The sequence below is a fragment of the Canis lupus genome, chromosome 4 (assembly GCF_011100685.1).
Source record: "Canis lupus familiaris isolate Mischka breed German Shepherd chromosome 4, alternate assembly UU_Cfam_GSD_1.0, whole genome shotgun sequence".
Lineage (NCBI taxonomy): Eukaryota > Metazoa > Chordata > Mammalia > Carnivora > Canidae > Canis > Canis lupus.
In genome coordinates this window covers 48440821-48565455 of record NC_049225.1, presented here as the reverse complement: position 1 = coordinate 48565455, position 124635 = coordinate 48440821, and the positions used below count along the sequence as shown (strand labels likewise).

General features: G+C 38.5%; 1 long non-coding RNA gene across 2 annotated transcripts; it reads left to right on the top strand.

The window, feature by feature from the left end:
* Positions 1 to 5868: 5868 nt before the first annotated feature.
* LOC111095565 lies at positions 5869 to 91934 on the top strand. 2 transcript variants are annotated; one of them, XR_005358294.1, is made up of 5 exons: positions 5869 to 5980; positions 39372 to 39487; positions 42247 to 42281; positions 67275 to 67398; positions 91694 to 91934. It is a non-coding gene; the product is annotated as an uncharacterized LOC111095565 (long non-coding RNA). The 2 variants fall into 2 exon arrangements; XR_005358293.1 differs by lacking the exon at positions 5869 to 5980 and adding an exon at positions 27068 to 27165.
* The last annotated feature ends 32701 nt before the right edge of the window (positions 91935 to 124635 follow it).

Genomic DNA, 124635 nt, shown 5'->3' with positions numbered 1-124635 from the left:
GGGCCTCTGGGCTTCTCCCAGTTGTAAATGAAATGTAGGATTGATATCTTGCCCTTGAGTAAAATGTATACTAAGAAAAATGACCTTGTTAGGATGTCTAAGAAAATACCTATTGGTGACCCAGTGGGAGTCTATGTAAGTTCCAGTAGTGTCAAAGTTGGGTTTGGTTCAGATAATTTTCTGAAAACCAGTATAATATCAAGTGTAATTATATTATTATTTATTTTCCAGCTTGTTAAATCTTCTATCTCCTTAGAACTGCCACCATTTTGTCTGGAGAATAACTAATTCAGGTACACTCTCAGAATTTCTTCCTATCTCAAAACCTTGCAAGCTATGAACAGACTCCCTCTTTTTTTGAGACAGATAAACATGAGGATAAGTTGCATAGTAGCAAATGAATGGAGATTTGTGTTGGTTTTTTGAAAATAAAAATTTGGGTTTGAGAATTAATGTATTTGAGGGAAAAACACAGATAAATTGAATTAGAGATGTCCTGAAAGATTCAATTTTATTGTTAGCTATAGTTCACATCTCCCTACAAAATTCAAGCTCCTTCAGTGTGAGACCATGTCTAACTTATCAGTATATCTTCAAACACTAAGTAGAAAGATTTCACAGAGGAGGTGCTTCATAAGGTAAACGAATATAATTAGAATTCAGTGCAATTAAAAAAGAAGAATTCAGTGCAATTAAAGTTCTTTAAAAGATAAATATACATTAGACAAATTTAGGGCAATGAACATCATGTGAGAAGATGGATTGGATCCAATTACCATAAAAATGTTATATTAACTGTATACAAAGTGATGTGGAGGTACACTGATAAAGATGCACACAGTATAGAACAGGTATGGTATAGCATACTATATTCTTACATAGAGGAAAATGAGACGTAATATTTCCATATGAATTAGAAGGAACTTAGAGGAATAGATATATCTGTAATGGGCTTTGTCAGTCAGGATGCAGTTAAGCAAGAAGAAAGTACCCAAGATACTTCAACATAAGAGATTTTGTGTAGAGACATAGAAGCTTGGAAGTGCTCTAAGAGCAGGAGGGGATATTGAGGCATCACTGAGATGGTCCTGTGGGAAGTGGCGACTGCCTCTAGGAGCAAGAAGCAAAGGGTGAGGTTGTGTGTTATTGGACCCTCAGAGGAGGGCTCTGAACCCTGGGAAGGTGTTGGGGTGTTGTGACAGAGCTGCCAGGAGCGCTGGCAGGAGCTGGAGCAGGGGGCTAGAGGCAGCAAGCAAATGGGAAGTGGGACTCTTCTCTCTCATCCTGCTTCCAAATCTCCCTCCTATGAAAAATGCAAGGTGCAGAGTCCCAAGCAAAGCATCACAAAGCAGATCCACAAAGATGTGGAGCCCAGAGACAATAACTTAGTAAGTCAGGTCGGGGAATGGGAATGCAGGCACATTTACTGTCTGCATTGGGTTAGAGTGGGCAAGCTTTTTTTTTTTTTTAAAGTTTGTTATTTATTGATTTATTTTTAATCTCTACACCCAGCATGGGGCTTGAAATCACAACCGTGAGATCAAGAGTCACATGTGGTTTTGGCTGAGCCAGACAGGCGGCCCCAAGCCTTATTTTTTATTGAGATACATTTCTCATACTCTTTTTAGTATACAATTAGAGTATACAATTCAGTACTTTTTAGTATATTTACAAAGTTGTGCAGTTAAGACCACTAAATCCGCAATATTTTCATCAGCCCAAGAGGAAACCTTGTGCCCTTTAGGCTGTCACCTCCTATCCCACTACATCCCCCCACTCTGGTTAGGGGAGATGGTTGCTAAGGCAACCATAACACTGCTTTTCATCACTATGGAATTGCCTATTCTGGACATTTCATATAAATGGAATAATATATGATAGGACCTTTTTCTGTTTGGCTTCTTTTCTTGGCAAAATGTTTTCAAGATTTATCCATGTTGTAACAACATATATGGGTGCTTCATTACTTCTTATAGATGAATAATATTCCATTACATGGGTATACAACATTTTGTTTACCCATCCCTCAGTTGATATATATTTGGGTTGTTGCTACTTTTTGGCTATTATGAATACTGCTATTATGAACATTTGGGTATAAGTTTTGTGTGGCTATATGTTTTCAATTCTATTAGGTAGAGTGGAAGTGCTGGGTCCTATGGAAACTCTATGTTTAACATTTTGAGGAAGGATTTAATTGTTTTCCATGGCAGCTGTACCATTTTATATTCCTACCAGCAATGTATGAAGGTTCCAAGTCTGTACATCCTCACTAAGATGTGTTACTGCCTTTTTTTTTTTTATCATAGCTATCTTAATGGGTATGAAGTGATATCTCACAGTGACTTTTTTCTATAAAATGAAATTATACTTTATTAATAATCCTAGCATCTTTTCATGTGCTTATTGAAAATTTTGTGTATATTCTTTGGAGAAATGTCCGTTCAAGTCCTTTACCCATTTATGATCGGATCGTTTGTTTTTTCTTGTTTAGTCATAAGTGTTCTTTGTATATTCTGGACATTAGATGCTTATAGACATATGATTTGCAAATACTTTCTCCCTTCTGTAGGCTACCTTTTTACTTTCTCGAAAATATCCTTTGATGCAGAAAAGTTTGCAATTCTGATGAAGCCTAATTTATTTCTTTTTACTCATATTTTTGGTGTCATATCTCAGAACCCATTGCCTAATCCAAGGTCACAAAGACTTACATATGTTTTCCTGTAAGACTTCCATGCTTTTTATTCTTACATTTAGGTTTTTGATCTATTTTGAGTTAATTTTTGCATGTAGATATCCAGTTGTTCCAGCATCATTTGTTGAAAAGATTTCTTTCCCCCAATGCATTCATTATCTTAGTACTCATGCTGAAAATCAACCATAACTGTATGTGCTTTTTTCCCTAGACTCTCAATTCTTTTTTTTTATTTTAAAGATTTTATTCATTTATTTGAGAGAGATAGAGAGAGCATGCACATGACAAGTTGGGGGAGGAGCCGATAGGAGGGAGAAGGCATCTGAACCTGACTCTGTGGGGCTATGTGGGGCTCAGCTGGGTGCTTGACTCAGGGCTTAGATGGTGGCTCTGGGGGCTCAAGCTCAAGACCCTGAGGTCATGACCTGTGCCAAAACCAAGAGTTTTGGACTGTATATGCCTGTATATGATGATGGATATGTCTATTCTTATGCTAGTACCACACAGTCTTGATTACTGTAGCTTTGTAGTAAGTTTTGAAATTGATACCAACATTGGTCTTTTTTTTTTTTTTTTCCAAGATTGTTGGCTATTTGAGGTACTTTGCATCTCCATATGGATTCTAGGATCGGCTTGTCAATTCATGCAAAAAAAGCAGCTGGGATTTTGATAGGGATTGCATTGAGTACCATGCTTACTTTTAGCAAAAACATTTCCACTTTGACCAGAAAGTCTGTTTTTCAAGATGCTAGCTCTCTTGGTAATAGGCAGTCAGTGTAAACTGCATTAAGTTAGCCAGATTAAAATCAAGTTTTGTCTCTCTTTTGTAGAACAAATCACACTGACAACTTTAAATTTATTTGGGTGAAATAAATATTTGTGTGGTTCGCTGAGGGCTATAACTAGTTTTCCTGACCACTGTATCACCAGGCTAAGCCCAGAGCCTTGAAGCACCCAGAAGGTGCTCAGAGTTTTTAAGAAATGCAAGCATCTTCTCTAATAGGTGAGGGAACAAAAGCAGAACGGTATATGGATTTAGGACTGGGATATGTAAAAAAAAACAAACAAAAACAAAAAACCCCAGCTTAACCAGACACAAAAGCGCAGACATTGTATATTTTATATGAAATGTTCAGAAGTCTGGAGGTAGGAATATGAACTGTCTGTAAAACTGGCATGAGGATTCTTTTTAGGTAATGAGAATATTCTAAAATTAATTTATGGTGATGATTGTCCTGCTCTGTAACTTCACTATAATTCATTCAATTGTACACTTAAAGGTGGTAAATTTCATGGTATGTAAATATCACAATACAACTAAAAAAGAAAAAAAAAATCCTAACAAATAACTCCAGCTTGAGACTGAGGCTTCCTTCAGTCTATTTCAATTTTTATTGGAGTGATATAGACGAAGTAGGTCAAACGGTGCTATATTTCCACTGGCAAAGAAGAAAAAAAAGGAAAAGGAAAGAAAAAGTGGAGGTGGAGTGATTGAAAGGAAAAGTGGACCACCCAGAGCAGTTGGGATTGAAGCTCACGGAAAAGGTAATGAGGGCTCAAGGGCCACGGTTCCTGTGGGGAATTGGTCCATAAAAGGGCCTAGAATACAAAGGAGAGAATGGACATTAGGAACCCATCTGCCCAGTTTTTGACAGCGAAGAACCTAAGAAGGTCATGGGCTTGCCTTTCAGCGGCACTGGGGAGGCCACATTTGAAACACCCCGGGGCAGGGCTGGTCACCCCGGTGTGAAAAGACTGTCGTGGCAGCCAGAGAAACGTGGTGGTGGGAAAACCTCTAGTTAGGAGCCATCACTTCACCATTCACCCTTGTCAGCCCAGCTGCTGGGACGGCTCAGCAGGGAAGGGAAGTGATCGATGGTGGCCCCTGACAGGTTACCAGGGAAGAAGTAAGTGGTCGACAAACGAACGACAAACAGCTGCGGGTCATGTTGGCCAGGCTGTGTGACTCCTAATCCTGCCCTTGATCTCGATGCTGGAGCATCTGCGTCCCTCACAGTCACTAAGTCTAAATCACATCCGGAGGCTTTCTGGCTTCGATACTTTTGCTCACCCCAAGCTAAAATTCACCTGGCCTGCAAAGCCTGCTTCATTTATTTACGGTGCCAGCTTTCTTATCATTCTCTAACATGTGTGATGTGCCAGGGACTATGCTAAGACCTTTCCAGGCATGCATGCATTCTCACACAAACCCAAGAATTAGAAGCCGTTATCCTCATTTTTTTAGATTAGGATATACAGTCAAAGACATGGATTAATTTGCTGAGATCACAGGGCTAGTAAGTAGCAGAGGTGGGCCTTGAACTTGGGTGTGTCTGATGCCAAAGCCCATTTTCTCAGACAGTGCTATCATGTCTTTTCAAAGAGAATCTTCAATGGGCCATTCTAGTTGCAGGTCTGATTAAAGATTAATTTCTTTTTTTATTTTTTAAAAGATTTTATTTATTTATTCATGAGAGGCACACAGAGAGAGAGAGAGAGGCAGAGACACAAGCAGAGGTAGAAGCAGGCTCCATGCAGGGAGCCCGACGTAGGACTTGATCCCTGGACTCCAGGATAACGCCCGAGCTGAAGGCAGGCGCCCAACCCCTGAGCCACCCAGGTGTCCCTAAAGATTATTTTCTTACTTCTAAAGATGGAATAAATAAACAAGTAATTCTTTCCCTCTAATTGACTGGAGTGCTCAGAGCAGCAGACATGCCTGATATAAATAAAGCAGACACTGGCTCTCTTGCCCCCTGGTCCCTAGTTGGAGGTCCCACTCAGTCTTTGTGGCATGGTCTGGGGCTGCGGTGGGAGTTGGGATGGGGCACTGGCCACAGCAGCCTGCAGCCCTCAGAAGTGCTCTCATTTTAGTTGCTAGGGGCTGGCCATAGCCGGATGGGCATGACCAGCCCCTCAGCCACCAACTCCCAACCCTGACTGCAGCAGCACAGACCTGGCGGCTGTGTTGGGCTCCTGTGGGGAGGGGCGTGAGGGCCCTTCCCTTTTGCAGCCAGTAGGCCTGATTTCAACCCTTACTGGAAGCAGTCAAGCATGCATGTGCTAGGTCACAAAGTTCAAATAACTAACTCAGCTTTCAGATTATTACCTAAACAATTACATTCATGAGATTTAAATCTAACACACCCAAATTTAAACTAGAGTATTATGATAAAAGTCTATAGCCTTTGATCAGTCTTGAGGAAGAAAGTCTTATTGTATCTTATTCCTCCACAGAGTAATGATAAGAATTAAATAGAAAGCATTATCCCCATTTTACAGGTAAGAAGGCTGGCTCAGGGGAGTTTCTATCCTGAGTGTGCCTGACACCTTGTTTTATGTCTGTAGATACTCCATTTTAAATACTTGTTCATTGACTGACCCAGTCTCCCTGTAATCAGTGGAGGATAGAAGAAAATACAGGTGTTATTTACTTAATTGTAGGTATAATGTTGTCTCCATTCTTTTTTTTTTTTTTTTAATTTATTATTTATGATAGTAACAGAGGGAGAGAGAGAGAGGCAGAGACACAGGCAGAGGGAGAAGCAGGCTCCATGCACCGGGAGCCCGACGTAGGATTCGATCCGGGGTCTCCAGGATCGCGCCCTGGGCAAAAGGCAGGCGCCAAACCGCGGCGCCACCCAGGGATCCCTGTTGTCTCCATTCTGTCTAGTTCAGCATATTGGAGAGTTTTCCTTTCTCTTTGTCCGGGCACCGAATTCCTGCCATCCCCTTGGATGAAGCCTCCCTGGGAACAGCCTCTGGGATTATCTTGCCACCAGGGATTTGAACAGTGCAGCCAGAGCATGGTGGTGCAAACTAATGGTGTGAAGCCAATAAGCGAGTGGGAAGTAAAAGGTCTTTTTTTCCTCCTTTGCAGGAACTATGCAGGAAGGCAGTGAGGTGGGAAGCCAGGTGTGGACATGGGAGCAAGGGAATCACCAGTGTCATTAGGTCTGACAGTTGTGTGTCCTTGCTACGCAGCTGCTTTCTAAGGACATTTTAACCCCCTCTTGATTTCTTTCTCCCTTTTGTAAGAAAGCTCAGTGCAGAATAAAACGGTCTGATTTGAATAGACGTTTTAATATAAGTCATATTTGTGTTCCTTAAGTGAAAGGTTTTTTTCCCTCACATATTGTCCCCTGGTATAAATGATTTATATTTATGAGAAGTACAATTTTTAGTCCTAACCATTCAAACCTCCTTGGCAAACAGCTGCATTATGCTGTTAAACCACACGAGGGCAGTGGTGTCACATGTAAGAGATGCCTGCCTCCTGCTTTCTGAACAGATGGCACATTTGTTAGACTTCATTGGATGTATTTTTCCTTTATTGAAGCACAGGGGAATTTCACATTTGCAGGTAGAATGGGGGGAAGATAGTTAAAATTTTATACCGTATTTTTATCTCTTTGTTTATGCTGATAAAGGTAGCAAAGGCAGTTGATTTATCCTCCTTTTTGCTGTTTTGAGAGATGGTTGCGCTAACAAGCTGGGGTGGGTGTTCATTACCACCGTGACCCTGCCAGAAGATGTTCTGTTGATTTTGCATTTAATTGGAAATGTCACAAAGATAATACGTAAGCCCATCCTTCTTTCAAACCCTCAACACCCTTAGATATGACAAATCCTGCTGTTGCTTTCAGGAAATTCCTGCGTTTAGTCTTTCTCCACACCTATTAAGTGGGGAGAATCTAGCCAGCTCTCTCTGAAGATGGAACTGTGTGACCTTCCTTAACCCCATGATCATAGGAACTCTGAAGTGTCTCTTTCACAGATAGGTCTAGTGCTGCTGGGTTCCGAACGTCCCCTGGCCCTTACGGATGCAGGAGGTCTTAAGTCAGAGCTAATCCGTTGACTCTTCCTAGGGTGGGATAATGCAGAGGTTGCTGCAGAACCACGGACAGTGCTAGCATCTGTCCTATGGGCATATTTGGTCTGTCATGCCGTATTGGCTCAGACAGTGTTGAGTTTCTAAAAATTGCTAAACTTAAATACAAGGAGTCCCATTAAAGATCCAGGATTCTCGCTTTTCTTAAAACATTGGACAATTGGTAGGACTCGCTTGCACAGTCTCTGGGTGGCCACAACCTTCTTTGTGGCTATATGTAGTCATTACATACCCAGGTCTCCCCTTTGGCTTTCCTGACACTAGCTGATTATAACCATGTTTGCACTGTTTTTGTTACAATAAAAAGGAAAATGAGAATTTAATACCCATGTCAGTCTCAGAATAGCAAAATGAAAGATATAGTGAAGGAGCCACATGTCTCAAGGTAAATGAGCCTGAATGCAGTCTTCTCTGCTGCAGCATTTAGGGAAACTACCTGTTCTGCTAGCACCTTGCATTTTGCACCTGGAAGAGCTGTGTCTTTGAAGGTGGGCAGGCCTGGGGCTGACCTGGGGTAAAGTACCAGAACTTTGTCCATCTTTTTATCCTCATGGTTAAATGGAGACAATCTCAATTAACTCTCACAGCTGCCCTGAAAGGTAATCCCGACCTTATCTGGGTATCTGGCTTAGCACGGTGTGGTTGGCCACCTCCTGGCTTTGTCTTACCTTCCTCTTGGGGGCGGTAAGTTGCAGATTCACTACCTGACCTGGCTGGGGGGAGAAAGGGTAAAGGGAGAAGATGAGCAGGAGAGGAAAGCCCTCTGGATGGGGGATCAGACCCGGATATGGCTGGATGCCCATTCTGGAGCCTCGAGATGGCAGTTGAGCTCCGCGGGGCTCCAGGAGGATTGGAGGAACAGACAGGAAATCCATTCTTGCTCGGCAGATACATCGGCAAAACGCCCAAAGCAAACAGCAGAGGAAGTTTGCTTTAGTGGAGACAAACTCACAACTTTGCTCTTTCAAAGCCTCTGTTTACAAGTCAAAGCCGAGGCTCAGGCGGGCTTTCTATGCACACGCACCTGCGGAGGTCCTGCCTGCGGGCTTATGGTTACCAGAGCAGGGCTGCTGGATGGAGATCTGCTCTCTACCCCTTGGGGAGCCAGGACTGCTCACCCCAAGCCTCCTAGGGTCAAATTTGGAAAGGAGGAGATGAGAGGGGAAAAAAAAGCCCTTAGCACTGATGAATTTTCGAGTGGAGCAAGCATCACTTGTAGGTTACAGAGTGAGGCGAGTGGCAAGAAATTGACAGACGCTGGCCCTAGGTCATTGCAGCCTGAACAAAGGTGCTAAATAAAGCGTGTTGCTGGGAGAATAGAAGCCACAGAAGATAGCTCTAAGGGGGAGGGTTGGTTCTGTTACCTGAATGGTGTCTAATGTTGTAAGTGGATTGGGTGTGCCCCTGAAATAAAATAACCTGTAATAGTGTCTGGAATAAACACGTGTTGGCTAAAGGTGGAGTTGGGTGAATTTAGAAAAACAATATCACAGACCTTCTGTAGCTTTATATTTCAATGAAAAATTTCCGGTGAGAAGGGAAAGCAAAGGTGCTGCTCTCCGCCGATGGAGGCTCTAAGGAGCCAGGGCAACCGTGGAGATTGGGTGAGCCACTGCCTTTCTCGCCCTTGAGGGATGCTGATGAAGATAATCTCAGAGATGATCTGATACCATGATCAAGCCCAAAGGTTCCGGAGGCAGCTATCTCTGGTTTTGAATCTTGGCTGTGATGCCTTTTAGCTGCGCAATGTTGGGCGAATCACATTCCATCTTTAAGCCTTGGTGTCCCGCGCCTAGAGAGGGGTGGAGAGAGATTGAACACCTGGATGCAGGTGGCCTAGGCCTGAAGGGCGGTGCTGACACGCACACGGAAGTGTGTCTTCAGAGCCCTGGCTCTGCCGTAGACACTGACAAGGAGCTAGAAACACAGCCCATCTCCCCACCCGCCTCTGTCCCCCCCAGCATTTCCTCCCAGTTCAGATTTTGAGCTCTTAGACCCACCGCACTCCGTCTTTGCTGCTTATGTTGGGATTCCTCTGAGCAGGAACCTCCCACTTTATGGCCCTTCAGGCTTCTTAGCTCCTTTGTAATCTGGTCCTAATGTCTCAAAGCGAATCTTTGACTCTTCCCAGCTATAATTTCTGGTTAATCTTTGCTCCTCTGCATGCCTTTTTTTTCTCAGGCCATCCCCATTCTGTGTAATAGTCTTCCTCCTCCTGAGAAGGCTCGTTTGGGTGTGGTTCTCTGCCCCAGCATTTCTCTAAACTACTCATTCCTGGAGTGTGCCCTCAGAGGGTCGGTGGCCAAATAAGTTAGGAAGATGGTTGCTTGTTTAAATGGAGTTTGGTGCTAGTGTGCATTATAAATCTCTCAAAAGATGCTCCTGCATGTAGGGTTTCTCAAACTGTTTGCACCTACAGACTTAAAACCTTCTCTCCCTCCTTTCTCTTCTCTTCTTCATGGGACCAGAATGTCATGGTACGTGCTCTGGAGGCTGCATTATGGTTGAGGTTATAGAATTTCTAATGGGGAGGGGGTGGGGAGGACCCTAAGGCCAGACTCTGGGACAAACTATATTCCTAGATGTGGAATAACAAGAGCATCAATCAGCCCTGCTCTTGTTCTGCCGGAACCCACATTTTGCATCTAGAACCGTGCTCTTACCATCTTACCTGGTGACCAAGTTTCCGTATTATAAGACATTCTAGTAAATGCATCCCTGCTTATGGTCTCCTGTCTGTTATCCCAATTCCTGTGGCCTTATTTATTTATTTTTGAGAGAGAGAGAGAGAGAGAGAGAGAGAAAAATATACACAAGGGCAAGGGTGTGGCAGGGTGGGGTAGGGGGCAGATGGAGAGGAAGAGAGAGAGAATCTTAAGCCTCAATGAGGGGCTCTTTCTCACGCCCCTGAGATCATGACCTGAGCCAAAATCAAGTCAAATGCTTAACCAACCCACTAAGCCACTCATGTACTGATTCTCTGTCCCCATCCTATTCTGTCCCCAGACTTGATTCTGTATCACTTGTCCTCCTACACAACGCCCACCCATATCTCTACTTGTTTTCTTTCAATTGGTCTTTCCCTCTGCAACGGTTAGGATACCTTGGTCTTCATTCTAGGTCCTGATCGTGTTCCTTCTCCAATCTTCCTTACTCTTTGTCAAGTTTGATATGATTTAGGTGTTGATGAGTTCAGGCTGTAGGGTCTGATGAACTGACTTCTAATAACTGTAAACTCTTGGGGGAGTATTTAACTTTGGGGCACAGCAAAACCAGCGTAACCCCCTTATTCCATCCTGTTGAGGATTAGATGAGATAGCCCATGTGAAATGCTTCTCATACCACCTGGTGTATAGTAAGAGATCAATAATTATCAGCTATTATATTATCTAAGTCCCAGAGCTTCTTTGATCAATTTAGCCCATGCTGAGCTCTCTCATCTCTTAATACTTTATAATTAGTGTCACAGATGTAGCACTCAGTTTTGTTTGTGACTTATTTATAGCTCCCCACATTAGATTTGGACTTAATTTTTTTAAATGGATAATTTCAAACATACTGTAAGTAGAATAATAGCATCTTTTATAGGATCCTTTTGTACTTGTCACTGGATTGGGTCTTTCGTGATAGTTCTTTTCATTCTGTTCCGATATCTAACATTGCTCCATACACAGGAGATGTTGCCATGGGCTGTGACTGAGAATAAGCCACCCCTGTGTATAAGGCTGTGCTTGAGGATGTCTCTCTAAGGTCTTTCTTGGAGGATGGGACCAGCAAAAAGACCATCTTTTCCTACTTTTTCTAAGGGATGGGGAGATGGAAAATAGCAAGTGATTTCTTAGAGACTATACTTCATTCTCCAAAGGAAAATTATCCCACCTCCCCTTGTCAGTTCTTCAACAGAGCCTGGTGCAAAATAATTTTTGAATTGGCAACTTGCCATTTTTTTCCTAAGTTTTGTCAGAACTGTTTTCTAGTATCAGGTTTGAATCTCAGTTCTCGACCTTTGTGGCTTAAAGCAGTAGACTTGAGAAGACAGATCTCAGAACTAAATCTCCAAAGCTTCCCCCCCCTTCTTTTTTTTTGCACTGGGTGATTGACATCTGGGGACACAGCTTTGTGACTTCTCTCAAGATGTTGAACAAAATAAAGACTATGTGCAGGAGGAAACATGATCCTACATTTATTAATGTGGCGTCAGACAATGTCTCTGGAAACATGTTTTATGCCACATTTCCTCTTGATGGCACTGGAGCCTTAAATATCGGAACAAGTCTGGTCTTTCTCATTCTAAATCCTATTATCTAGGTTAGCTCATCTGTATTCAAAAGATCAATGTTGCATTATTACAAAGATCCTTTCAAGTGTAAAAAGGATGGCACTTCATTACAGAAAGTAAAAGAAACTAATCAAACTTTCTTGGTGAAATCATTGACTTTTTTAAGTAAAGGGCAAATTTAAGAATTTGAAAGTCCGAGATGCGAGAGAACTCTGTGGTTTGGGCTCACTCCGGCATGCATGCATCTGGTTGTAGTGTGTGAGTCTTGGATAATCTAAAGAAGAAAGAAGCTTTCTTAAAAGAGTCTCAGTGCTTGCAGCTATGCTCAGTTCTTCTGAAACTGCGTGGTTGTGTGTCTTGGAAAAAATGAGCTGCTGGTGGGAAGACTCAAAGTCCGTGGTGATCCATGTACAGGCAACACTATATTGACCTGGTTGATAGAAATTGTTAGGAAAACACTGGTAAATATTATATACTCATTGTCTTAACTCTTCTTTTAACAGACAGTTCTTGTTTCTTATTATCACCAGTTGGGTTCTGTGGGTTGTGTATTAGCATGTAGGATGTTTATTAGGGAGTGTTTTTGGGGTCAACACCTTCACCTTCAGGGGAAGGAAGTAAGAGGGGTAGTGGGGGGGATCCACAGTGCATGCCCAAGGATACAGACATAAGGAAGAGGGTCTCTGGAGCAAGAGTGGCCTTTTGGTGCTGTCATTCCTGAGGAGGAGGGAGCCTGCCTTGTAATGTAAACAAACCTTGGACAGGTGCTTGATTTTAGCAAGCCTTTGGTCTTTAGTTGGGGCAATTCCCCAAAGGGAGGTGATAGTTGAGGACTGTTTGCTGGCAGCACTCCCAGCAGCCTGAGTAAAATTCCTTTTATTTCTGAGAGTTGGATTTGGGCAGCACATCACGGTGTCCACCACCCTTAATGAAGGAACGTGTTCATTGACCCTCTTCAATATATCAGAGCTGTGCTAGGTCCTGGGACTTACAGTGATGAATAAAGAACAACCCTCGCGCTAAGGTGTTTCTGACCAGCCTCTTCTGACTTGTTGGTTAGTATGACAGGGCAGATGCATTTCCAAGCACTTTATTTGTATTCACTAATTTCACTTACTAAACCATATGAGACAGCTAGATTTTACAGATGGGGAAACCGAGGCATGTGGTGGTGAAGCTTGGGCAGGCTTTCCCCAGAGATCTGATAGCCTGCTGCTCTACTACTTCCCAAATGTTGCCATTTCTGTGAGATCAAAGCCAGTCTTCATCTTTTTTGAGCTTGTGTCAGAACTAGCTATAACATTTGCTTACTGAAGGATGTTTAGTGTGGCTCTTACCTGATAGCTGCACTGTCCAGTTTTGGTAGCCAGTGGTCACATAAGCCGATTGAGCACTTGAAATGTGGAAAGTCGAAACTGAGATGTTAAGTGTAAAATACACATCAGAATTCAAAGACTTAGATGGAAAAAAGATGTAAAAAATATCATCTGTCCTTTTATACTGATTGCACGTTGAAATGATAGTATTTTTGATATGCCATGTTAAATTAAAAAAAATTGAAAAATTAATTTTGCCTGTTCTCATGTTTTAATGTGGCTACTGTAAAATTTAAAAATTACTTAGTGGCTTGAATTTGTGGCTTGCATTTTGTTTTTACTGAACAGAGTTGTCTTAGAATATCTGAGGTTCTTCCTATGGAGACATTTTTTGCTCTTAAATTTAGAGAAAATCTTATTTGGTCTGGTATTGGGAGCAGGTTCTTTTGATATGCTTCATTTAATTTGTATTTATTAATAGGGATTCTATCCACCAAACAACCACTACTTGCTGGTTGTTTCGTGATTGTTGAAAACTAGTTAGAGGCAGCCTGAGTGAGATGAATTAAAGTTCTATTGTTGTAGGGGAACAAGGTCATCAACTTGAAATTAATCAACGGATTTCAAATCACCAGGAAGGGATATTTTACCCACAGCTTTACAGTTTCAGCATGTAAATTGCTGTTTAGAGGAGAGTCTGTAAAATCAATCCAGCCTTTCTCCCTTCAGAAATTAAAAGCAATTTATTTTTATTTTTGGCAAATCCTGGGAAACACTTGTACGTCCAACTCCTTCACCCTGACACCACCTGTGTTGCATGTTGTTTTGGACTTTTGAGTAGAGAGGTGGGAAATTTAGTTGTCTTGGTGTCCCACGGGATTTGGAGGAGACCCTTCTGATCCCTGTTGGGGAGCCCATCTGTCTCCACCTGATACATTTTACTTCAATGAGTCAGAAACCCCAAAGCTAAATTTGGCCAAAGTAGCACATATCATGTGGACTTCAACCAAAGCCATATAAATCATCCCCAGATCATACCAAACTTGGCCCCTAAACTGGGCACAGATTTTCCAATCTGGTCCTGGAGTTTGCCAGAAGGCAGGAGGACCATAGGGATATGTGGGTTGCAACTGGCTTTTGTCCCAAACTTCTGTGGTTAGTGAAGCTTGTCTTATCTGGGATTGGATATAAACACAGCTCATGGACTCAAAAGATACCAAACTGCCTTGAAGGGTCAAATAGCTGTGTATCCAACCAACAACCTTCTCCCTACCCACTGTGGCCCCGGAAATCAAGAAAGATCCAGAGATGATTTATAAAGAATATATTAAGCATTCCAATTTATTGCTCTCTAGTACTTAATATCAGTATGCTGATGATAACACTAAATGGGGACCCCAAGTGAGTGAACTTTTATGTCTTTCTGAATGGAATTGCAGAGGCTGCCTTATTTGGTAGACTGACTCTTGAAAATAGCAGGTGTATTTTGTTTATCTGATTTCTAGGGAAGTTTTTTTTTTTTTTTTTTAATGGTGAGGAACAATAATGATTAACTCTAATCATTCTTTATTCTTCTTGGTCAACAATTTATTTTCTAGTTTTCATTGACGTGGCACTGTGCTATATAGTATTTGTCTGATTTGGGAAGTAACCTATACTTTGGGGAAGAAGACCTGGGAAAGCAGTAAGCATTTTTGTCTTAGACTCTACTCAGGAGCCCCCAAATAACTGCATTTCTGCATAAAGAGAGGTACTTATCCTCAATTTGTTTTCTGGTTTCTCTAACACAACAAATAGTCATCCCATTTGATAATCAAGTAAGGGCATTCCCGGAAACAAGTGTAGCTGGAGCTTCCAATGAAGCGCCTGTTAAAACAAAGTCACTGGTTTCTTTATGAAGGAGTCTTCAATCTACCCAGGCAATCGGCCAGCTGGGAAAGAGTTTAGGATTTATTGGGTGCATATTTGGGCAATTTACTTAACCTCTCTGTGTCTCACTTTCTTCATTTGTGAAACAATGATAAGACCTTGTCTTATAGAGTGGCATAAAAAATGCTGTAAAATGACTGGCACAGTTTCTGGATTATCAAATGTAGGGAAGAAATGATCAAATGTAGGAGGCAGCAGTGGTAGTGGGGGATTATCTCTTCTAGTCTTAAAGCATTTCCACAAAGTTGTTTTTTTAAATACTGGAAGAGATTTCTAGTAGCATTTGTGCAGTGAACCTCTTACAAATAGAATACATGTATAATTCCTGAGAAACTAGTTTTGTTTAAGCATAGGGTAAATTGGGGTCAAGGCCATGAATTTGATTGCCTCCTGAGTCAGTATTTTCAGAGTTGAAATTGAAAATAGCTAGGCTACTTTTAGTTCAGACTCATACCTGCAAGTCAGTTGTTATATTTCTGAAACACATAGTAGGATCACAGCAACCTGGTCATGCTTCTAGTCTTACATCTTATTTTATGCTCATTTTTAACATACAGCCTAACCAGACATCCCATGTAACCATTTGAACCTGTCCTGAGAAATTGTTTCTGACATTGCAATGATTCTGTTTTTATTCTTGTACCAGACTGATTATTGGGACAGTCTTCTTTCTAGGAACTTTGATGTTTGCCATTTCCCTGTAACATCTGGTCTTGGTCTTAGATCTGTCCTTTGCAGAATAAGGCTGTTCTCTAGCTCACATGCCAAAGTTTCAAATATTTGTGGATAGTTATTATACTTTCTGAAGTAAACCCTTCTCTGGGCCAAATATATATTTTTCCTTTAATCATTCCTCCTGTGGCAGGGCATGGCTGGTGTGAGAGGAACCTCATGTTCTCTACTGTGTAACAAACTTAATGAGTGAATCCCACTTTTTTTATGTTAATACTTGTATATGCTATAGTAATATATAAAACGATTATTATATCTCAATCAGCTGGTTCTTACTTAAATCTCTCAAGTGGTTGCAATCAAATTGTGAGTGGTTCTGGCTTGACTCGGGCTGACCATTGTGGATTCATCACTCACACCACTGGCTCTGATTTGGGAGGATTTGAATGGTTGGGGCCTGGAATAGCTTGAGATTCACTGGGCTTCTGTATCTCCACAAGGCCATTCCCTTAGGCTAGCTTGGGCTTCCTCACAGTATGGTAGCCACAGGGCAAGATGGACACTTGGTAGCTTAGTGCACCAAGATGGAAGCCACAGGGCAGGATGGACACCTGGTAGCTTAGTGCACCAAGTTGGAAGAAGAAGTAGAGACTGCTAGGTGCCTTAAAGTCTGGATCTAAAAACTGCCAGAGAGTCAGCTATGTTCTATTGATCAAAGAAGTCTCAGGGCCTGCTCAGATGAAAGGAGAAGGGACATAGATTTTGCCTCTTATTGGGAGGAGAATCACAAAATTTATGGCCATCTGCCCCTCCACTCTCAGCTCTCCTGGTGCTAATGTCAAATGTCACCTCTTAAAACAGCTACAGTCTTCAAAACAAAACAAAATAATCTAGCATGCAATCAGGTCACAAGATTTTCTTTTTCTTCTTTTGTCTTTTTTTTTTTTTAATTTAAAATTTCCTAATAGCTTTTCCAATAGCTATCAAATGCTATGGGCTTCTAATAAATTCAGCATTCACTAGATTCTTCGAATCTTTATTTCACAAACTATTATCAGGTTTTATATTTGTATAAATTCCTTTTCTCATCAGAAGGTAGAATTTTATTTTTGTTCACGGAAATTTCATCCATTAAATTTGTTGTTTTGAACTGGTTATTGTTCTGGAGGTAGCTACCTTTAAGATGTTTGAAGGGTGTATTCACACTTCAGATGGAGTTTGTGGCCTTTATACATCTTCTTTAAGAAGTGTTTGTTTAAAGGCTTGGCCTATTTAGAAATTGGTTGTTTTCCTATAATTGAGTTGTGTTTCTTATGTATATTCTGACTACCAAGTTCTGTATCTGATACATGTTTTTTGAATATTCTCTCCTAGTATATGTCTTACTCTTTCATTTTTAAAAATATCTTTGAAGGCAAAATTGTCTAATTCTGAAGTCCAATTTATCATTTTTTGTCCTTTTATGACTGGTGTCTTAATATATTCTATCTATCTAAACACTTCTGTCCATGTTGCAGTTGTAGAGATTTTTTCTTATTTTCTTCTAGAAGCTTTATAATTTTAGGTTTTATATATAGGTCTGTGATCTATTTTAAATTGCTATTTTTGCATGATGTGAAGTAGGGAACTGATGTTACTGGATTTAGTTTGCGAACTCTTTAAAAAATTATTTTTACAACTAAGCTCAGGTGAGTTGGCAGTATTTTTTTTTTTCTTCACACACATTCTTTATCTGTCTTTGCGATATGGTTGTTCTAGGCTCACAAATGAATTGGAGAGCTTCCTGCCTTTCTCTATTCTCTGTAATAGTTTGTATGAGATTAGGCTTTGTTCCTTAAAGTTTGGGAGAATTTACCTTTTAAACAGTCTTGGCTTGCTGTTTTTATGTATGTATGTGTATATAGTGATTTAATTTTTAAAATTCTATTATTCTGTTTATATTTTCCATGTCTTCTTTAGTCATATTTAAGATATATTTTCAAAGGGAAATAATTTTATGTTTTAAAAATTATTAACATAAAGGCTTTTTCTTTTTACTGTCTTATTGCTATCAATTGAGAGCTATGACCAAATAACATAAGTTGTCTTCCCGCTTATAAGATATATTGAATGAATAGCATTCTCCGCTGGTGGCATTCCTTGATGACAGCAACTCAAATAATTTCATAAGTAATCCAGGCAAATGCTGCTCTCTTATGGTCCAGCTTAATGGACCATATATGGACCATTATCTTATGGTCCAGGATATAATGCAGAACATGTAGGCTAAACATTGGTTCTCAGAAGAATTACTAGGTTCTTTGCCAAAAAGTGTGAACTCCTAAACTCTGTCACACATCTGCTACCTCTGAATCTCTAAGGATGGGACCCAGGAACTGAGCTTTAATTTTTTTTTTCACTTTTCAAAAAATATTTTGTTTATTTATTTGAGAGAGAGAGTACACAGAGGGAGAGGGAGAAGCTGACATCCCACTGAGCAGAGAGCCTGATGCAGGGCTCCATCACATGGCCCCAAGATCATGACCTGAGCTAAAGGCAGGTGCTTAACTGAGCCACCCAGTGCCTCTTTTTTTTTTTTTTTTTTAACAGAGGGAAGAGAGGGTAGAGGAGGTACAGAGGGGGAGGGAGAGGGAATCCCCAAGCAGACTCTGTGCTGAACTGGGAGCCTGACTTGGGTTAAATCCCACAACCCTGAGATCACCACCAGAGCCTAAACCAAGATTGAATGCTCAACTGACTGAGCCACCCAGGCACCTCTTTTTTTTTTTTTTTTTCACTTTTAACCTATTCATTGAAGTATAATTTACATACCATTCAGTTAATCCAGCAAAAGTGTACATTCCAATGATTTTTTTAGTCTTTTTGTGGTTGCCTTTTATCACCATAATCTAAAGGAAACTGCATTTTTAACAAGGGACTTCCCATGAACTAGTCAGGGCTCTCAAGTTGAGAAACCCTGTTTGACAGGATCAGATGAATTGCAGGTGCTTCACCCAATTTGCTTTGAGCTTTAGTGTTGTTAGATAGGTCTTTGGGCAGGAGGGAGTTCACCGTTGTTCTGTAGATCCCTGGCAATGATAGATTTAACAGTTTTGCTTCCAGTATCCTCAGGTGATCATATGAGCCCATAATGCACTCCAGTTTACTTTGCTGAAGTACAGATTTGAATGCTGATCACTGGGTCACTGGCTGTAAGACTGAGCTCCTCAGCTAATGTGTGATTCTAGTCAAGTCAACTCTCCAGCATCCATATCTTAAAACAGCTTTTATGTGTTTTTACTTGTAAGCACAATGGCTAGTTGTCTCCAGAACTTGTAAAGTATGCTCCAAACAAAGCTCTGAAGGTCAGTACTGGAAAGGGAAGGCCTTAGATGTCTTTCATTCCTAGGCATAAAATAAAAATTTTGGATGCATTTAAAAAGTGTGCATGTTGTGGAGGGATGGGTTGGATAATGACATGTTAAGGCATTTGAACTAACAATATAGGGATTCAGGAAGTCTGAGACATTAGAAATGACAAGGTACTTTACAGAGGATCTTCTCCAGCATTTTTCAAAATATGTAAATCAGCATGTTCCTTGATGTAACATAAAGAATGGGATTTGTGGTTTAAATAACTCACAGCCCCCTTAAAGGTTAATCCAACTTATTTCTGCAAGATGTTTCAGGTCCATTGTATATTGTGAATCTCTACTGGGGTCATGTGTTTTATAGTGGAATTTAAATTTTTCCGAAGAGCATCTCTGCAGGAGTGTTGGCTAGTGTTATTTTTTCAGTTTCAGTATCCAATTTATCTTATTTTGATTGCACAATATTGAGAAAATTATAATTCACAAAGATAAGTAGTTGCAAACGGTGGCAGTTTTTTGAAACAGATTGCTTTGCTGTGTCAAGATACTTGTCAATTAAACTGAGCAAAAAGTGTAAAAGAGGAGCAATAGGACATTTTTGCTTCAATTGTCTATGTTTTATTGTCTGCGCTTAAATTGTGTATGTCTTTTGTTTAAATATGTCTCTTTTTTGATCAGTGCCTGATTTAAAGATATTTTGTACTATGGACTGAGATAGGATCTAAAAGTTATTTTTTTTTTAAATTTTTTACCAATGCTACTTAAATTATATGTAGCCCAGCACTGATTGTTACTGGTCTAGGTCAAGAAAAGAATAGAAATTGGGAATTAGTATTTAGAAATTTGTATAGCAATTTGTCACTGCTATGACATCCAATCAAATGATTAGTGGGTTCCTTTTGTTAATCAGGGTCTGGTCCAGTTGGGTGACATCACACCCATGTGATGAATCACATATAATTCTAGCTACCTATCGTCATCAATCTCCAATGAAATGGATGTTAATAAACAAAGAAACAAACCCAGACTTATCCTTTACCACGGATAGGTTGAGATGTACTGCAGTAGGGGTTAATTAAGCTGTTGGTTGTGTGTAATTAGATATGACATAATATATACATATATATATATATACTTTTAAAAGAAAGCAATCAAGTTCTTGCTATACCCAAAGACATTAATACCATTACACCACTGAAAATGTTTCCAAGCATTTTTATAGGAGAGCTGTGGAATTGTCTCTTTATCTGCTAATTTTAGAGGACAATCACAAAGATAATCACTTAGGAAGTATTTGGTGGCTTAGATATAATTGATAAAAATAGTATGCCAGAGTTGTGAGATTGAGCCCTATGTAAGACTCTGCATTTTGTGAGGAGTCTGCTTGAGATTCTCTTTCTCTCCCACTGTCCCCTCCCCCTTTGTAGACACTCATTCTCTATCAAATAAAAACACATACATAAATAAATGAAAATACTATGCCTGAATGCTTGATTTTCCTTTTCCTTTCTCAAAATTAACTTCTAAGCAAATGCTTAGTAATGGGATCCCATATGAATGGCATTAAAATTTATGGCTTATTTTCTAATTTAACTTTTTTTCATTTAGTGATATAATGAACCTTCCATTTGGTATAATCAACATAAGTTCACCTCATTTTTTTAGCTGGTAGTTGAGTTTTCTGTAGCATAGATATACAGTTGTGGGTTCTCCTACCCTCTCACTGATAGATAGTTAGGCTTACTGGCCAACCCCATTGCCTTTCTAACTACACAGACTAGTCATGTTCTAGAATACTAATGCAGATAAAATGTTTTCACATGCATGCAAATTACCATGTGCTGAAGGGACTAAAGAAAACCAGCTTGGCCCTAAAGGGAAAAAGGCAGCAATTTCAAAGACATTTGAACAACAACTCTAAAATAAAATTAATTAACTTCCCTTTAAACAAACTCTTTTAAGTTTTCATGGCAATTTGTGCTTGTGAAAAACTCTTGGCATGTCTTCTATAGGGAAGATACTTATTCTCTGTAAACCCTAAAGATAGGAGGAAAGAGGGATAACTCCACACAGAAAGGGGAGACTCTGTTAACATTGGACAGAGCCAAAAAATATTTTTGTTGTATGAAATTGTTTGTTAAAAGGCCCTTCAAAGCACTCTGGAATAGCAGCGTTAATTCCATAGTAAAATTTTCCCACAGAATATTACAAAATGAGCTAGCATGAGACAGTCTCTAGTTTATTTTTAGGCACATTGTAATACTCAGTTGTTTGTGGAATGAATGTGGAATGACCAAATGCAGACCCAGAAGCAATGATGTGACTGAGGTCTCGTGGTGGTCCCACCACTGCATGGACCATGAGCCCTGAAGAATGGTTGGCAGCCCACTGCTTCTCTCTGAAGGTCATACAATGAATGCTAAAATTCAGCTAATCCCCACATCTGGAGTGTGGGGAATAGGAAAAGTATTTCAATCAGCCACTTCAACCCCACAGGAGCCAGCAGAAGTTAGGAGAAGCTCCCACTGCAGATGAGACCTTCTAGGGACCATATCTTGGCACAACAATATGAGTTTCTTACAAAATTAAAGGATGAGTGTTAAAAATAATGGATGCTCTTATAAATGATGTCAATTTACAATAGAGATCATTTAAAAAGTAATTACCATACATTTTATTTTTGTTTTAAATTATTTTTAAAATTTATTATTGGAGTATAATTGACATACAATGTTATATTAGTTTCAGGTGCCATGTTTTTAATTGGAGAAATTGCTCTTAAAGAAGTCTGTTGCCACAGAGTAGAGCTTCAGGGTTTGACATACACAGAAAAGGAAAACATAGACCCAGAGACTCCAAAGAATATTTGATTCTACCTCCTTCAAATTGGTTTGGAAAGATGTGGTTTGTGTCATATGATAGATAATGATCTCTTTAAATTATCACCTTGGGGACAATGTAGTATGATATAATAGATCAACTAGAATATCTAGGATCTAGTCCTCATTTTTGCTCTTTAGCTACTGTTATGTTTTTGGGCAAGAAACTTAGGCTGATTAGGCTTCATCATCAGGAAGTTGAGAATAAAAATACCAGTCCTGCTTATTTTGCAAGGCTGTTGCAAGGATGAAATGAAATAAATAAATATGAAGACATTTTATAAACTACTGTTATACAACTATAAAGTCTCATTACTTGCAGAGATTACAATATCCTCAAATTTTAGTGTGTAGATAAGAGTCATTTGCAGTGCTTGCTAAGAATGCAGTTTCGAGAACTTCTATTTCCAGCAATACATAAGGCAACAGAGCCCAAAAAACCCTCCCACTACACAACTCCTAGAAGTGTTGGATAAAGTATATCCAACATCATTATAAATGCATAACTGAGCTTGTGATCAAGAACAGAAAATTTTTAGGGCCAGAAACTGGAAGGAGGAGAAGTGACTCAGAGAGTAATTGGGTGCTAAAGGCACAACAGTCTTGAGGGACAATAAACTATAGTAGTATATTTTAGGCTAGAGGAGGACAGAAGACTAGGTCTGAGGCTCACCCAAGGTGTGGAGTGAGAATTGGGACCTCCTGTCTCTCCATCTCTCCTAAAGAGTATTTTTCCTCATTAAAAAAGCAGACTAAAAAAACAATCTACCATTGACAAAGGAAAGGGACAACGAGTCTAACTCTCCTACTGGTTTACAAAGACCCCAGTCCTGAAACTAACTCTAAGCTCCTGGGTTGGTAGAACCAATGCACAGAGGGCAGAAGCCAAAGTATTTTTCCTTGCAGGTATGTCCCCTCTGCCCAAGGGTCTATGGATTCTAGGAATAAAACCCACTCTAACATCAGCTCCATTTCCCAAATCCCTGTGTAATTAAGACCTAGCAGATGTATCTTGCAAGAAGTTGCTGTGGCCAAGTTCAAAAAGGGTGTTGCCTGTGTTCTCCTCTAGGATTTTGATGGATTCTTGTCTCACATTTAGATCTTTCATCCATTTTGAGTTTATCTTTGTGTATGGTGTAAGAGAGTGGTCTAGTTTCACTCTTCTGCACGTGGCTGTCCAATTTTCCCAGCACCATTTATTGAAGAGACTGTCCTTTTTCCAGTGGATAGTCTTTCCTGCTTTGTCGAATATTAGTTGCCAATAGAGTTGAGGGGCCATTTCTGGATTCTCTATTCTGTTCCATTGATCTATGTGTCTGTTTCTGTGTCAGTGCCATACTGTCTTGATAATCACAGCTTTGTAATACAGCTTGAAATCTGGCATTGTGATGTCCCTGGCTCTGGTTTTCTTTTTAAATATTCCCCTGGCTATTTGGGACCTTTTCTGATTCCACACAAATTTTAAGATTATTTGTTCCAACTCTGTGAAGAAAGTCCATGGTATGTTGATAGGGATTGTATTGAATGTGTAAATTGCCCTGGGTAGCATTGACATTTTCACAATATTTATTCTCCCAATCCATGAGCACAGAACGTTTTTCCATCTCTTTGTGTCTTCCTCAATTTCTTTCAGAAGTGTTCTGTGGTTCGTAGGGTTTAGATCCTTTACCTCTTTGGTCAGCTTTGTTTATTCCTAGGTATCTTATGCTTTTTGGGTCAATCCCATTTACAGTTGCACCCCAATTTGGTGCAATTAATTTATCTTTCTTCAGTCTCATTGTTAGTGCATAGAAATGCCACTGATTTCTAGGCATTGATTTTTGTATCCTGCTATATGCGGAATTGCTGTATGAGTTCTAGCAATCTTGGGGTGGAGTTTTTTGGGTTTTCTATGTATTGTATCATGTGATCTGCAAAGAGGGAGAGTTTGACTTCTGCAAAAATGAACTATTGGGACTTAATCAAGTTAAAAAGCTTCTGCACAGCAAAAGAAACAGTCAACAAAAGTAAAGACAACCTACAGAATGGGAGAAGATATTTGCAAATGACCTATCAGATAAAGGGCTAGTATCCAAGATCTATAAAGAACTTATTAAACTCAACAACAAGGAAACAAACAACCCAATCATGAAATGGGCAAAAGACATGAACAGAAATTTCACAGAGGAAGACATAGACATGGCCAACAAGCACATGAGAAAATGCTCCGCATCCCTTGCCATCAGGGAAATACAAATCAAAACCACAATGAGATCCCACCTCACACCAGTGAGAATAGGGAAAATTAACAAGGCAGGGAACAACAAATGTTGGAGAGGATGCGGAGAAAAGGGAACCCTCTTGCCCTGTTGGTGGGAATGTGAACAGGTGCAGCCACTCTGGAAAACTGTGGAGGTTCCTCAAAGAGTGAAAAATAGATCTGCCCTACAAGCCAGCAATTGCACTGCTGGCGATTTACCCCAGAGAAACAGATGCAGTGAAACACTGGGACACCTGCACCCCAATGTTTATAGCAGCAATGTCCACAATAGCCCAACTGTGGGAGGAGCCTCGTTGTCCATCGAAAGATGAATGGATAAAGAAGATGTGGTCTCTATATACAATGGAATATTACTCATCCATCAGAAACGACGAATACCCACCATTTGCCTTGACATGGCTGGAACTGGAAGGTATTATGCTGAGTGAAGGAAGTCAATCGGAGAAGGACAAACATATGGTCTCACTCATACAGAGAATATAAAAAATAATGAAAGGAATAAAGGGGAAAGAAGAGAAAGTGAGTGGGAAATATCAGAGAGGGTGACAGAACATGAGAGACACCTAACTCTGGGAAACAAACAAGAGTAGTGGAAGGGGAGGTGAGTGGGGGGATGGGGTGACTGGGTGATGGACACTGAGGGGGGCACATGACGGGATGAGCACTGGGTGTAATACTATATGTTGGCAAATCGAACTCCAATAAAAAAAAAAAATAAAAAAACAAAGACCTAGCAGAAATACAGACTCCCAAGGACTTCAGACATTGGATATAAGATACAGAATGTAAGTATCTAAAATGTTTGAAAAGTACAGATTCCTGGATCCCATTGAATCAATAGCTGGGGTGGGCCCAAGAATCTGCACTTTAAGAAAGCATCCTAAAAGTGTAGGATGTAAGATACTCGCTGGGAAATGTAGCTATGCCAGTTTCCCAAAATTTATTCCACTGACCACTTTACTAAAGGTATTCACACTTGGCTCCACCTCCACGTTAGTGGTTTAAAAGAATAAGATTTTTTTTTTAAAAAAGATTTTATTTATTTATATGACAGAGAGAAAAAGAGCTCAAGCAGGGGGAGTGGCAGGCAGAGGGAGAGGGAGAAGCAGGTTCCTCATCAAGTAGGTAGCCTGATGCAGGGTTCTATCCCAGGGTCCCTGGGATCATGAGCGGAGCCCAAGGCAGATGCTTAACTGACTGAGTCACCCAGGTGCCCCAAAGGAATACTTTTTGATGACAAATTTATTTCCTTTTCTCCTCTGTGGCTAATTAGGCTTTATCAGCTTTTGGACTAAAATGGATAATTAGGTAGCCGGAATATTTCTCCTCTGGCCTGAGAGACAAGCAAACAACATCAAATAATGATACTGAACTGACATGGAGAGTAAATGGAAGTGACATTCTTTTCCCCTTTTTTGCCATCTGCTTCCCTAAGTGGCCTTCCCTAAGTGCACTACTTAGTAGTAGTGCATTGCTGCTGAGTCTGCCCAGGCTGGAAATGCCCCTCATATTTACAGAGGTTAAAATGGTGCATCATGGACCACTGAGGCAGATGGTGATTTTCTTTACTGTTTGTGTTCCTCCCATACTAAAAAGTTGTAGCTGCTCCAGATGCTTTTTGCCCCTCAGTGAAGGGTTGAAGTAGGAATTGAGGAAGGGTTTTGGGGAAGGTCTCAAGAGAATAGCCACCCGAAAAATTTTAGTCCTGGCCTTCCATCTTCTTATTCTCCATCACCTTTTTTATCTATTGAACTCAACATGAGAGGGGTTTGCTTTTGAAAGCCCTATTCAGGGATGAGTTGTTTTTCCTATCTTTGAGCTGTTCAGCCATCTGTCCCAATTTCTTCCTGGTTTCCTGTTATTTTCATTCTGCCTTTATAAAGATTAACATGCGGCGCAACCACATATTCTATTAAGCTTGTCTCCTCACTACTTTATCTCATTAACTGCTTGATCACTATGAATAAAAATAATCTTCCATTAAGTCACAACTTCAAACGTCTCTGAGACTTTAGATCAAGCAAACCTTCAACAGCTTAAAAAAATCTCTTTAAATCCAAGAGGTTCACTTCAAAGGAAAACCTATGGGTGTTCTCAACCCAACTGACAGGTAAATAGTCATTTGTAACTAAAGATATGCAAGTGAGAAAACGCGACTTACTCTGGAGTTTATAGCTTCTCTTAACTTTTACTCTGGTTAAAAGGGTGACTTAGAGCTGGCAGTGAGATGGGATTGGCTTGGATAACACAACATTGTACACATGGAAAGGAAGTAGGATCAGTAAGCAACCATATAGCTAGCTCTCTGTCCTGTCTCATGCTTTATATTTCTATTTGCAAAATTAACACAAAAAGAAATAAAAAACAGGAAAACAAGGAGTTGGGGTTAGTAGAGACAAATATCACCCAACCAGAGATAACCACTATTAATAATTTGATAGTTCTTATAGTTTGTGTATGTGTGTGTGTGTGTGTGTGTGTACAGAGAAGTACATAATGCATATGCTTTTGTAGACATTTTTTTTTTCCATGTCCATATACTTTTCTCCTGTGAAGGAGAACTTTGTGTGTGCTGTTTCCTTTGCCTGGCCTGGCCTTCTTTTATCCAAAGAACTCTTCCTCTTCCTTCAGACCTCCACCTTGAATCACCTTGCCCCTGGGAACCAGTTCTGATCTCCCTGACCTGTCTATTCCCCAGTGGATGTTCTCTTTGCTTAGTGGTCTTCCTGTGGGTACTGAATACAGTTATAATTGTTTATTTCTGGTGATTTTTGATTGTTTCTCTCTTCCACTAGACTTTAAGCCTCATGAGGCTGAAAGGGTTATGTATTCTCAAGGCCCAGCACAGTGCCTGACACACAGCAGGTGCTTCAAAAACTTTGGTTTGGATGGTAAGTTTTCAGATACTCCATGCTTCTCCAGCTATCACTTAACTTTGAGGTTGTTTCTCAGCTATTATAAATGGGAAAATGGGCATCACTGTATGAAAAAGCCTTGCCCATATTCTTAGTTACTTCTTTTTTTGAAAAAAGAATTTATTTATTTGAGAGTTAGAGTGTGTGCAAGTGGTGGAGGGGCAGAAGGAGAGGGAGAGGAAGAAGGAGGGAGAATCTCAAGTGGACTCTGTGCTGAGCACAGAGCCTGACAAGAGACTCTATCCCACAACCCTGGGCCGAAACCAAGACTTGGGTGCTTAACCAACTGAGCCACCCAGGAGCCCCTATCCTTATTTATTTCTTTAGAAAGATTCCTAGGAGTAGAATTATGAAACTAGAGAATATGGGACACTTAAGTGCCTTAGATACATCCTTTCAGAAACATGTCAATTATTATCTAGTCTCTAGTAGCAGAAAAGAATGCCTATTTCCCCAAATTATCACACTTTAGTTTTTTCTTTTAAAAATTTTTTGTTTATTTATTTGAGAGAGAACATGTGAGAGAGAGCACAAGCAGTGGGTAGGGGGGTGAGGGGAGGTCAGAGGGAGAAGGAGAAGCAGACTCCCCACTAAGCAGGGAGCCTGATGTGGGGTTGGATCCCAGGACCCTGAGATCGTGACCTGAGCTGAAGGCAGACACTTGACTGAGCCACCCAGGCACCTCTTTATTATCTTTTTTTCTAATTTGTAATTTTTTTCTTGAAAATTGACCATTCCTAATCTGTTTTTCTACCTGGATATCTATCTTTCTGTATTTATAACAATCCTGTGAATTAAGTAAGATTCTTGGCCATGCATCACATAGTCTGTCTGTTGACTTAAATCTTTTTTTTTAATCTATCAATTGATGTTTATTTGCACAGATGCAAAACTCTCCATCTTTTTCCTTTGTTGTTTTTGTTTTTATCCTTATAAAGCTTTCCCACACTAAGATTATAGAAATAATAGCTGTGAAAAAACAAGCTAAGGGTGTATATATGAGTATATAGAGGGAGAGGACTGGATTAATCTATAAGTGAAGCTGGTGAATTGATCAATTACATGGAAGGGAAAAAATTAGTCTCATCTAACATCTTACATGAAAGTATTCTCCAGATGGATTCAAATCAAAATTTTTAAAAGTAGAAAAGAATTGGAAGAGTATATCAGTGAGTACCACTTATCTGTCTTATTTGAGTACTCAAATTTGTCAGAGTGTAAGAATTACTTTGGATGAAAAAAAATTTCTCGTTAAAAGTTTTGGTTAGAGGGATCCCTGGGTGGCGCAGCAGTTTGGCGCCTGCCTTTGGCCCAGGGCGCGATCCTGGAGACCCAGGATCGAATCCCACATCGGGCTCCCGGTGCATGGAGCCTGCTTCTCCCTCTCCCTGTGTCTCTGCGCCCCCCCCCCTCTCTGTGTGTGACTATCATGAATAAATAAATTTAAAAAGAAAAAAAAAAGTTTTGGTTAGAAATTTTGATCAGAGATCTCCCAAGTAGTTAAGTGTTGAGAGAGAGATTCTAACCTTGGTCTCTAAATACCAAGTATTTTTTGAGCTCCACAACAACATTCTGGTTAAGTGAAGCCAGAGCAAGTAAATAGTGTGGTGGAGTTAGAAGGCAGAGTATCTAGTCCTGGCTATATCTCATTACTCATCACAGAGTTAGGTCATCTGGGGAGAACATTTTCTTAGACATTCTCTTTATCTGTAAAAAGAGTAACAAAAATCTCTGTTCTGTCCACTTCACAGAGTTGTTGGGAGGTTCAGATCAGGTACTGTAGATGGGCAGTGTTATTATCGAAGAGTGCTGTATATAGTAAGAGCACAGGTGTTTTATATTGTGTTCTTTATGCTCCCATCTATCTCTCCTGCAAAACTATTTCTTTAAGAGCAAGTTTCCTCCTCCTCATACTCTGAAAATGCCTGGCACAATGGCTCTCCTAAAAGATCATACTCTGCAATGATGAAGAGCTCTGACTAGAGTCCTACTGAGCTTGGTTTGAATCCAGGTCCTGTGATTTGTATAGGTGTGACCTTGGACAAGTTATGCAATCTCTTTATGTTTCAGTTTACCCATCTTTGAAAAGAGGATAAAAATAGCACCTGTCCTGATAAATCAAGGCTCTGGTAATGTCACTAATTCAAACTATGGTGGTTGAAGCAATAAAGGGAATGTAGTAGCTAATTTATATCTGTATGTGTATGTGTGTCTGTGTCTCTGTATTTATCTAGCCATACTCTCCAAGAGTGGTTAGTTAAGGTATGATCTTGTCACCTTCTTTTGCTTTGCTTTTTCTTTTAGCCTCAACTTTTTTTTTTCCAAATAGGATTTGTCTACACAGCAAAGAAGGTGTTATAGCCCCTAGTTAACATCAGGTAAATGTATCAAGTTCTCCAACTTGAAATTTAAACAATTCACAGATTTTAAAAAATTGTAATCAAATAGTCTTTTTTTTTTTTAAGAGAGAGAGAGAGAGAGAAAAAGCATGCATGCAAGCGGTGGGGGGGGGAAGGGGGAAGAGATGGGGAGAGAGAGAGAGAGAATCTTAAGCAGGCTCCTTACCCAGCACAGAGCCCAACATAAGCCTCAATCTCATGACCTTAAGATCATGACCTAAGCTGAAATCAAGAGTTGAACACTGACTGAGCCACCCAGGTGCCCCATAAGATAGTCTTAATTAATTCTACTTTGGTTACGTTGTTTTCATCCTGAACTAACCATGTGATCAGGTGAAGGGTTGTTTTGATTGTTCAGACTTGTTTTCCTCGCCCTATTATGGCTGTGGTCATATAGGGTCTAGGACTATCAGCCTCGTCACCACATATGATTGGAGAATGGGAGAAGCAATCCCCAGAGGAAAGTGTATAAGGTGTGGTAAAACATGAAAATGACTAATGTCTACTAGTTTTCTTGTAGGACAGTTGTAAGAATTCAATGATAGAAATTTTTGTACATTGGTGTATACCAAGTGCTCAAAAAAAAAAAAAAAAAAGAAAATGAAAAGTTAGCTTTTACTAGTATTATTATTTACTGGAAGGATATTTGCTTCTAGATATTTTGCAGATATCAGCCACCTTCTGAACTGTTGCAGTTAAACTGCCTTTGACTGGGTTTAGTGCGAACATTTGGGCAAGAGTTATAGGAGGTCATGTGATAAGAGGGAAAAGAAAGGCAGCCATCATATGACTCTTCACAGAAACGAGCCCAGGGCAGGACACTGGGGCTTCGTACAGGGGAGAAGAAGCCTGTCTCTTCTGGAGGGCGGTTCCTCATAATAAATGCTCATTTTCAGTGGCACCTATAGGCAGATACTAACTAGCCTTGAGTCTCTACTGCCATTCCCAACCTCTCTTCTGAGTCAATCAGGCTTAAATATGATGAAAGTGGCCTAAGACTCTGGCTCCTCTGGTTTGTTTGTTTGTTTTTCCTTTTTATGATTAGACTGTTACCCCTACACTTTTGCCCTTTTGTTTCCTCAGACTTTTGATTTATCTTAGTTCGGACTTTTTCCTTTAGTCTAATTCTAGGTGTGTACCAATCAAGCTCAATATTAATACATAATGAGAAAAATGGAATTTAGTTTAGCTTCCTTGTATGTGTTGCATTGTTGAGACTTAAAAAAAAAAAAGGTTGAACTTCTTGACTTAGAGCCATGGAAACACTCTTATTTAAGCACCATCAACTTAGAGTTGAGGCTTCCAACTGGCATAGATCATCACAGCAAGCAGGCAAATCTTTTGAAATAAACCCAATTTTTTCTTAAAGACAGACATCAGGAGCACATAAAAAAATCATGCACACCACGATGTATTTCGGGGGTAATTTTCCTTGATTATAAACAACAATTTTGATGTACTTGTCTCTATAACATCGATGAGAAAGAGTTCAAGTGAATAAATAGTTCCTGCATTTCATGATGTGATTTTAATTCCTCCACCCTGGCTGCTTAGGGATAACAGCTTAATCTGATATCACTGAAAATAAGAAATATCTATATTTTCATGATCACTGGAAGTTCAAATTGGATTGTAAACTCAGATAGAACTGACCTGAGGCTTATCAGAGCTGAAGCAATGGAACTGCATGAGAACAGAGCAGATTTAATCAGAAAGGAAATTCTGCTTCAGAAACAGTCTTTGCTCAACCAAAAGACACTTGAGTTTAGGAGGAAGGAGGACAGGAGATGAGAAACAGAAAAGGGAACATTTTAAAAAACTTTAAAAACATAGCACTTTTTCCCCCCACTGGTAAATTCTCCACTCAGCTAGGTTTAATATAAAGTATTCCTGCATGTTCCTCAGGAAATCTGGTTATTCTTGAAGCCAGTGAATAATGGAGATACCTGCCACACTGGAAAATAGTGCTGATCAATAATATTGTATGGTTTTTGTTTTTGTTTTTGCAACTGATTTGCCTTCCCTTCTCTCTGGAGATTGGCTGCTTTATTTGTAGATGTGATTTTTGTCTTCTCTTTTTCTAATGGTGATATTTGGAGGACCAAGGGAACAGTTATGAAAGCAACTCTAGGGAAAGTAAACAAGCTGGTAGTACTGCAGTGTGATTTCCTGAACTCACAACCCATTGGGGGGCTCACTGTTACTGAGGCTGATGTACATGTACTTCATCCCGTTCTGATACTATTCGGGGCCAACAGATGTGGGCATCAAAGCTATTTTTATTGGAAGATGTTTCTGTTCCTGCGGAATGATGTACTGTAGCCAAAACTTTAATTTTAACAAGTAGGATAATTGTTACCTCCCTAATGCCTATGATTAAGGTCAGCAGCAGACATTCCTTGGGAACTAAGATTGCTTTTGTGGGCAAACGACACTACACAGGGAAAGACATAAAAAAAGTTGTTTCTGAGGATCCCTAGGTGGCGCAGCGGTTTGGCGCCTGCCTTTGGCCCAGGGCGTGATCCTGGAGACCCGGGATCGAGTCCCACGTCTGGCTCCTTATGCATGGAGCCTGCTTCTCCCTCTGCCTAGGTCTCTGCCTCTCTCTCTCTCTCTCTCTCTCTCTGTGACTATCATAAAATTAAAAAAAAAAGTTGTTTCTGTTTTGGAAATGGAGAGTACCAGAAGGAAATATGTTCCAACAACACAGGTTGAATCAGCTATCTGATACTATGTAACATAATGGTTTCCACAAGACCCATTTATCTACTACTACTTTTGCCATTTGGGAGGGCTCAGCGAGGCTGGCTCATTTTTGCCTCATGTGGTGTTGACTGGACTCACTTTGTGTTTGTGGTCATCTGGATGATTCCCACCACCTCCTTGACATGCCTAGCAATTGGCTGGGGGCTTGGTTCTTTTTTGTGTGGCTCCTTAGCAAGATAGCCTGGACTTCTTCATTGCAGTAACATCTTCCCAACTAGATAGCATAAAACTCAACCCTTTTGTGTAATACTTTACCCCCATCCCTGGACCATTTCCTGTATCTCCTGGGGATGTGTCACAAATATTCTCAGAAAAGACCCTTCTACCAAAACTGTCCTGCTCTGCCAGCTGCTTCAGTTTTTGCCTGTCCCTCCTTGGGTGTATTCTAGCATGGCACAGTTGCCATGGCAGGCATCTCTTCATCCATGTGCCCTGGTGTCTCCAAAACAGTGTGGCTCTCTGGGGCAAGATGGGAAATGCTCCTTTCCCCTTTGGGTTACTGTCTTAGAGGAACCCCAAGCAAGACTGTTGCGGCCACCATTCTCAATCTTCGGTTGTCCTTCCTCTATTTCGGACATGAATCTAGCGTGGGCTTGGCTGGGAGTGAATGGATTTGACAGGGGCACAATACTGAATTAATCTAAGGGCATTTTACTTGATTAAGCCTATCGTGCCACATTCCTCCTTTTTTTAGAGTGAATCCTCCCAAAGTCCTGATTTTCTAGCTAGCCATCTTACTGGCCAGCTAGGGAATCCACCCCCCGTCCCACCACCACCTCGTTTCATTCATCATCCCTCTCTTGAACTCGCACCATTATCAAATGAAGTTTGTCCCATTTTAGAGGTGAAGAAACTAAGTAAAGGAAGTGGGAGATTCAGCTCCCTTGACTTAGGCAGCCACTGTAGGTTAGGGAAAAAAAAAAAAAAAAAAAAAAGCGAGATTCCAAGGCTCTATTTAGTCCATTCCTCAGTTGGCAAATTCTCCTTCTCCTAAGAAATCAAAGATATCCTGTGGGGGTAGCAACGAGATACTCCATATGGTGTTCTGCTCTTTCTCACCCTTTTAATTTGGCTCATTGTTCAATCTTAATTTGCAATTGTCACAGCTGCGATTGCATTCCCGATGTTCCACCAACTCCAAAAACTCTTGAATTTGAACCCTCGGTGGTTTTAATTTTATTTTTGTTGAGAAAGGTTATGTTGTCACAATGGGTAAAGCTAGCTCTTCAGTGAGGGAAAACATTTTTTTTTTTTGGGAAAAAGATACTTCTAATTTTGTATTAAGCCTCAGAATGGGCTGCAACCACGGAACCTCAAGTGCAGGGGAGTTGACAACTCAGCCATAATCAAGCTAACTGAATTGGACAGAGCAATGTGAGACATAATTAGCAATTCCGTTCAGCGAGCTGTCTCCTGAAAAACTTAAAATACCTTCCCTGCCTCATGCATATTCAGTGCCTCATTTGCTATTGTTTTTATCCAACAGGTTGAAATTCAAAAGGAAAAAATTCTGAGTTGTCTGTCTCATTTTCATCCGCCACATTCTCCTCTCTTTTCAGCAGCTCCCCGCACCCCCCAGCCAGTTCCATTTCAATATAGCAGGTCACCCCGGTGCCAACTGCACAGTGACAAATACAAAGTACTCTGAGCACATTTTTTTCCCTCTTGCTAGTACCTTTGTCAACCTTTCCTCTCAATTAGATAAACGGAGGAGGTACGTTTGCCCTGGGGAATTATGACCATTTGGCTGTTGTAGTCAGGCTTCTGTTGGGAATTCTGACTGTCACATGGTTACCGGGTCATGATAGGTTTGTGCTGAATCAGAGATTGATTGATGATCCCATGCTTTTCCTCTTGATCTCTATCCACCTTGATGGGTTAGGCTTTCACTTTCCTTGATGTTCCAGGTGGTTAGGCTTTTGCCTGTGGAGGTGCAGCGAGATCTCAGCAGTGATGAGAAGGGAGGGGGAAAAAGTCAAATACATTTCCCTCTGTTCATTGCATCCCTGGTTAGCTGAGCCTACAAGTTCCCCCTTCGAAGACTGTCTATAAAATGTGCTGGGTGAGACTACTCTGGAAAGACCCTCTAAAGGATGACTGGTTGTCTGCAGAGGTAGTACCGTGTAGGGCAAGCAAGAGTCTGCGTTAGATCTAGAGTGACATCCTTGCTCTGTGCTGTTAGCTGTGTCGTCTTGACCGAGTTACTTAACCTCCCTAATCCCCAAGTGCTTCGTCTGTACGACAAAGATCATAACAACCCTGGGTGTGAGTATTGTTATGAGGATTACAGAAGATCCGGTATAGGGAAGACCTCAACGTGTCTGGCACGTTGTTGGTGCTCAGTAATCCTTCCTGTCCTTAAAGTTGCACCTCCTCCTCATCTTAGTCTTCCTTTTCCTTTTCTTTCTGTTTTATTGTATTTTGCAGTTGAATGCCAGGAAATGTGAAATATTTTAAAATTTCAGGGAAATTATTCAGTACTTTCAATCTCTTTCCCCCCCAAATTTCTTTTTAAAGAGACACATTCTAGCAATTAGTAAATGCCAATTTAAGTTTCATCTTATTTTCCCTACCCTATTATCATCTGGTAAAGGTGACTGGCCAAAGGCATAAATTGAGTTAAATGAGGAGTTAAGTATTGTTCTAATCCTAAATTCCTGGAAGCATCACTGTATTTCATTGCTTCAGAAATATCTTCTTGCAGGTTTAGCTTTTCCATTTGGGGAGCATTAAAATAAGAAAAGTATATCGATAAAATTTCATGTTAAATCTTTTAATTTGCCGACCTAACTTGGAAGGTTTAATTTTTCACATCTTTTTTTTTTCTAAGTGAAAAGTAGGAAGTTAAGGCATATTTGGGCTTATAAATATTTTAGGGGAAGCTGAGATATACTTTAAATGTATTCTGTATGAAATACAACAGTAATACTCAAAAGAGAGTTTTAAGGGGAAATAAAAGGAAAAAGGTCGCCAGTGTTGTAAATCAGAGAAGGAGAGTTGGGAAGTTATTCCTTTTCAAAGTTAAATTTGTCATAGCAGGTTGACGTCTGAATAAGTTCATAGGGATGAGAAATGAATGCAAGGACTAGATCAAGTAGAGACACTTCTTTCCCTCCTCTCCTTCCTGAAAGCCTGTAGGTCTTACTCTATGTATCATATGTCTGGCAGGTGATTTAGCCTCCATTGATTACCATCACAAACTATCCTCTAAATGTTTTCCAAGTAAAAGTTTTGTTCTTTTTTTTTTTTTTCCAAAATATTGCAGAAAGCTTCAGGGGATGGATCACCTTACATACTTGATGTGGCTTCCCACAGCTTCTAGCCCCATCCTGTGTGTGTCTGTGTGTGTGTGTGTGTGTGTGTGTTAAGCCAGAAAGGAATCCTTCCAAACTGGAGGCAGAACGAAAGAAAACCAAGCTAAGAACCTATCTTCCATCTGTACTACTCTTCACTTTATGAATGTGTGAAGGCCACAGCCATGAGCCACCATGCTCACCAATAAAAATCATTGTACAGGAGAGATGAAGAGATGAAGTCCAGAAAAGAAGACTTTGAAAGGAATATATTGAACTTCAACAATGGAAAGAGATGAAGAATGAACTGAAGATGGAAGGAATGTAAAAGATGGGAGAAAATTGCTGATTGCTCAGCTTCCATGAGCAGAATTTGGTTTCCATGTCATAAAGGTGGAGAAGAGGGTAGAGGATATACTAGAAATCATGACCCCCTTTGGCTGAATAGCTTTGGTTAGGTCTTCAACATAACCTCTGTGTCTCTCAAGCAGGAATTTGATAAGCAATACTTAATGGAGAATTGAGGGAGCCCATATCCCGAAGAAAGGGGACATAATAGGAGAGGACATTTGAAGCCTACGGAGAGATTTGCACACCATTAGCAGTGGAAAATACTATCCATTGCCTCCTTGAGCAAACGTTCCCAGAGTTTTGAAAGCAATTAATCTGATGTTTCCACTTTAACCCCAATAGAAGCCTAAATCCTGAAAAGTCTCTGTAATAAGTATATTTTGTTGACAGGTTATTGTATAGGGTATAACCTCCCACAAAAATCTTGTCTAAATCCACCAAAATGGTGAAAATGAATGATACTGCATCAAAGTCATGGCTGTATTTGTTATATAGCCTTCGATTTTTTGCTTCTTTCTCCCTTATACTTTTTTTTTTGAAAAGCAGGGAGTCTATTGAGAAATCTTATTAAAAATCACAAACTGAACAGCAGACTCCTTTTTTTGAGAACCAGAAACAAATTTTAAATGACAAAAAAACCCTCCTTTAATCTTTTTGTAACATCTTGACAGTTGTGCCAGAAGATGTCTGCTTCTGCCTTCAAAATATAATTGCTTTTGGTCTGAAATAATTCATTTCCCACTCCTTTTCCTTTACTAGAAATCTTTGCCCTTTAAGCTGGATATTTTCCCTTAATTTTGTGGCTACTTTTTTGGAAGGTTATAGGAAGAGGTAGGGAGTCAGGAGACAAAGGAGACCAAAGTGAATGTTATAACCCAATACGTTGTGTGGGATAAAGAGAACATCTGTGAACCATGGGGAAAAAAGACCAACAAATTTTGTCATAAGAATGAGGTGAACTGTCACACTGTTGAATATATCTAGTGTCATCAAAGGCATTTGACCTTTTTAAATCAATCAGAGCATGTTTCTATTTGTTTTGTTTTCAGTAACTCAAGTGAAGTCATACCATAGTTGAATACCTTTTTAGCAGTTTAGTGTCTTAAAGATCCCAGATCTGTTTTCTCCAAAGAATCGCTTATAAACATTGGAGTAAGAGTGTCTTCAGATTTTTGTAAAATCTGCATCTATGGAACTCTTTATCAAGGAACATTTCTAATTTATGAAATAAGTCTAACAGGAAGTAGAAATGGGTGATTTCAGCAAGAGATCTTCAATGGTGGGATAGGGAATGTAGGCATCAGTGAGAATCCATAACTTCAAAGTGGCAGGGTATGTCCTTCTAAAACCTAAATTTAAGTCCTGAATCACAAACTACAGAAAAGGGAGGATAATAAAGGGAAAAAGAGGATGTGAAAGAGAATCAGAGGTGCTGGCCATTACAGTAAACCTAGTAGTTTTGGGCTCCTTCCATTATATAGTGTGTGCTTTTTCACAGATATACCTGTCATTTCCCCCCTGACCAGTTCTATGAAGGTTAAGTATAGTCCATCAGCTCTTTTATGACTCAGTTGCACAGATGTTTTTGGCTTCTTTGCACCCATTTTCTCCATATTCACAAAAGCCCAGAAGAGGACTATGCCAGACACTTTGTGGAGTTTATGGGCTTGAGCGACTCTGAGCTGCCATTTTCTTCTGTCCAGGTTTGATCTGCTGGATGAATGACGATTTGCCCAATAGAGCATCTTCTCTGCTTTTCTAATTGCTTGAGAAAATAAGAAATACATGAGTGAAGGGGGATGGGTTGCAGAGGGAACACCCAGCCTCTGCTGCAGTACTAGGTGCTCCTTGGAAACTATCGGGGGCACTGTTGCTTCCACCGGCCTTGAGGCTACTTGGCCATTGAGGGCCAGAGTGGAAGCAGTGCATTTCTATGTAGGCAGGAACCTAAAGTACATTTGGAGAAGCAAATCTAAGCCCAAGTTTTCTTCTTTCTCAGTGAAAATAAGGATGAGATTTAATATGCGTTGAGCACTTACTATGAGTCAAGTGTTGTGCTTGATGCTCCTTATACTATGTGGTTGGGCCTGTATCCCATCTCCCAGTAAGACACAGTCACGAATATTCTGAGGAGGATCAGTTATCATTAAGCCACAGTTTATACTATATTCATTATTATTTATGTTATATATTATTACGGTTCCTTAGGAGTTTCCCAATGGATGAGAACAGAGATTCAGTTTTGCTAGCTGAGCCCAAGACATAGAAGTAAGAAACCGATTATTTTCCTTAGGTTTTCTTCCCTTGGGTCACTTGACCTGTTAAAATGTAGGTATTCCAGTCCATCACCCATTCCCCAGGGGTGGTCTTTTTGCTTCTCTATATCAATTCAGGACCTCATGTGTCTTTTTTACTTCTCTTAATTTGTTACTTAATGTTATCTGTCCTTCCTGGGATATAGGGTGTGTTTTATCCAGAGTCCCATTTGCTGATTCCCACTATACTCTGTTACTTGTAATTTCACTTTTCCTTCCTTATTTTACTATGAGGAAGGTAAGATTGCTTAAATCTCTTATATCATGTAATTAGTAAATGGTGAAGTTGCTTAAATCATGTAATTAGTAAATGGCGAAGCCCGAAGTTAAATACTGGTCTGTTTAGGGCTAAAGGAAGTGTCTATGTTCCTTTCACGCAATGATTTCTTAAAGTCTAACCTTTATTGAATGCCTACCAATGGTTCAAGCACTGTGCCAAGGCTGCTATGCTGAGGAATTCTGAAACCGAGTTGGCATCAAACTGAAGTGGCTTTCTGAAATACTGTGATGAGAGAGATTCTGTGGTCTTGTCTACACTCAGTGGGAAAGGATATTGGGATTCATTGTTAATGTCTATCTTGGGAGCATAATAGGGGCTTTGCCAATTATTTACCTTCTCTCCCAGAGTCACCCAATATCAGGTGAGGATGATAGGATATTTCAAAGCTAGGTTTGAAGTGCTATAGACCAGATTCAAGTCCTGAATCCACATTGTGCTTAACTAGGATGTCTTGAGGAAATTACTCAAACGGAGTCTCCATTGTCTAATTCTTTAAGTGAGGTTGATCGTAGGATTCATCTTGGGTTGCTATGAGGCTTAAATGTGACAATGCACTTACAGTGCATGATACAATACTTGGCACATTAGGTTTTTGGTGAATGTCACCTGTTAGAAATAAATGTAATGAGACTGGAAGGTTAACTTGATAGACCACTTACTATCTTTTTATTTTTCTTCCTCTAATCTTACAGAGGTTACTTCTCTAAGGATACCCAGTTGATGTATTTTTCACAGTGAAATAAAAGAGTAATTATTTTCCCATTTATTTCCCTGACAGGTTCCTCTTCACTTCTTGAAGATGGGAAGTCCTAATCTGGCTAACTGATCTAGTCGATAATGAGCACCCAATGCTGAATAGGGGACTCAGGTGGGAAGTCATCTACAAAACCACAGGTGAAGGCATGATACATTTTGAAAAATCAGGATGAGTATAATAAATTTAAGAAGTTTCTAGGGGATGCAGGGCCGAGAAAACCCTGATGTCTGTGTTTTGGGTATAGATGATATTACTTTTAGAGACCACAGTTTCTCCATCTCTGCTGCCGTGTTGTGAGACAAGAGATGTATGAAAGGGTTTGGCACAGGGCTGAAGCTGAGAAATGTGGCCACAAACCACTGTTTCTTGTCCCAGTTCCATTAGCACGGTACAGTCAAGTGCTCCAGTATTGTGAGTGTACTTTGGTAGCTTGTAATTGCCCTGTGCTTCAGTCAAGAGATGGGTAATTGCTCCTATGGGCCATGGATTTCCTGCTAGCAGCAGCTGATTGAAACCAGCCATTTATTGTGGTTAAAAACCCCAGACTCACTGCAGTGTTTACAGATAAACCTTCTGTGCGACAGTCATTTACTCTACCCAGCCATCCATATATTAAAGATATTACACGCTACCCCCTCCTTTTCTCTTGAAGACAGATCAACTGTTCTTTTCAGTTTGATTAAATTTCAGTATGTAGTGTTGACATGCCAACTCTTTTTTTTGTGGCTTATGCTTTAAATAAATTTGCATTTCTTTGGACCTACGTTCTATTTTGGGGGCGTTTGTTAATAGCCATGCTACTGTAGTTTTAGATACTTTTGCAAAGTTGCTTTTCCTCTTTTTTGTTCTTCCCATGAGACAAAACACAGATCTTAGCCTGTGTGTCTCTTGGTTTTCTCAGGAGTTGGAATGTAGTAAAGGTCAGCCATTCACTCAGGAATCATGAATTTTTAAGTTTGGGGAAAGCTGACAGAGGAGTGTGTGTTTTCTAATTTTAATGACACCTGCATCTGTGATGGACACAATGGATGCTGCTACGTGATATCACAAGGTAGAGGGCACTCTGTGTCCATTCTCAACTTATCTGTTTCCCAGTCCGCTACCCCCACAGTTCTATTCAAATTTGGTTTTAGGGGTTAAAAGAGCAGATTGATATCTACATGTAATTCAAGTCTGTCTAGTAGATCTCAAGATTTGGGGTGGTTTTAATTCAATTCCTCTGTTTATGAATAGTTACATTGATATCATCTTCTACTTGCTTCCTTTGTTCTTGAGTCAAGAATGAAAGGTAAGAATACTTAGGGATCAACCAGGGAATGCTGCTCTGGACTTGTGAAATCAGAAACTGTTATTCTGTACTCCTCCTCCTACTTCTCCTCCTTCTTTTTCTTTAAACTTTCTCACCAAACCTGTGTACTTGGTTGGAATTCATGAGTAATTTATGCTCTTTCTATAGGAACAAATAGGACTATCTGGTAATCTTGACATTTATATGTAAATTCTCTAGGTTGATTGGTAGGAAAAATAGTCAATCTATTTTTTCTTTTTAACTGAGTGACTGTGAAAGGTTTATATCATCAAGGTTAGACCTAGTCAAATTAGCGAAAGAGTCAAGATTTGTCTTGTGCATCCTTTAGCTCTGTCTTCTCTTTTTGCAGTTCTATCTCTCCTAGAATGTATGAGCTGATGAATTTATTTGTAATGTATTATTAAATAATATATTGTGATTCCCAGGTCTGTGTCTAACTAAGCCTCTGTTTCTGGAACCTCAGATAATGACTACTAATTTACCTCCTGAATTTTGAGGTTCAAATTAATGGTTTGAGCAGAAGCCAAAAACAGCAATTAACATAAAGCAAAAAACGCTTGCCCATAGTACACAAATACATAAATTTGGTCCCCTGGTAGACAGCAGATGAGGTATGTATGTCCAGATGTTTAAGAATGTGATACAGGACAAGGAAACAAAGATTTGACTCTTATGATGGTATAGATGTGTGATGCTTTTTAGCAGATTCACACTTTACACAAAGATTAATGGGGTAACAATTATATTTACAAAAACAGTTCTTCATAAAAGACCAAGGGAAATAATAAGTTAATGAATGCTTGCTGATAGGCCCTCCTACTTTGCTTAATTTCTTCTTCTTTTTGTTTACCTAATGAGGTAGATGTTATTTTCTTTTTCTTAAGTTTATTTATTTATTCTAGCAATTGCTTCACCCAACATAGGGCTTGAACTCACACCCCCAAAATCAAGAGTCTCACACACAGCCAAACACAGATCCTGATGAAGCCAGGTGTCCGTACATGTTATTTTCTAAGCAGAGGCTCCTAGAGGTTAAATAACTTGGTCTGTGTCATAAAGCTTGTAGGAAGAGGAGTTGGGATTCCAGTTCTGATAGGCCTGGCTCCTAAATCCATGTGCTTTCCATTATTTTACCTGGTCCTTGAAGTTTTCCTATTTTTCTGAATACCAAATTTCCTTAGTGCAATTAAACATGATTTGATTGATCAGTATTTGGTTTTCACTTGTTTTTTTAGGAACTCATTCAATTATTGATTCATTCAGCTAATATTTATTTCTGTATCTCCCGTGTGTCAAACACTGCTAGGCACTGAGAATACAAGATTAATGAGATGTGGTTCCTGTTCTTGAGAAGCTTTCAGGGAGGGAAGAGATATGTAAAAAAACCAACATACTTTTGATCCAATATGAGAGCCACATTAGAGGTATAGTAGTGCCCCTCTCACCCCCATCCATGGTTTTGCTCACAGGGTTTCAGTTCCCTGTGGCCAGACATGGTCTGGAAGCAGATGATTCTCCTGACATATTATAGACTAACACTACATCAGGATGTCACTGTCATTCACTGGACTTTATCTCATCACACAGGCATTCCATCATCTCACATCATCACAAGAAGATGGGTGAGTACAGTACACTGAAGTACTTTGAGAGATACACCATATTCATATAACTTTCATTACAGTAATATTGTTACAATTGTTCTATTTTATTGTTAGTTATTGTTGCTAATCTCTTACTGTGTGTAATTTATAAATTGAACTTTATCATAGTTACGTATGTATTGGAAAAAAATAGTATATATAAGGTTTGGTGCTATCTGTGGCTTCAGGTATCTGCAGGAGGTCTTGGAATGTAGTCCCTGCAGAGAAGGACATGGATTACTGCATTTTCAAGTTTCATGGGTGAAACAAAAAAAATAAAGTGATTGATATGTTTGTAAGAAGAGTTTGTGTTTGGCAAAGGGTTTTTACAAAAAAAAAAGAGCTTTAACTAGAGTCTTAAAGGATAGTGATGATGATAGCAGTGATAATAGCTAATAGTTGTAAACACTTAGTATGTTCTCAAAAGCTACCTGATTGAAATCTTACTTCGTTTAAGCCTCTCAAAATCTCTAGGTATTCTTCCTTTTCACATTTTGGTGATGAAGAAACAAAGGCACAGAGAGTTAAGTAACTACTGGGTAGTAGAAGCAGAATGCAAATCCAAGTTGGCTAAGCTCCAAAGCCAGCCCCATTTTGTGGTTCTGTTTTACTGAAGCAATGCAGAATAACGGTTTGCCTAGAAGATGGTCAGGTTGGGGTAAAGGGAAAGTTGGGGACTTTGGAAGGTTTTACCTGGCCAAGTGAGCAGCATGTGCAAAGAGACAAGAAACGAATGTGGCATATTGGGGATTTGTAAGTAGCAGCCTATGGCTGAATGTGCCTTCCATATTGAGGTTTGTTAGGGAGGGTCACCCAAATCAGGAAGGACATATTTGGACAAGATAACACCTGGTGTCATTGAAGGACTTTGAATAGGGGAAGAAGATGATCCCATCAGTTTTCATCACTAAGATATACATAGGCATTTAGGAAAAAGTCTAGGTTTTAGGGATATGAGTGAAAGCCCTCAAAATATGTTAGTAGCAGCAGTTTGACAACCTCAACTTAAAAACATTTTAATAGCATACATTATTTATCTCAATATTTAAAGATGTGATAACTTCAACTTTTAAAGCCTTGCCTTCTTTCTAGTCAAAGCTCTTCTAACGAAGAGTTTAGACCGATCCCTGGAACTGAAATCTGCGAATGCCTTGATCATTAACCTGGGTTTCAGATAGGGCCATGTCACCTGAGAGAGACTCATTCTGGATCTGAGCTTGAGATCAAATTGCTTTTTACTAAAAGAAGGCCTCACAGAGAATTTGTAAATCACAGATTTAGCTTTTGTGTGATTTTTAGGAGCCGATTCTAATATTTCAGACCATAACACAAACTCCAGGCTCCCGAGCCCACATATAGGAGTTGACAGTCCATTTTGGGGAGGGAGAGCCATGGTTGAAAGGACTACTGGGTTACTGCTTTTGATTACTGTCTTTCTGGGCACTGTACCCGTCACCACCTGAAGATTTAAAGCCAGTAGCAGTCTTCGCCTCTCTTGATATTTTCTGCCTTAGATTGGATCAAGCATTGGCTGACACTAGTGGTTGTTTTTCCTGACTTGCTTTGCTGTTATATGATGACCTTTTCTTTGTTTATTGTTTTATTTGAACTTGCTGGGAGTTTATATAATTGATGGGCTTGTATGCCGTAGTATGTCTGGGAATCTGCTGGTGATATACTACAATGTCTGAATGTGTAGTGTGTTCTTTCATTCCTCCCCCCTTTCTTACCCCTGATGTCAGATAGTCAACATACCAACTGGTTGAGCTGATATAGTAATAGAAGTTCTTCCTTATCTTGTAAGCGAAAGGTTTGGGTTAATCAGAGTCACCCAGGGTCAGCCTATATTAGAAATTTCAACATTTTGTTGACAATCTCTTGAGCTCTGGTTTAATACCTGACTTTTAGGTTTTGATATATTTTTGAACAGAGATTGCTCTCTACTTGCATTGCCTCAGCTTGACTGGGGTATTGAAATGTGCAAATCATGGGATTGTTCCTTACTTTGAAAAATATGTAGTGTGTGGTTGTCAGCATATGTTTGCTAGCTAATCACTTAACATTTTAATTTGCTTTTAAGAACTACAGGCATTAGAGAAAGGCAAAGAAAGGGGAAAAATTACAGTATAAAGGGGAAAAAGCAGTATATGGATTCCCATTTTTGAGCCAGAGTGTATATGATCTTGAATGAAAAAGATATGGAAGAAAAAGTATCAGAGAGCAGTGGAGATAATCTGGATCACAAGGACTTACCATGTCATTCCTCCCTGTACTAGTACACGTGTAATTTTTTCATATTTGGAGAAGTTTTAAAGCACAGGCATTATTCATGTTGCTGGCATAACTCAGAAGCTTCTAACATGCAAGAGAATTGAGTGATTATCAAATAATTCAAATATGATGTGTGTTTCAAATAAAGAAGTTAATTGTTCAGTTGACATGGTTAAGGTTTCAGTTTCTTAGTTGTTGGTTTAAATTAAACTGTGCTGGGGTTTTGCAGCAATGATTGAGGTGCCTACATCTTGGCGGGAAGGGATTGGGCTTGGTAAATCACTTCTTTCATAATCTTAGAGCCTTACTATTCAAGGCGAGCCTTAAAAACACTTCCACTAGTTTTGCAAATTGATATGCAGACAGACATACTTGTGATGACTTTTGCTCACCTGGGATGTTAGCCTTCGTCTTATCTCAGCACCTTCTCTGTTAGTCAGTCTTGCCCAACATCTGTTGAAAGCCTATAGTGTGCCAAACCTTGTGACGGGTATTTAGGATAAAAAAAAATACATGATTCCTCAAGAAGCTCACAGTTGCTTTCAAAAAGAATCCAGCGTAAATATTGAATTTCATTGCTTACATGTGTTTTCCCATAGAGAAGGAGATAGTTTCTAAAATTGGTTATGCTTTACTATCCCTTCCAAGAGGTGTTGTAAAACAAGGCATAACTGCCAGGTGATGCCGTGATTAGTTTATCAAGGGCATGTAGTTAATCATGGATCATCTAGTTTGGTGCTAATTTAGCAACAATTCTCCATGAGTGTTCAGAGTTGAGATTTTCTTTGAGTTCCTTGAGAAGGGATTTGGAAATCTGCAGGCAAGAGCTAAACTGTTTGATTTGGTTCAAGGGCCTGATATGGAGGGACTTTTTAATGCTTCTGTGGGATCCTGTTAAGTTGGTTCTTTGTCCCTCTTCATGGAATAATACCTTAAAAGATATATCTTGGACAGGATGAAAACCAACTAATAGGCGGGAAATGGGCAAAACAAATGTCAAACTCAGAGGGCATTTGTCAAGGCTTGTCAGTGTTTTAGTTCATTTGGGCTGCTATAACAAAGGAACACAGACTGGGTAGCTTATAAACAACAGAAATTTATTTTCCTGAGTTCTGGAAGCTGGGAAGTTCAAGATCAAAGCACCAGCATGGCCATATTCTGGTGAGAGTCCTTTTCCTGGTTCATAGCCAGTGCCTTCTTGCTGTGCTCTCAGATGAAGTCAGGGATCTCTCTGGAGCCTATTTTGTAAGGCATTAATCCTCTCCATGGGTTCTCTATCTTCATGGTTTAAGCACCTCCAAAAGCCCCACCTTCAAATACCATCTTTGGGGGTTAAGACTTCAACATATGAATTCTGGGGGACACAAGCATTTATACCATAGCTATCACTTGGGTCCAGATTGGTCCCAAGTTATCAGAAGGGGTTGGATCTTTGTGATCAGAAAAAGTGCTAGGGGGTGGGGATGCATATAGTCGTGATACTCAGGGTTGCTCCTTATTTTTTACAGCAATTATGTTTGTTGTGCTTTGATATGCAAGGTATCACAACACCAAACTTAAAAAAAAAAATGAAAGAAATCTGTGCCAGAAACCTTTCAAAGGTAGAGAAAAATGCTTTCCCTTAATGCCACTGCTTTGAGAGAAAGTATTCAAATTTTTGAAGGGACTTAATATTTTCCCATAATATCTGCATTCATATATAGATTTGATCTTTCTATCATCTATCTATCTGTCTGGATTTCATTTACATATATATCTGCATTTGATCCAGCTGTTTGGTTTTAGCATTGTTATCTGCTATACTCTCATATATTGAAGAGTAAAAGGTAGGGCATGATTTTAACTTAGCATTTTAGTTCACAGGATACAATTAATAAGTGTTAAATAATTTAGAAGGGGGTTGAGTCTTTCTAGGTCAGACTTTTCTTCTAAGAAATAACTATATTCCAGATTTTACTCACTTTTGCTCAAGGTCAGAACCATGTCAGCACTGTGGATTATTTACAATGTATGGCTTATTTATGGGAATTTATTGGGGAGATGACAGCAATAAATTTATTGGGGAGATGACATTTTCACCCCCCTCCCCCATCATTCTTTCTTGCCTTATCTGAGTCCAGGCTCCAAGAGAGCATGTACATTGGATTCATATTTTGGATTTTTTGGAATCATGTTACAAAATACAATAAAAAAGAAAAAAAAGGTTTTGCCATTTTCATCTTAATTTTCTTTTCTATTTTTTTTTTAATGCCACATGGCCAGCAGTAGCTGTATAGAAATCTGAAGGAACTGAATTCTTTTTTTTTTTTAATTATTTATTTATTTATGATAGTCACACAGAGAGAGAGAGTGAGAGAAGCAGAGATACAGGCAGAGGGAGAAGCAGGCTCCATGCACCGGGAGCCCGACGTGGGATTCGATCCTGGGCCTCCAGGATCGTGCCCTGGGCCAAAGGCGGGCGCCAAACCACTGCACCACCCAGGGATCCCTCTTTTCTATTTTTTAATCTTAATTTTCTTTCTTTTAAAAAAAGATTTGTTTATTTTAGACCGAGAGTGCACAGGGGTGGGAGGAACACAGGGAGGGGAGAGAGATACTTTAGTGGATTCTGTGCATAGCATGGAGCCTAACACAGGGCTTGACCTCACCACCCTGAGATTGCAACCTGACCTGAAACCAAGAGTTGGAGGCTTAATTGACTGTGCTACCCAGGTGCCCCAATCTTAATTTTCTGAACCGAATTTCTTCTTTTATAAGATGGGGACATTGATGCCTTTCTCTCTTAGTTTGAGGAAGTGGTCTGGCACATGGCAGGCACTCAGGCCAGTTTGTGGAACTAGGTTTTAAGTGCTAAACAAAAAGTAGGGTGTTCAATGAATGTTATGCCTCTCCCACATTTTTATGCTGGAGACATGAAGGTGAATGAGACAGTTTCTGCTTTCAAGGAGCTTGACATCTTGGGGAAAGAAAAACAGGTAAACAGAGCCAATGAAACCTTTTATTCAAAGTGCTTTAGGACTAAGGAGGCAATGTACTAAGGACTCTGTGTTCTTAGCCAGCCAGAATGTCCAAGTCAGCCATGTTATTTACACAGTATACAATTAAATGTTCACCCAAAAGACCTAAAGTCATTGACAACCTATAAAAAAATGTTGTGGTGGTGAAAGCTATTAATGTGTACACTGAGCAGAAAATAACTTTAGCAGTGGGTCTGTATTAGTTTACTAGGGCTGTTGTAACAAAGTACCACCAACCGGGCAGCATAAATGACAGAAACTCATTATCTCACAGTTCTGGAGGTTAGAAATCTGAGATCAAAGTGTTAGCAGGGTTGATTCCTTCTGAGGGCTATGAGGAAAGATCTGTTTCATGCCTTTCAACTAGCTTCTGATGGTTTACTGGCAATCTTTGGAATTCCTTGGCTTTGCTTCATCACTGAGATCTCTGCCTATATCATCACCTGACGCTCTCCTGGGAGGCCTGTCTCTTCACATGGTATTCTCTTTTAAGGATACCAGATGGGGGTGCCATCTTGATTTCAGTTCAGGTCAGAATCTCAGGAGAACCGAATGGGGCTCCATGCTCAGCAGGGAGTCTTCTTTCAGGATTCTCATTCTTTCCCTCTGCCCTGCCGCACTAAATCAATCAATCAATCAATCAATCAATCAATCAATCTTAAAGAAAAAAAAGGATACCAGGTGTATTGATCAGGGCCCTATCCTACTCTAGCGTGACCTTGTATTGAATAATTACATTATCAACGATTCTACTTCCAAATAAGGTCACATCATGAGGTATACTGGGGTGGAGATTTTAATATACATATTTTGTGGGGAACACAATTCAACACATTACAAAAAAAGTGTTTCTTTGTTATATTTTTCAAGGAACAGTCAGGAGCAACTGATTAGCATTTCTCCCAAACACTACAGACTCTGGAAAGGTATACATATTATCCTGATGAGAAAAATGGAAGAGCAGGTATTGGGAGAGAAGGGATGAAACCAGGCTTCATTGGGATGCTTTCCATATCCTAGGCACTATTAGGTTCTTTGTCCAAGTTATTTCACTTAACATAATTTAATTCTGATTAAAGCATGTTTATAAGATCACATGTTGCAGATGCAGAAACTGAGGCTCAGAAACTCTGAATAACCAGCCAGAGTTGGGAACCACAAATGGGGTAGAGCTGGGATTTAAAAGCTACTATGCTGAGTGCCAGAAAACATGTTCTTTCCCTTGTGGTCTGATGTCCTCCCAAGAAAAGCTGTAATGATAAATGTAAGATGGAATGTAATGTGGAACTCAAAGATCCTAGAACACCTTTCATATAAAAAAGTGTTTATCCCCAGGTGAAGTCACTTTACCAGTTATGTTCTTGATCATATTTTAAAACTTTATAATGGAAGCAGATGTTTGAGTGTTCTCTAATTCTTGCAAAGATTTTTCGATAGGGCTGATATTAGTAGCTCTTCGATCTAAACTTCAACTAAAAAAAATTACCATTGTTTACATTTTCTTATCCCACTCATCAGCTTGTTGACCCCTGAGGGAAAGTGCTGAATTCACAATGGAATCATAAGAAGAGACTCTTGGGGGTAGTTCACATATTAACTTTAGGCACTTAAAATTTGACTTTCTTCTGTTCGGCATTGAACATGTTCGATTTCTCCCCCATTCCCCTTTCTTCTCTATTCTTGTCCTACCACATCGGTGTCATGAAAATGGCTACTGAAATAAATTAGTTTAATTTGTGAAATTACATTATGGTTCTCTCTGCTCATGCCAGTTTACCCAGATTAGCCCAGGCAGATGGTTGTGGAGTTTCATTGCTGGTGAGAAAAGGGGTCCTTTCCAGAGATGAAGCACAAATGTGGGAGAAATGTTGTAGATGCCAAAAAGCTGTGTGCTTGAGTTTTTGGGCGAGCAAAAGCAGTGCTGTGCATCAGGGCGACTCTGCCTTCTGAACAGAGGGCTTTCTGAGAGCTAGAAGCAGCTGGTTCTGGAGAAAAGATGGCTTGAAAAGAATCAGAGGCATTATGAGTCTTAAATTATTTAAGTTCCTCCTGTGGCAGCGAACTGTAATTGCTTCCTATTTCTGTAAATATTAGCAGCTGTGAGCCTTTCAAGTTAGGAGCTAAAACAGCGCTCAGTGTATCATACTTAAACTCTGGAATATTGTTAAATATCTGACCTTGGGCTGTCAAAGCACACTCATTACCCGCACTAGTCCTTCTGCTCGGGAGCTGTTGACACTCTGAACTGGTCCATTATTTTCAGCCCAGTCTGTAATAGCCTCAGTAGATGGAGAATCAGCAGTGGGAATTGCAAGTCACCAAGTGGCAATGTCGTGATCCATTTCCCCGGGGGAGGTCGCCTCTGTGCTTGCTGCCTTTTACTTGTTTTTACACCTGTGACTCCACCTACGGCTGTCATGGCGAATCCTTTATCAAACTGGCAACAACTTGAAATAAGCTAATTCGAATACCCGCTCTTACCTTTTTAGTCTCAGTTGATCTCTCTGCCTTATGTTCAGTGGTTTAGTCACGCTGAATTTTTTTTTTCCAGCTTTCAGATTCATCATATTCACACTTGTCTCTTGCACTTGGCTTATGCTGAAACTTCTATCTGGAACACACTCTGCTTGTCCCATAACATCTCCATGCTAGCTTCTACTTATTCTGTTGATGACACCTGCTCTTGGAAGCCTTCCCTGACCATCCGTATGTGGGCTAGTTATGTCTTCTTTATTATCCCATATGTGTGGGTGCTTCCCCATAAGGATACACATCACATTGGATTGTAACAACTATTTACTGGTCTTCATCTGCCATTGTACAGTGGGCTCCCTGAGGGTAAGAAGAGCATCAGTTCTGTTTGTTGTTTTGGTCGCAGGGTCTGTGTGAAGACTGGTAAATAGAAAGTGATTGACAAATGTTTGTTGAGTCGAATTCATACTCCTCTATCTAACGTTGTGGGATATAAGACCTTCAGGCTTAGTCTTGAGTAGACCTGCCAAGGCAATCTGGATATGTGGCAGCAGCTCATAAATGTCTTCAGATAGCCACTTAACTCTTTTTCCTTGTGAATTCATTTGTTTGGGATAGAATATGCCCAGCTCCCATAGGTAAATCATGATTGGCCTCAGCCAGCTATCTCTATCTCACTTCTTTATGTCAGTGATTGGTGATCATGTGACCCATTTCTGGTAGTGAGACATAAAGGTAAGTATGTTGAAGGTTTTGAGAGTAGTTTTTCCTTTTATTAATAGGATAAAGTGAAAAGGAAGCCATTTTTACCCTTGTCCCTTGTTTTTTACCTAATGCTTTCATAGAAGATAAAAAGAAATGCTACAACTATTGAGCATTGAGAAATGAGAAATTTTCTCACAACCGTGAGAAAATAGGTTCCCAGAAGAAAGCAACACATGAGCATGGGAAAGTAGGAAAGATGGAAAATTCTTAGGTCCTTGATGATGTTGAGCCATCCAAACCAACCCTGGGATGACTCACCTCTGGGTTTCTGGAAAGTAAAATACTTTTCCAACTTAAGCTACCTTTGCTAAGTTTTCTGTTGCTTACAGCTTAAATTGTCCTAACTGATAAAGTCACCAGGGGAAGGAAAGTGTGTGCATGGAAATCAGGGCTCACTTCAAAAATGAAAGGGATTATGCTACATAATGAGAGAAAGCAGCATAGAGAATGTGTTGAGCTTGAGCTTGAGACATCTTAGTTTACCTGAGTATTTCTTGTGTAATCTTGGATGAGTCACTCTTCTCTCTTATTTTCTAGTCAGGGAATCATTTACTCAACAACTACAAAAAGTATGTTTGATTGTGTGTTATATACTATATTAAGTGTTTATTTAGGAAAACGGAGTTGAACTAGGTGATCTCTAAGGTCCTTTATTTGTAAAACTCTCATTTGCCTTTTATTTTTGTGTCTTTGAACATAGTTTTAGGAACTGTGATTCTATAAAAATTTTGTGTATCTTATCACCCAAGTCTGCCTTGATTCAAATCATGTTTATCATTGGCCTTTCTCCTCATCCAAATTTCTTGCAGATCGCTGTCTGATAGAATTTTAAAAAACAAAAAACAAAAAACAACAAAACCCACAAGCATCTGTCTCTGGCAAGCATGCTTATGAGTCACATCTCCTCCTCTGCAAAGCAAAGTCTCATGAAATCAGCTGATTAAAAGGAGCACTTGAAGAGGAGGCAATCTGTTAAATTTATTTTAGGTCTAGCCCCCTAATTTCCATTCCACACGTACTCATTTATTCCATCACCCAGTCTTGGCAGGTGCAATCTATTTAGGTGACCCTGTTCAGGCTCACTCCTCAAATTTCCTGGCTGGAGAAAAAAGGCGACTGAGCTGTCATCAGAGGTATTACAGCCACTGCTGACCAGGTTCTGTGGGTGATTTGAAACTGGTTCATCATGGCCCCACTTTGATTAGGACAGGGATCTTGCTTCAAACTACCATGACCTTGCAAGTTGTTCCATATGTGGTAATTCCACATTCATGGTAGTGATGGTGGGGTGAGGTTACCATTGTGCCAGGTTGTTAAGTGGGGAACATCCATGCTTAATGGAGGTGCTGTGCAACTTCTGGAGCAGAAATAATCATCACTCCAGTGGGACAGAGGATGGTAAAGAACTGAGCAACAGCCATTGGTGGTTGTGAATTTTAGAATATTGGTTTGGTTGCTGAGTGAGCCTAAGCCATCTAGGACTTATATAGTGGATCCATGGCATGGGGACCCAGCAGCTTCCGTAGCTCTTCCATTCTTAGCATGTGGCTTCACTGTCCAATTTCCAGCAAGTGGGAAGAAAAAAAGAATAATAGAATTTCATGTGTCTTATTTTTTAAGGATGTGACCAGAAAGTTGCGCAAGTAACTTCTTCTTCTTCTTCTTCTTATTTATTTATTTTTTTTTGCACAAGTAATTTCTATTCATATTTCCCATTGGCTAGTACCTGGTCACATGCCACATCTAACTTTAAGGAAAGCAGAGAATTGTAGTCTTTACCTGGCAGCCATACATGCAGAAAAGACTTGTATTAATATAGAAAAATAGATGTGGGGTGGGAGACTAGAAATCTTAGGCATAGAAGTCCATAAGGGATGGCTCAGGAGTAGCATCTTGGTGAGCCTCAGCATCTATGCAGCTCCGAATTCTTCATGGAATGACTCTGGCTGCAATAACAGCTAGTTCCACTTATACTTGTTTTTTTTTTTTTTTTTTTTTTTTTTGTCTCTTCTCCCAACTTGCTCCTACCCTCCCTGTAAGGGTGGAAAAGCCCGTTTTACTACAGGATCTTTCTATACTGGGCTTAGATTGGTGGTGTTTTTTATGGGTTAAGTAGCAGTTGAACAATAGCTTATGTTCTTACAGTTTGGAGAAGCAGATTGACACCTAAACCAATGCCTTCAAAATGTAATTCTGCCCTATTTCCTTTCCCCAGATGTGTAGCAGAGCCCTTGGCCTTTAAAAGAGAGAGCAAAACCCCGGTCCCAGCTGGGAAGGCATAAAAAGGCATTTAGATTCAGGGTTTTTTTTTTTTTTTTTTTTTTGCCTGGTGTGGATGTGTTCTCTGGAGATGCATGTGCCTTATTAAGAAAAACCAACCAAACTGCTTTTGGTCTCTGTTTAAGATTTGTAAAAGACAGCAGCAGGTAACTTGCTCATTGCATATTCTCTAGACACTTCTCCTCTCCCTGAGAGCTAAGGAGAGATGACATATTATCTGTTTACTGACAACATGATCTAGGAATATTCCTCCAAGAACAATTCTTGATTTGTACTTTATTTTGTCCTTTTAAGAGATACACTACTAGGGAATTTAAAAGTTGTGATATTTCATACATGAGGGATTTAGGTTTTTTCTGCCCATTATTTTGGTTGTGAATTGGTGACATTTGCTCATTCCCCAGTGGATCTCCAATATTTTCTTACAGAGCTCCACAAGCAGAGAGACTTATGCCCTGGTTTCTATAGTGAGTGAAGAGCAGTTTTGGGCAGCCCTCCTATAGTATCCTATATATAACAGTTTAAAAAGTAAACAGTTTATTTGGTTCAGTTATGGTTCTTTAGGGAAAGGAGGCCATTGGTCAAATTTTATTCTCTTATTGTGTGGTGAAATTCCTAAGGACTTTTTTGGTGGAAGTATGAGGAGAATCAGGAATAAGTTGGGGTTAGTTGGGGAATGAGCAGTGGGAGAATACCTGGGTCCCATTCCCTTATGAGTTCTCTTGAGTTTTGGTTCTCATCTGGTTAGGAAGTACCATCTTGGTACCAAATGTCAGCAGCCTCTTTTCTAGAGATGCACTAGGCTTTTGATCTCTACCATTCTTTTCCATGTTCACAAAGCTTGTGTCCTATGTCTCATGTCTTCAGAGGCCCGTTCTCTGTGAGGTAAAGGACTGATCAATCCAAGAAGATCCTCTAATCATGGGAACTTAGATAGTTAGTACTTAGATAGTTGTGCTGAGGACATATTTTAGGGCAGATCTTTTTTTTTTTTTTTTTTTACATTCTTATGAAGTACATTTCTGTCTGATTCCAGAACCATGGACTCTCCTGGGATAAAATAACTCAAAGTTAAATATTTCTATGTGAATGAGGTATGGAAAGACACTTGAGGGGCAGGTTTTTGAGAGTAAGACAGTTCCCCATCCGTCCTTTTTGTCTGGATTTATTTTATTTAAAAAAATTCTATTATTTATCTATCTATCTATCTATCTATCTATCTATCTATCTATCTATCTATTTACCTATCTATCATCTATCTATCTTATATACCTATCTCTCTACCTATCTAGAGAGAGGATTCTCTGGGTATACACACTATGAAAAACTTGTTTATAGCTATTTAAGTAAAGACTGAAGAACTGGGTAAGGGGGTAGAGGGATATATTTGAAAGCCAAAATGAGGTTGATATCAGTATAGATATATTGATCTAGTTTGTCCTTGTGAGACAAGTGATATTTTTGTAGAATCAAAGCATTTTTGCAATCTGAAAAAATCTAAAGAAATCTGAAGACTATCTTGTCTGACTGTTTATTTTACACATGATGGAAACTTGGAGGTTCAGAGATAAGTGACTTGCCTAAGGACATACAAATAAATTGCTTTGTTGCTTTACTTTTTGAAAGTAAACTTTTTATTGAAGAATAGCATACATTAAGAAAAGTGCAAAACTTTTTCCAAAGGGACTAGAGTTCTGTAACTGGCTTGTAGATCGAGTATAAAAAGCACTCCAAAATTCTTCCCAATCACTACCCTTTTCTCTATACCAAAAGGTAACTATTCTATTATTCTACTTAAAACAAAGCATAATGTTGCCTGTTTTTGAATTTTATGTAAATTTAATCATACAGGATCTGTTTTTTTTTGGGGGGGTCTGGCTCTTTCATTCAACATGATGTGTACAAAATTAATCCATTTTCTATGTTGCTGTAGTCTGTCCATTTGCATTGCAATAATTTAAACCAGTGTGTGAATATAACACAATTTATTTTTTCCCCTGTTGCTTTGTTTTTAATGACTAGAGATTCCCAGTGCTGATGTTCATGTCTGTCTTAATCATTTTGCTTCCGGACAGTAGTATTTTCTCAAAATCAACATATAAGGCAGTCGTCTGAAGTCGAATCCTTAATTACAGCAACCAGGAAGCAAAAATATATACCACTTGATTATTTACTACAGCAATTCCTGTTTTTCTTTGGCCTTTCTCTGACTATTGAGAAGTTAGTTGAGCAAGAGTCAGATGACATTCCTCTCCTTTTTTATTCTCTATGATGGCCTTTTGCTATTAAGAATTGATTTACAATTTGGGTTTTGAACAATTCATGTTTAAGTGGTTTGTTTAGAAGAGTGACTTTCCTTGTTCATTTTCTCCAGATCCTCTGGGAGAATCCAGATGGTTCTTGCATTTTTAGTGAATGAACACTTGCCATCTTGCATAATCTAATTGTCTAAAACTGCCCACATGCTTACCATCTGAAGGAGTACTGTCTGCCAAAGGTGTCAGGTTATCTTTCATATGGCTTTAAGAAAGAAGACATTTTAGCCTGAAAGCATGGCATCAAAAAGCATCTCTCTTGGGTGGCTAAAATTGACAGTTCTTCAACTCCTTTATTAAAAATACAATTCACCAGTCTGAAAAAGAAAATCTAATTATTTAACTGCTAGCAGTTTTCCCCATGGTAAAATAGACTTTAAGTGTCTACAATCAAGTTAGCTAGATTTTAACCAATTTACTTACTTAACCAAGTATTAAAAAAATCCATAGCATACCTTGTAAGTTCTTCTAAATTTTTTTTTTCCCATTGATTTTGATTAAATAGGTAATTGGCAGTTGATCAATAGGCATGATTCCAATGAGCTGGTTTGGCTGAGCCTTCTGTTTGACAAAGCCCTGGGAAGAGAGAACCCAGAGGTTTGCTGACACTCCAATCTATCTTCAATGAATGCAAGCTGGCTAATAAATATTTAATGGGCAGTTGTTTGCAGTTTAATAGAATTAGATAATTCTATTAGAATCCTGTTTGGAGACCTACAGGTATCATATATCACAGTTGAAGACATGGTTAATAATTTAAGCTAAGTGACTAGTAATTAGACAGTCAGATTAAGCAAGAACTTTTGGTTTTAAGCCATTTGGGAATGTGTGTGTGTGTGTGTGTGTGTGTGTGTGTGTGTGTGTAAGGGTGGGGAGAGAGAGAGAGAGAGAGAGAGAGAGAGAGAGAGAGAGAGAGAAATTGTGTAGGATTTTAGATTGTAAACCATTACAAGGATTAGCAAATGCAGCAAGTCTGGGCCAAGGCTTAAACGTGATAACAAAGCATGAGGCCCCTGGGGTTTATTTAATATCTCATCCTCTTAGTTAATGAGATGGAAAATAGTTCACTGTTTATCTACAGTAGATTGAGCAGATGTTGCCAATTCTGTTTTATGGAATGTAATCTTGGTGAGATTGTCTTCTGCCCATTACCTTTTCATGGCCCCGATCTCTCCTGTACTCTTCTTTTTTGGGGGGGTGCAGATAACCTCCTGGCCATGGACTATATGAAAAAATCCCCAAGTTAGGAATTAGTGGCCTTTTCATGTTCCAAACACTCAGTAACCTCTATTATGGAAAAGCTGGTTGGTTGGCACAGGTTTGTTAACAACATAGGACTTATAAAATGTGAAGACTGTTGACTCTCCCCCTAATTACTGTTTATGAAATTCCTCAGGTTTGTGTCTTTATTTCATTTGCCTCTTTTACATTTCCCTATTCTATAGATGCATAATATATTAATTGGAACATTGGGTCTAAAAAGCCTAGTATGATACTTTTTTCCCGGTAAGTAATTTTAATTTTCCAGAACCATGAGGGTAATTAGTATTTTCCTAAATTGTGATATCAGGAGAAAGTGGCTAATATAGGAACATAAGGTAGTAGAGATTTAGCTAAAGGCATTAAGTTGTTTTAGGAAGTAGCCTACAGGCCCATTAGGACTTGCCTTTTTAGCAGAAAGCTGGACTTATAATAGGCATAAATATATAAAGGCTTCTTTTTTCTGGAGGTATATGATGTTTGGTATTAGATCAGTGGTACGAAGATATAAAATCCAAAGGCTCTGTGATCCTCTTACTTTTTTCTCTTAGGTCCCAAGATGGCTGCTGCCACTTTAACCATTGTTTACATTCTAGACAGGAACTAGCAGGGGTAGTGTCTGCGAGAAATTCCCAAGAGTCATTCACTTATATCTCATTGGTCATGAATGTGTCACTTAGGTACTCTTCATTGCAGGGGCCTTGGAAAGGTGGGTTTGTTTCTCTCTAGTCTCTATAGGAGCCGGAGCTAGAAGAAAGGGAATGTGAATAAGTACTGCATAAACCACCTGCAATACCAGCCATATTCTTTAAGGAAATTTCCTTATTTTGTAGCAAATACTGACATAAATTTTTCCTACCAGATTAAAAGCCCTTCAAAATTTCTGTAGGCCCAGTGTTCTACATGCTATTTACAGAAACTTGCATATGGCATATTGCAAATTCTTGATAAATTATGCTGTATTCTTGGGGGAAAGAAGTAGAAAATGGAAGAATTAGAAAGATAGGTGGAAGGCAGGGACCAAAGGTAATGTTCATTTATATGTAACTGAAAAAAATATTATACTACACCATCAAAATATTCTAACCCTTAATTATCCCAATTATTCTGATTAGAGTTTTAGGTTCAACTTTATTCATATTTACTGCGAGGCTGTTATTATTGAGATGTTATCAAGTAATATTTTCACATGAGTTTTTCTTAACCTTTTTTTCTTAATGTTTTAAAAATATTTACTTTCTTCTTACCTCAAATTAATGTACTGCCATTGCAAAAATTTTACAAAATACATATAAAAAAGAGGAAATATCCCAAACTTTTCAAACTGAAAATATTTTATTGTATAATAAGACTGTATGCTGTGCAGATTTAAGCAAATGGTGAAATGATATAGTGCAAATATTAGTATCTATCTATCTATTTACTTATTTATTATTTTAGAGGGAGCAAGGGGGTAGGGGCAGAGGGAGAGGGAGAGAGAGAAACTTAAATAGGCTTCATGCCCAGTGCACAGCCTGATTTGGGACTCAGTGTGGGGCTTGATCTCACAACCTGGAGATCATGACCTGAGCTGAGATCAAGAGTCAGATGCTTCACTGCTTGAGCTCCAAGGTGCTACTATTTTTTTTTATTTTTGTTTGTAGCCATACCACCCTGAACACGCCCAATCTCGTCTGATCTCAGAAGCTATTTTTTTTTATTTTTAAAGATTATTCATTTATTTCCGAGAAAGAGAGAGAGAAAGAGAGAGAGAGAGAGAGAGAGAGAGAACAGGAGCAGGGGTGAGTAGCAGAGGGAGAGGGAAAAGCAGACTCCCTGCTGAGTAGAGATCCAGACCCAGGACTTGATCCCATTACTCTGAGATCATGACTTGAGTTGAAGGCAGATACCTAATCTACTGTGCCACCCAGGTGCCCTATTAATGCTTCATTTAATGTATGGATGGATTTGAAATAAGAATTTCTCATTAGGGGCTCCTGACTGGCTCAGTCAGTAGAGCATGCAACTCTTAATCTCAGGGTTGTGAGTTCAAATCCCATATTGGGCATGAAGCCTACTTAAAAAATGATAATAATAAAAATAGGATAAAAAATGAAAAATTATAGCCTATAAAGGTATAATTTCAAAGCTGGATAGCCAATAGGAATTACAAAAGGAGTTTAGGGCTAAGGGTTGAGGTCACTATGGCTGGTAATCCAAAATCTCTAGTGTGTTTTGTCAGAATTAGACTTTGGTAGCTCCTCATTTGCATTAAAGTGAACACTCTAGATATCTTCTTTTGTGTGAGTTGTGTTTACCTAGGTAAATATAGGATTGTGCTCTATGTGCTTTTTTGGGCAATATTTTATTTTAAATATTTGCCTGGGTTGTTATCCTATCTTGTCTTCAGCAAATTTGCAGGGGCCAGTGAGAGGAATTTTTGGAAGTGCTTATTGCCATCATTAATAGTCAAGTTAGTAATGATATAGGGCCTACCATACTATTTATTCTGCTCAGGTTTGTTTTTTTTTAAGTAATATAAACAAGGTTAAATTTAATGTTTATTGAGTTCCAGTTATGTTCCATGCATTATGCTAGGCATGATTGCAAGCATTCATTCAGCTAGTGCTCAGAATAATCCTGTGTGGAAGTGGTCATATTATTTACTTGGCATTATTCTCAACTTCATTTTCCTTTCTTTCTTTTATCTCTCTCTCTTTTTAAAAGATTTCATTCATTTATTATTTGACAGAGAGAGCGAGACAGAGCACGTGAGCAGGAAAAGTGGCAAAGGGAGAGAGAGAATCCTAAGCAGATTGCACTGATCATAGAGCCCGCCAGTGGGCTCCATCCCAAGACCCCGAGCTAATGACCTGAGCCGAAACCAAGAATTGGGTGCTCAACAGACTGAGCTACCCAGGCGCCCCTTTGAAGATTTTATTTTTAAATGATCTCTCCACCCAAGGTGGGTCTGAGACTCACAACCCTGAGATCGAGAGTCACATGCTCTACTGACTGAGCCTGCCAGATTCCCCTCACGTCATTTCCTTGTCTCCCATATTAAAATGGCAAATCATACTGGCTCTGCTGTCAAAACAAGTGAGTCTGGTCACTTAGTATCTCTACCACTACTGCCTTAGTCTAAATCACATCATTGACTGGATAGATGGTTTCAAGAGCCTCCACACCACTCTCTCTGCTTCCACTCTGCACTTCTCCTCCCCTCCCCTCAATCTGTGATCATTTTCCTGCAGGGAACACCCAGTGGGAAAGTGTGATCTGGTTATTACAGAAACATACTGGTTAGCTCCTAGCATCCAATATATGTGGGGAGTGGAGGAGAAGGAAGATTTAAAGAATTTTGCACATTTAGATAATCAGAAATATAAAATTATAAGAGGAGGATTCAGTTCTTATTGATGTTTAATCAAAATGGAAGTGTGGAGGAATATGTTTGATTATGTAATTTAGACTATTTAAATGCACCATATATTTTCTCCTTTTTGAATCATGCAAACTATAATTTGTCAGTTTTTGTCTTAGGTATCAGGACAGACATCAGTACTACAAACAGTACACCTGTGTGTGACGTTGCATGTTTTCTGCATCCCAACTTCGGTAATGAATTTTGATCATTATCCTGGAAGAAAGCCTTGAACTACCTTTTTATTCCCTTGAAAATGATAGTAAAAAATTATTGTCATATGGAGAGGTGATCAAAGAGCAAGGAGATAAAAGGAGTAGGACAAAGTTATTACAGAAGTGTTATCAGCCAGTTAATTAACAAAAAACATTAGGATATTTCTCTGGGTTTTGTGGTATTTGTGACATTTGCCAACACTTAAAAATTGCAGTTTGTTATGATTTCTCTTTTTGAAACTCACTTTCATACATAATTTTGCATTTGACATTAAAGAGACATCCTTTTTCTATTAGTTAGGCTTTGGGCCCTAGAAAACCTGGATCTTGCTTCATTTTTGTGAGCTAACTTAGTTACATGATGTCCAGAAGTTCCTTCTCAATAGTTTGAAGTGAATTTGTTTTTCACAACCCAGAGACCTTTGGTTAACATAAGTATCTTTAGAGAATTAGTGGCAGAGTGAAATCCAGAGGAAAGAAGAAGACGTGTGTGGCAGGTGGGCAAAGAAAGGTCCCAATTACATACAGGACAGTTCTCGGGGAGAGCATGGCCATATGGGGATGGGTCATGGTGGTGATAGGGTTTATGCTATTCCTGAATATCTCAAAGGAACCTGCTAGTCACAGGACAAAGAAAACTCCCCAGCTCCCAGTTTTTTTTTTTTTCCTCTGGGAAAAAAAAGGCTTGGAGGGAGATTGAAACAGACTGGAGAATTTAGCCAGCAGCCAGGCTGCTCCTTTGCAAGTTGTACACACTCCTCAATACAGTGTGTTGACTTTGTACGAGGAGGCTGAGGTGATGCTATCCATTCAGACGATGCTGGTACGTAATGAAAGCAGAACAGCAGGAGCTGTACATTGGAGAGGGCGCTTTTGATTTGTAGCTCCTTTTGTTGCTTTCCTTTTGAGTTTCCTTGGTTCTGTGGTTTGGACCTCCACAGACCTAGAAGAGTTCAGAAACTTGAAAGGGAAAAAGCCCTTCCTCCCCAGGGCCGGCTCCTTCACTTTCATCCTGTGTCAGGTGTTCACGCCTCACAAAGATGGTGCTAAATGGAACTCTCTGCAACCTCTGGGTAGCTGGGAGTCCTTTTGAGATGTTATGTTCTGGCAATAATGGAGTCTTGTTACTACAGGCTGTTAACATACACCCTTCCATTGTTGAAGAAAGACATCCAGGCGGCCACAAAGCATCTGGCTTCCAGTAGAATCTCAGGCTCGAGGATCTCTCAGAGAGTTTGGTTCTTGAAAGGAACGTAAAAATCTCAGGCCCTTACTTCTTAGAGCTCTTTTTCCCTTTTTCCCTGAGTAAGTTGTTTAATTGTGTCCTTATGTCTTGCAACACAAAGAGTGTAAAGGAGATTGTTGTAGGACACAGCCAACAGGTATAAGCAGTTTCAGGGAATGTGCTTTGAAATGTGGTTGTGTTATCTTCCTCAAAGGAATCGGATTCTAAATATCTATATATCTATTCCTGTATATCTGTTACCCATAGCTATCTCTATATCTACACAATAGGCTAGATACCTTGCTTTCTTGGAATTTCCTATGTATTATTCTACTTTAACTCTTAGGGAGGATAAACACATAGAATATATTGTAACTTGCTGCTGTACTCTGTCTGTGTAGGCATTGTGCTCGATCATGGCATTCTTTCCTACTAATCTCTGATGCGGTTTCCTAACCCTTTTCAAAAAGGATTCTAGACAGTCAGCTTCAATCAACCAAAATTTGTGCCTGATGAAAAAGATTGTCAAGAGGATGCAGTCCTTTTTATACAATTCTAAGATCCTTTTACCAAAGACCTTCTTAAAGGGCAGACACTTATTTGCTTACTTCTAAGATATAAGAGGAGAATGTGAAGTCTCGTAGAAAGTTTAAAATAAACATGGGATAGTAGGACTGGTGAAATGTGTGTGAGAGAGAAGCAGAGAGGGAGAGAAAGGGGAGAGAGAGAGAGAGAGGGAAGTGTTTAATTTATATTAGGTATTTTTGTCTGCTAGGCTGATTATAAAAAGAGCTACCTTAGCAAATCAATTATAGTTAGAATGACAGGGTACAATAGTAATAGTTGAGACAAGCTTCATTAGGCATTTGTGAGTGTGGCTTTTTTTCTTCTCAAAGGTCTGCCTGGGTCACTGGAATAACTGTGAATTTGGGTCAAGGACCCGAGTAAGCAGGGGAAGGCTCATTTATCATCAAAGAAGGGTGAGACAACTGTCATCACTCCATTTGACTCCAGCTGTGAAATGAACAGCTTATTTTTGTTTTAGTGATGATTTGAGAGACCCATCAATAAAATCACCAATACTCTTTGCAGTGCAGCAATCTATCTGTGTGTCAGTGTGTGTGTGTGTGTGTGTGTGCTTGTGTATGCACACATGTGCTCACTGCAAGCAGAAACGGAAAAAGCAGGAAAAGACTTTGCATTTGCACACATATTTACATATGAGTCCTTTCTTTCTGGTCACTCATGTTAGGGACTCATCTCAGAGTCTCCAGCTGGTTCATCATTGTCCCTGATGGTTAGCATATTGAGCTTGTTTCACAGCTTTATTGCTCAAATGTGCTTTGGTTGCCTACTGCGCTACTCATATAACCAAGCCCAGAGGATTCTTTGGAGGAAGGAGTGATTAACTGGAAGAAATGGACTGAGTAGACTGTCATCAATCACTTTCCTTTATTTTCAAGAGCTCATCTCCTGAAACTTAATCATTTTGAAGACTCTAAAGTCCTTGTCATAATTTCCGGGGTACTTACTAAGCTAATGCCCACACAGCACTTACAATGGGTGAGGCACTGTGCTAAGTTTCTTTTTTTCATGATTTCATTTAAGCTCTACAACCATACTTGTGGGGTAGGTACTATTTTGTTCCCTACATTAATCAGTGTAGTCTAACTATTCTAACAAATAGACCCAAAAATGAATGATGGCTCAGATACTACAGAAGTTTTTCTTTGTTCACATAAGAGTACTATGTACGTGAAAAGTTTAGAGGGGGTCACCTCCATCCATACAGTTATTCAGGGACATGGCCTGATGGGAGTTTTGCTCTCTTTCTAAGGTCACCTTGGGGATCACTTCCATTCTTAACCAGCTGAAAAGTGAAAGGAATATGGGTAGAGTACTGTGTGGGGGTTGTGGGGGTCTTTATGTGTCAGGTCTGCATGTTGTGGTCATCAATTCTGTGCACATTTAATTGACTTGAGCTTAGTCACGTGACTACCACTAAGGGTAAGAGGAACTGGGAAATGTAGTCCCTGGCAGACCAGCTACTTCTCTTTGGAGACAGCTCCACACTATGGGGGGCAGTATAACACAGAGTTTTGGTGATCCTGTAGGACATCTTTGCCCTACTTCATTCCTCTGGCTACCAAATATTTCAGAGCACTTTCTTCTCATATTATTCCCTAAGAAAGATAATCCAGAGTCCCATTCACTTACTATACCACAGTTAAAGTCCAGGCTTTCAGGGTAATGTACTGTCCTATGTCAAGTGTGGATGGATGTGATTCCTTGTGCCCGGTAACATATGAACCAAAAGCTGAGTTGTCTGCCCAGCCCCTACCATATACCCAATAAATAATCACGGTATAACGACACACACATGAAATTCATCTTGGAAACTGAAAGCATGGGAAACTCACAGCCACCACTAATCTGCAGCAAAGATGAAATCATCCCTGGTCAAGTATATGATAGACTTTTGAAAACAGGTTTTATAGGCATTTGACTGTAAAGTATCTTCTCTGTTTGGTACCTACATACATACCTATACATACATGTATATAAAATGTATATTATATAATTCATATGTATTTATATCCTTAATATTGTCCATGAATATATATTCATACTTATATCTGAAGAAAGAATATATGTGTAATAGCGAATGAACCTTTTTGTTGTTCAAATCCTTTGTATCTTTACTTCATTTTAAACCTTTTGGTTATGTGAAATAAAGCATATATTGCTTTTCTTTAAGAGAATGACTTACAATTGCATATATCACTTTAATCCACATCTTACTGGTTAGAATTTTGTCACATGATCACTTTGCAAGAGAGGATGAGAAATTATTTTGCCTGGTCCTTGATGATCAGCTAAAATTCTCAGGGGTTCTATTAAAAGAAGACAGGGAGAATGAGTATTTGTGGACATCTAGCTCTTTTCCACAGCAGGCCATGTCCTATGGAAAATTTCCTTAAGTCAAGGAAAATTGATTTTTATTTCTTTCATTGTATTCCTTATGTTTGTCATTCTTCTAGAATTTATGGTAGACAAATATTGGCTTTCTAAGGTCTATCTTGAAAGATCTAAGTTCTATCATGACTCTTGTCATTTGTCTCATGATTTCTATCTGTGTTTGACAGATTTTAAGTTTTTTTTTTTAAGATTTTATTTATTTATTCATGAGAGACACAGAGAGAGTCAGAGATACAGGCAGAGGGAGAAGCAAGCTCCATGCAGGGAGCCTGATGTGGGACTTGATCCTGGGACTCCAGGATAAAACCTTGGGCCGAAGGCAGATGCTCAACCACTGAGCCACCCAGGCATCCCAGATTTTCAGTTGTTAATTCAGTTTTAGCTGATCTCCATTTTGGTATTTGGCTGATTTATTTAGTTTAAGAAAATCTTTGCAATCATATTTTTAATTTGCAGACTGATGATTGCTTTTCACAGAGCTCTTTTGTAGATATAAATCCTGTCGAATCTGTTGAGGATAATTATTACATATTTAAATTTCTATTCAATATTGTTCATAAGCTCTGTTTATAAGAATTGGTTATTTTGCCTTTCAGCCTAGTGTCTCTTTCATTTGTTAGTTTTCCTCTTAAGTTTTGTTATTTTGGTGTTCTTGCTTACATTTTTAATTTGGAGTTTACTTTTAAAAATTATTTATTTATTTGAGGGAGGGAGGGAGGGAGGGGGAGAGAGAGAGAGAGAGAGAGAGAGAGAGAGAGAGAGAAAGTACATGAGCAAGGTTAGGGGCAGAGGGAGAGGGAGAGAAACAGACTCCTGCTGAGCAGGGAGTCCAATGAGAGGCTTGATCCCATGAACCTAAGATCATGACCTGAGCCAAAACCAAGAGTCCGATGCCCAATCGACTGAGCCACCCAGGGGCCCCTAATTTGGAGTTCAGACTGAGAAGTACTAGTGGTTGGGATGAATTTCTTCAAAACAAGTGAAAATAGTAATTCTGGTAGATAATAGAGTTATGGTTATGGAATGAGGGGCTCTACAGCTATGTAGGGCAGAAGGACAGAGCAACATTTCGTTGGCTTGCCTTTTCTTTAGTTGCATGAGTAGTAGTTTCATGCAACACCACCATTGTTCCAATGCTCACTTGGGTTGTCTTTGGGGGCATATCCTTCACTTTATTTAGAGTGATACATTTGAGGCTTGTTGTTCAAAATATATTGAAATCACCTTGAAAGCAGGGATCAATGCAGTTTTTTTTCTGGCACTCTAATTAATTTTATGAACAATCACAAGATATGTTGTTGCTTCCAGGGCTTTCCCACTTCCCTGATTCTCTTATTTGGGAATTCTGTAATTCTGTTGGTCTCTTCTTTGTAAATGGGATTGTAGTTTCTCAGGTTCGTTGGGAGTTCACTGTTGATCTTATGAAGGATGTTTTTTCCTTGATGAAATTCCTCGGTGATCAGGTTGGCTGATGCACCCTCTTGTCCTCCATCAGCCATCGTGAAGTAAGACTGCTACTATCAGTTGGATTTTGTGTCAGAGCTATGGGAGAATGAGCCAAGAATCTCAACAGGGTTCTTGGAACAGGCTAAAACTTTGAAAGCAATGTCCTTTCTGTGTTTTGATAACTTGCTTAAAAACATTCCAAAAGAATGTTTCATTTTCCTGGAATCTTTTGGAAGGACACTTTTGTGATAAGCCCGGGAGGTATATATCTGGAAAACAGTAAAGAATCTGTTGCATGAGACATCATGGGATTGTCAAGGGAGCCAGTTACCATGCCAGCTAAGGCCTGCAGGAATGGAATCAATTGACCAAATGGGAGATGGGGGAGGTCTTGTATTTTAACTAATTATATAGATGCTGTGGTTTTGTTTGCCTTTATTTAAAATAAAGCTCATTAACTGATTTTCGAATCCACTTTTGGCATTTTTTATAACAGAGGAACAAAGTTGGAAACTGACTATTGTTTGGATTCATCAAGAATTATTCTATTAAAACTATTACTCCACTTAAGTTCTAATTTCTTAGTTAACTTTATTATTTTTATATAACATGTTTGCTTTTCTTATTATAAAATAATATATGCTCAATTATAAACATTTTTAGAAAATACAGATAAATAAAACTAATGCTTAATCTCTTTATCCAGATACAACTACTGTTAACTTTAAAAATATATATCTTTAGCTCTTTTTCTCTCATGTGTAAATTAGGCCTAATAGAAATTCATTACTTACTGACAATCATACAGTAAGTAGTGAAGCCATGGTATGGAACAAGGCAAACTTATTCCAAAGCTTTTGCTCTTAAACATTACAATTTATACTTTGCCTTCTGGGTCAAATTCTGGCTTTAGGAAGTCTTGGAAGATGTAGGATTATTGCAGTTTGGAGCCAGCAGCCAGGGGCTGAATATAGAAGGTTAATGACTGTGAAACGTTCTGTTGGGCCCCAAAGAGAGTGTTCTTTAGGGAGTCTGCTTCTCTTAGTTTTCCAAAGGTCCTACTCTTGTTGATGACTCATACCTTGTTGGTTCTGACATTCTATTCTCTTCCCAGTGTCCTACAGAGTGAATTTATTATGTTTATTTATTTATTTTTGATAAAAACTATGCACTGTTGAACTCTATAGAAAAACAAAACTGGATATTAATCTTATAATGATCAACTTGGGTGCAGTTTTCTCCATGAGGTTGAGCAAAGATAGAGGAGGTGCTATGCATGCCACAGTCTTCTTCATCATCTTCGATTTGCTCATCTTCTTGGCAGGCTCATAGAAATTTGCGAGGACTCGGAGAACTGGATTGCTATAACATCTTTCTAAGATCTGCTTCAGGCAATGCATTTCAGCAAAGAACAAGCCATGGAAGATCGCAGGTATCTGAAATCACAGGTGATGGTCCAAATTTTTGGCTCCAACTATAAAATACTGATTTCCCCAACTCCTATTCTCTGGGCTTTCTTGCTCTGAGGCCAGACTGGCACTGTTTGCATAAAGTGCTGCTCCATTTGGAAACAGCTGTGCCTAGAAGCAGATGAGAGTCGGCAAAGTAGGGATCATAAGTCAGCAGAACTGTGCTACAGAGGCATTTTCTGTTGCTGCTTTTGGTGGATGCTGACTAGAAAATCAGATTCTCTATAATCAACAGAACTTTACATCATGCATTTTAGAAGTTAAAAATCTAAGCTCAGAGATCCTTAATGATTTACTACCCTGGACAAAAGCTGCAGTTCAGAGTCTGTCCTTTATGGCACAAATATGATGTCATCAAAACAAACGTTATCAGAATACTCCTTTTAAATAGATTTTCTAGGGCAGCCCAGGTGGCTCAGCAGTTTAGTGCCGCCTTCAGCCCAGGGCATGATCCTGGAAACCTGGGATCGAGTACCATGTCGGGCTCCCTGCATGGAGCCTGCTTCTCCCTCTGCCTGTGTCACTGCCTCTCTCTGTGTCTCTCATGACTAAATAAATAAAATCTTAAAAAAAATAGATTTTCTAAAGTTTACTAAGATCACAGGATCTGCCTTTTCCTCCTGTGCTGAATGTCACATGGTCTCATCTTTCCTACATGAGTGACATAAGCGACTTTAGCCTGTCATCCACAAGACATATGTTGGTAGTAATCTTAGCTATACTCAAGGACAAAAGAGACACTGCCATTACAGTGTGTTAATAAACTGGGGAGTGGTGGTTCTGATCACCTGGTCTCTTGCTTTCTTCAATGCAGTGAAGGAAACCCCTTTTGGGGTTTGTTTTTACATTATCAGTGTGTGGTCTTTTTCCCACAAAGTCCAGCCTTCATGGATGCTGTATCACTCATAAAGGTGACACAAAAGATAGAATTCAAATAAGAAATGTAAGCCAAGCAGGAGTTTGAGGTTTTTTTTTCCCAAAGATGTTATCTATCTATCATCTATCTATCTATCTATCTATCTATCTATCTATCTATCTATCTATCTATCATCTATCAATCTATCTATCATCTATCAATCTATCTATCATCTATCTATCAGAGAGAGAGAGAGAGAGAACATGAGTGAGGGGGTGAGGAGTAGAGGGAGAGGGACAAGCAATTCCATGCTGAGTGTGCAGAGCTTGACTGTGCATTTAGTCTCATGACTCTGAGATCATGACCTGAGCTAAAATCGAGTCAGACACTTAATCGACTGAGCCACCCAAGTACCCCAAGAGTTTGAGATTTTAACTGATTTTGGCATGAGTGTGAACCACCTTTTGATGTTGATAGCAGAGTTGGAGTCAGGTGATGATCCAGGTTCCTGAGGCAAAGTTAGACACTAACCAGTCTGTCACCATACTGAATATGAAGCCTGAGTAACCAAAAAAGTGAAGACAAATCAGTAGTTTTTCTTTCCTCAAGAGAAAGGCAACCGGTACTGTATTCCTGCTCCTAATAGTACTCCTAGACCTAGTAGTATACCTGTGAGGTATCTTTATTGTCTGACTGGATAAACTCCAATATCTTGAAAAAACAAATTCAGCATGATACTGCATAAAATTACTGATGATGAGGAAGTACAATGTAACACTACTAATCAATGATAAGTGTAAGTTGAGGTTCCACCTAGGAGCTGTTTTTAGATCCCAATTACCTCAACATCGGGTTCCCTATAGGGAGCCTGCTTCTCTCTCTGCCTATGTCTCTGCCTCTCTCATGAATAAATGCATAAAATCTTAAAAAAAAGAGCCAGTGGCATTGCCCTAACTAATTCAGTTGGGAAGGCAAGTTGGGACAATTTATCAGTCATGGTAATGACCTTGCCCATATTTGTGTTTTGCCTTTCAGTAGTCCAGGTGATGTATCCAGATGCTAATGTCCAGATGACCTGTCAATTGATGTATTTATATAAATTAAGCTTCATGATCCTATTCCTGTTCAGTAGCAAGGGTTTAAAATGGAATGTTCTCTTGTCTGAACATGTGCCATCAAAGTTCTTCATCCAATAGCAATAGAAAACATAACTAACAAGTCTGATTTCTTGTAGATCTATTTCGGTAGTTCACATATTCTCAATATCATCAGTACTACCCTTCTCACATCTAAGTGATCATCTGACTTTCCCTAACACAGTTCTTTGATTTCACTGAGAACAGCCCTTTGTCAGATTTAGGCGGCATATGTGCTAATCATAGTTTAATTGGTCTCTCCTGGTCTGTAGTGGCACAGGTGCGATGCAAATAAAACATATATGTGCAATGGAGGTGATTGGAATTATGGTCAACTGACAGGAGGCATCAACCTTTCAGTGCTTGAATAGCTGGTTTATTGGATAAGACAGGACAATTACCACAACTGGCCTGTCAGGATGGTTAGAGCTCCCTATAGGCTTTGAGGCAGGTGTTTGTGCCTTCAGTTTAATCTCTTCCTTTCTAGTTCCAGGCTGCATGCGGCCCTTGGCACCAGCAGAAGCATTTATACAGAAATGTGGGTCACCTGGATGCCCAGCCCAATGGCTCTGGATGCTCATTACCAAACAAGGCATGAGTTCCCAGTAATGCCAGCTCGATTTCTCTGGGGGAAAGATAACCTGACTTGCAATCCTTTTTGGATCATCTGTGTGTTTGATTTAGTAGAATTGTGGAAATTGAGAATGTTTTTCATAAGCTTTGATGAACCTTCTAGAACCTATGCTGTCTAATCTCTGATTTTACGATTGAGGATTCAGGGGCTCAGAGACGTTAAGTGGGTGCCCCAGGCACAGCCAGTCAGCAGGAGTCGGGCAAGATTTTGGGGCTTCTCAGATGGTGCTGATTACATGACCCACAGCTACTGTTTTGAGCCCATTTTCATCACCTGCCAGCTCCTGTTTGTAGGATTTGAAGCTTCAACAGCTTCTAGAGATTGGAGAAGTAAAACAGATCCAGAAGGAGAAGTTGCAAATCATTGTTTTCTTCTTTAACGCCTCTTTTTTTCTTCTGGAAGGATTTTTCTATCTCATCACAAAGCAGCTGTTGTTATTCCATGGTGGTGCTCTTCTTTCTGCTGGTGTTAATCTCTTTGAGACCTGTGACAATTCTGCTATATAGCTGTGTTCTAGTTCCTACATTATGGTTGATCATCCCACTTTTATTTCATGGAGGACATGTTTGGTAACATCATTATTCACATTTTTAGAGATAATGAAACTAGGCTTAAGCACTATCTTGTAACTCCTTAAGGTCACTTGGACAGCCACGACAGAGCTGGGATTTGAGCCTGAGATTGGCCTCCACTAAACCTGTGCTGTGGACCTCTTGATATATAACCCTGCAGAGTACTCAGCATTTCTAGTAGTTTAACTTAACTCCCAGGAAGAAGATTCAGCCTTGGGAAAATCTGTTTTATAAGGATGAGAGATTTCCTCAGAACTCCTCTTTCAGGATCAAGATTCAGATGGAAATTTTCTTATTCTTAGAGCTTCTCAAAGCATGAACATTGTTTCAGTGATTAATCTAGGCTCCAACTAGGAGTTATGGAAATGGGCCAGGGTAGGATAAGATCCAGAAGTCTGAGTGATGGTACTGCCTTCCTGAGAAATCTCTGTCAAGGAAATCACTGTTAAGTTGTGTTAGATGTCAGTTCATTCTTCTCTGGAGGTAACTTAGTTCCTTTGAGTTTTTGGTAAAAATTGGTCCTGGCTGCATTTTCCGTATTTATCACTTTCCTTATAGAAATATAGTCCTTGCTACTTGGGTCATTTCTGTCAAAACTAAACACTTTCTAGGCTAGTAAAAAAAAATTGAGCATTACTGTTTTATGGACCAATTTATAAAACTGTCAGCTTTCTAGATGGTGTTTTTTTATTTGTGGATTTTTCTCAGAAAGCTCCATGACTTGAACAGTATTTTTATTATATTTTACTTTTTTTTTTCAGTTCATTGCACACCTTTTACCCCCATGATATCCTGGTGATTGTGTACAATTCATCCAATTCCTCTTATTCTCATTGCAAAAAAACAAAAGGGACAGAAGTGGTAGAATAGCTTGTTAAGAAAAGCCAAGTTCTGGGAGAAATTGGCAGGCACCACTCAATTATTGGTTTAGGAAAAGTGCTTCTAAATCCTTGTTTGGATGGCAGGACTGAATGTGAAATTTGGGAGGCATCCTGATCCAGATGGTTATTTCCTTGAAAGTCTACATTTTCTTCTTTTCCTAAGGATGAAGACAGAAAATGAGAGCTAACAAAAATCAGTTTTGGATTAGCTTCATATTGAGCAATTTCTCTTTTCCACCTATGCTTCACATGTACTGCGTTTCATAATCACTGGTTAGCATATATGAATATACAAATGAGCATCACTACCTAGATAAAAGCATGATCGGTTTCAATGCTTGGGGTACATGTGCCAAAAACTATTGCCCTAGATAGAGGAGCTCAAGGCTGAAGATGACCTTGACAATGTTGTCCTTTCTGGCAGAAACTTGTTCAATGCCTAGGTGCATTCTTTCCATGTATCTGTGACATCTGGACCATTTCTTTTTGTCTTTTTTTCCCCCTGCTTTCTTTTAAAATATTATACAACTTGTGTTACATTTTCTTTTTCTTTTCTTTTCTTTTTTTTAAGTAGGCTCCATATCCAACATGGGGCTTGAACTCAGGACCCTGAGATCAAGAGTCACAAGCTCTACTGACTGAGCCAGCCAGGTGCTCTCATTTTCTCTGGTATAATTCTCTGCTCGTTGGTTGGCAGATATGTTTATAAACTGAAAGGGTTTGTAATAGGACTATTAATGGAATGAATGGAGGGTTTAGATACTTGCCCAGAATCTGTCTTTACCTTTTGATATAAGAGCACTGGATTGTTTGTTGATTGAAAGGAGGAGTTTGGTGATAATAAAGGTTACACAGAAGAGGAGAGGCAAAATAATGAGGGTGTTGTTTTGTCTTTCTGCTCTATACAATGGAATGGGTTTGAGTTCACAGGCTAATGGGCCAGTGGTCAGAAGTTGCTGTAATTTTTTTTCCTTATGAGACAGTTCAGGGATTCTATGCCCAAGCAGTGGTATTTCAGGCCTACATCTCAGTGTATGGCACAGAATAGAAGAGAGGGAAGTCTCTGAGCACTGGCACCTTTGGAATTGGCATCTTGGAAAATTCTCTGGAGATTGCACTCTTACATGGACACTGCCACTCAGGATGGATATGGTCAGAAGCTGCTGAAGGGAAGCCCAAAACACCTATGGAGGCAGTTGGCATAGAGAGGGACAACATGGCAATTTTGTGTAAGCACTGCAGTTGGCATATTTGTTCATGGGAATGCATGAGGCATTCGCCCGGCAGTGACAGAGGCTGGGGAATATTTTAAGCACCCTGTATAACCGTTAAAATTTAGGAGTCAAGCATTTTGTTATTCTTGTGAGGGTAGAGTTGGTTATACTCAAGTTACATGTTAATTCACAAAGTCTGGTTAATGTCCAGAACTGTGATGGTCTGAAATTTTACCCTACTTGCAAACTAACAAATCAGCGCATCACAGTTTCATAGATGTTGGCCAGAGACAAGAGTTTTCTGGGTGGAGACAAAAGACTTTATTATTTACAGCTCAGCAGGCAGAGCATCAGCATCTCATTGGTTCCTCTGGACCCCATGTCCAATAGGATGATGCAGAGCAGGTCTTTAGGGGAATGTTATCCATACAGTGGGCTTGTGTCACAGGTGAGGAATGCCAAGCTTAGGAAACCCTAATTTTTAAAAAGTTCTGTTGGGAAGAGTGACTCACCTTTGCTTTGGAGGGAGATGTTATCTTTCTTAAGGTGGTCAGGAAGCAAATCTGTCCTCTGCCCCAGAGGAAAACTGATTCTATCTTCTAAGGCTCTCTGCTATTCAAACATCCATGACAAGATAGTCTAGGGAAAAACTGTCAGTGCCTTTGCTCAGAAAACCTGCAGGAATATGAGGGACTCATGAAGAGTTCTCCCCAAATAATATGTTCCAAAGACTCACATTTTTAAAAATTTCAGGGGTAGATAATGCCTGAAGTCAAAGGAATAAAGCCAATTATGGTAAAGCAAGAGGAGTGTTTCAGGGCCATGCTATTTTTTTGTATCCTTTTTTAAAAAAATATTTTATTGATTTGTTTGACAGAGAGAGAGAGAGAGAGAGAGCACAAGTAGGGGGAGCAGCAGAGGGAGAGGGAGAGGCCGGCTCCCTGCTGAGCAGGAAGCCTGATGTGGGGCTCCATCCCAGGACCCTGGGATCATGACCTGAGCCAAAGGCAGACCCTTAATCAACTGAGCCATTAAGGTGTCCCTTTTTGTTTCCTAAGCTATATCCACTGAGACTTTTCCTCCTGTGACCTGTAACTTGGATACATTTTCCACGGAGACATCTTTTTTCTTGTTACCCAAACTCATCTGGCACAGGTGCTTAGGATCTGTCCACAGTGCTAATAGGTTTCAGCATTGGGATGCAAAGGAAAGACTTCAGATTAAATGTTCCAGTGTCCATTAAAGAGTAGTGACAGGGACCAGAAGATATCTTACCATATCCTGTCACAGTATAATATGCTAGATCGCTTCAGCTGATTAACTAAGGAATAATGAATAGGAATAATGAAAAGTCTGTGTGTGAGTGAGTGACTGTGTATGTGAGGAGAAGGAAGAAGGAAGGGGAGAGAGGGGGAAGAGAAGGAGAGGGAGAGGGGTACCGATTGCAGCCTGTATTCAGAAAAAGCATGTACACTTGTATGTTTTGACACCATTGGGCTAGTGCAGTTCACATGAAAGGTGTCATAAAGCTCCTCAACTTATTCTTTCATACTTTCAAGGCCTGCAAATGCTAGCCCATGCATTTTGTATGGTGATTTTCTTTGGTAAACATGAAATTAGCCTTAGAAACACCTCCTCTTAATTCAGATATTGTTTAAGTCAAGGGGTTAGTATTACAAAGTCTGAAAGATTTTGTAGGTAGGAGAGGGGAAGAAGTCAGTATTTTAATTAAGTATTTGAAAACAAAGTGAAAAAGGGAAAATGATATATAGGTTATAGGAAAAGCCTTTTTAGAAAGCTTTTTCATAGCTAATTTGTTAGGGAATTCTTTGGCTAAGGTGGAATAAATGTATTCTAAGAGAAGCTCTATTGAGCCCAGTGTGATGGTAGCTTAATCTGACTGTGGCCGTGTCTCACAGATCACTGTACCTAGTCAATACTCTATTATTGCAAGTTAAGTGGTTTGCTACAGTATTCCACGCTCAGGGTATTAGAAGCTCTGTTCCCTAATTTCCGAAGCAATAATGGCATAAGCAGTATGCATTTTTTATTATAAAAACTAACAATTGCCTCCACAGAATTAATGGTTTTTTATATACCATTGGTACCCAGGAGATTCAGTTGTAAATCAGAGTAAAATTAAATGTAAAATGTACGAAATTTTGGCAGAATTAGATTTTCTTTGCAGAGGCTGAAGTCTTCAGTTTTGTTTGGAATCAAACTTTGGTTTTCTTCCTGGTGCTTTTATTTTCATTTTATTTAAATGGGTGTGTTGTTTCCTGATTAAAATTGATTCTGAATAATTATAACAACAGTTATTCACAGCAGGAGCCTGGGCAGCGTTCTTTATAGCTCCTGGAGGCTGTCTTCATCCAGCCTTTCCGTGCTTGCCAGTTTTTCAGTGTTAACTATACTCACTGCGCCACGGGGTTATGAACCGCACAACAAAGACTGCAGAGTGGAGGTTCATTCTTCCTTCTGAATGGCTGCTGTTTTTACAGGTTGGAGACTCTGTGCAGGTCAGAATTTACTTGGTGAATTGGTTATTTACTCATTTCACGGTAAATAGTAGGTTAGAAAGGACAAGGATTTCTCTTCCTTAGGGGACTTGGTTAGGACGATTAGCTTCCATGGATCAGGAGCCATCATGCAGGAAGGAGGCAAGGGGGTGGGAAACTGAGAAGGGACTTGGGTGCCTGGTTCACACTCAAGGTAGAATTCAAGCTGCCTTCCTGTGAAGTTCAAAGTCAGCACAGTCATCTCTTAGAGATTAGATTCACTCCTCTCTGCATATCCACTTTGTTTTTCTTTCTACAGTTGGGCTTTTTCTGCCTCTTTCCACTTGTGCAAAATATGGTGGTGTCAGCAGGTTCCAGACTGCACATTCTCCATCCCAGTGACCATTCCCATTCACTAGCCAGAGTCAGGCCCGAAGGCCTTCAGGAGCTGGGCCACATTTTGATTAAAAGTGAGTGATGGGGCAGTGGAAATACACAGAATGCTTAATAGCATTTAAATTAAATAATATTAATGGCAAAACTAAATATAGCCATAGTTATCAGGCCAAATATAGTGTTGAGGTTACCATTTTAAGATCCCTTGACCAATCTTTCTTAGACCATTTCCAGAATTCGGGGGACATCTAGCTTTGTCAGCAGGGATAAGACTAGGTGAGGTGATAAAGCCTCAGGTGCATAATTTAAGATGATGCCTAAAAAGATCAATAATCAGATAAATGCTATTTCAAAGCAATGTTTTTTTTTTTTTTAAGATTTTATTTATTTGAGATAAAGAGAGTGTGAGAGAGAGAAAGCATGAACGGGGGTGTAGGGGAGGTGTAGAGAGAGAAGCAGATTCCCTGCTGAGCAGGGAGCCCAATGTGGGACTTGATCCCAGAACTCTGGGATCATAGCCTGAGATGAAGGCAGATGCTTAACCTATTGAACCACCCAGGCACCCCTCAAGTCAATGTTTTAAAAAAATAAAAATTAATGCAAAAAATTACATGATGAACAAAATGCAAAGTTGCAAGTATAGACAGGATCACTATTATTGATTTTTCCTTTGGCCTCAAGCTCCAGTATGGCTTAGAGCAGCATGATTCATTAGGTGTCTATCTGTAGGCCAGTCAGTTATGGACAGGGGAGTGCATCCCATCAATACCCTGTGGGTAGAGGAGTCACTTTTCAGCAGTAAGGATGTGGGTTAGGCAGGCATATTCCAAAAGGTATCTCAAAGGATGTTAGAGTATGATACTTTCTGCTGAAATACAGAACTCTGTATTAAGAGTTTACCATAACAAAGTACAATTGGCTAGGTAGAAGTCTGACATCAAGGTGCCAGCATGGTCAGATTCTGGTAGAGACTCTCTTCCTAACTTACAGATGACTGTCTTGTCATTGGGTCCTCACATGGTCTTTCTTCTATATAAGAATGTAGGGGGAGAGATAGGGAAGGTTAGCTTTCTGGTGTCCCCTCCTTAAAATCCTGTCGTGAGGAACCCCCCTCCATGACCTCATCCAACCCTGATTACCTCCCCATCTTCGAATACCATTACATTGGGGTTAGGGCTTCAACATGTGAATTTTGAGGGGACACAAATGTTCAGTCGATGTGCTCCAAACATTCTTAATTCCTCTTAGTAGTCTTAGATTTCTCATGTGTAAATTAATCTTCACTTAAAATCTAGTTATTTTTTGACAGTTGTGCCAAAATATAAACCCAATAAAGTTAAGATTTTGTCATTGACTTCTTATTCCAAGCTAGTTGCCACAGGAGTATCATTTTACAAAACTGAATTAATAATCAGATGAATAACTCAAAGATTTAACTAGAAAATGAAGCTTGGGTGCTTAACCATTTCTTAGACTCCTAGGAACTGACCAATAATTACTCTTCCCATCCATAAGAAGACAGAAACATTTAACATATGGTTTTCCTTTTCCATATAAAATCAATGAGAATATGTCACTTTGTTGCTAACTGTAGTCAATCAAAATGTTGTGCTTAGTTCTTCTAAATGTAAATCTCCTAAAGACATTTTTTCAGAAAGTTCTGTCAAATTATTAAGTGATAGGAATGTTGGTAGAGAAAATAAATTCCTTTAGACATCTTATAGGAACCAAAGAATTAAGGAATGCTTTTCTCCCCCTCCCCCTCCATCTCCTTAAGGGCTGTTTTGGTTTTGATGTTCAAACACCATATTGGAAAACATTTAATCTGTGAATATAATTCTGAAAACACTTTGAGCCATGACAATATCTGTCCTGGGCAGCCTCGTATCAAGCTGGCAAAACAGATCTTGGAAAAATAGGGAAGTATTTTTGTTTTCAGATGCTTTATATGCAATTCCCCAGAAACAGCTCAAAAAGATAGATACTCTTTTCTAAAAGGTTGCTGTTTTAGCACTTCCCAACTTATAAAGGTTGGAATTTCCCACTGGCTCAGCGGAGAGATTTGTATCAGTTATTTTAGATTCATGTAATAGCGCATTTGTGTTTGAGATGAACTGTGAGTCCCATCAGACAAGTAAGATTGTTCTTAAAAATTGGCCTCCTTCTCCCTCCTCCCATGTATACTCAGATCTAAAGTAGAATTTTCTAAATGTTATTCCACAGCTAGGTATGACATCCTATCTTAAAACAGCAGCTATTGCTGCTGTTTCTTTTTGTAGAGAACATGGTTGGATGTATAGCGAGTGAGTCTGTGAAGACAGATGATTTTTCAGTCTTTAAGTGAAGCCTTGACTTTATCCCTTCCCTCCTCTGCACTGTACTGGTATAGAGGGAACTGAGAGTGAGGAAGGTGGTAACACATGGGAAGGTACCACAAGGTTTGTACAAAATACAGTAACACTTGCCTAATCACAGGTGACCTCAGTATAGCCATTGCATTTTGTTTTTACTTCTGCATTCATCATATTCTATTCTTTTCTTTTCCCTCCTGCTTGTTATCTTTATAGTGATTTTTAATTGACTTTTTATAGAGCAGTTTAAGGTTCACTGCAAAATAGAGGGGAAAATGCAGAGTTTTCTCATATACCCCTTGCCCCAAACCTGCATAGCCTTCTCATTATCAGCATCTCCCATGAGAGTTATAATTGATAAACCTACATTGATACATCGTAGCCATCCAAAGCTCATAGTTTACCTTAGGGTTCATTCTTGATGTTGTATCATTCAATGGGTTTGGACAAATGTATAGTGACATGTTCATTATGGTATCATACAGGGTATTTTCAGTGCCCTAAAAATCTGTGCTCTATTTATCTCTCCCTGCCCACCTTAAGCCTGACAACTGCTGAACTTTTTACTGTTTATGTAGTTTTGCCTTTTCCAGAATGTCATATAGTTAGAATCACAGAGTACGTAGCATTTTCAGATTGGTTTCTTTCACTTAGTAATACGTATTATGTATTTAAGTTTCCTCCATGTTTTTTCACAGCTTGATAGCTCATTTCTTTTTGCCACTGCATAATATTCCATTGTCTCAGTATACCACAGTCTATCCTTTTACCCACTGAGGGACATCTTGGTTGCTTGCAAGTTTTGGCAAATATGAATAGAGCTTCTATAAATATTCATGTGCAGGTGTTTGTGTGGACATAAATTTCAACTCTGTTGGTTAAGTACCAAGGAGAGCAATTGCTCAATGGTGTGGTAAGAGTAGGTTTAGTTTTATAAGAAACCACTGAACTATCTTCCAAAGTGGCTGTACCATTCTACATTTCCACCAGCAATGAGTTAAGTTTTCCTGTTAGCATGTGGTATTGTCAGTGTTCTGAATTTTGATCATATTAAATAGGTGTGGGATGGTATCATGTCCTACCTTGTTTTGCTGCTAGGTTTTACTTTGTCTACTAGCTTACATGCTTCTTGAAGCCAAGGGTTATGCACATCTTTTTATCCTCAACCACTTGTTGTGTAATCACTTGCATGTAAAGTTTGCTCAGAAGTGTGCCAAAAGATTGAAGATGCTGGATGTGTTTGAATTGGCTAAGAGTTCACTTAGAAGAAGGTAAGAAACATCATTTATTGAATAAATATGTCAAATATTTGAAATACTTACACTTTTCTTGTTTATCCTCATAATAGTCCTATAAGAAAAACAAAATTATCCCCATTTTGCCAAAAATGGAGAAACTGAGGCTTAAAATAGTAAATTAGCCACCATCAATAGAGTCACCTAGACCTGAGGCTCACCTAGACTTCTAAACCAGGTCCATCTGGCCTAAAGCTGATTTCATGAAGATGGGCTATACCTGCAGTTAGAGCCAAGATCCCAGTCTTAGATGCCCATGGGCCAGGTTGAGATAGGAGGATGCTGAGCGTGGGAAGGGGTTGGGGTAAAAGAAGTGGGCAGCCTCTACTTACCTCTAGCCACTATTAAACATTTTCAGAAACAGAGAATCCATAAATCTGGATCTGGGGAGAGGCTGTTTCAAAATCTTCCAAGTTTTATATTTTGGCACTAAATTTAACAATATACTCGTAAAAGTTAATATAGGTCTGTGGGCCAGATTTAGGCCACAAAAGAAAGTTTCTAGCTGTTGTATTAAAGAATAGTTTTAAAGAATCACAGCTCTTTTTCCCCAAATATGTAATCTCAGTAGTTTACTCTTTTGTTGGCCTGTAGAATGTTTACGGATAATACCTGTTAAGAAGTACTTACCTATCTGCTATTCAGTGTGAAGCCCAGAAAGTGAATGAAGATGGTTACTGTTTTATCCCATTTCATATGAAGGCCTGATCTAGAACTCCATGAAAATAGTAAAAGCATTTATTGAGCTGTGAACTGATGCTGCATAGTGAACTATACACAATATTTTAAGTATTTTATGCAAATATATGCACTCTCCCACAAGAAATTACAAATGACATGCATATGTAACCACATATAGCTTTAGTGTTAATTATCATTAACCTTATGAGTATGTAGATGATGCCCTCTGTCAGAAGCAGCTAGAGTAGTCTCTTGTTCTTCCTCTTGACCTTTTCTATCTATTGTTATCCTGATCTAGGTCAGAAGCCTGTGTTGTCTTTGTGTCACTGGCCCAGGGTAGTCTAGTCTCTCTTTTGATGTAAGTGTTGTTATGATAATCACAGAAAACTCTTTTTGCTGCATCTCTTGAAGTTTGCATCTGCAGCGAGTTTAGTTGAATTTTTATTGCTTTAACAAATTTTGTTCCTAGCAGCTCTTTCAGGACATGTAGGAAGGTGAAGCCCCCTTACTGTCAAAGTTTAAATTCCTTTAAATGTCCCCATTTGGCACTACTTTGGAAATATAGATTTGATGAACCTCCATGATTTCTATGTGGAAAAAAGAATGTCTTCTAGGATGTTGCAAAGGCTCAAATGTCTGTTCTCCAACGATCATGCCCCACCTTTCATTATAAATATGTCTACTTTCTTACTGCGAAGATATTTCTTGTCCCTGGATTTTTCAGTTTCCTGCCCCTTTAAAGTGGTGCCATGTTCTTTTACTTTTTTTTTTTTTTCTAAAGATTTTATTTATTTATTTGACAGAGAGAGAGAGAGAGAGAGAGAAAGAGAGAGCACAAGCAGGGAGAGCAGCAGAGGGAGAGAGAGAAGCAGGCCATCCGCTGAGCAGGGAGCCTCATGTGGGGCTATATCCCAGGAGTCTGGAATTATGACCTGAGACAAAGGCAGCTGCTTAGCCAACTGAGCCAGGCAGGTGTCCCATGTTTGTCCTGCTTCCCTCTCTTCCTTCTTTCATTTTGCTCTTCCAGAGAAACCACTTTGCTTATTTTATCTTATTCTGGAAGTTAATATCACGCCTCTACATAACATACTTCTATTGCTATTTATTGATTTAAAAATTTTAAGTATTATCTATGCAGTTTCAAATAAGAAAGGATTTAGGTCTATTTCATGCTTGATCCCTACCACAAAACAAAATCTTCCCATTTGCCCTTTTTTTTCCAGTAGAATCAGTTGAAATTTGTCAGATTGATACTCCTACATTCAATGTCTATATTATTATGGCTTTATAAGTATAAATACTATTCACAATCAAGTCATGAAGCATGCTATGATGTATTTTTTCTAATGTTCTGAAATTTCACATCAATGTGTTTTGTGTATTTATTTTCATCCATTTTGCTGGTAACAATGTGCCTTTTAAATTTGGAAGCTTATTATTCTTCCATTGTGGGAACTTTCTTTAATAATAATAATAAATGTTTTTGTTTGGATGGTTCATTTGTGTCTGTTGCCTTCATTCTCTAATTCATCTTATGATATTGGGTCTCCTGGTCTATACCTCTAATGTTATTATCTTTTCTTTCATATTTTCCTGTTTTTAATTTTAATTTTTCTGCATCTTTGTTTTCTGATTTTCTGGGAGGTCTCTTCTCTTCCCTTCCTTTCTCTCCTCTTATGCTCACTTTGAGTTTAGTTTGCTGTTTTATTTTCTAGTTTCTTAAAGTGGAAAGTTAGGTTACTGGCTTAAGATCTTTCTTCTGTTTTAATATAGGTTTTTACAGTTATAAGTTTTCTTCCTAGGAATACTTTAGTATCATCACATAAATTTTGGTATGTTGCATTTTTGTTTTCATTCATTTTAACATATTTTCTATTTTTTTTGTGCTTTCTTTTGACCCATTGGTTATTTAGGATTTTATTGTGTGATTTCCACCTGTTTGTGAATTTCCCTGTTTCCCTGTTTTTGTTACTGATTTCTAATTACATTTCAATGTAGCTGGAGAACACATTTTGTACAATATATATCCTTTTACATATATTGAAACTTGTTTTATGGCCTAACACATGGTATATCCTGGAGAATGTTCCATGTGCCCTTAATAATTATATTTTTCTCTTGTTGGGTGGAGAGTTCTATAGATCTCAGCGAGATCTAGCTGAGTTATAGTGTTGTTCACTTCTTCTGTTTTCTTGCTGATATTTTGTCTATTCTATTACCGAAGGTGAGGTTTTAAAGTCTCTAAGTATTTTTGTTGAATTATGTATTTCTTCCTTGAATTATGTCAGTTTTGATTACATTTATTTTGGGGTTTTGTTAGTTGAATATATTTATAATCATGCCTTCTTGATAGATTGACCTTTTTATCATAATAAACTTTGTATTTAGTACCAATTTTGTCTTAAGGTTTATTTTGCTTGACATGAGTATCACTCTAACTGGTTACCATTTGCATAGTGTATCTTTTACTTTTCACATATTTATGTCTTTGACTCTAAAATGTCTCTCTTGTATCTCTTCATCTGTCCATTTCTGCCTTTTGATTGGAGTGTTTAATCCATTTACATTTAATGCAGTCACTGCTAAGGTAGGATTTATAAGTCTGTAAGTTTGCTATTTATAACTCTATGTCTTTTGTCTTTTTGTTTTTCTCTTTCTTCATTGCTATTTTGCTTTGTGTTAACTAGGTATTTCCTAGTATACCATTTGTACTCCCTAAGGCTGCTGGTTTCCATAGATGCTGTGTTTGTTAGGCTTTGGTTTTCAAAGCTATTGCAGAATTAGGTGGAGAGTGATGGGAATAGGCTATAAGTTAGAATACCACAAAGACCTCATTGTGCTATGAGACTCAGATGTTTTCCCTGAATAAACATTCCTTGAATTGTTTTATGTCATTGGTTAGTTTCCAAAGTTCAGAATAAGCTTATTTTGACAATTTTTGTGAGTGTTCCATTGTTTTTTGGGGGAAGTGGATTTTCAGATATCCTTTCCCACAATTACAGAAGTGCTTTCAGAGATTTCTTGAAGTCAATTTTCCATTCTTTCTTTGGCCATATTTATTCTCTATTATGTTTTTTGACAGTAAATGTCTGTTCTTGTTTCTTGGACACAATAGCCAGAATTTTTTTTTATCTTTCTGAGGATATTAAAAGTTAAATTGTTTTTGCCCTACATTATCTCCATGTTTCCCAATTTACTTTAACATCTTCATTTTGTTCTCTTTTCTATGTTAGAACTCTCTTCAAGCAACAATGGCAACTGTAGTAGCAAACATTTATTAAACACCTACTATGTGGTCATCACTCTTGTAGTGGGTTATGCATATTAACTTATTTAATATATGTTAACTTATTTCATTCTTCTCACATTAAATATCATAGATGAATATTATCTTTTCCTCAATTTTACAGAAGAGAAAGCTGAGCTATAAAGAAGGTAAATAACTTGCCTAAAGTTACATAGTATAAAATTGCAGAGTTAGAATTCAGGTCTAGTCTGACTTCTACATCCTCTTTTTCAAATAGCTCATCCTTGTGTTCTCTGCTTATATGCACTAGTGGGGTTATAAATATTCTGATTATATGGGTGGGCCTTATTGACTGTATGACTATCATCTGTGGGGTAAATTGGGTGCTTCTTGGCTTTTTTCATTGCTATTTTCTATTGCTAGGTTTTTTTGTCTGCTAGTCAGTTATCACTAGTCCATTAGCTTTTTATTTGTCAACTTTTTTTCTGTTTTTGTTCTTATTTTTTTTCTTTTTGCATTTGTGAATTTATGCCTTAGGGTGGTAAAAGGTTTACTATCTTCTTAGTAGGGCTTTGGGAAGAACCAGAACTAAATGCATGCTTTCCATATACTGCTTTTTTAATCACTTTAAGCTTTCCTTTTTTCTTTTTTTTTTTAATCTGTTATGTGAAGTTCTTGGAGGTCTAGTCCTTCTGTTTATCTGCTGATTTAATATGAATACTAGATATTCCTCTTCAGTTCTATAATTTTGTTTTGCATGCACATCCTCAGTGGGAGCTTTATCTATGGGATTTCTGTGTGATTTGGGCTGAGTTTTTCTCCATCTAGATAAGTTTCTCATTTTCTCCTGCCAAGCACTCCAGGATGTCTTTTTATGTTAATTTCGTGCCTTAGGAATACAGGTCTCTGCAAGGAGAGTGTAAAATAAAATTCAAACTCATGGGAAGATGGGCTTCTGGTTAAGAATTTTTAGGGAATATTTTCCTCCACTCCTCATGCCTGAAATGTAGAACTACACAAGCCTCCTTGGTACTTTTCTGTAACAGTGAGCATATAGAGCACCATTTCACTGAAAATACAATTCTCCAAAGGTCCTGGATTAAGGATGAGGGCCTCATTTTCAACTCTCTGCTTCTCATAGGTTCCGGGTCTTGTGTACTCTGTGTGGAGCTATTAAAGTCAAAGCCCCTAGGCTAACTGAGACCACCAATCCCTTCCCCAGGACAACATGATAATATCTCTCTGAGTTTCCTTTCATCTTCATTTTTGACCCCTGGGGATGTCTCTTACTTTTATTCGAGTTCAGAGACGTATTTGAAAGGTTACTTGTGATATTTTAACCAGAATATCTATATGTTTTATAATAGAAGATTTCATGTTAACTGATCTGATATTGTTGCCTGAAGTCCTAAAATTAACTTTTCTTGTTGAATTATTTCATGTATACTCCATGAATGTTATCTTCACTTTGAAACTATGTACAGTTTTTTCCATGACATCACTGCTAAGTCAAAGAATGTATTTTTCCCCAGCTCTACTAGGATATAGTTAACATATAACATTGTGTAAATTTAAGGTATAAAATGTGTCAACTAAATACATTTGTAATTTGCAAAATGATCACCAACCTCCAGAGTGTTAGGTAACACACCCATTACATAATATAATTACCATGTCTTTTTGTAGTGAGAACATTTAAGCTCTACTCTCTTGTTGGCAACTTTCAAGTATATAATGAAGTATTATTAATTATAATCACATGCTGGACATTATACCCCCAAAACTTATTCTTCTTATAATTTTTTATCAACATCTCCCTATTGCCTACTACCCAGCCTCTGGTAACCACCATTTAGTCTCTATTTCTATGAGTTTGTCTTTTTTAGACTCCACATATAAGTGATATATAATATTTATCCTTTTCTGTGTGATTTATTACATTTAGCATAATAAGGTCCATCCATGTTGTTGCAAAAGGCAAGATTTCTTTCTCGTGCATGAATAATACTCCAATGTATATATACCACACCTTTTTATATCCATTCATCCATTGATAGATATTTAGGTTGTTTCCATATCTTGCCTATTGTGAATAATGCTTCATTGATCATGGGAAGGCAGATATTGCTTCAATTCTTTTGGATAAATACTCAGAAGTGAGATCATGTGGTAGTTACATTTTCAGTTTTTTTGGGGGTGGGTGGGTGGGTGGGAATCTTCATTCTGTTTTCTGTAGTGGCTACATCAATTTACATTCCACCAGCAGTGTTCAGAGGATTCCCTTTTATCAACATTCTTGCTAACACTTGTTCTATCTTGTTTTGAGGATAGCCATTCTCACAGGTGTGAGATGATATTTCACTGTGGTTTTGATTTGCATTTCTGTGATGATTTGTGATATTGAGCACCTTTTCATGTTAAAGAATGTATTTTTAAAGTGGCTTAATCAAATTTGTAGCCGGACCAGTAGAGGTAATAGTTTCTTTGTATTTTATGAGGATAAGACCTGACTAGAGTATGGCATTGTGTTCTGGATACAGCACTTTCCAGAATATTAATAGACTTGTGGTGTGTCATGATAGGGACAGTTAGCATGGCAAAACATTGGGATACTATGTTGTTTGAGGACCAGTTTAAAACATAAGGAGATTTAGCTTGGAGAAGAGAAAATTATAATAGTTAATATCTCAGATGCTGCAGTCAGATTACTTGATTTCAAATCCTGGCTTTACCACTTACTAGCTCTGTTATCATGACAAGTTATTTAACTTCCACAAGCCCTGAAGAAATGTTTACTAATATCATTATCATCTGTCAAGGATATAAAAGGATGTCTAGAATAAAAAGAACTCCTAGAACCCTGGAGTTGTGAATGCCTGTATTAGTTTCCTATGGCTGCTGTAACTAATTACCACAAACTTGATAGTTGAAAACAATAGAAATTTATTATATCATACTTCTGGAAACTAGAAGTCTGAATCAGTTTTAGTGGGCCAAAATCAAGCTATCTGCAGGGATGTACTCTCTTTAGAGGCTCTAGGAGAGAATCCATTCCTTTCCTCTCCCAGGTTTTGGTGGCTGCTAGCGTTCACTGGCTTGAGGCTGCATCACTCTTCTCTCTGCTCTCATCATGACATTGCCTTCTCTTCTTCTGCATGTAGTCAAATCCCCCTCTGTCTCTCTTTTATAAGGATACTTGGGATTGGGGATCCCTGGGTGGCTCGGCGGTTTAGTGCCTGCCTTCAGCCCAGGGCATGATCCTGGAGTCCCGGGATCAAGTCCCACATCAGGCTCCTTGCATGGACCCTGCTTCTCCCTCTGCCTGTGTCTCTGCCTCTCTCTCTCTCTGTGCGTCTGTCATGAATAAATAAATAAAATCTTAAAAAAAAAAAAAGGATGCTTGTTATTGCATTTAGGACCCCCCTGGATAATCTGGGACAATCTTATAATCTCAAGATCCTTAACAATATCATATCTGCCAAGTTCTTTTTTTTGCCATATAAGGTAATATTCACAGATTCCAGGGATTAGAGCATGGTTATCTTTAGGAGCTGTTATTCAGCCTACCATAGCAATCTTTGTGGACATCAAACTATCTTCTTTGCTCTAAGAACACTTTCTACAACATCTTGAGCAAGTGTCCTCCAGCCTCCCATTGAGTAATGTTAGTGTTAGGGAATTAAAGTCACTGGCCATCAGATTGTACTATAATAACTTTTAACCCTTTCCTATTCTCAGTTATTGATGGTTTTAGGGTTTTTAAGTTCTTTTGCAATCTCATTTATGTTTGCTTACATTCCATTTGTGCAATCTATAAAAAAAAAAAGAATGTGCTAAGTTCAGGTGAATTTACCTAATCCACGTCTGAACAGTTATTGAGGTTTCATAGTGAAAATCTATTAATCAAAATTTTATGTTTGCAAGTGTTAAAAAATAATTGAGTGGCTAAAGCAGTGACGGGAACTAATTGGCTTATATACCAGAGAAATTCTGGAATAAGTGTAGCTTTAGCTGGATCCAGGTATTCAAATGGTGACTTGGTTGCTCAGAAGTTGGTCTCTCCATCTCTTGGTTTTGGTTTTTCTGAATTGATTTTATTTAGCAAGCTAGTGCTAGGATGACAAGATGATCACCAGCGACCCAGGCAACCATGATATCTTCTTAGACATCAATGGAAAAAACTCCATTAAAAAAAGTATGTCTAGAATTTGCATTCATTGGGCTGGCCCAACCTTGAATCGAGCCAGCCCCCATGAATGCAAACTGCAAGGACATAGATTAAGAAGTCTCCCATGAAATATTAAAAAAGCCGGGGATCCCTGGGTGGCGCAGCGGTTTGGCGCCTGCCTTTGGCCCAGGGCGAGATCCTGGAGACCCGGGATCGAATCCCACATCGGGCTCCCGGTGCATGGAGCCTGCTTCTCCCTCTGCCTGTGTCTCTGCCTCTCTCTCTCTCTCTATGACTATCATAAATAAATAAAAAAAATAAAAATAAAAAAATAAAAAAGCCACTATCAGCAAAAAGGAAATATTTGTTGATCAGGCTATAAAAACAGATGTACTATGTAAAATCTCACATGTAATATACAAAACATTACATATGGTATATGTAATCATAGTCTCAGCTCTATGTTTTGCTCGAGGCTTATGGAATCAATCCCAGTGCTCTATAGCTGTGTGTCAGGCTCTGCGTACATTTGTGTTTGTTTATATTTTAGATAAAATTTACCAGATGGGAGAAGTCCATTGGTGTTGCCTAGCTGGCCTGGTGGAAGTGATCAGAGGATGTGGGTAAATTCATCTTTGAACAAATGAATTAAATATGCACAGTAAATTGTTTAATGCACAGCAGGAAAGTGGTGCCTAAGCGTTGGGGAAGAAAGCAGAGCCAGCAGAGCAGCAAGCCTCATGCAGTCCCTCCCACGGTCAGGTTTGAGAGGTGGTGATAGCCAGGAGGCTAGCAGAGTGCTTTGTAGCACAGAGCTTGTCTGAATGTGCAATATGTTACCTACAGCTGGGTCTGGCATAATCATCCCTGACTAATGGGAGGTGAGAGGAGGGGGTTCAAGTGCTGAATAAATAAATTACTTAATTACATATTATCAGAGAGAAGAACAGATGGTCAGCTTAGCCCATCTCCTGATGCCTTTGGCTTCAGAATGGAGAGTAGATCTCACGAGACTGGAGTAGGTTAGACTCTTGATTCTGTTTATCTGCTGGTCCTACCAGAGGTTCATGGTGTTCAGAAATAAATAGGCCCCATCTTCCTAAGGCTGAAGGGCACTGGAGCACCCAGTGCCCACTCTAAACTAAAGTTGGGCAGGCCTAAACTAGTCAGTATTTTCCACTTGGTTAATTTTGGCACCAGATGGAGGTGTGAATGCGTTTCATTTCCTGTAAAGTGGTTGAAAAGTGATTTTCAATTGAGGATCTAATAAAATGCAAAGAGGGTAGTTGAGCATTTACTGAATGTGCTCAGAAGTATCTCCTATCACTTCAGACCGGATGCTTGTTTTCCTTGGCTTTTGATGTCCCCACAGAAAATCCACTTTTTCTATGTATTGATTGCTCTGGTGTCAGAGAGAAGGGTAGCTGAGGTTGTATTCTGGAAACATCATGTTTGTTTTCAGATGCTTCAGTTTGGCATGGAAGGGTCTTCAGAGCAGGGGTTCCTAAATGCTGGTCTGGGGATGGTTGCCAGGTTGGCTGGTCAAAACCACCTAAGTTGTTTATTAAAGCTATTTGTTCTTTAGCTCCAAGCATAGAAATTCTGATTCATTAGTCTTGGATAGGCTTTGGGAATCTGTGTTTCTAACAAGATCTGCAAATGATTATGAATTAAGTTTGGAGATCACAGTGTCAGTTGGGTAGCAGGAAACTGTAAACTCAAGGGGGTAATTAAAGAAATTTTAATAATGGCTTATTGACAAATGCGATGGCAAGTTTAAGAGGAACTTTTAAGGGATGGTGAGGAATACACAGCCAGTAGTAGTGGGAAGTAGCTGTTAGGGGAGGAAGTCGTTATCAGAATCGGATGAGACTTGTAGTTGTAAGAGAGGACCTCTGGGCAGGAATTGTGGACAGTCATTGTCAGTCCATGGTCCAGCAAGGAGAAAAATCTCTCTCTCCTTTTACCTCTTGATTTCTTCCTAGTGCTCTTCATCAGCCAAATCCAAAGGATCCAAAGGGAGTCCAAGCAATGCAATCTATAAAAGTCAGACTCCTGAGATACCAAACAAGATGGAGAAGGCTGGAGAATGAAGACTATCTAGCACACGTTGGTATAGATGACATTTTCTAGTGACACATTTGTGTCTGATATGATTTGTTTTACAGACCTGCTTTTTTTTTTCTTGGTATGTAATTGCCTCCTCCACAATTTCATCATAGAGACTAGATACTTTGAAAAAACAGAGATGATATCTTTAGAATTATTTTCCTGTACCTTGTCCACGGTTTAGCTGGTTCATTTTCCTTCTCTGGAAAAGGCTGCAAGGAGAATCTTTTGGAAGATCATAACTGACTACCTGGTTGTCAACATTACATTTAGTAATATATTTTTAGGATGTTGTGTTCTCTCTTATTGAGTAATTATGGATCTATCATTCTATATTCTTTTTTCTAAAGATTTTATTTATTTATTCATGAGAGAGAGAGAGAAAGAGAGAGAGGCAGAGGGAGAAGCAGGCTCCATGCAGGGAGCCTGATGTGGGACTTGATCCCAGGACTCCAGGATCACGCCCTGAGCCGAAGGCAGGCACTAAACCTCTGAGCCACCTGGGAATCCCCCTCATTCTATATTCTTGAAGTAACTTATACATTATAGGACATTGTATTTGTAACCAATATGATCTTCATGCTGAATATCTCTCTTTAAAGAAACCACATTGGTATACTTCCTAAAAGACTGAGTTCAGTTGTATTGCTTTATTTTGGTTTTGTTAGACATTAATTTCACTGTATTTGAAGCATATATTTAGTGCTCATTTGTAAGTATAACTCCACATCAGAAGGATTGGATTAATTTTGATTTTAGTATGTTGCCTATGAAAATTTGAGCACATTTTAAAATATAGCAGTAAAAGAAACTATAGAAACTGTTCATGGATTCTTCCTGGAGATTTTTTCTGTAGCTTCTGTTTTAAGACTCCAGCCCCTTTCTCCAGTGAAGAAGTTTTTGGCATTTAAAGCCTTCATTCATGATAGGAACTAAGAGCTCAAATACAAAGACTTCCATTACAGTGATTCATTAGGCCACCTGGGCATGATAAAGAGGACAGTCATGGTTTCCCAGCAAGGGTATAATATGTATACCAATTGCCAGCATCTTTTAGGCACTTTGCATGCAGTTTGGTCCTTCCAGTCATGCAGGCAGAAAGTTTGGAGTAAACTTTGAGTTCCTTTTTCCCACATAGCTACATAAATCTATCAACAATTCCAGAAGTCTCTACTTGCAAAATATATCCAGAATCTGGTCACTTCTCACCACCTGCAGTGCAGGGCATTGGTTCAAGTCACCATCATTTCTCCCCTGGATTAATGTAGTCACCTCCCTTCTCCCTTCCATCTTTTTACTATAGGGCAAGCAGAGAAAGCCCTGTAAATGATCAGCTCATGTAGCTCCTCTATTTATAACCCTCTAGTGGTTCCCATCTCACTTAGAGGAAAAGCCAAAGCTTACACTAAAGCTTATAAGGCTGAACCTTCTCTTTCCCTCAGCTCTCTCTTGCCTCATCTTTCGCTCTCCCCTTCTCATATTCCAGCGACAGCATGCTCCTGCTTCCCAACCTTTAGGTATGCCATTCCTTCTACCTAGAATATTCTTCCTCTAGTTTTTTGCCTGGCTTACTCTCTCATTTCATTTACGTCTCTTAAAATATGACCCTCTAAGAGAAGCCTTCACCAAACACCGTATATATAGTGCCCATCATCACTCTTTTTTCACTGCGTGTTATTTTTCCTCATAGCACATATCACCATCTGACATATTTACCTGTTTGTTTCATCCCCATGAGAACAAAAGCTTCTTAAAGGCAGAGATCATGGAGTTCTCTGCTGTATCTCTGGCATCTCTTTTAGTACAAGGCATATAGATAGTACTCATCAAATATTGATTAAATAAATGAGTGGATTTATGAGTAAATTAGTTATTCTTAAGAAGTATATTATCTAGCATTTAACAAAATTAACTCAGAAAATTTTCATTTTAAGTAATATTGTATTGAGTACTTATCTGATTAAGATTTTATCAGTCTCTTTGCCAACGAGGGATGTTTTGGTTTACTGTTAAGGAAGGAGATATGCATATCACACACACATATATACACACATACATATATGTTGTATATAAATGTGTATGTTTGCATATGTATGAATGTATGTGAGTGTGTGGAAGAATGTGTGTGTATGCCTGTATGAGCATGAGTGTGTTTGTATATAAAACTTTTTTGGCCCTGAAAGGACATGGCTTCCTACTCAATATCTCACTGGAAAGTCACCATCTTCTGCCCTAGGAGACAGTGCCAGAGGTGGACATGGAAAAAGGAGACAGTGGGCACCTGCACGTGAATGAAGAGACCTGACTGTGGAATGTTCAAGAAGTTTATTAAAGAATTGGACAGTATTCCTCATGGTCTTTGTGAAGCCTTCGACTTACTAACTGCCAGTGCAATGTGGTATTACAAAGATAATAGCCTTTATCAGAAGTTCAGCTTTCTATTCCTACCTTAAAAAGCAGTAGCTTAATAAACTTGAGTGGTCAACACTTGTGGTACTCCTCTATCTCTTCCAGGACCCTTTGAAATATATATGTTTTTTGAATTTAGTTTTGCCAGAAAAATCTGCATCCAATTTGAATGAAATTGAATATGTTTCAGGGCTCAAGCAGCATGTCTTCCATCTGAAGCAAAATGGAGATGAATTTCAATTAGATGTTCCCATTATAATCTGTCTCCACCTGTAGTTTTCATCAAAAATTGCTAGGAAGTGTGGTATAATGTATGATCAGGATTTGCCCACTGGCAGCAGGGTCCCATTATCTTAGTAAAAAAGCACAAAATAATTAGTCTGATGCATATAGATAGCAGCTTCTTACAGTGAGCGACTTTAATTGTGGTGAGTAATATATATGGAGTTTGAAGTATTATATATTTCCCTCCCAAGAGGACACCAATTACTAATTCAGTTGACAAAGTAACAATGTTTCAGAAGATTTAATGCAAACTGAACATCGTAGTCAATAGCCACTGTAAAATGTCCATTTCACGGCCTTATTTTTGCTTGAACTTAATTTATGGTAATTTGGTAGTTGCATATAGCCTGGAAGTATGCTGTTGGCTTGAGTTAGTACTTGGGTATTGCATAAATCATAGCTGAATGTGTTGGCTTCATCTAATGCTCTTCTTTCTCCTACAATTGGAATCCTTATCTTGTCATTTCTCTCTCCTCATTCCTACCTGCAAATTCATGGGGCTCTGAGAGCTCAGTATTTAGGAGATCAGTTCTTCATAGAGTGGCATCTTCCAAATGCCAGATAGATTGCTTCTCAGCTTCACAGGGAGAGAATTTAGCAAATCTCTTTAGTGAGATAGAGTATTTGTACCACCTCATTGAAAGTGCTTTAAAGCACTCTCCCTTCCCTCCTATTTGCCTCTAAACTTTATGCAAATATAAAAGGTGAGGTTTAAAAGTATTATTTGAACTAGTTTTTTTTCAGAGTAGGTTTGTATTTTTTATTTCATTTTATTTTTAAATCTGAAATATAGGATGAATAAGCCTGCATGTTTTAGGCACACAGGTGATCCACCTGGGGACCTAAGTAATATGAATCATCTAACTATATGGTAGGATTTAGTTTAGGTGACTGGCCTTCAAAGAAATACTTTGGATGTTTCAGAATTAATGAGACTGTTCTTTTATACTTGTTTACAAAGATTTTGAATTTTTAGTTGTTTTATAACTTTTAGTCATTTTCAATAGTTACTAAAAATTTTAAGTAAATAGGGGATCCTTGGGTGGCTCAGCAGTTTGACACCTGCCTTTGGCCTGGGGTGCGATTCTGGGGTCCTAGAATCGAGTCCCGCATCGGGCTCCTGGCATGGAACCTGCTTCTCCCTCTGCCTGTGTCTCTGCCTCTCTCTCTCTCTCTCTCTCTCTCTCTGTGTCTATCATGAATAAATAAATAAATAAATAGATATTAAAAAAATTTTTTTTAAGTAAATGTCACACATATACGTGTGAACAATCTTAGTCTAAATGTTGTGGGAAACAATGTTTGAAAATGTTGGTTCTTCTCTTGAACCCATAAAATCATAATACAAATATTACCATCTATTCCTAAGTTGGATAGCAATATTCTTCTAATTTAGTTACATAGCTCTCTTCCTTTCCTTATCTTATAATCATAATAGTTAGCATCTGCCTATAAATTATATGGAACTTTTATATGCAGTACCATTTTTAACCCACATATAACTCCATGTTGTAAATAAACATTATTATCCACAATTTAAATGAAGAAACAAGCAAATTTAAAAGGTATATTTTCTAATTGTAAAATGACAAATGTTTATTGTAGGAAATCTTTGAAGTGTTGGAACTATACAGATATCTTTACTAAGACTGACCAAACATAAATACAGAAAAGATACCAATTGCCAATATCAGGAATAAAATCAATGGGTATCACAGATGAACATAGGGGAAGGGAAGGAAAAGTAAAATATGAAAACAGAGAGGGAGACAAATTATAAGAGACTCTTTTTTTTTTTAAGATTTTGTTTATGTATTCATGAGAGACACAGAGAGAGGCAGAGACACAGGCAGAAGGAGAAGCAGGCTTCCCGCAAAGAGCCCGATATGGGACTTGATCCCAGATCCCAGGATCACTCTCTGAGCCAAAGGCAGATGCTCAGCTGCTGAGCCACCCAGGTGTCCCAAGGACTCTTTACTGTAGGAAACAAACTGCAGGTTGCTGGAGGGAAGGTGGGTGGCGGGAAGGGGTAATTGGGTGATGGACATTAAGGAGAGTACTTTTAGTAATGAGCTAATGAGCACTGGGTGTTGTAGGCAACCAACGAATCACTAAATTCTACTTCTAAAACTAAAAAAAAAAAAAAAAAAAAAAAAAAAAGTGGGTATCACTACAGACCCCACAGACATTAAAAGGATGTTAAAGAAATCCTACACACAACTCTGTGTGCATGATTCAATAGTCAAAATTGGTAAAACATACTAATTCCTTAAAAAATACAAATTGCCAAACTAATTGAAAGTGAGTTAGGTAACTTGAATAGTCCTATCACTATTAGAAAGCTGAATATGTAGTTAAAAATCTGTAAAAGAAATCTGTGGCCCAAGGGCACCTGGGTGGCTCAGTTGGTTAAGGATCTGCCTTTGGTTCAGGTCATGATCTCAGGGTCCTGGGATTGTGATTGAGTCCTCCATCATGCTCCATGCTTAGCGAGGATCCTGCTTCTCCCCCTCTGACTCTCCATGCTTGTGCTCTCTCTCACTATCAAATAAATAAAATCTAAAAAAAAAAAAAACCCAAAAAACTATGGCCCAGGTGCTTTCACCGGTGAATTCTAGCAAACATGTAAAGAAAAACTAACATATATTTTATACAGTTTCTTTATCCTTTGCCAAAAGTATAAATACATAGATCAATGGACTGAAAGTCCAAAAATAGATCAATGTAAATATGACCATTTGATTTTATTTGCACTTGAGCATCGTATTTTAATGATAAATTTTTTGAACAATTTTAGATTTACAGAAAAACTGAGAAGATAATAGAGTTCCCACATACCCCATACCCACAGTTTCTCCTATTAGTAACATTTCACATTAAAATGGTACATTTGTTACAATTAATGAACTAATACTTATACATTATTATTAACTAAAGTTCATGCTTTTTTAGAAAAAGATTTCTTTAGATTTTAGTTAAAGTTCTTTTTTTTTCTGTTCCAAGGTTCCATGTAGGGTACACATTACATTTAGTTGTCATGTATATTTAGGCTTCTCTTGTCTTTGGCAGTTTCTCAGACCCACCTTGTTTTTGTTGACCCCGACAGTCTTGAAGAGTACTGCTGGGTCTTTTGTAGATTGCCCCTCAGTTAGGATTTTCCCTATGTTTCTATCATAGAAGGGAGTTAATTTTTTTTTTTGGAAGACCATAGAGATAAAGTGCCTTTTTCATCATGTTATATCAAGGGGACATACCACCAACATGACTTATCACTGTTAATGTTGACATTGGTCATCTGACTAAAATAGTGTTTGTCATTTCTCAACTGAAAAGTGGTTCATTTGTCCTCTTTTCCATACTTTACTATTTGTAGCCAAGTCACTACGCCCATCCTACACGTAAAGAGTGGAGTGTTATGTTCCACCTTTCTCTTTGATGCAAAAGGTTGCAATTAAGTTATTTGAAATTCTTCCATGAGAAAGACTTAGCTCTTCTCCTTATTTATTTATCTCAATCATATGGGCGCATAGATTTTTTTTATGGGTTATAATCCAATGCTACTTTATTTTGTAGCTCAAATTCTTCCGAGTTGGAACATTGGGAACTCTTTCAATTGGCTCTTGTTTCACTTTCATGTGCCCTGATGGTATTTTTCTGTGTATTTTTTGTTTTTGTTTTTGAAAGCATTTCCTTAATTCCTGGCAATAAAAGATACTTCTGGCATATCTTGTGTATTTCCTGCTAGGGACTTCTGTATTTTCTGTTCCAGTCCTAGAATCTCCCATTATCCAAGAAGACCTGGTTCTTTTTCTTGGATAATAGTATTAGAAACCAAGATCTGGGCATTCAGTTTGTTCACTGCTACTGAGATGTCATTGACTCTAGGCCCTCTCAGTTGATGGATCAAGGAAATATACATGTGTATACTGTGTCTATACATGTGTCCATAAATATTTCAGCATTTAATTATTTTAACTGATATTAAGCCAAACATGAGTTAATAATGAAGTCTCCAACTCTAATTCCATTACCATATGTATATTCTACCTCCTTCTCTTGCTTATCTGTAAACTCCCACTCCAACAATGAGAACTCTGGCTCCCATCATTCACCATTTATATACTTAATTGTTTAATTCTAGTATGCATGTATAGTTGAGTTAGGTTTGTTAATCTTTTCTTGAATGAGAAAAAGTTTATCGACTAGAGCGTAGTGTTTACACTTGATCTTAGCCAAAATGATGAGAAGTGAGTGAGCATAACATTTCAGTAGTTTCTTTTATATTTAATTTTATAAACTCCACTAATTTCCAAAGTTACTTAGGTCAGCATCACCCCTTACAGTGAGGTTGTTTTATACATTTATATGTAATACAGTTAGATTGCTTTGTCACATTCTATGTTCCATGCTGGGATCCCATGTCATCCTAAGTAATTCTTAAAATTTTGCATACATTAAGGTCCATCGTAAAATTTTATAAGTTGAATGACTTTGACAGATGCATAGTTATACCCCTCTAAAAACCTGCCATGGTTCAACTCTCCCTTATGAACCCCCTAGCAATCCCTGATCTTTTTACTATGTCGATAGCTTTGCCTTTTCCAAATGTCATATAATTGTAATCAGGTAGTATGTAGCCTTTTCAGATTGGCTTCTTTCACTTAAAGATATGCATTTATGATTCATCCATGTCTTTTCATAACTTGATAGCTCATTTCTTTTTGCTCCTAAATAATATTCCATTGTATAATAGCCATTTGATTTTTACAAAGGTGCCAGAATGATTCAATGGAAAAAATATAGTCATTTTTATAACGTTGGAACTATTTGAGCCCATTTACAAAACGTGACACTCAATCTTATCCTTTTACCTTATATAAAAATCAACCCAAACTGAATTGCAAATCTAATTTTAAAATTATGAAACTTTTAGAAGAAAATATTCATGACCTGGGGTTAAGCAAAGTATTCTTAGATGGAACTCAAAAAGCAAGTTCCATAAAGGAAGTTGATAAATTGGAATTCATCAAAGTTGAATACATTTACCCTGCAACAGAGTATTTAGAGAATAAAAAAAAGAAACTACAAACTGGAAGAAAATATTTGCAAACCACATGTCCAGCAAAGGACAACTATAAAAAAATATAAAAGCTCTCAAACCCCATAGTGAAGAAACAAGCAAACTAATTTTAAAATTGGGAAATAGGTATTTCACAAAGAATATATACACATGGCACATGAAAAGATGTTCAATGCCATTGCCAGCAGGGAAATAAGATATGTGGCCTGGCCCCTAAATACTTCTCTGAGTTCCTCTCCCATGTTTTCCTGCCTCACTTGCTGCACATCAGCCACACACATATCTTTGCTTTTTCTAGAATGTCTCAGATATAGTACTGACCTCTACCTGAAATGCACTTCCCCCAAATACTCATAAAGCTAGCTCTCTCAACTTTTTCAAACTTTGCTAAATGTCACCACCCTAATGAGGCTTACTATCTCCATTTTGTTTGAATTGCAATCGTCTGTCCCATACTCTCAACTCCTTTCTGTTTTACTTTTTTATAGCATTGGTCATCTTCCAACAGATTATATAATATACCAATTATATTTATTTATTGATTACTTTTACTAGTATCTAAATTTTATGGAGACATAAAATCTCGGTTTTATTTACTGAGGGATTCCAGTGGCTTGCATATAGTAGATTAACAATAAATATGTATTGGTAATATTAAAGACATAAAGTTGTTGCTTACCATTTAATAGAATTTTGGTGTTATGATCTGAGTATCAAATATCATTTTTATGTGGTTTAAATCCTTATTAATTTAGAGGTTAGTTGTAGGGGATCATGGTGTGTTATACTATTATGTTTCCTTGTATTTGCAATTAGAATGATGTGGTGATTTCACATAGAATCCCCAGTTCTAAGACTTAAGACTTATGAGTACTCTGCTTTCTCAATGTTGCTTTGTCTTTCTATATCTTCCTTCCTTCCTTCCTTCCTTCCTTCCTTCCTTCCTTCCTTCCTTCCTTCCTTCCTTCCTTCCTTCCTTCTTACCTTTTATGCTTTCTATATCTTTCTATATTTCCTTCATGCTATTTGTCATGGGAACTTATAATTTGGGTAGATCAGTGATACTCTTACTCTTTTTCCTTAAGTAGGAATAATGTTTTTTAAAAAATTCATGAGTTTATGATAGTATTATTAAATATATTTATGAAAATAGTTTATTTTTCGCAGGAGGGATGATGTTGCAACAGAGCAAGGCTTTGTCTTTTTATTCACTTAAAATCTGGAATTGTTACTGAGACAATTAGAACCTATCAGAAGTAAACAAGTAGATATTCATTTCTGGTGAACCAATTAGGGAAGCTCATGGAAGTAGTAGATTGACTCGTTCCATTTTTACCTTGTTGTTTATGTTCACAGTCAAGCTTTTTGGATTTATCTTCAATGAGAAAAAAAGATCAAAGTTTTTGGTTTTGCAAAGTGTTATTCAAAATACATATTATGGGTGTCTCAGCTCTTAGTTCAGTTCTTAGCTCAAACTCATGCTTGAAAGAATCGATGTTATTATTTCTCCTGTATAAAATGAAGCAAATGGCATAGGTTTAGAAAACCTATACAGGCAGTCTTTATATTAAGAGCTGTAAAAAAAAAAAAAAAAAAAAAAAAAAAAAGAGCTGTATAGGTTTTAATGGCTATTTATTCTTTGACAAATCTATCCAGAAAGTAGTAGAATGAGCCCTAGCTTTGGAACCAGAAAGTGCTGGGATTCAAGAGGTGAGAAAAGCAAATTCCCTGACTTTCTGGTGAGCCTAGTAGAGGGAGATGGGTATTTAATAAAATAATCAATCTCAGTGACATGTAACTATAAACTAGAAGAGCTTCAAAAGTCGAGTAAAAGGAGCTATAGAGAGGATTAGAGAGTGATGGGCCTATCTGAGACATGCAAGGCATGTATCCTTGAGTGTTTGAGTTGTATATGAAATCTGAAAGTTTAGTAGGTAAAGTGAGATGAGGTTGGGAAGAATTTCCACTCTGAGGCAACGGTATCAAAAAATCCCCAAAGCAGAAAGGGCCATGGCATGTTGGCAGAACAGAATAAAGGCCAATAGAACTAAAGTATGGAGAACTGGGCAGGGCATGGTGGGGGTGAGTGTTCCTTGATAAGAGCTATGCAAAGGTTAGACCAGGCATGACCTTAAGGGTGCCAATAGCAATCTTGATCTATATTAAATAGTTTCTAATGTCTTTGGGGAATCATAGAAAGGTTTATACAAAACTTAGATGTTTAGAATTTAGTTTCAAAATGTCACTTCACATGCCCAAATGTGGAAAATCAACTGGGGTATAAAGGGAGCTGGACTGGAAATAGGTTAGTTAGGAGGCCTATTTAGTATTAGTAATAGTCAGGTGAGTGATGGTTTAGACTAAAGTGGTTTCCACTAGATCAGTCAGGAGACTCCTGTAATAATTTAGGCAGAAGATGAGAATGATTTGGACTAGAGTATTTGTGTAGGAGTTGGAGAGGGACAAACGTGTTCTCCATAGCTGTCTTGTTTCTTCAATGTCATATGGATAGTATAGGTCATCCATGTAATTGATGCAATGGATTAATTGCCTAATGTTGGTTGAAATTTGCAGGTGTGGCTATGGTTTAATGGATCCATTTTGGAGATCAACTAGTGCAGTTTTTTTAATGGATTGAAATTTCCATCAGGATCTTCCTACAGTTTTAAGAAAGATGACATGATGCTGTTGGGAATAACAATGCAGATATCTGTCAAACCTCTAAGAAAACAACAGAAGAGGAGGGCCCTTGATTCAGGAACTGCTACAAAGACTGGCAGCTAACACAGCAGCAGAAGGTAGGGAGGTGACAGACACGCAAGGCAGATGTTCTACTGAGCTCCTCCATCTGGATGGGGCCTTTTGGTTCTACTGCTCTTTCCCAGCCATGCAGGAAGCAAATGCCAATGATGCATCTTCATTAGGATGAACAGGACTTTGGATAGAGGAAGAGTGATTGTCACTTGCTGAAAGCCCAGGATCAATGAAAACCCAAATACAGTACTGATAGCATTGGGGGAAAATAACAGGACCATTATCTATTCAGCAAGTGTCTTCTTTTGAAAGAGCACTTATTGACAACACGAAGAGAAACCACCTAATCCCAACCTGCATCAACAATACAGGGATGAAATGTATCAAGAAGAGCTATGCTTTGATTACTCATGCTGTGCCAGAGTTTTTATGATCTGCCTCCATTCCTTTCCCCTTATCTCTAAGATCTCATTTCCTCGTAATCTCCCCATTGACCACCTTACACCAGCCGCAATGACCTCCTCATTATTCCTTGAAGACCCTGAGCATGTTGCCATTTCTCTGAAATTTGCACTTGCTATTCTCTGTCTAGAATTCTCTTCATGTCTGTGCATGGCTTGTTCTGTCACCTTAATCAGTCTCTCCAAAGAGAGACCACCCTATCCCCAATAGTACCTTTTGTTACTTTCTAGCCTTCCACACTGCTTTTGTCTCTCTACAAAGTTCTCTGCACTGCCTAACTGTAAAGTGCACATATTTGCTTGTCACACTCATTAGACTAGAAGCTCAACAATGTGGAGATTTTGACAGTCTTCTTCACTGTATTATCCTGAGTGTGTAGAACAGTATCTGCTCAGAGTAGGCACTCAAGAAGTCCTGGGATGAATCACCAAATGGATCTTACTTAGCATCCACAGCACAATCTGAGAAGTAGGTATTATTGTTGCTTAATTTGACAGAGGAGGAAGCAAGATTAAGCATTTTATACAATATAAAAAAGATACTGATTTCAGAATCTTTTTACTTAAGACATTTTGTCTCATTTTAGTTTTTGATTTTCTCTGAATCATATAAGCTGAAGAGAAAAATTAGAAAATACTACTTACCTTTGTTATCAAAATAGGCCTTTGCCAGGTCAGAGAGTATAATACAAAGTGACGGTGATGATATGGCTGGTGTCTAGGTATAAGAGAATCCTTTTGATATTGGAAGTAGAAACAGAAAAATTATTATAGACTAAATATTTGTGTCCCACCAAGATTCCTATGATGAAACCCTAAGCCTAATATGACAGTAGTAGGAGGTAGAGCCTTTGGGAGGTACTTAGGGTTAGATGAGGTCAGGAAGGTAGAGTCCTTATATAATGTTAAGAACTCTTAAAAGAAGAGACCAAAGAAATTGATCTCTCTCTCTCTCTCTCTCTACTATGTGAAGACACACAGCAAGAAGGTAGCAGTTTGCAACAAGGCTTTCACCAGGAACCAAATCCGCCTGTATCTTGATCTTGGATTTTCCAGCCTCCAGAACTGGAAAGATAATGTTTGTTGTTGAAGCCACCTAATCTATTGTATTCTGTTGTAGTAATACAACCTAAGACAAGAATATTTTCTGAGTATTTAGGCTCAAGATTTCCTCTTTTGTGGGGTATTACAAGAAAATTTATATGTATATGTCTCAAAGGAGAGACTTGGCGTGATCCTGCTAAGGAGCAGATGATGACCCTTCTGGGGACAAAACAAACAAACAAACAAACAAAAAAACAAAAAAAACCCAACAACAACAAATGAGAAAAACTGAAGACTAATGTCCAGGCGATCCTCAACCTCTAGTCAGGGTTCCCCAGGAAGGAAAATTGTAACCTCTCAGTCTCCTGAAGATGAAGCTCTGAAACACCATTTCCTTATTTAGCATTCTGTGTGGCCAGAGGCAGAGAGGGGCAGCACTGATGAGGATTTAATGATGTGAGGCTCTATTTGTGTAAATAACTGTGAGAAATCCTAGTTTACAAGTGGTAATAACCACAGACTCCAGCTCCTTAAAGCCAGGTGTGCAGATGTTCTGATATATTTTCATACATGTCCTGATTTACCTCATGTTGAATGCTTTTGGTGAGTGCCATTATATTAAATTTCCTTCCCATTTCTCAATTCTGGTTTAGTTGGTATGGAAAACCAGACACTCTCCTCACAGAAAGATCTAAGCTGCTGAACTTTTTTGTGAACCTTTATGATGAGTATGTCCTTGAGTGGCTATTTTTTGTGTTACCAGTTATAGAAATATGTCTTGTTTTTGTTAACAAGCACATTACCAAATTATATGCATTTTCAATGATTTTGCCAGCATAAAAAATTAGAACTGAGGACATGATAAGTGATACAGCAAAAGCAAAATCAAGATATAGTAATATAATTTGGATAAACTTGGATGATGGGGTATTCTGGAAAATTAAATTTCTAAAAATTTTTGTTAGCTGAGAGTTAGGCACCTTCTTCTTTTGTTCCCCCCAAATCTGGAAATCTTGAATATTGTTCAAACTCACTCTCCTGTCATTAAAAACAGTATATTAAACTTAATGAGAGCCACTTTTAATTAAAAATCTAATAGTACACTGGGTAAATCCTTCCAATTTATCAATTTTCATTGATTATTGTAGATAGGAGATTGGCCTAAATGTTGGTTAATTACAAAGCGTATCTAGAATTTTTAAAAAGTTACCTTTATAAATAGGATTTTTCAAAGGCACAAGGATGTTATAGATGCTCCTTAATACGTAAAATACCAGATTAAAACAGCCTATTTAAAGGAGGAATCTTTCAAATGGGAAAACCCTTGTGAGTAGAAAATTTTGGTAGTTTGAATTTCAAAACTCCATTATATTTTTCTATTTTTTCTATGAAAGATTGATATTTCTCAGTTTCCTTCTTTTCTTTTTAAATATCAATTTACTATCTCCACAATCTTATAATACCTTGATTTTAGTGCTGTTCCCAAACTTCTAAATGTGTACTGGACTCTCAACTTTAATTGTAGTTGTTACATTGGCTCATTTGATTTAAGCAACTTTAAAATGCAACTGAGGTTTCTTCCCCCTTTTCTGAATATGATAAAGAAAATAAAAATGATTGGTTTAGAAGAGCAAAAATAAGTGAAATATTCAAATAAAACCATATATACAATTTATTATTGTAATATTAATATGTATTACCATATTAGTTTTATGTAGCAAATCTTTCTGTAGAGCTCACCATATTCCAGGCAATGTTTCAAGGCCTGCACAGGTATTAAGTCTCTTCATTAATCCTTGTAACACCTCTATGAAGTGGGTTACTGTTATTCCTCTTTTACCCATCAAGAAATCAGACACAGAGAAGTTATATAACTTTCCCAAGGTCACAGTACTATTAAATGAAAGAATTGTGATTTGAAACCCCCAGATTATGTGCTTTCAACTATTTTACTATGCTGTCAGTCTTGGTTGCATAAAAGACAGAAGTGTTCAAAATGTCAGCTTCCAGTACCCATCACTGTTTGGGGCTATTAATATCTGGAAATAAATGAATTTTATGACCTATCTCTCTTACCTCAGGAATATATAATGAATATTTTATAGGTATGCATTTATGCATGTCACATACACACATGCTATAATAAAAATACAGTTATAACTACATTATAGTTCTGGCATTTCCTTACAATTTGTCCTCTCCAAAGATTCAGGCATTTCCAGGTAATCCCAGAATAAGCTAATGGAAATGCCCCAGATCCTCCTCATCATTTTTTAGTTATTATGTTTTGTCCTGCTTCACCTTTGGGTGCTGATTATCTCTGTGTTCCATGATTTTCCACATTCTATGTGAATCCATGATACACTCATGCATAACTTATATTGTGGTTGATTTATGACGGTCAAAAATATCAAGTAGCCTGCAGTTACTCAACCTTCCCTCTGAAATAAAATCAGAAAAGCCAAAATTCTCATTATGACTCAGATGTGGATAAACATTTAGCTTTTTTTGTTTTCCAAAACGGATCGTATATTGCTTTTTTTGTTTTTCTTTTAGTTATTCCCTCTAGTAGGAGAAAAAAAACCCCTCAAACTTGCCAGGCATATTAACCGAGACACTTCTGGTTTGAAACCATTTCTTATAGACCGAAAGTAGTCAATTCAGGGTTGGCATTAACCTCTAAGGGCTATTTGTCCTGGGCTGATTCCCTTGGTGTTTGAATTGCTGCTTTGGTCCCTAAAATGCTAGCATCTGCCTTGGATCAGCGTTGATCCTACCCTTGTACCTGTTTGTGAGGCTCCTACTCTGTGAAGTCTCCTTGTCCTGAGCACTGCTCTTCTCCTGTTCCATGGACCTATTAATATCTGTAACAGAACATTGTGATAGGATTTTTCAAAAGCAAAAGGATGGTATAGATGCTCCTTAATTAAGTAAGGTGACAGATTAAAACAGGCCTATTTAAAGGAAAGAGATCTTTTGATCAAATTGAAATTGTAGAAAAGGAACAAAATGCTGACAGGAGAGGATTTGGTGAGGAGATTTCCTTTAGAGAATTTTTTTTTTGCTAAACCTTGTATTAGTCAGGTTTCTCCAGGGAAACACAATCAATAGGATGTGTATGTGTGTATATATGCATGTGTGTGTATGTGTGTGTGTGTGTGTGTGTGTGTGTATATATATATATATATATATATGAAGAGATTTTTTTTTTTAAAGAAAGATTTTATTTAGGGATGCCTGGTTGGCTCAGTGGTTGAGGGTCTACCTTTGACCTGGGTTGTGATTGAGTCCCATATCAGGCTCCCTACATGGAGCCAGCTTCTCCCTCTGACTATGTCTTTGCCTCTCTCTCTCTCTCTTTGTCTCTCATGAATAAATAAATAAATAAAATCCTAAAAAAATATTTTATTTATTTGACATGCAGAGAGAGAGAGAGAGTGAGAGCACAAGCAGAGGCATTGGCAGATGGAGAGGGAGAAGCAGACTTCCCACTGAGCAGGGAGCCTGATACAGGGCTCCATCCCAGGACCCTGGGATCATACCTGAACCTAAGGCAGACACTTAACCAACTGAGCTACCCAGGTGCCTCTATATGAAGAGATTTATTTTAAGACATTGGCTCATGCAGTTAGGAGGGATACTAGGAGAACCCACAGCTGGGACCTCTGTGGACTCTGGGAATTCACTCATGTCAAAAAGAGCTGCAGAAGCCTAAAGTAAAAGCAGAGAGAGCCACTGGAAGATTGCATTTAAGGAGTAACTACGTGTCCACTAACAGCCAAACAGATAATGCATCTTTTCCAAGTAGCCAATGTGGGCTACATCAAGATCAGACCTGTCTCTGAAGGTTCTATTCAGGAGGAGGGCAAAGGGTTTCCAACTGAAAATCTGTGTATAGAGTGGCCACTGGAGAACCACACTGAAGGAGAAATTTTATCCATGTCATTGGAACTGCCCAGAAGGAAAGGAGGCTCTGAAATACCCACAAAAGTACCCAATTTAAATTTGCCAGCCTTAGAGGGCATGATGTTGCTCCCTTAGTTTCATGCCATGTGGGATACAGAGCCATGATGAACACTTATTTGGGCTTCTTTGAGATGTTTTTGGTTTTCTCAGCTATGGGAAATGGGTGCCCCTGTGGAAATGGGGCACCCGCTCCCAGTGTTCTTAAATTCCAGCAACACTGTATGGATATTTCTGTCTTTTTCACTTTGAAGGTTATAGGTTACTGAGATGTTCCTGTCTTTCTCTTTCTTTCTTTTATTTCTTCCTTTCCTCCCAGCACTGGAAAGGTTCTTTGTTCATCCTCGTTTCGGGCAGGAATTTTTGCCTTTTGTTATGGTGTATTCTTCTTCTATTCCTTATTAGTGACCCAACCTAAGAAAAGGATTCAGGGAACCAAGTGTATTATAGCAAAACCAAAAATATTTAGGGAGATAATCTCATGGCTGTTTCTTCAGAAAAGCTTCTCTCCTTTGTTCTCCTGCTATCAGTGGAATTTTATGAACTTGACTTGCTTATGGATGTTTGGTAGAATGCACTAAGAACCTTACGTCATGGTTGCCTCCTACATTACAAAACCAATTTCTCCCTTTACTAGCTACAGGTCCCTTTTGTTCTTCTTTTCCTTTTTTATGTTTAATAATCACAAGATTTCTTTTCCAGCCTGGATTAGAGCAGAATTATAATAACCTTATTTCAGTGTTTTACTCTCTTTCTTCTAAGTTTGTACAAACCAGGATAAGTCACTGGATTCAAAGGAATGGATACATTAGAAAACAACTATATTAAACCCTGTTTAAAGGTGCATGCAGATTTTCTTTAGACAAAAAAAAAATCCATGAATATTCAATCATGGTGATTCTAATAATTTCAGCATTTTGTCTCAATAGATGGTGGAGTGATTTTCTTTTTTCTAGTGGGGGGTGGAAGCATATTTTCAGTAAAGATTTTAATTGTGTAATTTGACTTTTTAAAAATAAGATGCTAGATGTAATGTCTGTATATGCATTTTCATTAAACATTCTTTTCAATCAGATATATTTAAAGATTCTTGTTTGGGTTAAGTCAGATTTGTCAGCTCTTCAATCAGTTTGTAGTACATTGTAAAAGAATATACTCAAAACAGAGCTAAGCTGTCAAGCTGTGACAACTTTGAATGAGGAAGATTTTCAAAAATTATGAGTGAGATATTTTAAATGTCTCCTTGACATCCACAGAACTATTCAAAATACTTCATCAGAGGCATGTGCTTTAAAAATGTACTTGAAAATTAATCTGAGGAGTGCAATTTGTCAGTCTTTGTCTCAGTAAATGCATCGCTGACAGTCACAGAACATGTATGGTAATACAGCACTGAATCTCTCCTTCTAGGTGCTGCTGGGATCTGGGAAAGATGGAGTGACCTATTCAAGGGGGCAGTTAGAAGGGCCTCAAGCGAAGCAGAAACATAAGAGGCTTGATTCCAAGTCCTGTTGATACCTGTTTGAGCCGGTGGCGAATGGCAAACTCCATTTGTCCTTTGCCAGGAGGATTGTGTGATTTAGTGATTCCTCAAAGGAGCCATTTCATCCTTAGCTGTGAGTCAGGGACATGAGCTATTTGTCCTGACCTCAGCTCATAACAAGGAAGGCTGTGGCAAAGAGACAAAGCCTTGGCTATTTATTTTAAATAAGTCTCTTAAGGGGTGAAGAAAAATCACAGGCCTGAGGCCATACTGTGTTAGCTTCTTCTAAATTCAAGGAAACCTTTCCAACACCTGACCTGGAAGGATCCTCCAGGGACACACTTAATTGGTGACGGGTCTTAAGAATGGATCCCATTGAGCCGCAGACCTTCCAGTTTCTTTTAACTGCTTCTCAGTACCTGTCAAATGCATGTGTTGTATACTTACCTGTTGCCAAAGTTAAAGAAATCAAGGTGGGGAAGGCACACAGTGCTGGATATTGAAGAGAAAAACTTAAAATAGATTTAGAGGTGATCCCATCTTCCATTTGAGTGGTGTCTTTTGTCTTTCTTTTAAGATGCCCCCAAGAGAAATTCACAGTAAAGATTCATGACAGTGTTACAGAACCCAAACTTAGGAAGGTCAGGTTCCAAGAGCCAAAAGAAGCACAGACGGTTGTTGTCTCTCTGACTATGATGGCTTCTCTTCTGTGTGTCTGCCCCTTTCTCTCCCTACAGAGAAAAGGAGATGATACAAGAATGGAGAATGGCCAACAGTAATAGATGCTTCTGAGGCATCGTAGTGGAACAATAGGGGCTGTGTAAATGGCATTTGGTCTTAGTGGCAAGGGTGACCTTAAGGAGAGTTGTTTCAGTGGAGTGTGGAGGCAATAGGCCATGATGGGGTGGGGTGAGAAGTGTGTGAGAGGCAAGAATATGGTGGTGAGACAACTATTTGATACTTTGCATATTCTTACTGTTCCATAGCTATCCAACTAGGTTAAACGGGCTTCAGAAAGGCTCAGTACTTTAAATGGGATTATGTATCTAGTAAGCAGCAGACACAGGATTCAGACATATAAATGTCTGCCCTGCAGGACTGAACTCTTAATCACAGTTAATTTTTCCATGACTTGGTTATGTGCTTACCTATGGAATAGATATATTCATATCTATGGGTATTCCATACCCAGGCCATGCTGGGTATATTTGTGGCCACAGATGCTGTACAGAAGAGATAGCTGCCATGTTTTGCTTACCTTACAAAAATATGATATAGCACAGGGAAGTCTTAATTCACTTATTAAACTAGACTTACCATCACATAATTGTCTAATTTGTTCCAACCTTCCCATATCACTTGCAGTAAATATACTATTTTGGTGGCCTACTATCCCTTATCAGGACACCTATAATGATACAGTATTTTACTATTTGACTTGTACATCCTATCTGTAGCATTTAGAATAAAAAAATAATAGAGACAATTAGTTCTGCTAAATGCATCTTGGAGCCATGTGTTAGCTTATCTATGGATTTTCTCCTTAGATGTTTAAATATTCCCCCTGCAATTTAGGTTTCATCAAACAAAGGAGATCTGATTTAAGATAATTCTCTTGGTAAGAAAGCAATTGCTGCTGCAATCTGCCATTCACCCAGAGCCATTGATCCCAGGATAAACATTCATTTATCAGAGAATTCAAAATAAAACACAACATATGCTGTCGTTTATAACAAATTGATGGGTAGAATTCTGCATTCTTCCTAGGTTCTCCTATCTAAGCATTGTTTTATTCACTCGGTGAAAATTACTGTAAAATATCAGTTTTATCTCCTTTTGCCATTATTCTTAATTCAAACTACAAGCTGGTTATTTTTTTTTTAATAAAGCCACCCCATTATCTTAACTTCATTGTACTGTCATGTTTATTTAAAATTGTCTTTCAAAGCATTATTATTAGGATATTTAAAAATGGTTTCTTTTATAAGCCACTCCATCAGTTGGAGCCATTCAGTTGGAAGTGTGCTAGTAATGTGCTTAGGAGGAGTTCAGGCATCTGGATTGTTCCTCTGGCCTTCTATGGTGACCTTCTTGCAGCAACCATATAATCATCTTCTGAAAGCTGCAGTCCAGGTGTAAAGAGGTTGTGGCCATAAAGACATGCTTTTCATTAGACTTGTTATTGAGGTTTGCAATCTGCACATAGCAGGCAACATGACCATGAGATGATAATTAAGTGGTCTCTTTATTATTTCGGAGAGGAAAAAAAGTTCACAATTCTGGTGATTGCAAAGCCTCTGAATTGGAGATTTAAAATAAAAGAAAACCCCAAACATAAAACACTTGTGTGAACACAGATTCCTTCCTTTTATTTTTAAAATGTAGATGATATTTTTTTCGTGAATAATGAGTGTCTTGTAGGACAAGAGGCTCTTGACTGAAGGTTGGCATTAAAATACTTGCTATCTAACAGCAGTATAAGCAGATTGTACAAAGGAGACCACTGTTTAATCACTGAAGTTCAAAACCAAGGTTCCTCTCTGCGAAGGGTGTTTGGAGCCTCGAAAAAATGCAACAGATGGGTACCTCAAATTTAAATTCTTTTGATAATGATTAAGGATTTTCTGCTTAAAAATGATGAAAATAAAACTTTCACTGACAGTCTTTGAAGATGACAGGAGAAGATCTATCAGGAAATTATAAATTTTTTGTGGGATTCATTTTAAAGTAAATGGTTTTTGCTTCTCTGTACTATATGATCTGACTTTTCTGCATTTTAATAAAAGTTTTCACTTGAGCTCACATAAAACTCAGAAAGAAGCTATAGTTATAAATAAAAGTGTGCATTATTTCTTGTACTTTTACTAAATTGAAAACCTTGAAAAAAATTTTAATCTCTGGTGCAAAAAAATAGAGCTGGTCTCAACTGAACTGTTAAATTATTTATCTTTCTTCTCTTGGTCATTGTATAGAAGAATATCATCACTCAAGCAAACAAAACCTGCCCATGACCTATGTGACACAATGGTGCTATTCATATAGTTGTCTGCTAGTTTTCTCATCTGTAATCTGAGTGGGATTATGTAAAATTCCATAAACATCAACAATGAATATATTTTGTTAATTTCTAATAAATTTTTAAATTGCTTTCTCATACCATTAAGGAGTTGTTTTGAAAACATTCCACTGTAGTGGATCCTTCAAGCATTTCCAGGGAATTGTCATCCTGTGATTTTAATGTGGAAAGGAAGGCTGTCTTAAAAATATTCATCTTTAATTAAGCTTAATGTATAGGCTCAGATGATGTTCATTATGTCTTCTTATAAAATTTTCAGTTTTGGTAGTATAGCAGTGCTTTGTTAATTCAATAGCCACATATTTAATAAATTAATTCTATATCTGTATTGAATCTCAAAAAGTGCATTGTGTACTATACTTCACTAGTATGTGGAGGAAAACTTTTTATGTTATAAACTATCAACAGTTATTGATTGGACTAGAGAAGGTTGAGGAATTCTGGAGGGGCAAATTTGTACTAAGTATAAATGAAACATCATACAGAATTGTAGAAGATTTCTTAAGCTCCGGAAGGGACTTTTTATATCATCAGTATATTTTGTAGTTTGGATAGCATACTGAATATGGATGAAAAAAAATCAATATTAAATGCATTTTATTTAAATTAAAAAATATACATCATATTCAAATGCAACAGCTCAATGGTTACACTAGAACAATCTAAAAGTTGTTAATTCCCCAGCATGAGGCCCTATATATGCAAAATGAGATGAAATCTACTATGTGCCAGAGCTCCAGATTGCTGGCTGCCTTTGCCTTCTGATATATGCAAAAGCTCAGTAAAATATGCGATGTGAGAAAAGAAATCAGTGGGTTTATATTATTATTTCTAGTAGAAAAGGCTACATTTCTTTGTTTATTAAAAACTTGAGAGGTCCATTGTATGTTTTTCTTTTATTTTTATTTTATATTATAAATTCCTCTTAGAATTTAGTGGAGTTAAACAAATTTTTTTTAGATCATTACCTTTAAGGAACTAGTCATAAATCTACATATATTAGGCTTCTTAAAGCTGCATTTGCATAACTGATTTGAAAGTAACATTTGTTATAAGCTTAAGTCTTGATGCTATTATCCCATGGCAATTAATTCCAACCACTGTGAAATGTCAAGGATGATCTGTTTATAGTGTGACCCTGGTTCTTTTCCCTTGCCAAAGTAGAAGACATCGGATAAACGCTTAGATTCTTAGAAGTTTAGGAATAGGTATTTAGTATGCCTAGTGGCTGGTTATTCTTTACTCCAGTCGCTATGGAATTAAAGGCATTCCCCAGCTATTGGGTGCCTTCACCCAATAGCTGCCTTTGATACTTCCTATTAGCTGTCACTAAGGTTAAATGCTGAAGTGTTTGTTTATGGATCTTCATTGTCCTCAAATTTATATACTTAAAGAGGACTTCCTCAACCACTCTATCTAAAGCTGCAGCTTTCATAATGTAGTTCTCAAATGGTATACTTTGTTTCATACTTATCATTTCATTTATTACTGCCTGGCATTATATTTATTTGTTTGTTTTTAGATAGAACGATTTTCACAGTTCCTCTACTAGAATGTAATGTCTCTGAGAGCAGGAGCTTTGTTTCCTGTCCTGAGCATTGTACCTGACACATAGCAGGTGCTTAGTAATTTTTTTTTTTTAAACAAACAAATACAATTTCTTTAAAGGCAAATTGTTATCTCAACCTTTCCTCCTGCAGTCTTGTGATTCTACTGTTTGATCATAGCAGTATATGTTATTCCCCATTTATTATTCCAAATAAAATATTTTTCTGTTTGGAGATGATGTGTGATATATTTATCCTACACTTGGAGATCTTCTGGTTAAAGATGTATTTATGAGAAATAATCAATACAAATGACAGTATTTGTGTTAAGCTTTTTTTTTTCCTGTGAAATAATTTCTTTAGAAATTTTGTTTCCTCTAATCTTTCCAATCTGCCATAAGATTATCTGTGAAATTGCTACAAGATTTGCTTGTGGTCTCAGGGTATAGGGACTGCAGCATGAAAATTACACTAGAGTATTTTAGAAAAGTACATCAGGATTAATTTGTTGTTGTTTTTGTTCTGATCTAAAAGCAGTTTAAATTCACACTAGCCTCTGCTGTGTGTGGAAGAGATCCATAGATAATTTGTGCTTTTAATGATAAAGGTTCCACAATTCTTTACATGAATGTACTGACAGAAAAGACAAAATTGCCTTTTTGCTACTAAGAAAGGCAGGACAAAACAGCTGACAAATGTCATCTGGAATTTTAGATCATACAAACACATACTCCTTGTGTCTGTAAGGGTATGCCTGTATGATTTCAGCAGTTTCCTTCCAGTTTCTCCAGAAATAATGGGTTAGTTCCCATAAAACAGTCTCAAGATTATTGATATAATCACAAATTGAAATGGGACCCTGAGCTCTCTGTTCACAGAAAAGCTTGCCTGGCTCTCTCTGTATTTGAAGTGATTAACGATGCTGCAGCATTATGGGAAAATGATATGTCTATAATTATATGAAGCCACAGGAGGGAGAAACCCTTTCTGATACTAGTCTTTGAAGCCACCCATGTTATCTGAGTCTGAGCCATTAGGGGGAAAAATCAGTAGAAAAAAGTTAAGACAAATATAAGAAAAGAAGAGAAAATCAGAATATGTAGTAGTGATATAGGTTTAGTGGGATATTGTGTGTGACAAAGGAAAAAAAATTGATTTTGGCCATGAAAAGCTAATTACGGAAGGAGATATTGTCTTAGTGGTTAAATAAGCCACTATAAAAAAAAAGCCACTATAAAGTCATAGAACGTGTTCTCTGAGTAATTATATTCCTATTATTCCTATCATGTCACCCTCCTTTTTAATCTGTAATACGAAGATAATATTTCTCATCATCTTTGTGGGGCACAATGAAACAGACTTTACTAAAAATCTAAAATGCTATGTAAATATTATAAGTGATAAGGAACAGGTCCTCATTGCTCTTCCTACCCCCTCCACCCCCACCCCTGGCATGTGTTTTCGTTAAAACATAAGCCTCCTTAAAATTAGGATAATCGAAGGCTTATTGTGAATTTCAGCATTGCCCTTGAAGTGTCAGGGGTGTGTGGGGCTCTGTTTTCCTCCCGAGTCTTGGTCACCTGCTCTGAGAAGATGGACTGCAACCTCTGGCTGCCTGGAAACAGTGTTGGACTGGCATGCATTCAGCCTGGGCAGAGGCTGTGAATACAAACTGGCAGCCCAATTCCCTTCCTGACCACTTGGTGCCACTCTAGCTTTAAGAACTGCTCAGCCACAGCCAAATCCTGGGAAACAGCTTTTCTCCTAGGTTGGCTTCTGTGGTTTCAAAGACAGTCATTGTTTTGAAGAAGGTCATTTGGAGAGTTCGATGGCTGATGTGATTAGAATGTGTACAGCGAGTCGCATTCCAGGTGCTTTGTGTCCTAACACTTAGGTGTTATTACCAGCATTAATTATCCAAGGGACATGTAGCAAACACAGGTGGGCCCTTGTTGGTTCATTAAAAAGGCAAGGCTCTGCAGAATGCAAACCACCAGGTAGCCACCCAGGCCTTTAGCTTGGAGTTTAATTTGGGAATAGGCTGGAGTCCATCAGACCTAGTCTATTCATAGATTGGACGTTATAAAAAGAAAATTTATTCAATATAAGTTCCATCCCAATATATGTTACACACACACACACACACACACACACACACACACACACCTGTAGTGAAAATAAGAAGGACCTGAAAAAGCTGTTAAGTATGCTTCTTGACATAATGATAGTTTAGGGTTTTTCCCCCCATCTCCATCCTCTTTACTTGCATAACTTTTTATTTATCAATGAAAAGGACATTTTCCTTTACAGAAAGAACCATCTTTCACATGAGTTAACTACCTCTAGTGTTATCCAAAACGTTACCCAAATGACATGTTATCCAAATAACACATCTTCATCTGTTTCCCTACATCTCTTTTTTCTTCTGGGACCAAAAAGGATTCGGGGAAGGAACCTGTGCAAAGGCATTTACAGCTTTGAGATGACTTTCTGAATTGGAGGACATTGCAGCATTTAGCTGAAGGTCCTGTGTTCTGTTTTAATGGGAGCCCAGGAGGGGGGCTTGCCCACTTCTAAAGATACTATTGAGAACAGTGCTTTTCTGACTCATTAATTTGGAAAGGCAAGAGAAGGCTGCCATTAAGAAATGTCTTTGCAATTAATTGCATGTAAAATCTCAAGTTTTTTCCTTGACACATTTATAGAAGGTGCTTTGCCTTGTTTATGTCGGGGTACTTCTGTGGCCTTAATGTGAGTGAAGCTGGCCCTAGGCAAAAATGAGTGACTGGCAAAATCTGTTTCTGAGCCTTTTCTGATTTCATTGCTTATTTTTCCCTCTCTGAGCCTAAAACTTCTGTTTCCCCTAAAACCTTATTAGTTTTTAATTCAACTGTCTCTGGCATTTGGTTTACCAACGTTGGGTCGTCCTTGGGCTTGGGGGTCTGGGAGCTGTTAGGATTCAGAGTCTGCCATTTCATTGTTGTGTAAATTTAGGCAAATTATTTAACTTTCTTGCACTTCACGTCCCCATCTGCAAGTAGAGCAATAAATGAAACACCGCTTATAAAGCTCGGTGTCTGGCATCAGAAGAATCGAGTACTTAAGGTGCTTGTTAAAAATGAAGTTTTCTGAATATTATTCTAAAGAACTGACTCAGAATCTTGAGGGAAAGGCCCAGGAATCTGCACTTTTAAGAGACCTCTGATACTCACCGAAGTCCGAGAATTCCTGGCTTAAGGAATAAATCTTCTGAAGAGTAATTGTCATTATGAAAGTGTCAGGAGAAATAGCATAACTGAAAGGAGGGGATGAGTAACTGAAGGACCCTGGGTTTTGTCGGGGAGAGATTTTTGGACAACTACCGGGTATGATTTGATCAGGGCTGTCTTGAATCCTCTGCAGAATGGAAAACGTGGACCCTTTACTCAGGATAAATGCCAAGGTTGCTGAGGTGAAGTATACAGTGTGTTTGTTCTAAAGTGAAGCTGCTAAATCTGTCTACTTCTGTAATTTGTCATTTTTCCCCAACTTGGTTTTGTTTTGGCTATACATATGTGTGTAATTGAGGCAGGAATTATTCCCCTTCTGCTTCTGCTGAATAGCAGACTCTTGTTCACTAGATTGTAGGCTCTACAAGGGTAGACACCATGATTTTGTGCTCCTTTGGGGCTTAGGGTCTAATTCAGAGGATATATATAGGGTAGGCATCTGGTTACTGAGGACATGAGTTGGGTAGGAAAATGGTTTCTTAACCTCTAACACATACTAATTAACTTCCCCCTTTCCTTCCGTTCAAATTCACACACATACTTAAAGCCTAATCAGATTTAGGTTCCTTGAGTAATAGACTCTTTTTGGGGGAGCTGACACTCTGGATGAAACTGGGTCATAGTAACTGAAAATTAGGGATGACCAGATATATGGAGTACAGATTTTAAGGAAAATTAATTCAGTATTGGCTTGCTGTTGGGCCATCTTTCTAGTTCAGATCATCTAGGAGATTAAAGATCCACTGACCCAATAGCAGCCTGATTTGCAGAGCTTATTGACCATGTGGGAAATTGAGCGATGGAAAGCAAGTTGCTGCCTGCTGGGCTTTGTTGTTGATCCCAGTATTTAATGCCTAGTCAGAACGTTTTGAGAAGTGACAGTGGAAGGATTGTTTTGAACATAGTTAATGTTTCCTGGAGGCATTTACAGCTATCTATTTTTTCTCAAAATTCAGTATAACAGAAGAAATGCAGATTTCTGAGTCTTACTCCGGGTCAAACCTACGTATTGCAAATGGTAGGTGTGAGGCAGGGTGTAAGAGAAACTCAGGAGATTTAATTGAACTTTGTCTGGAAGAAGCTGTTCATGAGGTCCAGTCCATCCTGGGTTATCCCCACTCTGCTATCCTGGGCATAAGGAGAGCCACGTCTGATAACTGCTCTCCTTATGCGCTTATTTACTGCTCTCCATGTACAAAACTCTGGCATGGGAATAAGTATATTCTTTGGTCTATATATCCTACAGCCTTTGACTCTAGGCCTCAGCCTAGTCAATTCTTGCATAACCAAGGACCACATAACTTTGTTGTTGTTGTTAGAGCAGTTTTAGGTTCCCAGCAAAACTGAGGGGAAGGCTCACAGATTTTTCACATACCCCTTTCTGGGCACTTGCACATCCTCTCCCATTACCAATATCTACCATCAGAGTAGCACATTTGTTACAATGGATGAACCTACATTGACACATCATTATCTCTCAAAGTCCATAGTTTACCTTGGGATCCATATAATTTTTTAATGATTTTTTATGTATTCATTTGAGGGAGAGAGAGACATGCAAGAGTGAGAGCACAAGCAGGGGTGAGGGTCACAGGGAGAATCAGACTCCCTGCTAATCAGAGCCTCATGTGGGGTTCTATCTCAGGACCCTGGGATCATGACCTGAGCCAAAGGCAGATACTTAACCGACTGAGCCACTCAGGTGCCCCCACATAACTTTTTTTGAACCTCATTTGCTTCACGTGTAAAATGGCTTGTGAGAAAACTTCTCTCATGTGCTTGGATGTTCCTGTCTCTATGGTTTAAGTAGGTGACAAGTTTTGTAGAGTATTATTGTTAACTTTGAACTCCTTAGATTAAATGGGCTAGAAGCTCTGCTTGTTCTTTTAGGTTAGAGTAGTGATTCTCAAAATGTTGGTAGGCCAGAAGTATCAGCATTCCTGGGGGAATTTGGTTGAAATAGCAATTCTTAGGCCTTACCCCAGACCTACTAAATCAAATGCTGGGGTGGAGCCCACCAAGCTGTGTTTTAATCAGCTGCTCAAACTGTTTTAATGCTGCAGTAGTTTGAGAGTCACTGGACTTTAGGGAAATGTTGCTCATTGGCTTAAAATTTTAATGAGTGCTAATTTGGCTGAGTGGCTAATCCTTCATACAGCAGCATTTAAGGAAAATCAAAAAAGGCCAGTCTGAGGCTCTGTGTGGTGAGATGAGGGCAAGACAATACCATGGATCAGATACCTCATAATCACCTTAACTTTTTTTTTTTTTCTTCCTTAGGGCTCACTCTATGCATATGTTAGAAAAATTACTTAAACTTTGGCTTCATGGTTCTTATTTGTACATTTGGGTAATGATGAGAAGCATCCTACTTCATCTGGCTATTATGGGGTTAAATGAGGATGTGAGATAAGTGCCTCTTGCAGTCACTTGTAGGTGTTCAGTGATGGCCCCTTTGCTGTCCTCCCTGAAGACAGCAAACCACGGTGTGATTACAGTAGACTGTAAGGCCAAGGAGGGGCAGGACTTTCATCTCCAATGGTCCTGGTTGTAGTCCTACCAACTAACACAGTTTCTGGCCCAGAAATATTGGGTAACAAATATTGGGTATATAAACACATATTAATGGGTCAGTGCAAAATAATGAATGAATGAGGACAGTTTTATTGGTTCTGTTGGCTGATACAGTATAAATGTGAAGGAAAAGTTTACTTTTTCAGACAAAAGGTAGACCTATCCTTGGAAATTTGAAGGTCAATTCTGAGATCCGGGTCAGAAGTACCCACTCTTGGAGTCAGCGGGGTGCGAGGAAGATAAGAGGGGATTTTGAATCCCCACTCCCAGCACAGCCAGGCTCTACATGCACACAGCCACCGTGCTGCCCAATTTCCTCCTCCCAGCGCTGGGCTTCCATCCTCTAGGAGCCCCAGATCCCCAGCATTGGCTCCGCCCAGAGGGCAGGAGGGGGCGGTGTGTGGGCGTGGCCTGCTCCTTGTCCACGCCCCTGCAAGCGGCCTGGTAGTGACCTGGTCACAGCGGCCCCACAGCGGTGGAGGCCGAAGAGAGCGTGTAGTGGCCTGCGGCGTTCCTGAGCATCCTGGGACAGTCCTGGACCTGCTGCGTGAACAGGGAGAGCAGAGCCCGTTTAGTGGATCATCCTGATTGTCAGAGGACACCATTTTAAGGCCCATCAGGCTGTTTTGGCTGCTTGCAGTAAGATCTAAAGTTCTTTTCAGGAGTTTACTCAGGGACCTTTGGCAGAATTAGAAGGTGTTAGTAAAATTTCCTTTCCTTGTTTTATTGAATTCACGTATGCAGCAGAATTAATGCTACCAGGAGAAGAAGCAGCCAGTATATGGAAAGCAGCAGAGTTTATACAAATGCTAGAAACTCTCAGTCCATGAAGTCAGATACAGACGGTCGAATAGGGTATTTTTCTCACATTTGCAGTATGCAAGTATTTTTTGGAATAGAATGTAAACTTTTTGAAAGACTCAGAAAAAATATTAGGGCCTTATTTTGCTTTGCTGGGGTTGCATCATTGCTTATTTAAAACTGTGTGTGAGAAGGTTCTTATTACTTATTAGGAAGCAGTAGTTACCTTATAGATTTTTTTCTCCCCAGACTATTGAGGTATAATTTCATATAATACAATTCATCCCTTTTAGTTTAGAGTTTGAATTTTGATAACTGTGTACAATGGTATAACTGCCACCACAATCAAGATATAGGAACATTTCATCTCCCTTAGTTTTTTTAGGACTCTGCAGTTGACCTTGATCCCCATCCCTAAGTAACCACTGATCTGAGTTTTATAGCTATAATTTTATTTAGAATGATGATATTAAGTGGACTCGTATGGTGTGTAGTCTTTGGTGGTTGACTTTTTTCACTTAGCAATATGTTTTAGAATTTTGTCCATGTTGTGGGAATTATTATTTTGTTCCTTTTTATTGCTAAGTAGTATTCCATTGTATGAATATACCATGTGTTGATGGACATTTAGGTTGTTTTCCAGTTTTTGCTGTTACAGACAAAGTGGCTATGAACATTTGTGTACAGGAAAAAAAAATTTAAGGTCTGTACAAGCACTTTTCATATCATTAAGGAGAATAGGGTCCTCTCGCTAAATACAAGGGTGATTAAATTCATATGGGTATTAACAGATTCTGTATTTTTTTTTTCAGATTCTGTATTTTAAGTTATGAAACATAATGTAGAGGTCTACTAAAATGTTTAGGCAGACTAGATCAATTTTGAAACGCTTTTTGTCTCCTTTGGTTTCCTAGTGATCCATTTGCTTTTGACTTTCTTCAAACCAAGGGTTGCCAAAAACAATACAAAACAAAACAAAACAAAACTGTAGTGAAATCCTGCCTTACATTCACTTATTTTCCTTTACTTTGTCTTTATTTTCGTAACTATCCTGTCTCGTATTTGAATTCTCACTATACGTATGCCAGCTGTACTAAACATCTTATCAACTTATCAATTTAGTATTCCTAACAACCGTTTTGTTATCATCCCGTTTTATAGATGAAAAGACTAAGACTCTGAAATGCAAGTAACATAAGCAAAGCCAGGACTAGAACTTAAGGCTGATTTCTCAGCCTGTGTTCTTTCTACCGTAGCACCTGGTGCAGAGAAACATTTTCATTTGTTTCTGGTTGGACATGGTTACCTACTGCTTCTACACTTAGCAATATAGGCAAGCTTACTGATTCCTTGTAGACTTGCAGATAGTAAAGGAATGAAAAGAGAATTCCCAGATCTTGAGCAATTGGAGAAGGGAGGATAGTTTTCTCTTCATCTAAGAAGTGGATTTTTGAATATCAGGATGGAAAAAACATAAAAGGGAAAGGCTTTGCTAATCTTGGACTTGGATGAACAAATGCCCTCAATGCTCTTTAATATTTTCTTATTACTCCTTGGTTGTTTCTATTTCAGGTTCCATGATTTGAGCCTCATTTTTTCCTGGCTTCTGATGTTACTTGGCTGTTGTGCTTTCTCCTGCTTCCTCTTCACTCATGGAAACTTGAATTGTCTTTCAAGTCTACGCAAAAATGATCTCTCCTTTCAGTTCATGATTCTGTTTGACATTTATTATGTACTTAATTACATATTGCTTTATGGTAGCAATAAACTATCTAAATAAGAGCTATTTAAAATTGGATAAGTATTATATTGTTTCTCAACCTGGATTGGATTGTAGAGGTCCTATTATAAAATGGCAAGCATTTAAAATAAAAATAAAAATGAAATATAGCTAATATTTATCAAAAACATTTACTATATATATCATTATTTCATCAATTTTCCATATGAACTTTATGAGATGGATACTATTATTACTATTCATGCTTTATAGATGAGGAAATGGAGGCATAGAGAGATTAATTTAACTATGTTGATTTAGCTGGAAAATATAGTCCAAAAGGGAGAATAAAAACATAATCCTATCATCCAACGATAACTATGTACTTTTAAATTTTAAATAGACTGAGGACAGAGGTTTTTTTTTTTATAAACTTAAAGTGCTTAACAACTGCTAGTCAAGTAATAAATACTTGAGATACCTTTATTGAATAATCTAGTGCATTCTACAAAAATACCATTGAATAAACTTACAAAGGAGTTGAATCATATTTTCTTGATTTGCCTGTTCAATTCAGCTTCTTCTTTCCTTTTTACACATCTGACCGTCCAATATGAAGTTTTCTACCGCCTATGTCAAAGACTGTTGTTACGGAGCAATTCTAGTCATAGCCTTGTCCTTTCCCTTTTTAAAAGAAACCAGAGAGGATAAATTCCCATACTTAAATAAAGCTTTCAGGCTCTAATAAGTTATATTTTTAGAAAAAAATCAGTCAACTTTAATCCCTTCTGGTTCTGTAATGTCCTCTGGAAAAGAATATCTTGAAGTAGCCATGACTCTTTGTCTCAAAATTGTTCTCTCTTTGGTCCATGAAGGATTAATTTTTAAGTTAATTTTAAAAAGCCATACCTTTGATCAGATTTTCCTTTCCTGTTGAATTATTTGTCTTTTATGATAAAAAGATTCATGCTTTTTCTCTGGATTCTTGCCTTTCACTTTTCGTAGCCTTTCTTCAAAATGTTTGTAAATCAAGTCATCTTGACCGGGAGTGCTGCGGAAAGTAGTGACTGAGAGCTTAAAATTTTGAAGTTTCAAAATCACTTTTTAGCTCTATGAGCTTAGGCAAGTTATGTAACTGCCTTGGCAAATTACATAAGTGCCTCAGTTTTATTATCTGGAAAATGGCAACAATGATATTGTTTATCTAATAATCCCTACAGGGTTATTCTGAGGATTTTAAATAAAAGACATTACATATATAATTCTTAGCATACTGTCTAATGTTTAAGCACAAGAAAGGTTCTCTTTTCCCCAAAATATTATCCTCTAGAAGATTGAATGGCATTTAATAAAGAGTTCTAACAAAGCCTCTCATAAGGGATTTACTGTAGAATAGTGTCAAAGTTTGTGGAAAACACATAAGTCCTGATGACCTCAGTAAATGCTAGTTACTTAGAAAGATCATCTGCCATAATAACTTTATTTTTTTTAAAATTTTTATTTATTTATGATAGTCACACAGAGAGAGAGAGAGAGAGAGAGAGAGAGAGAGGCAGAGACACAGGCAGAGGGAGAAGCAGGCTCCATGCACCAGGAGCCCGACGTGGGATTCGATCCCGGGTCTCCAGGATCGCGCCCTGGGCCAAAGGCAGGTGCCAAACCGCTGCGCCACCCAGGGATCCCAATAACTTTAAAAAAGAAGCAAAAAATTTTACACAGCCATAATAATTGTTCCTGGAGGTTTGGCCTCACAGCTTTAAGTACTATATATCACTGTAAATAAGAGTCTTGAAGAAAGGAAAATTCTGTATTTGGGTTTGTGGACATTAGGAATATATTTCTCCAGGATAATGAGGAGAATATGTGTCCTATTGTAATGCTGATGAGTACTTCAGGCATGGATAGTATTCTTATCAATTGCATTTGTACAAATTCAGACAGTTTTGGCAGAAGTGAACATGATGAGCTCCGGAAGACTGTTAGGCATCTCAGAGTGTGAATTCAGGGTTAATAAAGGTGTGATGACAATGATGCATGTGAAGAACTTGAATAAAATTATTTCAAGTAGCATTCCGGTAGTAAAGAGTAATTCTGAATTGATATATTTTATTATATAATATATGATTTTAAGCCTGAGTATAACATTTGGAAAGTCAGTCATTAGAAGTAAATATTTAAGTCTTCTGTCTTAATGTAAAAGTTTATATACTCATGTTGGCTAAAAACATTTTCTGAATATTTATTTATTTATTTATTTGTTTATTTTTAAGATTTTATTTATTTATGAGAGACAGAGAGAGAGAGAGAGAGAGAGGCAGAGACATAGGCAGAGGGAGAAACAGGCTCCATGCAGGGAGCATGACATGGGACTCCATCCCGGGTCTCCAGAATCACACCCCGGGCCAAAAGTGGTGCTAAACTGCTGGGCCGCTGGGGCTGCCCTATGAATCTTTTTATTGAGAAAATGGGAGAAATTCTGTGCTGCATCACTATTTTGAAGATATGGTAAAGAGTTCTAAGAAATAAGCCATAATAGTATCAGTAACAGTATTTTTTAAAAAAGATCAGATCTTCTTAATCAACTTGATAATTTGAAGTGGTTCGTTCAGATTTTTTGTCACAAGGACTTTTTTTTTTCCCTGTTGATTTACCATTACCCATTCTATTGATCTCTTAGTTATTAAATCACATCTTCCTTGGGCACTAGAGTCTACAATGATGTCTTCCTCTTCAAAACACAGACTGTGACTGGAATTAAAATTCTCAGTGTTCATTTTCTTCCCATCTGAACCCACCACCTCTAAGTATACACAGTCATAATCACACACACACATACCCCTTCATACTGTAAAATAAACACCAAAAAACAACTCAGTAAATTTCATGATGATTTATCTCATGGTAGAGTTTTTATTCATAATTCTGTTTATCATGTGCCAAATACTATTTTAAAAATCATACAATTGGGATTCCGGGGTGGCTCAGCGGTTGAGCATCTGCCTTTGGCTCAGGATGTGATCCTGAGGTCCAGGGATCAAGTCCCACCTCAGACTCCCCACAGGAGAGCCTGCTTCTCCCTCTGCCTATGTCTCTGCCTCTCCCTCTCTGTCTCTCATGAATAAATAAATAAAATCTTTAAAAAATCATACAATTGTTAGCCCATTTAATCCTCACAACTACCTTCTCGGATACCACTGTAAATCCTTTTTATGGATGAACAACTGAGGCACATTTTTCTAGGTCACATACTAATAAGCTGCAGAGTCAGAATTTGAACTCTGCATGTGACTTCAGAGTCCAGGCCTTTAATGACTTTGATATAGTCTTATATTGGCCAGGTGCTCTTGTTTATGCTTACCTAAAGAAAATAATTTTTTGAAATAATCATAAAAAGTAATACCTGCTAATCATTAATGACAACAAAAATATATTAAATTGTTAGAACCTCAAACAATGGTAAGATTGATAAAACTGGTAATGACAGTCCCCCCTCACTTACCAGTTTCCATAGAGGTAGCTACCATTAAAGTTTGGTGTATATTATTTCAGATAAGGTGTGAACATATAGTGACATCATGGTAAAAAGCATATTTTGTAATCCATGACTAGCTTAATTATGTGTTATGGATGTCTTTCCATGAAAGGATGTTTGTCTATCTTAATTTATTTTGCTGGCTACATAGTATGAGTATACCATAATTGATAATTTTGAATCATTGATATTTAGATGATTTGTAATTGTGGGAAAATAGGAAACTATGGAATTGAGTATACTAATCTTTCCCATTTCTGTAAATACAAATTTCATTTTTTCAATTGAGGCCCCAAACCTAGGTGTTGTCCTTGATACCTCTCTTTTTATAATACCGCCTGTCCAATTCATCAGCAAATCCTAAGGATTTTATTTTTTGTAATATGCAAATAGTAGCCATTTCACTGCACCTCTTACCCCCACCATTCAGTCTGAACCATTGTTGCCTTTTATCTGGATTCTTGTCATCATCTATAAGTCTCTCTACTTCCAAGAGTAATCTTTTACAACTCAGGTAAAATTTACTCTATTCAAAGCTCTTCAGTGACTCCCCCGACTCACTATAATCCAAAGTATTTGCCGTGGTCTTTAAGACTACCCACCCTCTCAAGAGCCAGCATCTTAACTGTTTTTTCTGACTTTGACTACTACCACTTCGCCTCCCTCTTATTCACTGCATACTAACCACATTAAAATATTTGCTTGAATGTAATAAGCACAATTTCTCCTTAGGGTTTTTGTTGTTCTCACTGCCTAGAAACCTTCAAGCCTCCCCTGCTTCCCTTATATTTGTCTGACTCACTCCTGCATTTCTCCTTTAGGTGTCTGTTCAAATGTTGCCTTATCCTCTTTGTCAAATGAGTGTTGAATGAACATATCTTTATCTGCTTGAATAAATGCTTCTGTAGAATAAGTTCTTAGAACTGAGATTGCTTACTTTTGCACTGGTGCATTTGTTCTTTAAAAAAAATCCTTTGTAATTAGACTCTCCCCCCCTCCAACACCCATGCCTATTTATTTTAGTATTCTCATGCCCCTCTTCAAAGTGGTTCTGTGGGTCTGTCACTGCTGTTTCTACTGTGGAAGGCTGGCCTGCTTTCCCTCCCTTTTGGGAGCTCTGGAGGAAAAGCAGGCACTAGGCAGCTGGTCTGATCCCCATGGACCTCTTCACAAGGCTGTG